The sequence below is a fragment of the Durio zibethinus genome, chromosome 24 (assembly GCF_047325235.1).
Source record: "Durio zibethinus cultivar Kanyao isolate XHJ-2024 chromosome 24, ASM4732523v1, whole genome shotgun sequence".
In the NCBI taxonomy this organism is placed as follows: Eukaryota; Viridiplantae; Streptophyta; class Magnoliopsida; order Malvales; family Malvaceae; genus Durio; species Durio zibethinus.
Genome location: NC_143185.1, coordinates 3,293,175 through 3,437,353, shown reverse-complemented (window position 1 = coordinate 3,437,353; position 144,179 = coordinate 3,293,175). Strand labels below are relative to the sequence as shown.

Below are 144,179 nucleotides of genomic sequence, written 5' to 3'. Positions count from 1 at the left end.
ATTCAAAGAATACTAGTATAAATTTAATTCATCACTTGTATATACAACAAATTTAGATGAAGAACTGATCATTGTCTTATTCTAACATCTTATTCTTCGGTTTTCTTTTTCTTTTTTCTTTTTTTCTATAAAGAGGTTTCAGTTTAGGAATAAAATAATTATAAAATTTGTAATTTAAATTCTAAATTTATTATTATTATTTTTTAATAATAATTACATAAAATAATTGAATTAAAGTTTAAATTTTTATTGTTTTCCTCACTGTTTTCTTTTTTACTCATAATAAAACTCATATATTCAATGCTTCATCATCGACATAACAGTAGTTGTTAAAGTATTATTTATAAAAATATTTTGTTATTAAATGTAATAATTGGAACGAAATTTTATTTTTTTAATGTATTGAATAATCGGTATCATTATTAATTCTTTTATTAGTAATATTATGTGAGTGTCATTAGGGTATTCTTTAACAAAATCCTTAACTTTAGTGTATATAGAGAGGGTTCTCATAACGTAAAATTCAAGCAAGTCAATAGCAGTATTTTCTGTTTTCCGGCATTGAATTCAATGGTTAATTAATCTTTTACTTCATGCATCGAAAATAATAATAAAAAAAAAATAACATCTAAAGTATTAAATTATTGTATTAATTGTAAGTTGTTTTACCCTCCGTTAATTTGCAACAGGCAGCAACTTGATTGATAATACATTGTTATAATTTGTCATTTGCATTAACTGAATATTCCGTGAAATATTCCAATTCCGTTACATTTCATTAATTGAATCTTCTGTGAAATATTTTAATTTTTTTTTTTAAATTCTTAATCTATCCTAAGAATGTCAACGGATATAGTACAACATTCCTTCTCTCCATCTCTAAATTTTTTTATTATATTTATCTCATTCACATTCTCATTATCTAACGGATATTTTAAATTTATTTTTATCCCTATTCCTATCAGTATTTAATATGTATGTGTAATTTTCGTACTCATAATATTTTTAAAAAATAAAAAATAAAAAATATTTTTTAATTTTTATCTTTTATATTTAGGTTTTTTTATAAATATATATTAATATATATTTTTTTCAATAAAAATATATTAATTCTAATTAATTTAAAATAATAATTTATATTATTTAATAAAAAATTTATTTATTAAATATATAAAAATATATATAAGATATAAGGACGGGACAAGGTAATACAACCTGTCCCCATCTTCATATCCAATAAAAATTTAAAATTTTACTCATTTATATCCCTATACTCACAATACAATATCCATCCATATTCTTAAGCCCGCTATCTCACTATATATTTTATTGAAGAAGATATTACATATCTAAATTCTCTCGAGCCCTTAATTTTTAAGTGTCAATTTTAATGATATATTAATTGATTTAAGAGATAATTAGTTTCAATTTAGTTATTTTAAAAAACAATAAAACTAAAGTATAATGATCAAATGCAATAACAGTGAACCGCATTGACAAAATTCAATATTGAGTTGTCATATAGTGGCAAATTTCACTTTAATTTTTTTTTTGGGAGGGGGGGGGGTGATTGGTTTGAAATATCACAACTTGATTTTGCATATATGTTATTAATTAGCTGCTAACTCCAACTGCAAGATATCCACATGCTGGACTTAAATGCAGCTACATGACGTAGAGTTGTAGTAGACCAGTAGTTCATGCATGAGAAGAGCATATGGTTCTGTCTTGAAGATTTGCTTTGGCTAGCTAAGCCTCCCTTTTGACCTTTAGGATTGCAACATCCACTCCACATCACCATGGGTCCAGAACAATTAGAACTAATAATCAACATGGATAATTGCTGTTGAAATATACAGGATCTCTAATCTAAATATCTCCAGCCCAATATCAACATTGACAATTTGAGGCATGCATGACAACTTTTACATACTTTAGTTCAATTGTACAAAAAGATTTTTTAGGGTATTTGGGGTAAATTTATTAAAAAAAAGCCCAAAACATGTAGATGCCTGTATTCGAGATTTGGGGTAATGGTTTTCGTGAGGACCAGATGGACTTTCTTATGGCTTTACAGTGAGTATTTTCTTGCAATTGCATGGTCAGGATTATCATTAAAAATGAACTAGTTCTCCAAAGTCCAACCTGTGAAAACAGGCAAGAAAATCAAAAGGCTTCACATGTTTGCATTTAAGATCAGGCCCTGGAGATAAAATATTAATTTTTTTAACATCTTTGGATGAATAATTTTCTGAGACAGAAAAAAAAAAAAAACAGAAATAATAAGGATCCTGTGACATTTGGGTTGTAATCATTCAAGTATGGCTGATCTGGAATGATAATTGTTTTTCTACCTTTGGTATGATCTAATTATACAAGCCATAAATCTATACGAGCTATAGCTTGCCTACCTAATTAATTCAATTAACTTTCAATCAAACAAAAAGCTGCCAGTTGACTTTCTTTTGATCATGGGTCATGGGATGCACAGCCTCACAAGAAAGTACGTCAAACTTTAATTCTTCAGTATATCCAATGAACATAAGTTGTCCATTCATTTAATTTTACATTTTTTATTTTTTTCCTTTTTTTCCTTTAAAATCCAAAATAACTGTTAATGACAAGGTCCTTCAGCAATTGCTCAGCCCAGGAAAACTCATCCATGGATAATGACAACTAAAACCTTCTTCCTTAGGCTTCAAAGCATAAAAAGCTTGAATGAAAAGTACTCAAATTCATCTCATAATTCCAAATGCAAGATTTTACAAAGGTGACAATTTTTTTTTGTAGGCAGATAATCAGGACAGAAATATTGCATAATTCTCAACCAAAGATATCTACTACAATAATGTGACATTTACACTTCTGTTCTACCACTAAAGGGGAGACTGGTTTCTTCCTTGAACAAGACCTATAGCAAAGAAAATAAGCCAAGATCAAAAGAATCCTAGGAAGCCCCTAAAACAAGAAGGCTCCCCTTTAGAAGAAATTAGCATTTTCCTCCAATGTGATATCACTAAGCTGGTAGTCTTTCCCTTGATTTGCACCATCATCAAAAAGCCATTTCTCAAGCAATGACAGTTGCCCCTGGGCATTAGGATCTGGTTTACTTTCATCTTGGAAAAGGCTTGCCTCAGGTGACATAGATTGTGAGAAATCAGAATTTGAAGAATCCAAAGATTCAAAGAAAAACAGTGACTCAAAAGCCTCTGACATTTCTATGCTGCTTTTGTCTTCCATCCTTCGAGTCCCTTCACTAGAAGCAGAATCTATCCCAGCCATGTTGTCAAATGATTGTTGAGTGGCAGCAGAGTTTGTAGAAGCAGGCTTTGATGAATTTCTCATCCAACCTTCTAACAACTTGGCTATGTTCTCTGTGCTCGATACATAGCTTCCCGGTTTTGCATAAGATATGTATCCATTAGAGGGTTTCAGCTCAGATAAGCCACTTGATTTCTCTGGGAACAATGCATCAGATAAAGCCTGTTTAGCCATTTGGATATCAGTCTGTAGCGTTCTCTCCCATTGGCCTCTAGAATTTTGGTGTGATGAGGTTGATGATGATGATGATGATGATGATAAACCATCTCTAGGATAACCTCCACCACTGCCTTGGAGCTTCTTCAGCTTCTTCTTCAAGTGAGTGTTCCAATAGTTTTTGATGTCATTGTCTGTTCTTTGAGGAAGGTAAGATGCTATTGCAGCCCATCTGCACAATATTAATTGCCCCATTTATTACACTGCTTTGACAAAACCATTTTATTCATGCCATCTAAAAAATTAAACAGATCAGAGAAAGATAGATTACCTGTTGCCTAATAGAGCTTGAAGGTCTATTATCATTTTCTCTTCATGTTCTGTAAAGCTACCCCGTTTAATCCCTGGCCTTAAGTAATTAGTCCATCTAAGCCTACAGCTCTTGCTACATCTAAGCAACCCTGGAAAGAAACCAGAAACAAACAAAGATTTATAACTTCACTTGTATACAATCAAATCAAATTTGATCTTTTCACATGCCACGAAGGGAAAACAAAATTTGAAAACTTTTGATTGCATTTCCTTTATGATCAAAATACCAAACCAAAACCAAAAGACAAAACAAAATCCTGTTGCTTTAAAAAGAATGCAGCCCCAAAATAGAAAGCCATTTAACCCAAACCTGTGTTGGTAGGAACAGCCTTCCAATTCCCAGGACCATGTTCTTGAATATAAGACACCAAGAGGATATCTTCTTCAGGAGTCCATGGCCCTTTCTTCACACCTACCTTTTCACAACAAGGTGGTCTCCCCATATCACCTTCTTCTTCTGAAACTGAAGATGAGAAAACAGATTCTATGCTTTTGATCTCTAGTTCTCTATTCTTTTCTTTAGTTTTCTTCTTGGAAGCTTAAAGACAGGAGCCTAAGGCCAAGGTTTACTTAGGTCCTGCTTTGCATATATAGAAAAGAGAATGTGAGAGAGGACGCTGACCTAAAAGGAGCAAAAGAGGACCGTTTCAACTCCCTCTCCAAAGAGTCAAAAGATGACAGCAAGAGCATTAACTCAAGGGGAGGGAGGGAAGAGGCAGACAAGGCCAAAGTCAGCTCACCTGTGGCAAAGCCAATGCCTCTTCTACCTCATCAAACCGCGTGGCATTCAATGTGAGTTGTGCTCTGAAGGAAACCTATATCCAGTCTCAGTCTGCCATATTTATTACTGTAAAAAAAAAAAAAAACCCTTAATTTCTCGTTATTAGAATTAGGTTCTTAAATCAAAAAATTAAAAAATATAAAATATAAAATATTTAGAAACACTGTTAATTAGATTTTATCTTTAATTATTTATTAATCATTTAAATATAATAACGATAAATAATAAAATATTCACTTTTATATAAAAAAATTATATAAAACACGTATGTGTCACAAATAGAGATTCAAATTTTAAAATTGTGTGACAATGAACTTGAGATTGCCTACTCTCCTTGATACGTTATGACTCATGCATATATCGATGTACGTGTGTTTTATTAGTTTTTAGTCAATAAATTAATCAGATTTAATTAACAAGCTATATTTATCTTAATTATAGTAGGCTGATAAAGAAATTATTAGGTGCTTGGCTAATCAAGAAATTGACTATAATTGACAATGATATTTTTAACAAATCCCTTGCTTGTCATGCATGCATATCATGGCTGCTTTTGAAGTCAGCAAATTGAATTTAATTTTCATACTATTAATTTCCACATCAAGTTTTTCTTTCATTTTTTAAACACTTTGCACAATTGAATAGACCTTTGCCGTCTCATCATATCTATGTCCACATATCATCTTACGACTTGCATGAAAAAAATAAATATGTTTTCCTATCACAAGAACATTGACATCTCAAAATGCTAGTTGGTGGAAGCCTTAAAGAATGTTTTTTATTGTTATTATTATTATTATTATTATTAAAACAAATTTTTTTCTAGATATTATATATATATATATATATAGATATAAAAATTAATTAAGTTGGGAAGAGAGGAAATTTAGTAAATGACCCTTTTTTTTTCTTTTTTATGAAAAGGTGTGGTTATCAATAAAACAATAGTTCAAATGCAAAACTTGATGAGCACCTAATTGGACACATAAATGGTCATGACCAAGGATAAGTGAAGGGTGTTACAAAGTTTTAAACCAAGAGATCATGTGCTTTTTTTTTTTTTTAAAAATTTTTCATTTGCTTAACTCGAAACAATTGAGAAATCTAAATGCATAAATTTAAATTTAAATTTATATATAAGAGCATTCTCTGGTCAATTATTCTAATTTTGGACCTAAAGCTATCGATCCTTCCTTTTAAACAACATTGTTTATGATTATTAATATAAAAGTTTAGAATATGTCTTACTCTAGATGAAAATAGTTTCCAAAACTAGAAAAATGATCAATACTACTTATCAGGTTGCTCAAAGATACATTATCATTGTTAAAGTTAATGTTTCATGACCACAATGGACTAGTTCTCAAGAAAATAAAAGTCTTTTTGCCAATGAGAATTGCTATGCTTAAAGGCAAAAGTTGGTTTTTATCCCTTTTTTAAAGCACAAAGTAGAATATATCACGTCATGAAAAATGATGGATTTTAATTGAGAAGGATGCATGCATGATGCATGATAGCCCACAAAATCTTTTTGCATTTGCACAATAAAAGTCTTCCTTCAATCAATCTTTTTCATCATCTTGAAAGATAATACAAGACATGGAACTCTCTTAAACATCAAGAGAGTAAAAAAAAAAAAAAGGTGATGAACTCTAATAAATACATTCATCCACCGTGGGTCCATGACCATAGCAATGACATTCAAATTCAAAGGGTCAACCTTTGGAAAATCAGTCCGCAAAGGAAATCCTTAATGTTTTACCATCACGTCAAATTATAACATACACACGGTTTTTGGTTAGCCAACAATAAATGGTTTTAAGCTACCATGTTGACTTTTTCACTTATGTTCAATAATTAACTCGTTCTTGACTCAAATAGTGAGGTGGAGTGGAATTTGGATAAAAATATATAAATTTGAATCCTCATACTATTTCAAAAAATTCCATTTAAACATAAATATTTGAGACAATATGCTTGATGATCCAATTCAAAGCCTCGTCAAAGTAGAAAATTCTAAACGAAAAAAAAAAAATAATAATGAAAGATTTTTGTGTGTATATCTTGCCATGCCACAATTATGCAAAAGCAAGCGCCCTACATGCATGTAAAAACATGCCATGCTACTGTCATGCAAATGGCAGGAATATAAAAACTGACTTAAAAATGCTTAAGAATGGCTTTGATGACCAGTTTTCGAGGGTTGTTTTCTCTCAATTCTTATATTTAATGGAACATGTAGTAGATAAGTAGTAGAGACCATGAGTGTAATCCAAGGAATTGCGAACCAGCTCATTGCTGAATTTCATAAATGAACATGCAAAAACCTGGACATTTTTTACACGCGAGCAATTAAGACAAAGAGAAGATTTGGCAGACCCTGCTGGACTCTTAGCTGGTCTAAATTATGGGCTTTGAACCCTTCATTTATCATTCAAAATATAATTTGCCTCTAATTGATGGAAACCAGCCCTTTAATAATCCGAATTAGATAAGTCTCTCTCCACTTTAAATTTTTATGTATTAAAAAGTTTATAAATCGCATTAAAAGATTTATAAGCTTAAACAAATCCTCCCCCCCCCCCCCCCCTCCTCCCAAAAAAAAAAAAAGGTCATTAACAAAATTTCCATCCTAGTTGAGGTCATAATCTACTGTAATTATCAAAAACAAAGCTCAATCTAAAGATCCATAAAATAGAAATGATTAGAGGATGTCGGAGTTTGTAATCAGAGATGCTCTTTGATAATATCTAATCAATAGCTTGTAAGTGAATAGAAAGATAAATTAATGTAAAAATGGAAATAATTGGAATTGGATCATAATCGAAAAAAATGAAAAAAAAATGGAAATAGAATTAGTGGTTAGAATCAGAACCTTTGTGGACTCTCGAATTACCTTTTATATATTTAACTCCTTGCTAGGTAATGCGTAACCCTTGCATTATACCTCCTACCTGGCAATATTTCAAATGTCACCAACATCATTATTCATATGGGAAATTTTATTTGCAGTCGTAATTTTGTTGATGACAATCACATTTTTTTATTACAAAATTATGGCTAATAATGCGTATCCATATATATGTTATAACTACAAGGAATGTAATTAGTATGGATGTTATTAAGAATTATTTCCCAGAAAAGGAAATTAGTTTATCCATTTGATAAAAAAATTGGATTTTTATTTGCCTCAGTTGTAATCAATTCCGAACAATACTGATTGACACTTATGAAATTTTTAATTTCAAATTATTTTTCATAAACAATAAAAATATGAAAAAAAAAAAAAAACAGTTGGAAGAGCAAAAAAAATTTGTAAAATATATTAATTTAGAGTATCATCCCTTAAAGATCCCTCATCATCATCATCATCATCAATTACATTAATGTTTAATATTACACAAAATCTGATCCCTGTTCCTCATGTTGTAAGCCATAAGAACCCCTTTGTCCAAAATGTGAGAGGCTGGGGAACATATGGATCCAAAGGCACAAACCTACTATAAAATTGTTAATGAAAGGGAAAAAAAATTGTTAACATTGACAGTGCATAAGCTGATCTGCGGCCAGGGCAGTTGTAAGGCCACCTACAGAATTCCATGTGCCCATTTTCCTTCTCCGTGTTCCTAGTTAATGTGGCTACCTACCAAAATTGGGCCTTAAATATTGGCACATCTTTGGACCCCGTCGATTCCTTCTTTTTCAAGTTTTCTAAATGAATCCATTAATTCCGTGTAGCTATGACATCTGTGTTAGACTCATAGAAAAAAATCGAAAAAATAAATATTTATTTGAAATAATAATGTTGTATTTTTTTAATTTCAATTTAAATATTAAATGTATATATATTAAGTTTATATCAAATTTTAAATTAAAATTAAAAAATCTAATAGACCAAATTATATATATTTATTCACTTTTATATATTTTAAATTTTTATAAAAAATAAATATTTTATACTAAATTTATTTAAATATATTAAAAATTACATTAAAATAATATAAAAAAAATAAAAAATTTTAAATAACTAATAATTGAACCGAACTGATAAAATTCAATTTGAACCGAATTAGATAATATGAAAATTCGATTTAAATTTGGATCAAATTTTAAAAATTCATAATTTTACATTATTTAAAAAATTTAAATTAAATCGATTCAATCCAAACAGTTATCACCCCTAGTCTCAACATGTTAAATGTGGGTTTGGGATGGAGTCATATAAACCTAATTGGGAAAGGTCTATTGAGCTAAAGAATAAGGTAGAAAGCTCACCCAAATTCTTTGATGCTTAATATTTAAATCTATCATTTATATATTTGTATTGCATCCGTTTTTGTATTAAATAAATAAAAAATATAAAAATTATTATATTATAATTTATGTTAATAAATTAAATATAATATATATTTATTTTTATTAAATTTATATATAATTTTTGTTAAAATTTTAAATTATATAATAAATATCTTTTTTTTTATCATATCATTGTGTTACGTTTAAAATTATTAAGTTTAATATTATGACCCAAAGAATTACTAAATTCATTCCAAGATATAGAATTGCTAAATTCTTTTAAATGGGTACCATTTGAGTTTTATGTTTTCAAAATGGAATTGGCGCCATATGTGACTAAATGCTTGGTCTTATAATTTTAAGGTTTTAATTGATAAGAAGGATAAAAATGGATGAGGACGAAAAATTTATTAATTTAATAGTTAAAATTTATAACAAACTTTTTATTTTATATCATAATCATTAAATTAAAATTTTTTTTATACTCACCTCTTTTTATTCTTCCTATCACATAAATTCTAAATCACTTGTACAATTAAATATTGTATCTGAATACATGAAATATAAAGATAAATTGTTTCAATTCTAAGACCTCTTTTGGATTCGATTGAAATATTAGTGAGGGATGAGCACACAACTAGACTAATGGACAATTTGGCAACTAAGTGGGGTTTGGATTTCACTCAGTACAAAATATTTTTCATATAGTGACACTTGGTTATACTGATGGTCAAATTTCATCAATAAAAGAGATTTTTACTGATGAATTTTTAATACAATCAGAATATTCTATACTTATACTAATACTTTATTTAATCGTCAGTATAAATGAACTTTTTCTGACGGTGTATGACTATCTGTCAGTATAAATATGTTATAAATTGATGGTTATTAACATAACCGTAAGTATAGACTTAAAACAAAAAAACTATTGGCTTACAAAAAATTGAATGAAATTATTAAATGTGTTTTTGGCCAAAAACGCCTTCAATAATTCATACAAAAATTTTTTTGTATGGATTATTTATTGATGGTTAAATTTTGTCAGTAAAATAGACTTTTACTGACGGTTTTTCAATACTATTAGAATATACCATACTTATATCAATACTTTATTTGATCATCAATATAAATAAAATTTTTCTGATAGTATATGACTATCCGTTAGTTTAAATATGTTATATACTGACGGTTATTAACGTAACCATCAGTATAGGCTCAAAATAAAATAAAAAACTATTGGCTTACAAAAAATTGAATGGGATTATTGTAGGGGTTTTTGACCGAAAATGCCTTCAATAATCCATTCAAAAAATTTTGGAAAGAGATTATTGAAGGCATTTTCGATCAAAAAAGCTTTCAATAATCTATACAAAAATTTTGAAGGAGATTATTGAAGATGGTTTTATCCAAAAATACCTTCAATAATCCAAATAAAAAATTTTGTTTAAGTAATTATTGAAGGTATTTTTGGTCAAAAACACCTTCAATAATCTTTCATAAAATTTTATTGAAGGGATTATTGAAGTCTCTTGAAAAAATTTGAAAGAGATTATTGAAAGTATTTTTGGCCAAAAATATCTTCAATAATCCCTCATAAAAATTTATTGAGGGGATTATTGAAGGCATTTTTGATCAAAAACATTTTCAATAATCCCTTGAAAAAATTTGAAAGAGATTATTGAATGTGTTTTTGGCTAAAAATGCTTTTAATAATCCAAACATAAAATTTTGTTGAAGGGATTATTAAAGGCGTTTTTAGTTAAAAATGCCTTCAATAATCTCCTCATAAAATTTAAAAGGGATTATTGAAGGCGTTTTTGTCCAAAAATACATTTAATAATCAAAACATAAAATTTTGTTGATGGGATTATTGAAAGCATGTTTGGCAAAAAATATCTTCAATAATCTATTATAAAAATTTATTAAGGGGGTTATTTAATGCATTTTTGGCTAGAAACGCTTTGAATAACCCTAATGAATTTTTTGTAAAGGAGTATTCAAGGTATTTTCGGTAAAAAATGCATTAAATAATCCAAAAAAAATGGTGAGCTTATGAATTTAAATCATTTTTTTTTTGCCTCTATTTCCCACTGACTCTACATACTTAATCTTCACCTTTCACCGACTTTACAAACTTAAACCCATCGACATCGATTCTGTTTTAGAGCTGAATCAAAGTTGAAGTATCAAGACTCTCGTCATTTCTTAAAGGTATTTTTCATTTTTTGCATTTCGATTTTGTGTCATTGAGCATGCCTTTTTTTTTGTATCTTTTGCTATATCAGATGAATCTAGGCTCAATCTTTGTCATCTTAAAAAGTAAATGAGGGCCTAGAAATGTTATTAGTGGCATTGTTTTTGTTAATGGAATAGTTTCAATAGGAAAAAATAGATGAAAACTTAATTTATTCTACTGTGGATTTGTAGCTTCTTGATAAATGTGACTATGGAACATGTAGCTGGGGAAGAGCTTTTCTTCTTAATTTAGTAAGTAGCTTATCCTTAGGTCTCTTGGATAAAAATATCATAGAAAAAAAATCTTTTTTTCTAAAATTTTAATGCCTGCTTTGCTTTTACAAGAATTCTTAAATAATAATCTGGCTGATCAGGAACTCCAGCATTGTAATAAGAGTTGTAGCAAATCAATATGCATATGATGTGAACAATTTTCAAAATATTTTTCATAATATATTTAGAAGATTTGAGGTTCAGCCATTAGTAATAGCACTAAGAGGATTCTTTGATGCAAACTTTGATCACCATGCTTGTAGACATTTAATTATAGATATTAATGTTCTTTTTTTTTAGATTTGGTACAATAATGTTAATTCTTGACTTGTTTAAAATTTGTGGATTATAAAACAATTTGCTTATTGTTTTATTTCAAATGTTATTAGAAATTTTTACTTTTTTATGTATTTTTACTTTATATGAAACTATAACATATTATGATTATAAATAAATTAATATTAATAATTGAAAATATAATTAAAAAAAAAGTTTTTACCAATACCTTAAAATTTATACCGATGCCTTAAAACATACGAGTCTATACTGATGAGCATTAACCGTTGGTATAACCAAGAAAAATTAAAACATATAAGTCTATACTAACGGGTGTTAACCATCAGTAAAAAGTATAACGGTGAAACATACAACGTATGCTATACTAACAGATATACATTTACTAACAGTCTTGATATCTCCGTAAGCTATTTTAACACCTTAAAAACTATCAGTATGATTTATACTGATAATATATACTGACGATTACAAATTCATTGGAATACACATTTTGACTATCGGTATGGAGCTTATGGTGCTATATTGATGGATTTTGAGGTTTTATCATCTTTTTTTTAGTGTCATTATATGTCAGATTTCTTGTAGTGATTGCATTTTTAGTGCGATGCAATTGAGCTAATCACACAATCAATTAAATCTAAATTCCAACTCTAATGAAATCCATTAAGCATAAATTTTTTTATGAATTTTTTTCAATCACAATTACAATAACTTTTTTTTCTTTTCAATTATAATTACAATAACTTTTATTATTGTTTTCAATTTTACCTTTCATCCGAATGGACCCTCCCTAAGTCTCCCTAAGTCTTAATGCGTTTGAGCCTCTCTTCATAAATGTCCCTGCCACTTGTATTTTTTTTATCTTTTTTATTATTCATTTATTTTTTATTGTTACTTTAAAATTTTTATTTAAAGTATTTTAAATAACTTCATTATAATTATTTAACAAACTATTTATATAATTATTTAATAAACTAATTAATAGATAATAGCTAAAAATCATAAATATATAATGAATTTTATAATGAAATAAATTACTAATAAATGAAAAAAAATATTTATAATTATGTAATTAATTAAAACTAATAATTATATAAATAATAAATTAAATAAATATTGGTTAATTTATTTTAAGATTTATAAATATATAATTTTTTTTTTACATTATGACTCTTTCAAAATAAAAGTAATCATATAAATAAAACATAAAGAGCTAAGAAATAATAAATATATAAAAAATTTATTTATTAAATAAAAATTTACATAAATAAAATACTACATAAATTTGTTTAATAAATTTTAATTAATTATTTATTTAAAATGATAAATAAATTTATATAATATAATTACATACCAAACAAATAATGTCTTTAATTGTTTACTTTTAAATTGATGTCTTTAATTGTAAAAATATTGTTATTAAAAATTTTGTTATACACAAGTTTTATTCTAATATCCATAATAGTCATTTTTTCTTTTTACTACTATTCATTTCATTGTTACTATTACTTTTGCATTAAAAAGATATTTTATTATTAATTTTAAACTGATTATTACAATAGCCAATTCACCATTATAATAACTAATCACACTGTCACCTAGATGGATCTAGGCAAGATGCATAAGATTGGCATAGTCATCAGCCATGAAGGCTATGTTCCCTTGATTTTCCTTTCCAACATCGAAAGAAAGGCTACAATTTAGAAGTAGAAAATCGGAACCTCGTACACAATTTATAGATTGTTACATAAATCTTTACTGATCCTCTAAATTACAGAGATAGATGAAGAGTAGTTTTTGGAAAAATCCATGGTATTTTGCTGTACGGAAGTACCGGTCGATCCTCTTACGCACCATGGCTAGGTTGCTTTCTGGATCGATTGTTATTTCCTTGGGCAGCGAACGGAAGAGTTCAGCAACAGTGTGGTCACTTATATTTGCTTTGATGATGATCCCTGGGGAAGTTAAGAAACCAGTAACCTTTTCATCTTTGATGATGTTGTTCATAAAAGCCATATGAGATGTCACCTCGCTGCCTGCTTCAATGTGCACACGCTCAAATGCTATTAGATTCAGAAACAATGTGTCAGTAGCATGACCCACGACAATGAGAGGTAGCCTGAGGATATTGAAACTGAATAAAACGGCTTTGAGGTTTCTACTTCTGGTATTGTTTTCCTTAAAGTGGATGCCTGCTGTATGAAGTGTTGTTGCAGGACTTGGAATTTCATTACCACGACCTTCACTAAGTAGTGTTTTACTCGATGCAGGGTCATCATTATTTTGGTTTGGTTCCTCGAAAACCAGGATCTTCCTACACACATCCAATATATGCAAGCATTTAACTATGTTTGAGTCGGAACTGGTTGGAGAGGGAAGGAAAAAAGGTGATACGAGACTCTTGATCACTAAATCTTCATCCTGCATAAAAAAAGTTAAATGCCTTAGTTTTAAGAATCAAACTAAAAAGATGCAGTTTATAACTTTGGGATTATCTTATAAATAATTCCTTAAGTATAATAAAATATTTGTAGATAGTTGATTTTGGTTACTAATATTTTATTCTTTTAAATTTCTCTAAAATTGTTAAAGTTGAGAATAAATCAGAACAGGTATTAAGATTGTTTCAGTGAAAGTTATTTTACGGAATAGATGATAAGACAATTTTAGTGAATGTTAATTTACGGAACAGCTATTCATGAAACAATCCTTTTATAGAATAGCTGTTTAAAGAACAACTTTTTCATGAAACAGCTGTTTTCAGAATAACTTCCTCAAGTAACAAAAGCAACATCTTTACCAGAAACTCTTGAAACACAAGTTGCTTCACTAAGAGTTATTTTACAAAAGACACTTCACCGAATATTACGTTACTGAAAGAAGAATTGAAAATAACCCAAAATATAGTATGATTCTTGGGTTAATTCCACTATTGGGTTGTTCTAGAGAGTTTGGTTTAGTGGATCAAATATAGAGATAGTTAAGAGGTTTTCTCTTAATCTTTTCCTAAAATATGAGTGTTTTTCCTTTTCTTTTAGAACAACTAGTAAACTTCTATGTTTATTATATCTATCACTAAAAGCTAATTAGACTCTCATTAATCAATACATTAATACTTTTATAATGATCAATTCTCCCATTATTCACCATTATTCCTATTCAATACTTAAGATATGTAACTCCTATTCTTGAAGACCTATAAATAAAAGTTTTCATAGTTCATTGGGAGACTTTTGGGAAACTTACTCAATTCTCTCTGTAATTCTCTTTGTCTAAATCTTTTTCTCTATCTCAATCTCTTCTTGACTCATCTTTACTTTACCACTTACCACCACTTACAGTTGTACTCAACATTTCAAGATCTGCTCTAATCTTTCTCTCCATAGTCTCTCGGCACATCTTGTTTTTCTTGTTTGCAATGCTTCTTTACCTCAACAAAGAACCCTTTACATTTTAGCGACTCCACTAGGAAGGAGTGATTGCATTAAGCAAAACTGAAGATGCCCATGAGCATATAATGAAGTTTGTGAAAACTCTTGAAACAGTTGGATTAGACGATAATTTGAAGCTAAAGGAATTTTCTATGTTTCTTATTGAACAAGCGTACACCTGTTATGTTAATCTTATACTTGGCTCTGTTGAATCTTGGAGTTAGACATGTAGAATGTTTAGAGAAAAATTTTTCTCTACTCAAGAAAAGATTACTTTGACTGACTTGGGAAGAAAACATTATAAGTCACAGGAAGATTTCATGTGATACATCTAATACTTTAGGAAAATAGTGCTAAACATTTAAGATTCTTATGATGAGAAAGAACTAGTAAAAGTATGTATCTAGGGAATGTTTGATGAATATAAAGTGTATTTAGAGAATTTATCTCTTCCAACTTTCACTATTTTGGTTGAAGCTGCAAGAAAAACCAATAATATGATTCTTAGGCAATGAGGAGTCAATTGTTTTACTGGAAGGAATGCTTTTATAGTGAATGTAATTTAAGAAGGAGTAAGAGAAAGAAAGGGACCTTCTCATCCTCATATGCATTATATAAGAGATAATAGAAAAAAAAAAAAAGACAAGTTATTGATATTAGCTCTCCATCATTTTTAGTTCTAATGGATATAGTGAAAGCATTACTTCATAAATGGATTAAAGATAAAAATGTGAATCTACCTTATGTTTCACAACCACCAACACCAGAAGAAAAGTCCAGCTCAAAGTATTATGACTATCATCGAATGGATGGTCATCTACTTGTTAAATGTAGAAATCTTCGTAGAATATTCCATCAAAATGTGTAAACAAGAAAAGTGCTTATTGTAAACAATGAAATTCAAAATAATCCATTTCCAGCTCATCAGAATCTCCGAAGGCATATGAATGCAATAATTTATGTTAACTATGATGATCTTTTTTTTTTTTTAGAGAATTTGATATATCATTTATTCAATCAATAGTTATCAAGCCTTAAGCACTTTTAGATTTGTTAGCACATTTTTTATCCTAGTAATAAGAAAACGGGTGTTGGAATGGTTTTGATCCCACTAAGTAGAGAAGTTAATTCCTCAAAAAAAAGTATTGAGTTTAACTACTCTTATTTGAGTAGAAGAGACATCTCTTTGAATAAAAAGGCAAGAAGGGAAGGATGCTCATTGATTTGGGTTTAAAGTTAAACTCCTTAGAATCAGGTAAAAAACCTATCTTTTTATCCTAAACTATGCTAAAACCTTTTTTCAATTGTATATGAGATTAATTTTTAAAATTAAATTGAGATACAAAGTTGATATGGCTATTGTGTTGAATCCACTTTTATTGGCTGTCATTTAACACTTTCTGCTTTGAATCAAATTAATCTCTTTGATACTAAGTTGAAAAAAATTTATCTGCTTAATACATAGTGAAGTTTGATCTCTTTTTTCTTTTTGGTTAAAAATTTAACTTTCTAGTATGAAATTGAGAATAACTCCTTGGTCGTAGCTTTATCACTCATTCTTTGACGGCTACTCTCTTGTTGATACTTGCTATCAAATTAACCTCTTTAGTACCAAGTTGATAATTATTTTCAAATTGAAAATTATTCTTTGGCCGCAACTATATCGCTCATTCTTTGGTCATAATTTTATTGTTTATACTTGCTATAAAATGACTTTGTTTGATATCAAGTTGAGAATTATCTTTCTTTTAAAAATTGAGAATACAATTATTGGCCGTAGTTTTATCATTTATTTCTTGGCTTTAATCTCTTAAGTACTATGATAAAAATAATTTCTTTTTTATGCTTTTAACTGCAACTTTAATACTTTCTAAAATGAAAATTAATCTACTGAACATTAAGTTAAGAGATACTCTTTTCTTAATGTAAAGTTGACAAAAAATTCTCCTTTGGTTGTATATAAGTAGAAATAAAGAACAATTACTAGCAATGGAGAAATAAAGAAAATATGTCAATATAAAAAAAGAAGGTGTTCAACCAACACTAATATAGAAAAGTTTTAAAAAAATTGTTGGAGTAAAGAAACAACAAAAGAAGATCTAATTGACTATGTAGCTTCATGGAAAAGAGTTAGTCTTGCTAAATTGACAAATAGCTTTTAGCTTCTTTCATAATTTAATTTGATGATCTCTTTGCAACTTTAATTCTTTTTAAAGCAAGGTAATCTTTTTTGTTTCCAATTTTGTTTCTAATTTGGTTTTCATAGCTCTTATAGAAAGAAAAGCTTTGGCTTTAGATATACATGACAATACACCCAAGTCTGAATCTAGTTTTCAAGGCATCATCCATAAATTACAACATCAATTGCAATCTTTCTAAAAAAATATAAGATAATAGAGTATCTGTAATCAACAAAGCTTTTCCTAAAACATCCTTGTAGACACCCAATTGGGTCCGGGCCCGGATCAATTGGGCCTGACCCGGATCAATTGGGCCTGACCCAGATCATTTGGGCCTGGCCCAAATGGGCAAGGCCCAATTGAATTTTTACCCGTATTTTTTATTTTTTATTTTTATTTTTATTTTTTTTCTCTCTTGGGTATTTTATTATTTATTATTATGTATTAATATATGTATATATATATATATATATTTTTTTTTTCATTAGAATAGATTTATATGTATATAGTTATATATTTATTATTATTATATTATTATTCTTATCTTTTTTTTTAATTATCTGTTCTGATTTTTTCTGATTTTCAGATATTATTTGAAAATTTTTTATCTTTTGATTTATCTTTCCAATTATCTAGATTTTATTTTAATTTTATTTTAATTTTTATTTTGGAGGGCTAGGATTCAAAGTTGAAGACTCCCACTTTGAAGGGGAATTCAATCAGAAGAGTCCAATTGGATTCAAAGACTGAATTCCCGTCCAAAGAGGAATTGGGATTGATCAGAAACTCCTGATCAATCCCTATAAAAGGGACCCCCCTGGAACAGTCAAGAACACACAAAAAAAACAGTAAGCTAGAGCTACTGATTTGAGAAGCAAAGGCGTAGGGAAGAGTATAGAAGGCTAGGAAAAGGTTTAGGAGAGTTCCAGAAATTATCAGAAATTTTTTTGGGATTTTTTCGAAATTTTTTTTTTCTGGGAATTTCTGGAAAATTCCAGTTTCCGGTTGAATTTTCCGGCCAACATTGAAGTTTCCGACGAAAATTCCGGCCAACATTGAAGTTTCCGGCGACCAGCCCAGTTTCCGGCGAAGAATCCCAGAAACCGGCGAGTTTCCGGCCAACTTCCGGCGAAAATACCCAGATTCCGGCGAAAAATTCCAGAATCCGGTGAATCTTCAACCGGAGTTCTTCGGTTTTCTAGAGAGAAGGGAGAGAAAAGGGAAGGAAGAGAGAGAGAGGGGAGGAGCGTTCTGCCGAAAAACAGACGAGAGTGCCTTAAATACCCTCCAAAAATGACGTCGTTTTGGCCTTAAGTAACCAGAGGATCCGCGCGTTTTGCCGTGACCCGACCCGACCCGAGCGTCGACCCGCTTCTGACCCGCGCGTGCCAGCCTCCCTCCGAGCCAAGCCGAGCCGAGCCGAGCTTCCAAGCCGCTCCTCCGAGCCGTTTTCTCTTCCTTGAGCCGAGCCGAGCCGAGCCGCAACCCGAGCCGCTCCAGGTTTTTTTTTTTTTTTTTTTTTTTTTTTTTTTTTTTTTTGAATTTTTTTGAATTTTTTTTTTATTTGACTTTGATTTTGATCTTGATTTTTTTTTCTTTTCTCTTTAATTTATCCGACGACGGAGCCTCTACAAGTAAAAACAGTAGTTTTTCTTGCATACTCCTGAGGTGAGGGAATTTTCTCAATTTTCTGCTAAAAGTATTAGAGTCAATTGAGAATAATTTCCGATAATTAATTACTTGGCTGATTTTGATTTTTTTTTTTAATTAATCCGACGACGGAGCTTCTGCAAGTGAAACAGTAGTTTTTCTTGCATACTCCTGAGGTGAGGGAATTTTCTCAATTTTCTGCTAAAAGTATTAGAGTCAATTGAGAATAATTTTCGATAATTAATTAATTGGCTGATTTTGATTTTTTTTTTAATTAATCCGACGATGGAGCCTCTGCAAGTGAAACAGTAGTTTTTCTTGCATACTCTTGAGGTGAGGGAATTTTCTCAATTTTCTGCTAAAAGTATTAGAGTCAATTGAGAATAATTTTCGATAATTAATTAATTGGTTGATCTTGATTTTTCTTTAATTAATCCGACGACGGAGCCTCTGCAAGTGAAACAGTAGTTTTTCTTGCATACTCTTGAGGTGAGGGAATTTTCTCAATTTTCTGCTAAAAGTATTAGAGTCAATTGAGAATAATTTTCGATACTTAATTAATTGGTTGATCTTGATTTTTTCTTTAAATAATCCGACGACGGAGCCTCTGCAAGTGAAACAGTAGTTTTTCTTGCATACTCTTGAGGTGAGGGAATTTTCTCAATTTTCTGCTAAAAGTATTAGAGTCAATCGAGAATAATTTTCAACAACTAACTACTTGGTAAAATTTTAAGGCTTTTGGATAACACAAATTCAAGCTGGTACCATCTTTTGATGGGCGTTGTGAGGGTGCTATAACCTTCCTCACACGTAACCGAACTCCCGAACTCTGTTCTGGTTAAACAGACCCGAACCTATTCTTCTAGGGACCCTTAAACTTAGGTGTTCCCTGGAAGGACAGATTCCTTAGGTGGCCAATCGCACCTAGATAAAAAAGATTGGTGGCGACTCCCTGAAAGTCAATGTCTAGCGATAGATCCCCGGATCTAGACGTTACGACAGCTTGGCGACTCCACTGGGGACCTTGAGAGTCAGGCCAGCAAATAATTTGTGTTATCCAAAAGCCTAATAAAATTGAACCCTTTTTGTATATATGTGTTATTATTCATTCATGTTTATTCACTTTGTTGATTATGTCATTCATATGCATGTGCATAACATGAGCTCTATACCCGAGCTCCGTCCCTCTAGGAGGGAGTAAAGTACCTATTGCTTTCGTGAGGTCTAATACCTCCGCAGTGGCTAGCGAAATACTCCCACTCAAATTGAACCTTTTCCGCTTGTAGCCTGTAATGGGTGAGGATTAGGGTGCCTTACTAGTCTGTGATGGACAAGGATGTAAGGAACAATTTGAGGACCTTTAGACTTTGACCCTAAAACCGCATATAGTGAACTTTAAGAGTGCCTAACCCATAGATAGAGCCATCACCCTTCCCTGTTAGAATTGACCAAAAGCATAGGATTCATCCTTTTTACTTTGTGTGATGTTTAAATTTATTTAGTTATTTATTCTTTTTCTGGGTATACTAACCTTTTTTTTTCTTTTGCATTGGTTCATGTGCACATCATAAAGTTGCATAAAGAACATTTGCTTGAAAAAACGGTCTTCAACAAATTTTTTTTTTTCATGGACACCAATGAACGCCTAGTTTGTTCTTCATCAGTATTAGCACCCTGTGGGACACCTAATGAGGTAAGGGCCTTGTCAGAAAAGACCCAACTGAAGATGAGAGATTGCTTTCCAATTGGGTATGAGTCTACTCTGTCTCAAGAAACATCTATCCTCCTCAAACAGAATAATTTAGAAGATTTGGTTGACATCTGGAAGAAGATGAGTCCGTCAAGACAAGAGCAGTTTTGTCAGAAACATGGGCATATAGCACACCTTCTAGTAGTGGCTGTTGATGACCAACTAATTAGAGCTGCAACACAATTCTGGGATCCTACATACAGGTGTTTCATCTTTAATGAAGTTGATATGACTCCCACCATAGAAGAATATTCGGTCTTGTTGGGTTTGTATCTCAAGACTCCTGACAAGATATATGTCAAAAAGCATAAGTCAGGATTTCGTAAAAGTCTGGCTCAACTCATGGGGATAAACAAGGAAGTTGTGGATTCTCATACAAAGAAGAAACAGGAACAGGTCTGCCTACCTTGGAAGTTCTTTCATGAGTTTCTGATGCAACATGCCAATGAAGAACGGGGGATGGACATATTTGCCTTGGCTATATACGGACTGGTAATCTTTCCAAAGGTTTTGGGACATATTGAGATAGAGGTAGTTGATTTCTTCGAGAGTGTGATCAATGGCTGTAATCCCTCAACAGTGATATTAGCAGAGACTATCAGATCCTTGAGTTATTGTCGTCGGAATGGAGGGCACTTCATAGGATGCATACAGTTATTGTATGTGTGGATGAAAAGCCATTTCGAACATGGAAATGGTGCTTTCTCGAAGATTTATATCCGTAATCGCTTTCCGATCAAAGAGTTCTGTGAAAGTGGGTGGTCAAAGCAGAAGTCTAAACAAGAATGGATAACTTTCTTGCAAAAGTTGGAAGGTGCCAGAGTGAGATGGTTAGTCCCATGGATGAATCGAGAGCCTATGTTATACCAATGTGGAGATAGTACAGTGGTTCCACTTCTGGGTTTATGGGGAGTGACGAATTATGCACCGCTCTTAGTGAGGAGACAATTAGGGGGAGAACAGTTTATTCCTATGACTTATGGGCTTCATCAGTTAGATTTCTCTTATAGTGAGCCTAAAGCATTTCAGAGGATGAATGGGATGATCAAAGCATGGAAAAATCCCCAAAGAGTGAGTCCTGGACCATTCACTGAAAAAGTCACTCCAGGTTACTTGGTTTGGAGAACAAAGAGAAGACAGGAAATGGTATTCACTTATGAAGTCTCTCAACCACCGACAGAAGAAAAGCTTGAAGAGATACCATCAGAGTTAGAGCTGGCAACCAAAGAGTTTGAATTTGAAAAGATCAAGTTAAAGAAAGAGATTCAAGAACTTCAAGAAGAAAAAGCCCAGTGGAAAGGTAGAGCTGAAAATTATGAAGTTAAAGTTCATAAGATTGCTAGAGAACGTGATGCAGTTACTGAAGATCTAGCAAGGTTACACCAGGAGCATAAGAGGCTATGTGTGAGAGAAAGGGCCAAAGGGATAACCATTGTCGAGCTGACTGAGGAAAACACAAGACTGAAGCAAGAGTATGCCGAATTAGAAGAAGAAAGTACTGAAGCACAGGCAGAAATTAACATGCTAAACAGTTATTTGAGCGGGCTAAGTCAAAGGTTGGATGAACAAGGAAACCACATTGCTGCATTGGTTAGAGAACATAGAGAATTATCATACCAAGTCTGGTGTGGGAAAAGAGAGAACCTAGGGAGGCAGAAATACATTGAGCACTTAACAACCCAGATCCATAAAGGGGTATGTAAGGCAAAAGAGATGGTGGAAGAGGCAGAAGCATTAAGACAAGTGATGGCCCCAGTAGGAGAACATGGACAGCGTCTGTTGAACTTCATAGAAGAAGCCAAAGCCCAATATGAACAGATCAAACAATTTTATGGCTATAATTCTAGAGGGATAAACTCAATGTAGATCAAAGTTTTTTGGAATAAATGAAATTTTTTTAGTTGAATACCGTTTTAAGGCAAATGTTCTCTGCATACATGCATTTTTCATTCATTGCATTCTCATTCATTACACTTTAACCATGTGATAATCATGCAAAGTTACTAATTCTGAGGTATGGTACTCAAGGTTCCAAGGATAGCTCCATCTAGCGAAAACCCTGCCCATCGTTTCAACACAAGATCCAGAGCAAGGCAAATGGAGCAGGAAAATTCTCATAGATTCGAAAAGCTAGAAAAAGCTCAGGAGAAGATTGAAAGTGAGCTAAGCAAGATTCTGGAGGCTCTAAATAACATGAACAAAGGAAAAGGAGTTGAAGGAAGTACAAGCCAGCAAGAAGTGGCTGACCCTTTGTACCCTCCAGGTTTTGGCCCGCCTCAAGCTCCGTCTGCCCAAGAAGTCCCACCACAACATTTCGCATATCCAACATATCCTGGAATGCCATCAACTTTCAACCCAGGGCAGTATAACAGTTATATAAATCCTGTCTTCACTGAAAAGGCAGTAGAACCAATTCCTGATCTAGAAGAGAAGGAGAAAGAAAAGATGAGAGTGGAAGCTGAGGAGAGTTCCAAGATTAGCATGCTAGAGCAAAGGCTAAGGGCCGTGGAAGGATTTAGCTTCTATGGGTCAGTTGATGCTGCGGGGCTCTGCCTAGTTCCTGATGTGGTTATCCCCCATAAGTTCAAGGTACCAAAATTTGAAAAATATGATGGTACAAAGTGCCCCAAAACCCATATCACCATGTATTGCAGGAAGATGGCAGCTCATGCACAGGATGAGAAACTCTTGATGCATGTTTTTCAAGACAGTCTTACTGGTTCTGCGGCCAGATGGTATGTTCAACTGGACAGGACTCGCATTCGCTCTTGGAGCGATATGGCGCATGACTTTATCAGTCAATACCGACATATCATCGATTTGGCTCCAGATCGTTTGTCTTTACAGAATCTGGAGAAAAAGACAAACGAATCTTTTAAAGAGTATGCCCAGAGGTGGAGAGATATTGCTTCTCAGGTACAGCCTCCTCTGACCGAGAAAGAAACTACAGTGCTATTTGTTAGCACTTTAAAACCTCCCTATTATGAAAAGATGATAGGGAATGCAACAAAGAATTTTGCCGATATGGTAATTTCAGGAGAAATCATTGAAAGTGCCATCAAGAATGGCAAGCTAGAAGGGAATGAAGCATCTAGCAAAAGAATCCCAAAGAAAAAAGAAACTGAAGCTCAGGCTGTGAGCTTTGATAGACAGCAACTTAGGGGTTATTCGCCCTACCCCCCACCAGAATATCTGCCCTATCACCCCACTGTAAATAACACTTCTTTTCACCCATACCAACCACCATACCCCCAAACCTATCAAACCTCTCATAGACCCCAAAACACCATGTACAGTTCTAACATTCAACCCACCCCAAAACCACAAATTCGCCCAACTAACCCTGCTGGTGGCTCGCGGGAGCAACGAACCACTCGCGAAAGACCTATTTTTGACCCTATTCCCATGACCTATACGGAATTATACAAGGAGCTCTACAACAATCATTTGATTGCTCCAAGTAAATTGGAACCCCTCAAGCCACCTTACCCTAAGTGGTATGATCCCACTGCCCACTGTGACTACCATTATGGGATTGCTGGTCACTCCACCGAAAATTGCACTACCCTGAAATATAAAGTGCAACGATTGATTAAGGATAGAATGATTTGCTTTGATACTGGAGGGATGACTGCACCAAATGTTAGTGGCAATCCTTTGCCAAATCATAATGTGAATGCTATAGGTGAAGAGCATGAGCGCCATGTGAAGAAAGAAGTGGTAGATATTAAGACACCTCTCGATCAGTTGTTTGATGTCTTACGAAAGGCAGACATGATGCAACTGGTAAGTCCACACAGCTATCATGGAGCATATATAGCTGGTACTAGTTGTAAGTATCATAGTGGGGCAAGAGGCCACTCCATTGAGACCTGTAAACAATTTCACCGAGAGGTGCAAAAACTCCTGAATTCACATCAGATAGAGGTCTACGAAGAAAAAGAAAGCTTGAAGAATGCTGAGGTGTGCATGAATGATAGGCCTGAAAAGCTGTTTCCCAAACCAGTGACAATTCGGTGTGGAAACAAACCAAAATCAGTCATAGACAAGCTCCTCCCTAGGCCGGTAACTTTTAAAGTCCCAACTCCTTTCCCATACAAAGATGATAAGGCTGTACCCTGGAGATATGGATGTGACGCTGTAGTGCAGGGGCAAAAAGAAGAGGTCTCCAAAGCCGATGCTTCTAACATTACTGGTGTAGGAGGCATTACTCGAAGTGGGAGATGTTACACCCCAGAAATGCTAGAGAAGGCTAGAAGAGAGAAGGCTAAAGAAGGAGAAAGACGAAATAATCCAGAGATAGAGCCTGAAGAAGATCAGCCAAAGCCAGTATCAGAAAGGGAGGTTTGTGAATTCCTGAAGCTGGTAAAACATAGTGAATATTCAGTTGTGGAACAGTTGAATAAAAGGCCAGCTCGAATCTCATTGTTATCACTGTTGCTGAATTCAGAGCCACATCGAAATGCCTTGCTGAAAGTGTTGAATCAAGCATACGTGGCACATAACGTGTCTGTCGAATATGTGAATCACTTGGCTGGAAACTTAGTCATGCCAAATCACATTTCATTCAGTGATGATGAGATTTCTTTGGAGGGAAAGAGAAATGCTAAGGCCTTGCATATCACAGTAAAGTGCCAGAGCCATATCATAGCTAAAGTCCTTATCGATAATGGTTCTGCCATCAATGTCATGCCTATGTCAACTTTGGCAAGGCTACCCATCGATTATTCTCATATGCGAGATAGTCAGATGATTGTGAGAGCCTTTGATGGAACCAGAAAAGAAGTCCTGGGGGATATTGAGATGCCCTTACAAATTGGGCCGTGCACCTTCAATATAACATTTCAAGTGATGGATATCTCTCCATCCTACAGCTGTCTGTTAGGAAGGCCATGGATTCACATGGCAGGAGCTGTACCCTCTACTTTGCATCAAAAGATCAAATTCAATGTGAAAGGTCAATTAGTAGTGGTAGTTGGGGAGGAAGACATGCTAGTGACCCAACCATTGAACACTCCATATGTAGAGGCTGCCGAAGAAGCATTGGAGTGCTCCTATCGATCTTTTGAATTGGTCAATACTGTAGGTGAAGGATTTCAAAGTCAGCCTTTTTCAAAGATAGTGGTGAGCCAAGTCATCAACAAAGGCTGGTGTCCAGGACTTGGGCTAGGCAAAAATTTGCAGGGAATTAAAGAACCTCCGACAATAGCGGACAATAGCGACAGGGCAGGCTTAGGATACGAGATGGCAGAGTGGGAAATCAAAAGAAGGCCATCAAGAAAGACAGCAAGACTGATGTTTATCCCACAATTGTACGAAACCTTCAGACCTGGAGGATTTATGAACCCAGATGCAAAGAAAAGTGTGGAAGAGGACTTTGCCCAGTTAGCCATTAATGCTGTTGAAGATGAAGTGGGGCTCAACAAAGAAGAATGGGTTCGCCTTTGTCCACAAGACTATGAGCTGAACAATTGGAGTGCCATTGAAATGCCTCTGACTTTTGATTTTGATTCAATGTAATTGTAACATCTCAATAGCTTTTGCCCAAGGCTATGGGGTGATCCTTTCTGTTTGGGCCATTCATCATTTATTATTTTTAATAAAAAATAGGGAGGATGCATTTACATTTATTTCTTCTCATGCCTTCATTATTTTCACCTTTCAAACACATCTTGCCAACATATCCCATTTCATTCAATTTCAGGTCTTTAAATGAACAAGAAGATAATCATGATAACCATCAAGAGGTTAACTTTGAGAATTCAATTAATACTGATGAACTTGACAATGAAGAGAATTTTGAAGAATATGTTATGTCTCCGGACCTAATGAGGATCATTGAACAAGAGAATAAGCCAATTGAGCCTTATCAGGAGGTAGTGGACTTAGTGAATCTGGGAGATGAAGAAAATAAGAAAGAAGTTAGAATGGGCACTTCACTTCCATCTGGAGATAGGCGACGGTTGGCAGACCTACTTCAAGAATTTATAGATATATTCGCTTGGTCTTACCAGGATATGCCAGGACTGAGCACAGAGATAGTGGAGCACAGATTGCCCCTAAAGTCAGAATGTAAGCCCGTTCAGCAGAAACTGAGACGGATGAAGCCCGAAATGCTGCTAAAGATTAAAGAGGAGGTGAAGAAACAATTTGATGCAGGTTTTCTGCAAGTGGCCAAGTATCCAGAATGGGTAGCCAATATAGTCCCAGTTCCTAAGAAAGATGGAAAAGTACGAATGTGTGTAGACTATCGGGATTTGAATAAGGCTAGCCCAAAGGATAACTTTCCTTTACCTCATATCGACACACTGGTAGATAACACAGCTAAGCATTCGATTTTCTCCTTTATGGATGGTTTCTCGGGGTATAATCAGATAAAAATGGCTGCAGATGATATGGAAAAGACTACTTTTGTGACCATGTGGGGAACTTTCTGCTACAAAGTCATGCCTTTTGGGTTAAAGAATGCTGGGGCAACATATCAAAGGGCTATGGTAACACTCTTTCATGACATGATGCATAAAGAGATTGAGGTGTATGTAGACGATATGATTGCAAAGTCTTGTGAGGGTGAAGATCATGTTACTAGCCTCAGAAAGTTATTTGAGAGGTTAAGGAAATTTCAGCTCAAATTAAACCCAGCCAAGTGCACCTTTGGGGTAAAGTCAGGGAAGTTGCTAGGCTTTGTGGTCAGTGAAAGAGGAATTGAAGTTGATCCCGATAAGATACAGGCCATCCAAAATTTGTCACCTCCCAGCACGCCAAGAGAAGTTCGAGGTTTTCTGGGGAGATTGAACTACATCTCTCGGTTTATCTCTCAGCTTACTTACAAATGTGATCCCATATTTAAGCTTCTCCGTAAGAATAATCCTGGGAAATGGAACGAAGAATGTCAAGAGGCATTTGATAAAATTAAGCAGTATTTATCGAACCCTCCAATATTGGTGCCACCTGTTCCAGGAAGACCTTTAATTCTGTACCTAACTGTAAATGAAAATTCAATGGGATGTGTGCTGGGGCAGCAAGATGAAGATAGCCGAAAGGAGAGAGCTACTTACTATCTGAGTAAAAAGTTCACGGAATATGAATCCAAGTATTCTTCATTGGAGAAAATGTGTTGTGCATTAGCGTGGACTGCCAAAAGACTCAGACAGTATATGCTTTATCACACTACGTGGCTCATAGCAAAATTGGATCCAATTAAGTATATCTTCGAGAAGCCTTCTTTGTCAGGAAGAATCGCTAGATGGCAAGTAATGCTCTCAGAATATGACATTATATATGTGAGCCAAAAAGCAATAAAAGGAGGCGCTATAGCAGAATTTCTTGCAGATCGTGCTACTGAAGAGTATGAGCCGATGAAGCTGGAATTCCCTGACGAAGACTTAATGACTATTTCCCGACTGGAGGAAAGGGAGCATATGGAAAGATGTTGGAGAATGTACTTTGATGGAGCTGCTAACGCCTTGGGGCATGGAATTGGGGCAATTTTGATTTCTCCAGAAGAACAATACTATCCTGTAACAGCGAGGTTAAATTTTAATTGCACAAATAACATCGCTGAGTATGAGGCATGTGTCATGGGCCTGCAAGCTGCTATAGAAAGAAGAGTGAAAGTACTGAAAGTATTTGGAGACTCAGCTCTAGTCATATACCAGTTGAAAGGAGAATGGGAGACGAGAGATTCAAAACTCGTTCCGTATCATAAGTATATTCTAGAGCTGACAAAACAATTTGAAGATGTCCAGTTCGATCACTTACCCCGGGAAGAGAATGTGATTGCTGATGCATTGGCTACTCTGGCCGCGATGATTCGAATTAATCATAATACGGACATTCAGCCCATCAAGTTAGATGTTAAGGATATACCAGCGTATTGTTCTAATGTAGAGGGGGAAAGAGATGGAAAACCCTGGTATTATGACATCTTACAGTATGTCAAGGATCAGCAGTATCCAGTTCATGCAACAGAAAATGATAAAAGGGTCATCCGAAGATTGGCTATGAGCTTTTTCCTGGATGGGGATGTCCTGTACAAAAGAAGTAAAGATCAAGTATTATTGAGGTGTGTAGATGAGACTGAAGCGAAGAAAATCATTAAAGAGGTGCATGAGGGAATATGTGGGGCACATGCTAGTGGACATATGATGGCAAGACAGATCATGAGAGCGGGATATTACTGGTTGACGATGGAGAATGATTGCATCGACTATGCTCGTAAATGTCATAAATGCCAGATATATGCTGATAAGATCCTTGCTCCACCATCTGCTTTACATGTTATGGCACCACCATGGCCATTTTCAATGTGGGGCATGGATGTCATTGGTCCAATCACTCCAAAAGCTTCTAACCGGCACAGATTCATTTTTGTGATGATAGATTACTTCACAAAATGGGTGGAAGCAGCATCATATGCAAATGTGACACGCTCCGTGGTTTGCAAGTTCATAAAGAAAGAGATCGTTTGTAGATATGGACTTCCGGAGAGAATTATTTCAGACAATGCCAAGAATCTAAATAGTAAGATGATGCAAGAAATATGTGCTCAATACAAGATCAAGCATCACAACTCGGCACCTTATCGTCCGAAAATGAATGGGGCAGTTGAGGCAGCCAATAAGAACATAAAGAGGATTCTGGAGAAGATGACCGAGACTTACAAAGATTGGCATGAGAAGTTGCCATTTGCCTTGCTTGCATATCGAACGTCAGTTCGCACCTCTACTGGGGCAACCCCATTTTCTTTGGTTTATGGGATGGAAGCTGTACTACCAGTGGAAGTAGAGATCCCCTCTTTGAGAGTCTTAAAAGAAGTTGAGTTGGAAGAGGCTGAATGGATTCGAGAACGTTATGAGCAGTTAAATTTCATAGAAGAAAAGAGATTGACTGCGTTGTGCCATGGTCAGCTATATCAAAGAAGAATGATGAGGGCTCATGATAAGAAGATTCGGCCCCGTTGCTTTCGAGAAGGAGAGTTGGTTTTGAAAAGAATTCTCCCAATCCAGCACGATGGTAGAGGAAAATGGACTCCGAATTGGGAAGGGCCGTATGTGGTAAAACGGGCTTTTTCGGGTGGAGCATTGATACTGACTGAGATGGATGGAAATGATTTACCCCATCCTGTAAATTCTGATGCTGTGAAGAAATACTATGCTTGAAAAAAAATGAAAAAAATAAAAATGAGAAAATGAAAAAAATAAAAATGGAAAAATGAAAAATGATGAAAAAAATGAAAAAATGGAAAAAAGAAAAAGTGAATGAAAAAGAAGGACTCAAGGCGAAAACCCAAAAAGGGCGATTTGAGTCATAGGGGGTTTGTCTAAGTTGAAAACCTGAAAAGGCAGCTTAGATAAGGAGGATACAGCATCGAATTTAAAAGTCTGCTGATATGGGGGCCAACAAGTTCGGAAGAGTTCCAAGTTGTTAAATACATCAGAGGGTCGGGTTTTCAGAAAAGACTTTGAGATGTGTTATCATGATTATCTGATTGATTCATTTTGGGCTTTGTCCCCATACCTATCCTTGTACTTCTTTCTTGACCAAAGTTTGTCAACATTTTGCTAATAAGAGACATTCTATTCCATTCTTTGTGTCTTTTTCGTATGACTGTTTCTCAACATTCAGATTCTTTTAATACCCCACCATTGAAGAAATGTACAAATGCATTCTTACTTTTTGAATTTGAAATAATGATTGATGAATGAATAACAACAGGAAAGATTTTTACATTACATTGAATGAGTCAAGAGTGAAAAAGGCAGAATCGACATGTTCAGTTCCTAATTAGGAAATTGAATCTAGGAAGAGATTTCTTACAAGAAGAATGTGAGTGGAAGAGACAATTGAGAGCTACACTGGTTCGATCTTAGAAGAGCAGTGCAATTGGATCCTTGATGAATCCAAGGGCTTGACACCCAAGAAAGAAAAAAGAGCTTGAGAAACTTGAGTACCATACATTGAACAGGAATTAATTGACCAACATTTGCATAACATGCATTGAAATTCATGCATTTGCACAGCATACACTACTTTCAGGAGAATATAGTGTATAAATTCAAGAAGCAGGGGTGTTCCAACATCCCATATGGAGAAGACAAATATGAAGATATTTTGCAAAACTGAAAAAGAGGAAGCCTGTCAGGTAAGTTCCTAATCCTTGAAATAGGATGTCTTTTGGTATCAGGGTTGGTTTATAAGACCTTTGGGCATAATCTCCTGAAATCCCTTCAAACACAACTTTCAACTCCTTCGGACATGATCGTCTAGGAGTATTTACTTTTTCAAAGTTCGTTGCCTCTGTTTAGAGGAGCAATTTATTTTTCCAAAGTCGTGGTGCCTCTGTTTAGAGGAGCAATTTACTTTTCAAAGTCGTGGTGCCTCTGTTTAGAGGAGCAATTTATTTTTTCAAAGTTCGTTGCCTCTATTTAGAGGAGCAATTTATTTTTCAAAGTTCCGTTGCCTCTGTTTAGAGGAGCAATTTATTTTTCAAAGTTCCGTTGCCTCTGTTTAGAGGAGCAGTTTATTTTTTCAAAGTCGTGGTGCCTCTGTTGAGAGGAGCAATTTACTTTCCAAAGTCCGTTGCCTCTGTTTAGAGGAGCAATTTACTTTCAAAAGTCGTTGAGTCTCTGTTTAGAGGAGCTTCGGCCAAAAAAAAAAAAAAAACAAAAAAAAAAAAATCAAAAAAAATAAAAAAAAATCAAAAAAAAATAAAAACAAAAATAAAAAAAATCAAAAATAAAAATGTTGAGTTGAGTCTTGATTGGGTGTCTACGTCTTTGCGCAATTTCTGTTTCACAGAAAATGTGCAAAGAGGGGCAGCTGTAGACACCCAATTGGGTCCGGGCCCGGATCAATTGGGCCTGACCCAGATCATTTGGGCCTGGCCCAAATGGGCAAGGCCCAATTGAATTTTTACCCGTATTTTTTATTTTTTATTTTTATTTTTATTTTTTTTCTCTCTTGGGTATTTTATTATTTATTATTATGTATTAATATATGTATATATATATATATATTTTTTTTTCATTAGAATAGATTTATATGTATATAGTTATATATTTATTATTATTATATTATTATTCTTATCTTTTTTTTTAATTATCTGTTCTGATTTTTTCTGATTTTCAGATATTATTTGAAAATTTTTTATCTTTTGATTTATCTTTCCAATTATCTAGATTTTATTTTAATTTTATTTTAATTTTTATTTTGGAGGGCTAGGATTCAAAGTTGAAGACTCCCACTTTGAAGGGGAATTCAATCAGAAGAGTCCAATTGGATTCAAAGACTGAATTCCCGTCCAAAGAGGAATTGGGATTGATCAGAAACTCCTGATCAATCCCTATAAAAGGGACCCCCCTGGAACAGTCAAGAACACACAAAAAAAACAGTAAGCTAGAGCTACTGATTTGAGAAGCAAAGGCGTAGGGAAGAGTATAGAAGGCTAGGAAAAGGTTTAGGAGAGTTCCAGAAATTATCAGAAATTTTTTTGGGATTTTTTCGAAATTTTTTTTTTCTGGGAATTTCTGGAAAATTCCAGTTTCCGGTTGAATTTTCCGGCCAACATTGAAGTTTCCGACGAAAATTCCGGCCAACATTGAAGTTTCCGGCGACCAGCCCAGTTTCCGGCGAAGAATCCCAGAAACCGGCGAGTTTCCGGCCAACTTCCGGCGAAAATACCCAGATTCCGGCGAAAAATTCCAGAATCCGGTGAATCTTCAACCGGAGTTCTTCGGTTTTCTAGAGAGAAGGGAGAGAAAAGGGAAGGAAGAGAGAGAGAGGGGAGGAGCGTTCTGCCGAAAAACAGACGAGAGTGCCTTAAATACCCTCCAAAAACGACGTCGTTTTGGCCTTAAGTAACCAGAGGATCCGCGCGTTTTGCCGTGACCCGACCCGACCCGAGCGTCGACCCGCTTCTGACCTGCGCGTGCCAGCCTCCCTCCGAGCCAAGCCGAGCCGAGCCGAGCTTCCAAGCCGCTCCTCCGAGCCGTTTTCTCTTCCTTGAGCCGAGCCGAGCCGAGCCGCAACCCGAGCCGCTCCAGGTTTTTTTTTTTTTTTTTTTTTTTTTTTTTTTTTTTTGAATTTTTTTGAATTTTTTTTTTATTTGACTTTGATTTTGATCTTGATTTTTTTTTCTTTTCTCTTTAATTTATCCGACGACGGAGCCTCTACAAGTAAAAACAGTAGTTTTTCTTGCATACTCCTGAGGTGAGGGAATTTTCTCAATTTTCTGCTAAAAGTATTAGAGTCAATTGAGAATAATTTCTGATAATTAATTACTTGGCTGATTTTGATTTTTTTTTTTAATTAATCCGACGACGGAGCTTCTGCAAGTGAAACAGTAGTTTTTCTTGCATACTCCTGAGGTGAGGGAATTTTCTCAATTTTCTGCTAAAAGTATTAGAGTCAATTGAGAATAATTTTCGATAATTAATTAATTGGCTGATTTTGATTTTTTTTTTAATTAATCCGACGATGGAGCCTCTGCAAGTGAAACAGTAGTTTTTCTTGCATACTCTTGAGGTGAGGGAATTTTCTCAATTTTCTGCTAAAAGTATTAGAGTCAATTGAGAATAATTTTCGATAATTAATTAATTGGTTGATCTTGATTTTTCTTTAATTAATCCGACGACGGAGCCTCTGCAAGTGAAACAGTAGTTTTTCTTGCATACTCTTGAGGTGAGGGAATTTTCTCAATTTTCTGCTAAAAGTATTAGAGTCAATTGAGAATAATTTTCGATACTTAATTAATTGGTTGATCTTGATTTTTTCTTTAAATAATCCGACGACGGAGCCTCTGCAAGTGAAACAGTAGTTTTTCTTGCATACTCTTGAGGTGAGGGAATTTTCTCAATTTTCTGCTAAAAGTATTAGAGTCAATCGAGAATAATTTTCAACAACTAACTACTTGGTAAAATTTTAAGGCTTTTGGATAACACAAATTCAAGCTGGTACCATCTTTTGATGGGCGTTGTGAGGGTGCTATAACCTTCCTCACACGTAACCGAACTCCCGAACTCTGTTCTGGTTAAACAGACCCGAACCTATTCTTCTAGGGACCCTTAAACTTAGGTGTTCCCTGGAAGGACAGATTCCTTAGGTGGCCAATCGCACCTAGATAAAAAAGATTGGTGGCGACTCCCTGAAAGTCAATGTCTAGCGATAGATCCCCGGATCTAGACGTTACGACAATCCTAAGTGTTAGAGATAAAATCTTCACTCTGAAAGATACGAGTATTCCAAAATTTGCTTTCGTTTTAATAAATATAGTCTAAATATTTCATATACTGTGATAGAAAAGAAAAACCATGGAAATCCATTCTAACCAAAACACTTCCACATCGTGTTTCAAAAGTATTAGAAGCACTAACAACATCATTGTGTCCAGATATTAGAAAGGAAAGAAACATCTTAAATCTTACTACTTCATTTAGTTTACGTACAAGTTCTTTCAATAAAAAGTATTATGGTCTTGTACTTTTTTTTTCACTATCACATATCAAATTTTTCAAAGAGAAAATTTTGTAAGCTATTCCAAGTAAACAAAATTTGATGTTGTGATCTCTTAAGTTTTTTTTATCACTTTTCTAAAAAGAGAAAATTTCTTACTACTCTCATAAATAAGTTTTCCTTGAAGTGAAGTTGATTGATATATTATTTTTTACTATTACATTACCTTATATATAAGTACTTAAAAAAATTAACTATTAAAGTCCTCTGTATTACTTTTTGATTACTACTTCTTTACTTTTGTATAAAAATTCTTTAAAAAAAAAATTAATTGCCAATTGAAATCTTTTGCATACTTTTTATTGTGAAAAATTTCTTCCACAACATCTCAGAAAACATTATCAATATCCTAAGAAATATTTGTTACCTAGCATTCTTTAAAAAAAAAGAAAAAAAAAATTTCAATATGTTACTTCAAAAGCCATTTCTTATACACTCTCTAAAATGTATTTTAAAAAAAATAATGATGTGTCCGCATGTTTTCCTTATAAGAACTCCTTCTATATTGTTTCAATAAGTGTTTACCAACATTCTAAAAAATATTTTTCTTTAAAAAATATTCCTTGAACACACTTTTAAGAAATGTTTCTCATGAAGAAATTTTCATTTGTCATTCTTTAAAAAATGATTCTCATACATTATTCTATGAAACTCTTCTCGTTATAAAAAAAAAAAAATCCCAAATCACTAGCATATCATCTTAAGAAATGGTTCATGAATAGAACTATTCTTTAAGAAAAAAAAATGATTCAATTTGTCAATGCCTTTTAGCTATCTTGATTCTTTTTAAAAAGCTTGTTGTTCATTGTTTGTTCTCCTAAACAATACTTGATTTATTTTACAATATTTGTTTTTCTATTTTTTTAGAGAAGTATTATCACGATTTATTCTTTATTTTTTTAGGAAAATATTTCTATTACTTGTTTTACTATTTTTAGGAAAGTATTCATTTATTTATTCTCCTAAGTAAACATTCTCATTACTTATTCTTCCATTTTTTAGAGAAACATTCCCGTGAATTGTTTATCTATTTTTTGGAAAAATATCTTCATTACTTATTTTACTTTTTTTAGGAAAACATATTCATTATTTATTCTATTATTTTTTTGGGACAAACTTTCATTACTTATTCTCTTATTTTCTTAAAGAAAACACCAATTACTTGTTCTCTTATTTTTTAGGAAAATACTTACTTGTTCTTCTATTTTTTAGAGAAACACTCGCATTACTTGTTTTCTTATTTTTTAGAGAAATACTCTCATTACATGTTCCATTATTTTTAGGAAACATTTTTATTACTTATTCTCTTATTTTATTCTTTTAAATTTCTCTAAAATTGTTAAAATTGAGAATAAGTCAGAATGGGTGTTAAGATTGTTTCAGTGAAGATTATCTTATAGAATGGGTGATAAGACAATTTTAGTGAAGGTTATTTTATGAAACAACTATTTATGGAACAAGCATTTTACAAAATAGATGTTTAAGGAACAACTCCTTCACGAAACAGTTGTTCTCGGAATAACTTCCTCAAGAAACAAAATCAACACCTTTATCGAAAACTTTTGAAATACAAGTTGCTTCACTGAAAGTTATTCCACAAAAGATGCTTCACTGAATGTTACTTCACTGAAAAAAAAAAAGTAAAAATAATCCAGGAATATGGAAGGGTTCTTGGTTTAATTCCACTATTAGGATGTTCAGGAGAGTTTGGCTTAATGGATCAAATATGGAGATAGTTAAGAGGTTTCCATTTAACCTTTCTCTAAAATATGATTACTTCTTTTTTCTTTCATAATAGATAGTGAATTTATATGTTTATTATACTTATTATAAAAACTAATTAGACTCACATTAATCAATACATTAATACTTTTTATAACGGTCAATTCTCCAATTATTCACCATTATTCCTATTCAATACTCAAGATATAAAACTCCTATTCTTGAAAACATATAAATAAGAGTTTCCACAACACATTGGGAGACTTTTGGAAGCTTTTGCCAAACTTACTTAATTCTCTATGCAATTCTCTCTTCCTAAATCCTTTACTCAATCTTGTTTGTTTCTTTACTTAGCCTTACTTTATCATCTACCATTACTTGTCACTGCACTTAATGCTTCATGGTCTGCTTCAATCTTGTTTTACTTGTTTGCAACACTTCCTCACCTCAACAAAGAACCTATTTACAATGTTCAATTGGTATTTGAATTTTAAAATTTCTAACACGCGACTTGAACTATAAATCTATTAATTGATATGATAGTTGGATGGTTATTTATTTGTCATGTGTTATTATTTAAAGTCAACCACATTAAGGGTGATTATCAAATTAATTAACAAATTTGTAATTAAAGTAACACGTTAGAGATTTAAAAGTTCAGATATTATATTAAACATTTTACTATATATCAAGGACCAGCCATAATATTAACGCTTATAACTTCCTTAGTGAGAGACACAAAATTAATATGTAAGAACCTTGGAATTGTTGCTTTGAACAATAACCAGCTTGACAAGAACTAGCTAAGGCAATTGATTTTCGAGCATCAACAAATAACGCTTTGATTAAAGACAAGGAATGTTGCTTTCATTTTTGCTGAAGATTGGATCATTGTGGGCATAGTTCAATCCATAAACAACATTGACTAATATTTCCAACATGAAAAACCCATCAACAATCATCAACTGTAAAAATTTATTTTTGTCATCTTTTCGGGATGAATCAAGTTCATCATACGATTCCATTAAATCTTCCACCATTTCAGCTATACAGAGTCGACAAATGCTTCAAGAGGTTTGTTTGATCTCTTTAGGAAATTAAGGAATTCTTGTTGCTTGTGCTTCTCCATTGGGTTCAGATGAGCTTCCCCATAATGGTAAGGTCCGAAGGATACAATTTGAGACGTGTAGGCTTTCTCATTTCTGCCATTGGTGCTTGCAGGCACCTCATAGATTAACAACTTCTTCAATTTTTTTGCTTAAGTTGAAACATCATCAGTCATGTTTTCAACTTTCTGATAGACTTTTTCAACCCTATTCAGCCTTTCCATTGTTATATATTTCAAACCCCCAGAGAAAACCTCAAATTTGGTTAGAAGTTGTATCCTTCTTAAGTTCTTATATCTTAATTAGAGACAGTCATACATAAAAACTGCCTGATGTCTTTCAAACAAACTTTTTTTGACCAAGAGCCTACTCTTGTCTTACCTTAATTTTTTTTTCATTTTAGTTAAAAAATTAATTAATTTTTATATTTGCACTTGTATCAATATATATTGAAACTTGAAAGTCTTTTAATAACATTCTCGAACAAATAGATTTTTGTCTTTTTGTTGCATTATATTAAGATAAAATACATTATTTTCTAGTCAGACATTTTTAACGCTTAAATCCCCATCCCCTAGTTAATTTTTATAAAGAAAGGGAAATTCATTTCGATTACAATTCTATTCACAGAATCACAATCATGTCAACTTAATCAGAAACTTAACTGGAAGACTCATTAGACTAATTAATATGTTTTTCAATCTGTCATAATGGTTTTATGTCTGTTCGATGAATTTAAAAAAGAAATAAAAAAATAACAAAGTCGCCACCAATCTTTTTTGGCTAGGTGCGATTGGCCACATATTAAAACATATCATTTTAATGAAATCTTAAAATTAATTAAAATTTATTAAAAAGATAATTTTAGGATCTGCGTAACAGTTTGGGTTTGAGAGTCGGTTACGTGTGGAGAAGGATTAGCACCCCCACAGCGACCGTTTAAACGGTACCAATTAACAACATGTTATCCTTCGATTTTGATAAAACAATCTTATTTTCAGTATTTAAAAATTAATTTTCTTCATTTTTTTATTTTTATTTATTGTTTTTATATTCAAATATTATTTGAGAAAAATAAATTAGAATCTTTTTATTGAAATAATTCCTAAAATGTTTCAGTACGTTGGTAACATTAGAAGAACTTTTTCTCACATAGAGATTTTTTAGGCATCACTTTTTGAAATACCTTAGAATCTCATCTTTGGAGGTCCGAATTTACTTTTCGTAAAAGAATTGTGTCATGTATGTAATGCAAATAATAACATGTTGATGCACACATTTTATTCTTTTTCAAAAATGTTATTAATTGTTTTATTTTTAATTTTGAAGAAAAAAAGTATTTTTATTGTGTTGAAGTTTTTCTATAAATATTTCAATACACTAATAATATTTTAAAAAAAATATTCTCACCTAAAGATTTCTTAAAGCATCTCTACTCGAAATACTTTTAGAATCCTATCATTGGATAAAATTTTCTTTTTTCTTATTTATATAAGTATTTTTTAATATATTAATTTTTATTTATTGTTAACAAAAAGAAAATTTTTATCGTATTGAAAAAATTTTATAAATACTCTAATACACTGGTAGTGTTTAAAAAAAATTCTTCTTACCTAGAGATTTTATAGGTATCACTACTTGAAATACCTTTAAATCCCATCATTGGATAAAATTTTTTTTTCTTATTTTTTTTATCAATTTTATATTATTAAATATTATAAAACAATAAAATTTATTTTGGTAAATTTAAACATTTTTACATGCATAAATATTAATAATAATAATTAAAATAACAAAAATACTATATAAAAAAATTCAAAAAAAATTTTTTTTACCTGAACCGGACCAGTCAACGGTTCGGTCAACGCGGGTCCGATCGGATTGGCGGTTCGGTTTGATCTGGCGGTTCAGGGACGGTTCGATCTAACGGTTCAAGGACGATTTAGCCCGGTCTGGGTCGGTTCAAATGAACCGATCAGGGTTTAAAGGGAGAACGGGTCGTCGAGTCGGTTGCGCGGATTTCGGATCAGGTTACGGGTCGACGCGTGGATCCTCAGGTCTCAAAACGATGTCGTTTTGGGCATTATTGAAACGACGTTATTTTACGTTTAGTCTTCTATATAAAAATCAAAAAAAAATTTTTTCATTCATTCTTTTCCTTTAGTAGAAAAAAACTCTTTTTTTTTTTGCTCAGCCAGAAAAAAAATCGTTAACCTATCGTTCATCCACCGTCATCGCCGTCATTTGTCGATCACCGATCGCCGTCGTCGATGGTCGAAAAATTCCATAATCTCCCAAAAGCTTCCTTTTTTTTTTCTCGTTCCAGATCCGACCTTATTTTCGCCAGAAATAGCTCAGATAAATGTAGATCAGGGCTCAAACTTTCATGTTTTTTTTTTTAAAAAACTAAAAACTGATTTTTTTTATAGGTAGCTTCTCCAACGCTAGGTTCCCCATTTTCAGGGGACTGTTTCTGCCTTTTTTTTGTTTCTACAAAATGGCTTTGTTTTGTTTTTTTACAAAAAGCTCTTTTTAAAAAATTTTTTTTGCCTTCTTTTTTTTATTCTTTTTTTGTAGTTTTTTTCAATTTTTTTTTCTCTTTCTTTGTTTGTAGATAACAAACTCTATTTATAGAGTTTTTCGGGATTCAAATCTCAGATCTTTTGGGATTTGAATCCCATTTTTTTCAACTAAAAATCCACGCTTGTCGTACGTGATAGGCTACTTATCGATCGATCGCTGGCAGCTAGCGGTAGTGATTTTAGACTTTAGAGATTATGCATTTAATGCACTAGATTTAAACCGAATAAGAAAGAAGAAAAAGGAAAAAAATAAATAAATAATGAAAAAAAATTAAATAATAATAAAAATAAAATGATGTTTACAGTTGCCCCTCTTTACCTATTTTTGAAAATCAAGAATAAGGCAAAAACAAACAAACAACCATTTTGTTTGGAAAGATGAAACATTGAGCAAAATCTTTTTGACAGAAAATGACTCTTCTAAACAGAGGTTCAATCGATATTTTTGAAAATTTAAAAAGCTCTTCTTAGCAGAGGCTCAACAACTTTAAAAATTTCATCTGAAAAAGCTCATCTCAGCAGAGGCTCAACAACTTTAAAATTCTCTTGAAAAAGTTACTCTCAGCAGAAACTCAACAACTTTAAAATCTCATATCTTGAGAAGTGCTCATCTCAGCAGAGGCTCAACAACTTTAACTTTAAAAATATGATCTTAGAAAAGCTCCTCTCAACAGAGGTTCAACAACTTTAAAATTCTTTTCTTGTAAAAGCTCATCTCAACAGAGGCTCAACAATTTTAAGAATCTCTCATCTTGGAAAAACTCCTCTCAGTAGAGGCTCAACAATTTTAAAAATTTTCATCTTGAAAAAGCTCTTCTCAGCAGAGGTTCAACAACTTTAAAATTTTATCTAAAAAAGCTCATCTCAGCAAAGGCACTACAACTTTAAAAATTCTTATATTGAAAAAACTCTTCTCAGCAGAGGCTCAACAACTTTAAAAAATTTTCATCTGTTTTCAAATTTGAGTTCTCATCTTTGAACAAGTAAATTTTCCTCTTTTGAATTCTTTTGTTTGATAATTGTCTTTACCAAAATCTTGTTTTTCATTAAGAAATGGAAAATTTCTATCTTTGTTACAACTTTTCATGGATGCATGTACTGAGTGCTCTAAATGCAATACATGTAATGCAATTAAAATTATGCATTGTAGTAAAAAGGTTCTCGAAATCTTTAACTTTTTACTTCTTTTATATGAATTCTTAACAATTGTTATATAACCAATCTGTTCTTAATTTCTAACCATTTTATTTTTCATTTTTCTTCTTCTCAAGTCTGCAACATCGATGTTTTGTCATGCTTTTCATCCTTTTTCATTTACCTTTGTCAACTTTAAACAGTAATGTTGAGATCTTTCATGTTTGTTTTTCTTTTCATCATTTTAAGTTCAAGATAAATAAAATGTAATCACACATTTCTCTTATTCACTTGTACGATGAACAAAAATATCAGATAAGGATAAAGGAAAAGATAGGCATTATTTTCAAAAGAAAGATAATGTATTTCATTAGGCTGATAACAAGTGCATGGCAAAGTGTTTGAGTTGAAACAAAGGTGCCCAAATAATGATCACAAGATAATCATGAACAAAATATTCACAGATTCTTTCTCTAAAACTAAATTAGATGACTTCCTTGATTTTTTACCTCTGTGTTATCAGATATTCTTTTGATGATGCTTCTGCTTCACATCTAAGTCATCTTTTCAAGTTTTTAGCTTAGATAAGTCAACATTTTTTTTCTTTTTTTTAAGCAAAATATTTTTTTACAGCATCTGAATTTATTGGAGTAGGTAAATCACCTCCATCTATCTCTGTCAAGATCAATGCCCCATCAAAAAAGGCCTTTTTCACCATATACGGGCCTTCTCAATTTGGTGTCCATTTTCTTCAATTATCATGTTGATTTGGAAGGATTTTTTCAGTACTAAATCTCCTTCCCTAAAGTAACAGAGACGAATTTTCTTATCATGTACTCTCATCATTTTCTTTTGATATAATTGACTATGACAAAGTGTTGTAAGTGTTTTCTCTTCAATGAGGTTCAACTGCTCATAGCGATTTTGAACCCATTCTACTTCTTTTAACTCTACCTCCATTAGGACTCTCAGTGAGTGAATTTTCACTTCGATCGGTAGCACAGCTTTCATTCCATATACCAAAGAAAATGAGGTGGCCCCAGTAGATGTTCAGACTAATATTCTATAAGCATGCAAAGCAAAAAGTAAATTTTCATATCAATCTTTATAAGTATCAGTCATTTTCTCCAAGATTCTTTTGATATTCTTATTTCAACGTCCACTGCCTCATTCATTTTCAAATGATACAATGTCAAATTTTGATGATGGATCTTAAACTGAGTGCATACTTCATTCATCATTTTGTTGTTAAGTTTTTGACATTATCAGAAATAACTATCTTTGGAAGCTCATATTTGCATATTATCTCTCTTTTTATGAACTTACATACCACAAATCGGGTCACGCTAGCATATGATACAGTTTTTACCCATTTGGTGAAGTAATCAATCATCTTAAAAATGAATATATGCCCATTCAAAGCTTTTGGAGTGATGAGACCAATGACATCCATGCCCTACATAGAGAATAGCCAAGGAGGAGCCAAAACTTTTAATGTTGATGGTGAAGCATGAATCTTGTCAGCATAAATCTGACATTTATGACATCTTCTAGCATAATCAATACAGTCACCCTCTATTGTCAACCAATAATAGCCAGCCCTCATAATTTATCTAGCCATAATATGACTATTTGCATGTGCTCCACAAACTCCATCATGCATTTTTTCAATAATCTTCTTTGCTTCAGCTACATTTACACATCTTAAGAGCACTTGATCTTGATCTCTTTTGTAAAAGATATCTCCATTAATGAAGAAACTCATAGCCAATCTTCTGATAATCCTCTTATCATTTTCTGTTGCATGTTTTGGGTATTGTTGGCTTTTAATGTATTGTATGATATCATGATACCATGGTCTCCCATCAACTTTTTTTTTGACACCTGAGTAATGTGCTGGTACATCCTTCACATCCAGCTTGATGGGTTAGATTTCGATATTTGCATCTATTTTAATCATTGTAGCTAGAATAGTCAGTGCATCAGCAATTTGATTTTCCTCTCTGGGTAGATGTTTAAACTGAATTTCTTTAAATTTTGACCAACTCAGAGATGTATTTATGGTATCGGATCAACTTAGAGTCTCTTGTCTCCCATTCATCTCGTAACTGATAAATAACTAAAGCTGAATCTCCAAACACATATAACACTTTGATCTTCTTTTCAATTGCTACTTGTAAACCCATAACATAGGCCTCATATTCAGCCATATTGTTTATGCAATTAAAATTTAACCTGACTGTGATGGGGTAATAATGCCTATCAGGAGATATCAAAATTGCCTCAATATCATGACCCAAAGCATTAGCAGCTTCATCAAAATACATCCTTCATGATTTTTCAACAGGTTCATTTTCTTCAATGGCCATCACATCCTCATCAGGAAAATCTAATTTCATTGGCTCATAATCTTCGACTATACGATCAGCAAGAAATTCAGCTATTACACTCCATTTAATAGCCTTTTGAGTCACATAAATAATATCATATTCTGAGAGCATAACTTGCCATCATGCTATTCTCTCTGTCAATGAGGGCTTTTCAAAGATATACTTAATAGGATCTAATTTTACTATGAGCCAAGTAGTGTGATAAAGCATGTATTCTCTAAGCCTTCGAGTTATCCAAGTTAATGCACAACACATCTTCTCTAATGGTGAATATTTGGACTCGTAATCAGTGAATTTCTTACTCAAGTAGTAAATTACTCGTTCTTTCTAATCAATTTTATCTCTTTGCCCTAGCACACATCCTATTAAATTTTCATGCACTGTCAAGTACAAAATAAAAAATTTTCCTGGCATTGGTGGTACCAACACAGGTGGATTTGATAAGTATTTTTTGATCTTATCAAAAGCTTCTTGGCATTCATCATTTCATTCTCCAGGATCATGTTTTATGAGAAGCTTGAAAATAGGATCACACTTATAAGTGAGTTGAGAGATGAAGTGAGCAATATAGTTTAATCTTCCTAAAAAATCTCGCACTTCTTTTGAGGTATGAGAAGAAGATAAGTTTTGAATGGCTTGTATCTTATCTAGATCAACTTCAATTTTTTTTCACTGACCACAAGGCCCAATAGTATAGTTTTCTTGATTTGGCTCCAAATGTACATTTGGTAGAATTTAACTTCAACTGAAATATTTTCAACTTGTTGAACAACTTTTTAAGATTGACTACATGATCCTCTCTTTCATGAGATTTTATGATCATATCATCCACATACACTTCTATCTTTTTATGCATCATATCATGAAAGAAAGTTACCATTGCTCTTTGATAAGTAGCACCAGTATTTTTTAACCCAAAAGGCATGACTCTATAACAGAATGTCTCTCACATGATCATAAATATGATTTTTTTCATATCATCTTAAGTCATCTTAATCTGATTATAGCCTAAAAAATCATCCATAAAGGAAAATGTGAAGTACCTAGCAGTATTATCTACTACAGTATCGATATGGGGCAGAGGAAAGTTATCCTTGGGACTTGCCCTATTTAGGTCTCGATAATCGACACATATTTTCACTTTTCTATTTTTTTTGAGAACTAGTACTATGTTGGCTACCAATTCAGGATATTTTTTCACCTCTAAAAATCCAGCATCAAATTGTTTCTTCACTTTCTCTTTAATTTTTAGCAGCATCTCTGGTTTTATATGCATTAGCTTTTGCTGTACTAGTTTAAATTCTGGTTTCAAAGGTAATTTATGTTCTACAATATCAGTACTAAGTCCTGGCATATCCTGGTAAGATCATGAGAATACATTCACATATTCTCAGAGCAGTTCTTCTAGCTTCTGCCTTTCAGTTGGTAAAAGAGATGTATCAACTTTGACTTCTCTTTTATTTTTACCATTTCTCAAATTTACTAATTCGATAGTTTTTTGGTGGGGTTCAATTAGCTTATCTTTATGTTCCATTAATTTTAACAAATCAAGAGGCAGTGTGTAATTATCTGAATCTTTCTCATTATCAAGTTCATTAACATGAATTAAGTTTTCAAAATCAAATCTAAGATTATTGTCATGATTATCTTCATGGTCATTATTTGAGACCCTGCAAAATGGTAAGATGAAGAGAATATTGGCACACAAAAAATGGAATGGCAAAAAAATGATGGAAAAAGCAAACAGAAAGCAAAATGAAGATGAAAACAATAAAAAAAAATATGAATGCATCTTCTAAGTCTTTTATTAAAACAACAAATATAAAGATACCATAAAAGATCACTCAATGCTCATAAAAGTAATTAGAGATTTAAAGTTTCACATTACTTTTCAAAAGTTTTAAAGACAACAGGTAGCTCTACTACTCTTCAGTTATTTAGCTCAAAATTTATAGGACAAGGGTGCGTGAGCAACTCTTCATCTCGACTTTTCTTTTCCTTGTCATCCATCATTTGAATGGCTAGCTCAAAAATTTTTTCCACGAATCTTGCTTAGGGCTGTAGGTAAATCTGGGTAAATATATCCTCTTGAACGAAAAAAATCATAAAGGTATGGAATTACCATAGGCTCTGACTCTAGCTCATATCCCCCAAGATTAGCCATCATCTTATTTTTCTTTTCATTCACCATTCTCACTTTATCCCCCCTTGTTGCTTATACCCTAAGCCAAATATGTCTTACTTGTCATGTATGACCGATGGCTTCGTGATTCCTTGCAGGTTTTTTTTAAGTCTAGCTTCAGGTCACCATCTCATCTTAGTAAGCTATTTGACAACCATTTCAGTTGTCGTAGACAAGTGTGATGAATATAATTTAGATCTTTCAGTCACATATGCTGCATTAGCAATCTTGAAAGATTTATATGAGCATTCTAGGGCTTTATTCGTTGCTTCTACATAAGAAGTATTTACTGGTTGGGTGACTAATAAATATTTTTCTCTTACTACACATATAAATTTCTCATTAACAATGAATTTGACTTTTTAATGTAATGAAAATGGAACAGCACCTACCATATGGATCCATGGTCTACCCAATAAGCAACTGTATGAAGAAAAAATATCCATAACTTAGAATTTCACATTGAAAGTGCACGGGCTAATCTGTAATGGCATTTCTATGTCTTCTAATACCTCTTTTTGGGTTTCGTCGAAGGTTCAAACTATCATATGACTAGGTTTCATATAAGATTCATCAACATAGAGTTTTGCTAGAGTAGTCATAGGCATAACATTGATGGATGAGTCATTATTAATCAAAACCTTAGCCATTACATGACTCTTACATTTAACAGTAATATAAAGAGCTTTGGTATTTCCACGACCTTCAGGAGAAATCTCTTCATCACTAAAAGAGATATAGTTTGTAATTGTCAGATTACCAACAAGTTGTTTCACATATTCAACAGAAATATTATGAAACATATATGCCTGATTTAGCACTTTCAACAGAGTATTACGGTGTGACTCTGAGCTGAACAATAATGATAATAACAAAATTCTAGCTGGCATCTTGTTCAACTGTTCTACCACGTTATACTCGCTATGTTTTATTAGCTTTAAGAATTCATAAGCTTTACTCTTAGAGACTGGCTTTTGAAATTCTTTTCTTGAGGCTATGACAAGATTATTCTGACTTTTCTCTCCTTCTCCTACCTTTACTTTTTTTTTCTTGGCTTTCTCTAAATCTTTTAGAGTATAGCATCTCTCACTTCGGGTCATGTCTCTTATGCTCATTATGTTTGTAGTATCTGGATTGACTATGACATCATAATCATACTTTCACGGTATTGCTTTATCATTCTGATATGAAAATAGACCAAAAATTTTAATTGTCACCACTAGTCGAGAGACTAACGTTTCTAGCTTCAATGTCGACTTTTCATCATAATATATAGTTACTGGTCTACGCACAAACTTATTTTTTGAATCAATGGTAGACACTTCAATTTTTGTCAACTCTTCTTTCTCTTGGTAAAACTCTATCCGACCTATATCCATCAACTTTTGCACCTCTTGAAGAAATTGGTGACAATTCTCGATAGAACACCCCAAAACACCTCTGTGATAATTACAACTTTTAGTTGAATTAATCACTTCAGAGTAATTTTGAGGTTCTATTGGCTTCAATATGGCAGCTTTGACTAAGGCTTCAAACACTTTAGCCATAGAAGTTTTGACCTATTCTATTTTTTTTTCACATAGCTTGTTTGCCCATCAATCAAAACATTTATTGATGGCTCAGTATGATTCGGTAGAGGGTTTCTATTAATATTTAGAGTCCCTTGTTGGTTGGTATCAAAGTTTAACACCCCTTCATTGATTAATCCCTGCACTTTATGCTTCAAAGTAATACAATTCTCAGTGGAATGGCATGGATTCTCATAGTGATAATCACAATGCGAATTGGGGTCATACTATTTAGGAAACAGAGGTTTCAAAGGTTCAACAATAATAGGTGCAAGTAAATGTTTCTCAGCAAGTCGGGGATACAAATTTGTGTCTGTCATGGGAATAGGATTGAAAGTGAGTTTTTCTTGGGTATTTCTTAGGGCTCTTGGACTATTATTAGGTCTCCATTCTGATCTTGTAGGTACAACAAGATAGTTATAAGAATATGTGAGTGTCTGAAGAGATGGTTGAAAATGGAATGGATAAGCTGGGGGTTGTAGTGGTTGGTATGATTGATATGGATAAGGGATGAATGTAATATTGTTTATGGAAGGGTAATAGGTTTGGTAGACTGGTATAGAGTAGCACATGAAACCTTTGAACTGTTGTCTTACATAATTTACTGCTTGGGCTTCATTCTCTTTTTTTTAGAGCTTCACCTTTTTTTACTTCAATTATCTCTCCTGTATCAAGCTTGCCATTCTTTATAGCACTTTTGATAATCTCACCCGATATCACCATATCTGTAAAATTCTTAGTTGTATTGCTTATCAATCTCTCATAGTATGGTGCTTTCAAAGTATTTACAAATAAAACAGTTGTCTCTTTCTCGATGATAGGAGGTTGGACTTGTACAGCCATGTCTTTCCATCTTTGTGCATACTCCTTGAAGTTTTTAGTTACTTTTTTTTCATACTTTATAGAGATAGACAATCTGGAACCAAATCTATGACATATCGATATTGTGTAAGAAATGCCTTTGTAAGCTCTTGTCAAAAATGAATATGAGTCCTATCTAATTGAACATATCATCTAGCTGCAGAATTCGTAAGACTATCTTGAAATATGTGCATTAGTAACTTTTTATCCCGAGCATGTGCTACCATCTTTCGATAATACATGGTGATGTGGGTCATCGGACATTTTATGCTATCATATTTTTCAAATTCAGAAACTTTGAATTTAGGTGAAATGACTACATCAGGGATTTAACAAAGCTCGATTGCATCTGTGGAACCATAAAAATTTATTCCTTTCACTGCTCTAAGCCTTTTTTCTAATAACTTCATTTTTTTTTGCACTATTATCTTCCACTTTCTCAGATATCTTTATCCTTAACTTTTTTCTTTCTTTGGATCATCCAAATCAGGAACTAAGATTAGCTTGGGTAGTTTTTTCATCATAACAGGATTAACAAAATTTTAAAATTATCCTAGAGCAGGTGTATACGTCATTCTTGGATAAGGATAGGGATATCCACCGATAATAAGAATTTATACTCTAGTTTCTTGAAAAGGTTGAGTCGATTGTGGCTCAAACCCTGAAGGGTAAACAGGATCCACCATGTCTGACGATTGCTCTTGAAAGTTGAGATTTTTTTCTACTGCTTTTCTCTTATCAAGTTTCCTGAGCATATCCATTATTGTACTGAGATCCCCTCTTAGTTCTTATTGAGCTTTCTAGATTTTCTCAAATCGACTGGTCTGTTCTTGTTTCATAATTCTTGTTTGAGTTCTGGTATTGTATGAATGGCGAGTGGGTTAAGTTAAAATTTTTGAAGGGCAAGCTATTCTTAAACCTTTATTACCATAAAATTTTTAAAAAAATTAGAATGCCATATGTCAAAAATTTTATTTTAAAAAATTAAAAAAAAAAATAAAAATGGTACAAATGATGCATGAATGCAAGTGAAATATTTACTTTTGGACAAATTTCGACACTAGAAATTTTCGTTGATTCCATACAACTTTGATTACATGAGATTTATCATCCTAAAATTATATCCATAGAAGCGTTTGACTTGCTCATAATAGTCTTTTACCTCATCTAGAAAGTTTACTAGGTGCTGTCTATATTCTCCTACAGGATTGACTTCTTGTCTCAATGCTTCTACCTTTTCAATCATCTCTTATGCATTTTTTTACTACCTTATAAACTTGACTGGTTATGTGCTCTATGTACTGTTACCTACCTAAACTTTTTACTTTCCACATCATGCAAGCATCTTTTTTTGAATCACATGTGAAGATTCAATCTTTTTCCCTTCTATACCACTCATCTATAATTGCTGAAATATGGTTCTTGTGATCTTGCAGTTGTAGCTCCAACCCTTGGATTATCCGATGAAGTGATTTTTTCTCATTTAGTACTTCAAAGTGTTTTCTTTTCTCTTTTGCCAGCATGGCTTTCAACCTTTCCTTTTCTTTTTGGCATTCCACCAATCTTGCTGATGTTGTAGAGTATAATCCCTTATAATTATGGCATTCTTGAAAAATTCTAATGGTCTCCTCTTGCTTTTCTTGAGCTTTGCCTTTCTATTAGTTTATTTCTTCTTGAAGCTCATTTACTTCGTGTTGCCGACTAAGTTAAGACTTAATGACTTTTTTAATTTTGAATTGGATTCGTAACCTCTTATTTTTTTTGTGTAGATCTTTCAAATCACTATTAACCACATCTCATTTTTTTATGGTTTTTTTTAATCTACTCCCTTGTATCTCTACTTCATACTTTAGTTGTCCCACCTTCTCACGAAGTCTCAAATTTTCTTTTTTCATTTTTTCTTTTTCAGCTTCTAATTCTTTTTTCACAAGCTCAACTTTTGATAATTGAACTTTTGTTGAAAGATTAGCTGATTGGTGTGAGCTATCATCATGAAAGAGTATTATGTCTCTAGGTCACCTTGCTTTCCAAATCTGGTAATCAGGAGTGATTTTATCGATGAGAGGCCCTAATCTCATTCTTCGTGTTTTCTTTCATGCTTGGATTAACTACTTCGAGGTTTTTGGTGAATTCGGTTCCTCATAAATGAATTCCACTTGGGCTAAGCCATGAGTGGTAGGAACAAATTACTTTGCACCAAATTGCCTAAGCACCATCAATGGAACGTAACTTACAATACCTCATAATCCTAACAATGATATCCATGGCTCATTTCCTCCATGATACAACAAAGGCACTTGAGGCATCCAAGGTGCCATCCATTCAATTTCATCATTGGTAATCCTTCGTAAGAAAAAAAACCCATTCTTCCTTAATTTTTAATGTTGGCCATTGACTTTTGTAGAACTCTTCAATTGGTGCTTTGTTTCATTGATATGACCTTGAAAATGCACTCTTTTCGCATTTAAAATGACTTCTAACCCACACATATAATAGCAGTGCAATTCTATGAACCATCCCTTTTCATTTCATTAACAGAAATTCAATAATCGAATGGTTTTTACTAAGACTGCTGGTGCGAGATTAATTACTTGGGTTTCAATTTGCTCGAAAAAATCTACCACAGTTATCTCAATGTAACCCAAAGTCTTTGGAAGGATTACCATGCCATACAATGATAAAGTAAACACAACTTTGCCTTTATCATCATTTAAATGCTTTTGAATGAAGTTTTGGAGGAAGTCCTAACGAATGCCTAGATGTTCACCTTTAGGCTTCGCAAAAGAATCAATGGTTTCCACTTTAACCCCTATAAACTTGGCCAACTCTTTACGATAACCTGATTTTAACTTTTAGGTGAATACTTTATCTGGACACTGTAGTTTTATCCCGAGCAAAATCGAATACTCTTCAATAGTTGACATCAAATCTTCTTGATTAAAAGTGAAGCATCTATAGGATGGATCCCAAAATTGTATAGCTGCCCTTATCAATTGCTCATCGATCACTACTGAAATAAAAGATGCAATCTACCCATACGTCTTACAAAGGCTTTTTTTTCTTTCTTCATTTAATTGTTCCCATATAGCAGCTAAATCTTCTAAATCATTCTGTGTAAGATCCAAATGCAACTTCTCGGGCAACTTTGACACATAGCCGATAGGCAAGCAATCTTCATTATTTTGTTGGGCTTCTTTTGACCAAACATATACTTCATTATATGGCTCACATAGGACACTGACTGAGAATGAGCAAATTTGAAGTTTTACGAGATCCATGAAAACTTTTTGGAGAGAAATATATCCTAAAGTAAATATCTCGATGTAGAACTGTATGATATGATTTATATAAAAAAAAAAAAACAAAATTGAGTTAGTGTGAGGATGGGGTTTGAAAGCAAATTTTTTTTTTTTTGAGATTTTTTGTTTTGTTTTGTATTACACATAACTTTTTATTCTTAGGTATTTTTTACAATAAGGTAGATGAGGCTGTACCTAAGGTTGGTTTCCTAGGCTTATTACATGCTGAGTTTGGATTGACACGTGTTTAAAGGTTCTCAAATTGTTTCTCATTGTCATCCATGCTAGACTAGTAAGAGACCTCGATCTTCACCCATTACAGGCTATGAATGAAAAGGGTTCAATATAAGTAGAAGTATTTCGCTTGCCATTACGGAGATTATCACCTCACGAGGGCTTAAGACTGTTTAAATCAAAATTTGAGGATAACACATAGTCAATTTTGGCCTGACTCTTAAAAACAAATGGCTATCCCTAGTGGAGTCGTCAAGCTGTCGTAATGGTTTTGTATCCGTCCGATGAATTTGAAAATGAAATAATAAAATAATGGAGTCACCACTAATCTTTTTTGGCTAGGTGCGATTGACCACCTATTAAAACATATCCTTTTAATGAAATCTTAAAATTAATTAAAATTTATTAAAAAGATAATTTTAGGTTTTACGCAACAATTTAGGTTCAGTAGTTGGTTACGTGTGGGGAATGATTAGCACCCTAACAACGTCCGTTTAAACGGTACCAATTAACTACATTGTTATCCTTCGATTTTGATAAAAATAATCTTATTTCGGTATTTGAAAATTAATTTTCTTGATTTTTTTATTTTTTATTTATTGTTTTTATATTCAAATATTATTTGAGAAAAATAAGTTAGAACATTTTTATTGAAATAATTCCTAAAATATTCCAATACGTTGGTAATATTAGAAGAATTCTTTCTCACCTAGAGATTTTTTAGGCATCACTTCTTGAAGTACCTTAGAATCTCATCTTTAGAGGTCTGAATTTACTTTTCATAAAAAAATTGTGTCATGTATGCAATGCAAATAATAACATGTTGATGCACACATTTTATTCTTTTTCAAAAATTTTATTAATTGTTTTATTAATTATTTTATTTTTAATTTTGAAGAAAAAAATTTTAATTGTGTTGAATTTTTCTATAAATATTCTAGTACACTGGTAATATTTTAAAAAAAATCTTCTCACCTAAGGATTTCTTAAAGCATCTCTACTCGAAATACTTTTAGAATCCCATCATTGGATAAAAATTTTTTTTTTTATTTATATAAGTATTTTTTAATATATTAATTAATTTTTATTTATTGTTAACAAAAAGAAAAATTTTATCGTATTGAAAAAAGTTTATAAATACTCCAATATACTGGTAGTATTTAAAAAAAATTTTCTCACCTAGAGATTTTATAGGTATCACTACTCGAAATACCTTTAAATCCCATCATTGGATAAAATTTTCTTTTCTTATTTTTTATCAATTTTATATTATTAAATATTATAAAACAATAAAAATTTATTTTGGTAAATTTAAACATTTTTGCATGCATAAATGTTAATAATAATAATTAAAATAACAAAAATAATATATAAAAAAATCTTTAAAAAAATTAAAAAAAATTTTTTTTACCTGAATTGGATCGGTCAATGGTCTAGTCAACGCGGGTCCGATCGAATCGACGGCTCGGTTCGGTCTGATGGTTCAGGGACGGTTCGACCTGGTCTAGATTGGTTCAGATGAACCGGTCAGGGGTCAAAGGGAGAACGGGTCGTCAGGTTAGTTGTGCGGATCTCGGATCTCAAACTTTCGGGTTTTTTTTTTTTAAAACTAAAAACTGATTTCTTTTTTGTAGATAGCTTCTCCAGTGCTAGGTTCCCCATTCCAGGGGATTGTTTTTGCCTTTTTTTTTTGTTTTTGCAAAATGACTTTATTTTTTTTTTTTACAAAAAGCTCTTTTTTTTTTGAATTTTTTTCGCCTTCTTTTTTTGATTTTTTTTTTCATCTTTTGTTTGCAGATAACAAACTCTATTTATAGAACTTTTTGGGATTCAAATCCTAGATCTTCTGGGATTCAAATCCCATTTTTTTCAACTGAAAATCCACGCTTGTCATGCATGATAGGATGCTTGTCGATCGACCGTTAGCAGCTAGCGGTGGTGATTTTAGACTTTAGAAATTGTGCATTTAATGCATTAGATTTGAATCGGATAAGGAAGGAGAAGAACGAAAAAAAAAGAAGGAAAGAAAGAAGAAAGAAAAAAGAGTAAAAAATATTAAATAAATAATAATAATAATAATAATAATAAAATGGTGTTTACACAATCAACTAGGTCTTGGCTTCTTAAATGCTGAAATAAAATCCCCAGGAAGCAACAGCTAGCCATGTGAAAATTGTGAAATCCTCGGACATTAGTTGATTCTGCCAGCTATTATCAGTAATATTTTAAGAGAATAGTTTAAACAGGTTTGCAAGAAAGAGACAAGTAGGAAGCTAGGGAACTTGCTAACACTTTCTTAATTTCCTACACAATCTGCTACCTTCTTACCTTCTCCATTGGCAATGAACTAAAACAAAAGGCATTATTCTATCCTAATTGATTTGTTCCACCCATTGCGTAGGCATTGAGGGGAGTTAAGCCACTCAGACAGAAGGTTGCAAATTAACTAAGGTTTCATTTAATTGGATAAATAGTGAAATTGATTATGATGAAATTAAAAACAATAGTAACGTCGAAATTAGGTATGACATTTGATAACTCTACCAAAAACAGTCAATTACCATAGTTGAAATATCTTAAAGATGTCAAGTTTACACGAGGCAGTTGACTGCCATAGGGTCTAACGTAGTTGGAAGCCCCCAATTAGGGTTCTATCCAAATGCATCCCACAATGCAGTTGGAGGCCAAAAAATTGTTGGATTCCATCACATCCCAGTGCGATGAAAAAATGCACCCTGGTACTCCATTTGGAAATGTGATAGAAGGACTTCCATCAGGCTCTCAATGGAACCTAAAAACCATGGCTAAACAGATGGAAATAAAAGGAAACATGAAAATTTCTTTTCATAGTGAGATGTTTGTTAAGAAGGTTTCTTTTCTTTGGCCAACTAAACCTTTTCTTTGATTGGTATAATATAGAAACTAAATGTAAATTGCAAGATGATAGGTATTATAGATACAGATATACAACATTTTCAAATGAATTGGTGGCTGTCCACGTCAATCTGCATGAAAGTGATATTGATAGTAAGTAATTCTTTTGTAGAACAGTCCAATTTAGCCAAAAGAAAGCTGAATTATAGAATAATCTGGTTAGATTAAACTGATAATGATCTCTCAAGTAGTAAAAAATTTTGACATTCATTTAATTGTTTTTGAGCCAACAACAGTGTACTTCGAGGTATATTCATGTGATTTTGGTGCTGTTGAAAGGAATTTGATGTTGTATCTAATGTATATAGTTTGTCCTATACTTTTTCCAACCCAATACATTGCTTGTAGATTTGTAAGTATAATTATGCTTCTTCTAATGTATGATGTACAAATATGAGTATTTGATTTAATGATAAGTGTTTATCTCTCCCTATTAGAAGAACTGGATTTGAATTATTTTAAAAATATATATGTATGTGTGTAAAAGGACAAGTCTTGGAGCAATGGTAAGGATGTTCCTTTGAGATCGAAAGTTTTGGAAATAGTCTCTCTATAAAAAATGTAAAGGAAAAGTTGCGTACTATGGATCCTTACCCTAACCCTCGTAAAATGGGGAGTCTTATATCACAGGGTTTGTCTTTTTTATATATGTATGTTTGTAAATGTAAATAATAAGATGAATTTTGGATGAATGATACAGATGATATTTAGATTTTTTCTTAAATTAGAGTGATCATAATATAATAATACGATTTCACATAGTCTGGAAGAGATTATAAGAAAAGAATTTATAATTTAAATAAAGGTATAAATATTTAAAATAACATTAAATGGATATTTTAATTATATAAAGTTTTAAATCTAACATAAGAGGCAAGAGGAAGTAAAAAAAGGGTGTAGATGGAAAAATTAATTTTTTGACCATTTCCTTCTTAAGAGAGAAATAATGAGTATATTACTTATAATTATTGTAATACAATTAATTAATTAAAATTTAGTTTTTGAAGAATTTATGAAAAAATTATATAGAGCTCACATTTTTAAATGATAAACCTTTACATAAATTTTTTGTTGTGATTGATTAATTATAAAATTGTAGTAAAAAAAATTGTAAATGAAATACTTTTGAAAATAATAAAGGAGAAAGAAAATGAGTGGATTATATATTTTCTTGGTGTATTTTCTTAATATAAGATAAAAATACTTATTAAACTTAAATTAATAACTTTATTTATAACTTTACTCTTAATATCTTTTTTTTCTATTTTTTTATATGTCATACCAAACATAATAATTTTTTTTCTTTCCTCTTATTTTTCTCACTTTTTTTTTCATTCCTTCCTTTTTCTTTCTTACCAAATACATAATATTCTTTAATTTTTGAGAACAATAAAATAAATTCAATCTCTAATTCAAGATTTCATTTGTTTCGGTGAAAAATAATTTTCAAAAATAATTTTTTGTGAATTTGTGTTTGAACAAAAAAAAAAATTGAAATCAACAGAAATTAATTTTTGATCAAAAGGCAAATAATGCTAAATTTTTAGGAAATTGTCTTCTAAATTTTTAGTCCAAAAGATAATTTTACCGTCATAATATTATTATTATTATTATTATTATTATTATTTTGCCAAATCCTTCTTACCTTTGAACTCCCTAAGACCGTCCTACAAACCCAACGAACAGACTCACCCAACTCCAATGGCCGCCACTGAAGCAACCAGTGGCAACTTCTCTCCTCCACACCTTCTTTGCAGTCACTAAGAAGTCAAAGATGAGATCAAAATCCAACAAAATCTAGATCAAAATGAGGCAACAATGAAAGCAAAATAAGTAATAGATTCGACGATTTGTATATTAATATAGTATAAATTATTAAAATTTATATATTTATATTATATTTTATATAAAAAATTATTTATTATAATTTATATCGATATAAAAATATAAAATATATTTTTTAATTTTATTAAATTTATATATAATTATTATATAAATTTTAAATCATATCATTTTTTATATTTTTTATTCGTATTATATTTATATTATATTATCGTATTTTAAATTAATAAATATAATAAATAATAAATTATAAACATCTCACCGAATAGAACATCTTAGACACATTTATCATCATACGAAGAACACCTCCCATCATTTGTTCTTTCGATGCTACGTTTACATCATAGCTAATTTAAAAAAAAAAAAAAAAAAAACCTCACGAACCCCATAAAAGACTTCTCTACAAGCTTTTTCCATTTTAATCAAACTATGGCAGAGGCATATTTGAAGAAGAAACGTGCTTCAGTTGTTGAGCACGATTTGGAAAAGAAATGGGTTTGATGTATTTTCAAGATTTTGGTTAATTTGGATTTAAGATCATGATACCATGATAAATTTTGTAAAGAGAAGTTGGAGGATTGTGAAAAGAAGAAAATATGAATTGTTTTTCATTGGAACAAACACCACAAATTAATTTCCTTTACACCATCCAAATAATAAAAAATAATTTATTTTCTGAGAAATTTCTTCTAAGAAAAATTTTGATTTTTCGAAAGTTGTTTTCGGTTTAGCACACGAAACTCAGTTAAAAGAGAAAAAAAAATCAAATAAACATTAAAATAACTTAATAAAAAAATAAAATTTAAATTATTTTATCTTCATCAAATAGAAAAACACACGTAATCTCAACCGTTGATAAACATAGCCCCAAATTTTCGAACCGTCCGATCTAGGGCTTCTATCCAAAATAATCCCTATTTATACTTTCTGTTCTCCGATTCAAGTTCCTTTGGCCTCCTGCTCTCCGCTCTGTCTCTCTCTCGTCATCCCAAAAACAGAGCAGAGAAAATAAAACCCAAAGCTTTAAAACCTCAAAAAAATGGTTCAAAGGCTCACTTATCGAACTCGCCATAGCTATGCTACCAAATCGAACCAACACCGTGTCGTTAAGACCCCCGGTGAGTCTTGAAGTTTATAAACGATGCCGCTTTTGGTGCTCTGTTGCTTTTACAATAAAAATAATGCTTTTTTTTCCCTCTTTTTTTGCAGGTGGGAAATTGGTTTATCAGACTACTAAGAAGAGAGCTAGTGGCCCTAAGTGTCCTGTTACTGGAAAGAGAATTCAGGGTGTAAGTTCTTTTCTTTTCTTTCTTTTTGTTGTTTGGTTGAACTTGGATTTTTGGGTTGAAATTTTGAGTTTTTATTGTTAGTTTGATCGAATAACTATATGAACTGAATATACCCTTTTGTGTTTATGTTATTAAGAAAATGATGATTTGATAATAAAAATATTACTTTTCTCTGTTTATATTCATTGTTTTATGTTGCTTAATGAATTTTATGTTCCGAATTAAGCATAGATTTTAAAACTGTTTAGATTAGCATTATATCATAGTTTTAAGATCTAAGAGTTATAAAATGTGAAATAATGATCGTTAGCTATTTTCAATATTTCTACTTTTATTTGAAGCTAGTGCAATGCTGATAGTTTAGTATGCAAAGTATTCGCTTTTGACAGTTTTATATCCTATAATAAGAATGTGTTCATCTGAAAATTTAGGGACGGATGATATCTTTCAGTCATCTAAATCTGATGATTTTAGACATGACATGAAAATATATGAAAACAATGAAAGTGATAGGATATAAAATTAACAAAAATCGTATATAGGTTTGGTAAAAGTAAAAAAATGTGTATCTTGTTTGGTGTGTGAATGCAAATTGTGACAACAGAATTTTCGTGTTATACTCGTCTTTCACATGAACTAAGCACAACACAATACGGATGCATGAATTTTCAGGTCCATCCCTAAGGTTGCATATTCATATATGGTGGAAATTTACAACTGTGGCGCTTTATGGTAGCATATTAAGTGGAAATGTAAAACCTTTTTGGCCAATGTAGAGAGTATGGTATTTTTTATGATCTATCATTTTATGTTGCTTGTTTAAGTAGTCTGTTTTGGTTTTTATAGAACATGAGGTTGATCGGAATCATTGTGAAGCTTTTGAACTTGCTCTCATGTTTTTCTGGTATCACTTCTTTGCAGATTCCTCACTTGAGACCTGCTGAGTACAAGAGGTCTAGATTGCCTAGGAACTGCAGGACCGTGAATCGTGCCTATGGTGGTGTTTTGTCTGGAAGTGCTGTTAGAGAGAGGTACAATTATGTGCATTATTTAATAGCTGTTAAATGGTTTTTGATGCTCCTTTTTTTCTTTGTTCGTAGTAATTGATGCAAATCTTATTATTCTGTTTCTGCCTTTTATCTTTCTAAGGATAATTCGAGCCTTCTTGGTGGAAGAGCAAAAAATTGTGAAGAAGGTTCTGAAAATCCAGAAGGCAAAGGAAAAGCAAACCTCAAAGAATTAGGAATTTAGATGCGATGAAGCTGAATTATTTGGCTTGTTCGATTCACCTGAGAGAAATTTTGGTTGTTGTTGTGGTGATGATGAAATGTAGAACTGAATTTCAATATTTTCCTTCTAGTTTGTTCAAAATTGATTAGTTTGCTGCTTTTTCATTTGACGACAAATCAATTGCCAAGTTATTGTTTTAATGATGGTTTATTATTTTGAGTTGGCTTCTGTTATTAAGCCTTAATTTTTTTTTCCATTTTTCCTTATTATGTTTAAAGATGGCTGTTCAAAATATTTCTAAAATCTTCAGCAGGATTAATATGGTTTATTGGAGATTGTTGAAAGTTGTTCATACCAAGGGGAATAGTGAAGCTGTTTGTTAAATGAAGGTAAAGAAATAAGGAAGTGGGAGAAGAAGATATGGAAACAAATAAGGGCAAATATTCAGCCTGTGATGTATGGTTGTAATATGTGAAATCTGTACAATAATACTGTGAATAGGTGTGCTGCAAATACTAGCTTCAACTTAAGAATCCAAAACTAGTAGACATCTGTTTCAAGTATAGCATTTGTCAGTTGAATTAGTGGACATCTCGCTCGGACATTGAGGTGAATACCATGGTAGATTAGGCTTCCATGAATCAGGCACACTCGGAGACGAGCTGAAAGGAAATCCCATTGATCGTATAGTCCCCCAATGGTTATCCTCAGGGTTTGCATTCGAGTTCTTCCTCGCTTCCTCCTCACTTTCTCCTACATCTGTATTGCCTTGCATATCTTGGGGCAAGTTGATTGAGAAGCCATTGTATTGCTGTTGTTGCCCTCCAAAATCTATACTCTCGGAGGCCTTACTAACATCGGTGATCATGATTGGGCTTAATAGCATGGAGGAAGCATCAACTGTACACTTGAGGGATCCAGAAATGTCAAGCTGAGGGAACAGGAAGTTGTTGTAAAGGTCTCCGTTGGAAACGGGAAATGGAGATGGCCTATACACTGTAGGATTGGATGATTTATAAGAGGGAATATCTAGAGCAGAAAAACTAGCAGTGGAGCCTTGTTGGAGTTCAATGTTGCTGCATAACTGTATCGCTGATCCGATTTCCGTTGTGCAAGAAATATTTTCTGAGCTAAACTGAGTGCAAGGTGCACCTTGGTGGATTATGTCAGACGCTGTAGTCTCAGGTAATGAGGATATCCAAGAGTGAGAAAGAGCTCTTTGAACCATGGAATTGGTTTTTTTGAATATCCTACAAATAGCCCATGCATCCTGTGGAACAAGGGCAAATTAAAGAAACTCATAATTTTAGACAGTTCCTGATTAAACAAAACATTGGACAATTAATTCAAGGATCATTACATTTGCGGGAAGGCTTTTGTCTAAGAGCTTCTTTGGTGGTGTTGAGTCTGAGAGTGAAGGTAGCCGAAATTCATGCATCATCCAGTCTGTTTTAATCCCTTTGGCAGCTCTGCCTCTGTAGAACACTAGGGACTTCTTCAAACCAATACACTTGGTGCCATCAGAAGAGTAAATAGGCCTGTCTGTTCCAGTCGCCTTCCAAAACCCGGCTCCTGTGACTCTGTTAGGCCTTGCACTGTTTCTATATTTACGGTCTCTTGGGCAGTAGAAATACCACTCTTTCTCACCTGAAGCTGCTAGCTCTACTCATAGAAAAATGGAAAAAAAAAAAAAATCAAGGTACTCGATATTTTTTCCTTAGAGTTAGAGGGACCAAGATAAGTAGTTCAGCAAAGAAAATTAAAGATTATTCTTAAATGTTCTCTCTGAACATTAGAGAGAAAGATGAGAGCATAATAATACAGACAAAGTAACAGACAATTTTGACACTGGACAGCATTGATGTTGAAACTTTTGTGAGCTTATGTCTACTTTAGGCGTAAATAAACAGAATATTTGATGAATAGTTCATAAATAAATTCGGTTTTTGTTCGTTTATATTCATTTGTTTTGTATAACAAATTACTACAAACAACATTCCAGAGTTAGTTAATTAAACAAACAGATTATGAATATAATAAAATTCATTCATGTCTGATTATTATACATTCAAAGTGTAACAGACAGCATTCGATGAACAATTCGTGTACAAACTCAGTATTTGTTTGTTTATTAAACTTAATAAACAATTATGAATAATATTCAGAATTCGTTAATTTAACAAATAGATCACAAATATAACAAAATTTGTTTAGGTGTAGCTTGTTTACACCCTTACTTATTCCCGCATAAGAGAACCAGCCAAACATGGAAAGGTATCTAATTTATGAACATCTTACCTGATAATATTAAACAATACTATTCTACCACTATGAAATGAAAAGAAAGTTCTTATGTTTCTTGGAAGCCAAACAAAAGGTGTATATACTTTATTTGGGTGAAGTGAATCACCATAGAAGGAAAGTAAAGGCAAATTCTGACCAAGTATTCATATAAGAGAGTATGGAAATGATGAAAACTCACTTGGAAGATCCCAGGGTTCATGCTTATATATGTCAACTTGCTTAATCAGCTCAATCGGCAAAGGTCTCTGCTGGATCTTTCTCTTGAGGTAAAATCCGACAAGCTCCTCATCTGTTGGATGAAATCGAAAACCAGGCAACATCACATCTTCAACCTTATCAACATCATTCTTCTCATCCATGTTACTCTTACTCTTTTCCAAAGACTGTAAAGAGGCAACAAGTTGATGATATAATTTCTACAAACTGAATATATTAGGCGATGACCTAATCTATTGATGCAACTGTTGGAACTTAAGCTCTGAAGCGGTTGTGGGACATGAACTCGAAGAGAGAACCAAGATTACTGTACTAGTTTAGTTCACTTGTTTCAAAGCCATTATATGCTCCCTGAGAAGGGTTCTGTCTCCGGAGCTTAGGCCGCCCTTTCAGGGAGAGCTTGTTTCTGCGAAAATCACGATGACTTTGGTAAGAAGTTGAGCCAAGCTGAGCTCTCTTTAAAGAATGGATTTTCTAGCAAATTCAAGTCAAGGCAGTGAGAATTTTAATCGAATTGAACTCCCTTTCATTCTCAACCCCATATGATGCTTTTTCAATCCAATTTAATTATTTGAATATGACTACAGATTCAGCTGTTTTTTGCGTTTTCAACACCAAATTGTTTTATTGGCCAAAAAAAACGGCAAATTGTTTTCACGCACTCTTCAGCTTCAATTTATCATAAAAAAAAAATCAAAGACAAGATGACAAAGCAACCTTCAGTATCATAAATTAATCTTTGGTTGAATAGTTTTTTGTTACCTATACACAAGGCTGAACCAACTAACACAATATGTTCAAATTTATATTCAAATTAATCCATGAGATTTTCTGAGAAATCCTCTGTGACCCCTTTTGAGGAAAAATATTAATTCCAATACACTTGATCCAAAAACTACCCTTTCTGTTCCTTTCCTCATCCCCTGTCGCACATGAAAATGTCACCTGCCATATAATGCCAATAATGTACACCCCTGACCCCTCTTGAAAACACATCATTCTAAATATTTGGCCTTGGACTATGGACAGAACATCCCCTACATACCTCATTTTCAGGGAGTAAAGTCTTTCTTTTTTTTTTTTTTCTTTTTTTTTTTTTAAGAATGAGAGATTTCAGTTAAGTTAATTCATACAATTATCTCTAAGATGTGACATTCAACAAATCGTTCAAATTTTAATACTTATAATCTCTTTCTGAAGTTGCAATCCTCCGTGTACAAAAAATCTAAATATTTGATTAAAAGATATATATATATTTGTCAGCGAATTAAATACTTAGAATCATTAAGAATTTATTTATTAACCCATAGAAGGGATTTACCATAGTTCTAAGCATTTGTACATACAATTATGATTGTATTTACTTGATCAAAGTCATAAGAAAAATGTATATCATGTGCTAATAATGATAATGGGAGGCTAAGAGTACTGTACTTAATTTAAAGTAAATGTCTTCCTGTTTAAGCTTTTATATATATATATATATATATATATATTGAAGCTTAAAGATAAAAGAAGAATTACAAGTATTGAATTTAAATTTTAAATTTATTGATGTTATATTTTAAAAATAAGTATATAAATTAATTGAGCTAAATTTTAATATCTCGTGCTTAAATTTAACCAATATTGGCTGCCAGAGAGATAGACTGATACAACATTTAATAAATAGGTGAAGATCCTTTGGTCAAATGGTCAAATAGGAAGTCCAAATTAGTTAAATCCCCCAAACATTGGCCTCGTTGAGAAGCCTTCGTGTCTGTTCCTTAACCTTGGTTTGCCACCCATTGCCGGCACAACGGGTCAAAATCTTTCAATCTAAGCTTCCATGCACTCTCTTTATACGTGAAAATTAATCTCATAAAGATAATCATGTTCCCAATGTGGAAAACCCACATGAAAGTCATTCTCTAATACCAATATTCTATAATTAGGCCACTCTAATTTTCTAATAACGTTTTTGAACTATTTTATTTTACTTAATTTATTAAACTATTTTGGAAAAAATATATATTATAATTATTAATAAATTATATTACTCATTTAAATTGCATTGCTCAATGGTACACATACATCATCATACTTAAGAGTAGAATCCACAATTTAGAAATAAAATCCCTCATAAAAGCTATATATTTGTTTAAGAAGTAATAAAAGGAATCTTTAACGACTAAATTTTTAATTCAATTAATTTATATAATCACTTTTAAAAAATAAGTATTATTAATTTTAAAGTTAAAATATTAATACTTATAATTTTTTTTTTTAATTTTTAAATTATGACTCCTAATGTTTTATTTTTGTTTTTGGGATCAGTCACGTACACAAAACAAAATAACCGGCAATTGAAGATTAAATTTGATTGTCAAACGAAAATATTTTTAATAGAAAAAAAATCATGTTGTTAAAGTAGGGGTCAATAATAGCCGAAATAAGTTAATAAAATACATAAATAACCAAATTGTAATTGTTTAAGCTATTACTCCTACTTTATAGCTAGCCGCATGCCATCAAATTGCTCAATCATGCAAGGGGCCGAACTTTGATAGAAGCTTGAGGATAATCACTTTGTCTTATTATGAATATTTTTATAATCCCATAGTTGCAATAACTTGATTGCTTTCTTGTAAAGTTAAAACTCAAATCTTATCTTCTTTTTATTGTTAATTCAAAGCTACTAAACATCATTTGAATTAAAACTTGAGTGGTACCTAATTTAGAATTGTAATACTCTTTGCATAATAAAAAAAGAAAAAATTAACCCATGTAGTTTAATTAATTAATTAATTAGTTAGTTAGTTGTCTTTGACAACAAAAACTCTTGATATCAATTTTTTTTGTGCCTAATTGTTTGAATTTTTTCTATGTTTAAAATTCTTAAAATTTAAATTTAAATTATTAAATTTAAAAGTTTTAAGATTTTATTAATATATTGCGTAGTTATTGGTCTGATTAACTAAAATTAAAATGCTGTTAACTTTATATTCTAAAAAATCCAACTAAAAGGAAAATGTTACTATGATTGTGAAGTTTAAGATTCCAACAAGAGTGTTTCAAGAGTGGAAACAAAAAGGAAAAGACAACACAAAATCAAAATTGCACAAATATATTTAAATTATGTAGGTTGTCTTTAGAGTCTAGACCCATTTGGCCTACAAGGGATGAATGAGATGATTAACAAAATTATCCTATTAATTTAAGATCAATAAATGCATTAAATTAATCAATAAATAAATAGCATGAAAATTGATGTGATCTTGGAGACGAATGATATCATCTAGTTAGGAAAAAGACATGATTACATACAATAGTAATTAATTAATGGGTTTGGTTAACGAATGTGCTAGACATTGGATCAAATTAATTAAATTATTATTTTTAAAAAATTTACATTCAATGCTTTGTTTTTTATTGACTTTAAGAAAAAAACAATGTATTAATTGTAGTAATTTTTTTTTTTAAATCTCACCTTAATCAGTGCTTAGTGATATTGATTAACACTCTTTTTAATTTATAATAAAATTTTTTAACTTTACAACAAGGTAAGTGAATCTTCCCCTTAACCAAATTGATTATAGAAACAAATACATCGAATTCTGCTATGTTCCAGAAAAACCAAAAGAAAGATAAATAATGGTAAATACCACTTCAGTTCCCAGAGAAAGTAAGCTATATGCTTAAATTTCAACTTGTAAAATTCACCTGGGATTTTGAGAGTCCTCATCTCTTGAGTGTTTGAATTAACCTCACCAGTTTCGTTTCTTCATTCCCAAAGTAAAATCCACCGTTGTTGTTAGCTGGTAATGGACGTTGGACATCTAAAACAGGTCCAGTTGGGAATAATTTTGTCCATGATACTTTTAAACCTAGTTGGCCCAACACCCACACATCAAACCTTTTAACTGTATATCTCTTCATGGTTGGAGCAAAAAAACTGTGGCAACGGATGCTTTCATTACCATGAATTGAGTAATCTAGCTTGTGGAGTAAAATTGCCAAAAGTAGATCCTTTTATTATAAATTTAGAGTTTAACTCAGTTAATTTATATAATCATATTTAATAAATTTAAAATTCAAATTTTAACATCTATAATTCATTAACATATGTTTCTTTTATTAAAAGAATGATTAAAAGTGCAATCAAAAAATGATGTCTCAATTAAAATTTCATTGGCCATATCAAATGTAAGAAGAATTTCCATATCTGTTGTATCAAGAATAATCTATTCTCCTTTGGTTATAGCCCACTATGATAAGACCCATTTTAAGTAAACCTAAAAGTCTGACAATGATCCTGGGTAATCTTTGAATATAGGCTAACTGTTTAGGAAGGTTTCTCCAAGAATTAGTGCTTGGACTATGAACAGCGACTGCAATGAAGGTTTCAACTTGTTGGTAGCATGGTTCCAAATTACTATCATTATCGCTCCAAAAACAGATTATGCCATTATTGCAAGAATCCTGAATATGAATGTGCTAAGCAATTTTATCAAAGAAATTCGGAATTAGGTCGAGATGTTAAATTTCTCTGACAATCTAGTTAGAATCTCAAACATTACATTCTTAGTTAATTTGACAATAACAACAATTGAGTATTTTCGAATGTGCTTAACAAATTAAAAAAAATAAAAAGAGTAGAAGAAATAGATTAATCTCTTCATTTTTTTCCTTTCTATTTTTTACAATTATTTCAAAAACATGATTCAATTTACAAAAAAAAAAAGTAAAAATAAATTATTAAAAAAATGTGATATTCATCTAATTACAGGAATAAATCTTTGAGTATTTTTTCATGTATAATAATATTCAATTTGTTAATTTTACATAATTCATTGTATTTTATGATTATATATTACAAAAAACTAATCTAACACTAACATGTCAAGCAACCGTGGTTGGTGTTAATTTAACTTTTGACTATCAACAAATCAATTTTAATAAAAAAAGAAAATAAAAAATATAAGTAAAATCTATTATAATAAAATGTTAAATAAAAAATTTGATCATTTCGATATTGAGACATTTAATTTCTTTTGTTGCCTCAACATAATTGATTGATTAATAGTTCTTATTGAATTTCATTAATTGATTAAAATTAACAAAAGAATTTAAACTTATCTTGATAAAATTTGTAAAGTTGCATCCTAATAAATTAAGTACAGTTGTTAAGCTATATGCCGCGAAACATGCCATTGCCATTGGTATCCAATAGTAATAAAACAAAAGGAGCTTTTTGGTAATTTGACCATAAGCGGAGTTTTTAAGGTAATTCAATATTTCAAAAAAAAAAAAACACGAAAAATATTGGATTGTCATTATCTACTCCCCTTCATTTCCACTGCAACTTTAGCTTCGAAGAAAAAAATTTTATTTGATTTCTTTAGTTTTTTCCCTTTTTGGTCATTTCTATAATTTATCATAATTCACAATTAATCCACAAAAATACAAGTTCTAGTTTGCAGCAATTCTTGTTCATTAAACCTTAACAAAAACAACGCTAAGAGCCACTTGTTCATGGGTCGTCGCGAACTCTTGTCTGGATTATGTTCCACTGGCTCCCATAAAGACATCGTTTCTCACAAACCCATTTCCATTTTGAGGTTAGTTTCACATTTCCTTCGATAAATTCTGCTAATCTTTTATACCCATTTAGCTCTGTAGTTGTCTTTGCTTGGTGAAATTAATAAAGTTCACCTTTTTTTCTTATTGCTTTTTTTATTTCTTTGCCTCATTTTAATGTGGTTGTAATTTTTTCTAGTACTTATAAGAGTATATGTGCTTGTGTTTCATGTAAATGTATGTTTATTCATGTATGTGTTTATGTTTGTATCAATGTATCCGTTTAAATATACATAGAAGCATCATTATAATGTATGGGTGCATGTGTTTATCAATCAAAGCATCATTATGTATGTAAGTTTATATGTATCTGGTTATGCATGTATGTGAGCATGTATGAATGTCACTATATACAAATACACGTGTGTTATATTCATATATATATGTATACTTGCATATGAAAAATTTTCTGTTTTTCTTTTATTCAACAAAGTGAATGCTAGTAGTAATGGCCAAGATTGGTAATTTATGTACTTGTCATTGATGTTACCGAAAATGATTTCAACTTTCATTTTTTTCTTCAGTTCTCTTTGGAGTTATTATTATTATATTTTTGTTGATTGATGCTTTTAGGTTGGTTAATGAACGAATGGTGGATTTTGGTGAACCAATAATAGGCAAAGTATTCCCTTTGCAATAAGGAGGGTGCTGCTAGCAAGTCTTTTTGCCTATTGGAGTTACCATTCTTCGAGGTACTTATCAGGTCTGCACATTTCAGCTTTGGTTTCCCCTTTGCCATTTTAAGAACTTGATTCATATGAATCGATTTTGTTGCTCAATGAAGTCTTCCTTGTTTTATTGATAATTTTATTTAAAAGATTGCATTATTATTGATAACTAAACTTACTGGTGTAAATGAGTTGAAATCTGGTGTCATCCATTTGAATGCACTTGCCAGTAAAACTTATAGCAGTAGTAAACCGGCCACTACAGATTGGTGGGCAGCTGAGCCTTCATTTTTTTTGAAAAGGTGCAAGAAATTAATAATTGGAAGCCACGCTGTTGAAAGGATTTGGTGTAGGTGGCCACTTCAAGTTAATGTTATTCCTTCGTTCTTACTATCTCTATACTTTTAAGCAATTTGCTTCTGATGATGGGGTACATTGTGGATTTGCAGCTCAAGCATTGGGGGATCCATCAGTGACGGTTGAAGATGTAACTCCTCCTGTTTTCCCTTCTGGAGCTTTCTTCCCTTCTGAAGTTCATTTTCGATAAATCATTGTTGTTTTGGAATTCAGTGATTAGTTTATAGTTCCAAGCCCTTCTGTACTGGTATTTGTCATGTGTTAAGCTTATACATGTGAATTTGACAGGAAAGAACTGTCCAACTCTTTGAAAAGAATAGATACTCTGTTGTCAACATTTTTGATATAGCATTGTGCCCTCAACTTAATATAACTGGTGCTGTTGAGGTATTTTTCTTATTTTCATTTGATCAATCATTTTCTGTAATCTTCTAATTCATAGAGGCAAGCTTGTGATAGAGGAGGCTAAGAAACTCTTTTTCTCATCTATACACTCAGAGCTATCTGCGTTAACTTTAAAATGCTCTCATGCTTATTAACTCATCTAAGGGTGCTGAAACATTATGTTTACTGGCAGATTCCAGAAGGAAATGGTTCTGGTGTTGTCTGGGATCAGCATGGACATATCGTGATAAATTATCATGGTAAGAGCTAATAATGAACCCAAAATACTATATGTTGATCAAGGACATCAAGAGTTCCAGTAAGCTATCTGTTTCCATGGCATGATTATTTAAGGAATCTCAATTATATGAGAATCCTAGTTGATGCCTAATTGAAACATCCCCCTATGTAATGTTAATCTATAATAAATGTCAGCTATATCAGATTAATATTCTTCCTTTATATTTTTCTTCTATAAACTTTCCTGTCTCCTCTTTTGTTATCTTTTCTAGGTTAACTATTCTGTTTTCCATGTTCAGTGATAGGTAATTCCCTTTCAAGAAATCCAAGTCCTAGGCAAATTGTTCCACAAGTTAATATCCTAGCATCAGAAGGGTGCAGTGCCCTTAGCCTTTGCTGGTAAATTAAGTTGCATTATCTGGTATTAAGTTTTTGACTGCTGCAGCAGTTTCTCTGATTGTTTAACTGCTGTTTTATAGGGTACAAAAAAATTTTGAGGATAAGTTGATTGGTACTGATTGCACTAAAGACCTTGCTGTTTTAAAGGTAAGTTGTCCTTTGATTTTCCTGTAAAGTACTGCCTGAACTGCATCATTGGTTGGTCTGATTATATTACAAGCTACACCAATATATGCTTACCTTTTTGTTAGACATATTCAATCAATTTGAAACTGGAAATTCAGATCTACAGTCTAAACAAGTAGACCATTGATTCTAGTTTAGTAGAATTAATTAAAAAGGTATGTGTAACCATCTTTAATTGTTTACACAGATTTAAGCTGATCATAACTTGTGCATATATGCATGCTCACATGGTTGCACATTAATTTAAGAACTAGTCTACTCTCACAAGAGAAGTTTTGCAGGCCTACTTATATCTGAGCTTCAATTTTTATCACTAATTGTTTAATGAATAATTTTAACATAGAAACTGCAATTTCCTAAACAATGAGATGAAGAAAAATATCTGTACTAACTCAAAATTAGAAACAAATGCATATCTTCTTTGTACCAAAATGGAAAAAAAAAATCTATATTACTTGTAATAGCATAGACTTGATCCATTTATCCATCCAGCTAATGCTGTTCTTATTATTGCATATACTCTGTAGTATGCTAATTTGCTGAAAGTTTATGAGCAACTGGTTCTGATCTCTTCAACATGCTAGGTAGAAGCCTCTGAAGATTTGTTGAGGCCAATTAAGGTAGGGCAATCTTCTTTTTTAAGAGTAGGACAGCAATGTCTAGCAATTGAAAATCCATTTTGTTTTGATCATATACCCTTACGGTTAGAGTTATTAGTGGATTGAATCGAGATATTTTTAGTCAAACTGGATTGACGATGGGGGGTGGAATTCAAACAGATGCAGTCATAAATCCAGGAAACAGGTTCACCAAATGATTTGTCTAATCCTCAGTATCCTTCTTGAAACTTTAAAGTTAATGTCTTTAAACAAGTTCTTCACTGCTTGTTATTTCTTGGCTTTCTTTATTTGTTGCAGTGGAGGTCCTCTTTTGGATTCAAAAGGAAACCTGATTGGGATTAATACATACAGCTATATTCACACAGACAGGTCATTTTACAATCCGTTTTTTAGTTGCATATGTTGTGCAATAATCTGAAACAAAATAGTTATCGAATATTGATTCTATCTTGATGAGAAGATATATTTCATGATTGGAAGCTTCCCTTGGCCAAAAATAATAGTAGTAATAAAAGCTTGCAGCTTCCTGTGTAATGCCTTCTGATTTTGTTATTTGTATTTCAGGTGCATCAGCAGGTGTAGAATTTGCCATCCCATCCTCCATAGTGCTAAAGATTGTACCTCAACTGATCCAAGTTTGGCAAATTATGTTTCATTACTATATATAAATCCAAGGTCAAGTTCTTGGTCTCCTCTTATTTTCTGATCTTTGCTATCCCCTTTTTGCCTCTACTTCTCAATAAAGATCTTTTACTTTCACCTTCTCTGCATTTTAACCATCAGTACAATCATGATTATGCAATATTTGGGGGTAAAAGGATGGGTATTATTACTAAGAGTTGAACATCTGAACAACTTTAACCTATTGTTACCCTGAATAAACAAGCTCTACTACTTCATATATCATTGTTCATCCACTGTCAGGCTGTTCGAGCAGGTTTGAATATTGAAATTGCTCCCAACCTGATTGCTAATCAACTTAATGTTCGAAATGGGGCCCTTATCCTTCAGGTATTCCAAATTTAGTTTGAACTTTTAAAGTGCAACCATCTTTTCAATAACTTAGAGATTTTATTCTGTCAATAGGCTGTTGCTTGTAAAATATTTATAACTTTCTTACATTTACTACATGTTACTTTAGGTTCCTGGTAACAGTTTTGCAGCCAAGGCTGGGCTACTCCCCACCACCAGAGGTTTCGCTGGTAATATTATGCTTGGTGATATCATCCTTGCAGTTGACAACAGACCTATGAGTTTTCTCTTAAATTTTTGTCCTTCTAGTGTACTCAGCATGTTAAATTCCGTTCTGGTTTCATATTCTTCCAGTTGAGCAAGATATGAGCTATTGTACAAATTAAATTGTGATTTTGTCAGCTTGGGGTGCCAAATCATGTTTGAATAAAGTGCTTTTGATTCACGTGCATCGCATTCAATGATTCAATGCAGTTATGAATTTGACATTCGATATTTTAAAATACTGTTGTTTTCTCTTTTTGCAACCTGTCATCAGGTTAAAAACAAAGGAGAGTTATACAAAGCTTTGGACGAATACAATGTGGGAGAAAAGGTAATCTTAAAGATTCAAAGGGGCGAGGAGAGTTTGGAGCTGCCTGTAATTCTAGAGGAAATAAGTTCATGACTGGGCCTCCCAACATCTCTTTTAGGATGATTCACATGTACAAAAATCCCAAGTTGAAACTCCCGTAATTTTTCGATTTCCCATGTTTATGAAGCAGGATTATTAAACTTGTGGGAATATATGGCAAAAGAGAGGAGCAATTGAACACAAATGTTGTCAGTTCATGTCTTCATTGTAATCGTTTGATTCTTGATAATCCCCATTTTATTAAAAAAGGATGGGGTGCAAATACATTGTTAATTATAAACATGATATTAGATCAGACAATTTGTGTATCATGTCATGTTTGTTTTATGTTAAATATGCGTAAAACACGAAAATTATCATTATAATTTATATTGACATATTAAATGAAAAACATTTTTTTTTTGTTTTTGTTACTCATATAATTTTTACTAAAATTTTAAATTATGATATTTTTAATTTTTTTATCAATTTAAATCATGTTTTGGTATCATATTTTAAATTCTTTGTCTGAATTCTTGTCTTCTATATCACTCATGTTGTGATTGGATATTATCTCGTACGGTTTGTCTAGTAGTGATGTCTTCATCAATAAATCTTTTATAATCATCTTTCTCTCTTAACTATGATAAAAATTTATTTTTTCTCCTTTTGTTGTCAGCTTTTTTTGATTTGCTATCTTGACAGAGTTTCATCATACTTTTTTGTATTATACCTATTAATAATATAGTTAAAAAAAAAAGAAAAAAAATAGTTATACATGCTTATATAATTTTATAATTTTTATTAAGAAATTAATAATAATATTTTCAAAGGAATTATAAAAATATAATATACTAGTAACATTGGGGCATGGTGCAACATTGTCAGTTTTATAAGTAATATGTTATTTGAAACGGTTATTCTTCTTTTTACAATTTTATTACAAAGTTTACATGAAACATTTCCTCTTGTATTTGGCACAAGTGTTCCAAAATGACAACATATATCATCACTTGGTACGCCCTTTGCTCCTTTATTTTGGAACTCTTCACGTTGTGGCATATTTGCTATTTTGTATAAAAACAAAATAAACTTATATTTTAAAATATTAATATTACTTATTACATCATTAAAAATTGATTTTACACTAAAATTTTTAATTTTTAGTTTTTAATCTTAAGAATATTATTAAATAATTTAATCTTTTTAATATACTAATAGATATAAATTTTTTTTATCACATTTAACTTTCAATAATTATATAATAAATACAATCTTCAATAATTACACAAAAATAACAAGAATTAATCTAATATAAAAAGAATTAATAACAATATAAATATCAAAACAACAAAAAAAATATTAAAATTCAGATACAAATTTATAAATTAATATATAACACAATCAAAATATAATATTTAATTTTAATTATTTTTCATCTAACTTATACAAAAAAAATTATCAAAAATTTTCATCTAAAATCTTTATATATATCATATTAAATTATTAATCCCTTAATTTTTTTTAATTATAAATCTTCAATCTCTCTAATTAGATTTTATCTAAAAAAATTTCAAAAATTAAAAATTTTCAAACTTATATTTTAATAAAATTTTCAAACCTATATTTTTTATTTTTTAGTTGTTAATCTTAGTAAGAGGAATAGATCATAAAATGTTAAATTTATTAAATAACTTAATCTTTTTGATACACTACTTGATATAAAATTTTTTATCATAAATAACTTTCAATAATTATATAATAACTACAATCTTCAATAATTACATAAAAATAACAAGAATTAATCTAATATCAAAAGAATTGACAACAATATAAATATCAAAACAACAAAAAAATAATAAAATTCAGATACAAAATTATAAATTAATATATAATACAATCAAAATATAATATTTAATTTTAATTATTTTTCATCTAACTTATACAAAAAAATTTATCAAAAATTTTCATCTAAAATCTCTATATATTATATTAAATTATTAATCTCTTATTTTTTTAATTATAAATTTTCAAAACCTCTAATTAAATTTTATCTAAAAAAATTTTAAAAATTAATTACAAAATTAAATAAAAAATTCAACTCTTACCTCCCAACACTCCACCACACCCAATCCCTCCTCACGTGCTTGCCTTAATGTCTCTCAATTTGTTTAATTGTAGCAAAATGATAGAACCATCTAGAACTAGCTTGCTCTCTTCTGTTCATCTTCTTCGCGCCTCCAAAGCTTTGCTTTTCAAAAATTTCTTCTTCTCTCTCTTTTTTTTTTTCATTTCAGCATTTTCTCTCGCATCTTTTCATCATTATTACTTATCAAGTACACCTCATTCATCTCTCTCAAGTCTTAAACTCTCACAACAGACATCATTTTACAAAAATTTTGTAAAAAAAAAATAATAATTTAACTTTCTTTTCTTACCTTATTTGATCTTGAATGTTGATTGAAAACTTGATGCTGATTTGAATTTGGGTATCGAAATGCTGATTGAATGGTTGAAACTTGAAATAATTCGTTTGTTTTCTGGCTTGTTCTCAGAGTAATTTTGATGCTACAGATATGAGAGTTTGAGTTTTATTTTTTGCTTTTGCTTTTACTTTTACTTTTGTAGGTTTATTGCTTTATTCTACAGAGTTGAAAACTTGAAATTTTGTTTTTTTCTTGAATTATTAGATCTGTGAGTAGAAAAATAAAATAACGGTAATAACGGACCGTTATTACCGTTATTCTCCGTTACGCCGTTATTTGCGGCCATTGCATTTTGTTTTTATCGTGAATAAATTTCTCAACTATGTTTTATCTAATAACGATAACGAGTGATGATACTACCGTTATTTTACGATTATTATTCTACTTTTAAACCATTATTTGAATCTTTGGCTCGGAGTTCTTCAAATTTTCAATATATGGAGGGATGGGACCTTCAAGTTGGTTATTTTCAAGGCATCGAGTTGCCAAATTGGTTAATTGGTACATAGCCAAATTAAAATGTCAATACTTGTAATTTTTCTTATTTTTAAATTAAGACTCCTAATGCTTTTATTTTTGTTTTCGAGATCATTCACAAATACAAAACAAATTAACTGGTAATTGAGTATTAAATTTGATTGTCAACGACAATATTTTTAATCGAAATCATGTTGTTAAAGTAAAGGTAAAAAATAGCCGAAATAAGTCAATAAAATACATAAATAACCAAATTGTAATTGTTTAAGCTATCACTCCTACTTTATAGCTAGCATCATGCCATCAAATTGCTCAATCATGCAAGGGGCCGAACTTTGATAGGAGCACGAGGATAATCACTTTGTCTTATTATGAATATTTTTATAATCCTATAGTCGCAATAACTTGATTGCTTTCTCATAAAGTTAAAATTCAAATCTTATCTTTTTTTTTATTGTCAATGAAAAGCTACTAAACATCATTTGAACTAAAACTTGAATGGTACCTAATTTAGAATTACAATACTCTTCGCATAATTAAAAAGAAAAAAGAGAAATAATTAACCCATGTTGCTTAATTAATTAATTAGTTGTCTTAGACAACAAAAAACTCTTCGCATTAATTTTTTTGGTACCTGATAGATTGAAATTTTTTTAATATTAGAAATTGTTAAAATTTAAGTTTAATTATTAAAATTAAAAATTTAACATTTTATCAATATATTACTCAATGATTGGCCTGATTAACTAAAATTAAAATGTTGTTAACTTTTATGTTCTAAAAAATCCAACTAAAAGGAGAATGCCATTATGATTGTGAAGTTTAAAATTCCAACCAGATTGCTTCGAGAGTGTAAACAAAAAGGAAAAGACAACACAAAATCAAAATTGCACAAATATAGTTAAATTACGTGGGTTGTCTGTAGAGTCTAGACCCATTTGGCCCACAAGAGATGAGATGATTAACAAAATTATCCAATTAATTTAAGATTATTAAATGCATTAAATTAATCAATAAAGAATAGCATGAAAATTGATGTGATCTTGGAGACAAATGATGTCATCTAGTTAGGAAATTAAAAACACATGATTACATATGGTAGCAATTAATTAATGGGTTTGGTTAACGAATGTGTATAGACATCGGTTAAAATTAATTAAATTATTATTTTTATAAAATTTTATATTTAATTCTTTGTTTTTATTGAATTTAAGAAAAACGATACATTAGTTGTAATTTTTTTTTTAAATCTCACCTTAATCAGTGCTTAGTGGCATTGATTGACATTCTTTTTAATTTATAATAAAATTATTTAAATTTACGCTAAAGTAAGTGAGTTTTCCCCTAATTGAATTGATTGTAGAGGCAAATACAACGGATTCTGCTCATGTGCTAGAACAACAAAAAAGAAAGATAAATAATGGTAAATATCACTTCAATTCCCAGAGAAAGTAAGCTATATGCATAAATTCAACTTGTAAAGTTCACCTGGGATTTTGAGAGTCTTCATTTCTTGAGTGCTTGAATTAACCTGACCAGTTTTCCCTTTTCATTCCCAAAGTTCGTGAATAATCTTCTCCAAGATTCTTTTAACCAAGGTGACCTAACACCCACTGATCAAACCTTTTATCAATGTACCTATTCATGGTTGGAACAAAAAAAATCTGGCAACAAATCCTTTCATTGCCATGAATTGAGTAATCTGGCTTGTGGAATAAAAATTATCGAAAACAGATCCATTTATGATTATAAATTTAAATTTTAATTCAGTTTATTTATATAACCATATTTAATTGGTTTGAGATGTAACTTTTAGTATATGTAATACTTATCTTATGCTTCTTTCCCACCAAAAAGGGAAAAACCCAAAGCACCATCAGAAAATAATGTCTCAATAAAAATTTCATTGGCCATATCAAATGTAAGTAGCGTCTCCATATCAATTGTATAAAGAATAACCTATTCTCCATTGGTTATAGCCCATGAATGATAAGACCCAGTTAAGTAAACATGAAAGTCTGGACCCTGGATTATTTTTGAAAATAGGCCGAATGTTTAGGAAGGTTTCTTCAGGAATCAGTGCTCGTACTATGAACATCGACTGCAATGAAGGTTTCAACTTGTCAGTAGCACGGTTCCAAATGACAATATTATTGTCACTCCAAAGACATATTATGCCATTAATGCAAGAATCCTAAATATGAATGTACTGAGCATTTTTATCTAGGAAGTTCAGAATTACGCTGAGATGTTAAAATTTTTCTGACAATCTAGTTAGAATCTCAAGCATTACATCTTCAGTTAAATTGACAGTAATAATGATTGAGCATCTTCAAATGTGCTTAACAAAAAAAAAAAAAAAGAGAAAGTAGAAAAAATGGATTAATCTCTGTAGACATCAATTTTTGTCTCAAAAAAATAATAATAAAATAAAAACAATAATATTATAAAATACGAAATACAAAAAAAAATACCAAAAATAATACAAAATACAAAACAAAAATAGAAAAAAAAATACCAAAAAAAAGAAAATAAAAGACAAAAAAAATTAAAGAGCCGTCCCCGGTGCCACTGCCACCAGACCCTACCCTCCACCCCTCTAATCACTCATTCCATTGACAAACGCCAGATAAGACAGAAATGAATAAAAAAGGCACAAGACTCGTGTTTACATCCCGTGACCGAGCCCCATGCCTTTCCTTCCAAATGCGTATAGCTAGAGCTCTATAAATAGAGCTCCTAGTGAAGCAAAAAAAAAAAAAAAAAGAGGAAGAGATTCTGTCAAAAAAAATGGGGAAAGAAAATCACAAAAAAAAAATCAAACAGTCCTCCCCGCAGGGAGGAACCCAGCGCCGAGAGCCCCTGCATAAAGAAAAATCAAAGTCAGTTCAAAAAAAAAAAAAAGCTAGAATACAAAAGAAAAAGGGATCTGACCGAAACTTCACTAGCAGATCTAGGGAAGTGAGGACGCTTTTTGGTGAAAGGGACCTCAGATCTGAACTCAGGAGGTCGAGGTGAACGTTTTGGTATTTTCTGAGAATTTTTTGACAACCGTCAACGGCGGCCGGTGACCGACGAACGGTGGCGACAGCGACGGAGGAACGGTCGGCCGGCCATCTGCATTTGGCCGGAGAAAAAAATGAGAGAAAAAAACGAGAGAAAAAAGAAGTTTTTTTTCTGAAGAGTGAAAGGAATAAGGGAAAGAAAATTTTTTAACTTTTATATAAACTGTCAATAGCTAAAACGACGTCGTTTCAATAAATGCCCCAAAACGACGTCGTTTAAACCAATGAGGATCCGCGCGTTGACCCGAACCTGACCCGGGGTCCGTGCAACCGACCCGTTAACTTGACTTCTCAACGGCTCTGAACCGGTTTGACCAGACCGAACTGAACCGCTCTCTGGACCAGCCTGAACCGCTGAACCAACCAGATCGCTCCTAGACCGAACCGAACCGTCGAACCGTCGTTGACCGAACCGTTGACCGGTCCGATTTAGGTAAAAAAAATTTTTTTTTGAATTTTTGAATTTTTTATATAATATTATCTTTGTTATTTTAAGTATTTTTTATGCATAAATGTTTAAATTTATTAAGATAAATATTTAATTGTTATTAATAATAATAAAATGAAAACAATATAAAAAATAATATATTTTTAAAATGTTTAAATAGTAATAATAATGAAATAAGCCTTTTATTTTTTCTGCTTAGATGTTGGAGGGAATAAAAAAATACATCTTCAAACAAATAATTCCGCCTAGATGTTGGGGAATTATTATTTAAATTTTTATAAAAAATATATATAAGAAAATTTTAACTAGTTTTCCAAAGTTATAAAAAATTTTTGAACTTGCTCTGAAAGTCTGCCTAGATGATGGAGATTTTTAGAGATGTTCGCGTTTTAATTAAACCCCAAACCCTAAACTTAAACCCTAAAATTTTACCCTTAATTTATTTCAAAACTTTAAGAACACTTGTGGAAGTCTCACATGAGATGGTTTGTTCCCGAATGCTGCCTAGATGATGGGGTATTTAGGAAACTCCATTTCATTAAGTTTTTCACACTGTATTCTAAATTTATTAATAATAAAATTAATAAATAAAAAGTATAATAAAATTGAGATCTTAAATATAAACAGTCGCATCTAAGCTCTGCCTAGATGTTGGAGAGTCGGGGTGGTCTCATTATACTTAAGAATCCAACTCTTAAATTGCATTTCATTGTAAATGACATTCATTAGCATACATACGTTAGCATGCTATCATCGATAACTGATTGCATTATTCTCTCTTTAATTTGCTGTTCGATGATAAAATATTTTATAGTAAAAAAAAAAAGAATAATACTACAAAAAAAATCTTTTTGTGATATTATAAAATAAATTAAAAATAATATTCCGAAAGAAATAATTCTTGGTACTCTGCCTAGAAGTTGAAGAGTCACTAACAATTATTTTCTATAAAGATTGTTATTTCATTTTAAGGATTATTATGTTAAATCTTAGGCGAAAAGAGTTATTTTAAATTCTGCCTAGATGATGGAGAATTTTAAGATAATTTTTTAACTTAAAGATTTTCTCAATAGTTCTAAATAAATATTTTAGCAAAATTTTATTTTTTAAATGAAGGGAATTAGTGTTAAATTTTAAATTAAAATCGTTTTTATCCAACACAAAAAATAACGCGTAATTAAATGGTACCAATTTATGGGCGTTGTGGGGGTGCTAATCCTTCCCCACGCGTAACCGACTCCCGGACCCAACCTGATTTTTCGTACACCAAAATTTATCTTTTTGATGAACTTTAAACCCATTTTTATAGTTTTATTAAAATGATAAGCTTTTGGGTGGTCAATCACACCCTAACAAAGATTGGTGGCGACTCCATTCTATTTACTTCAATTTTAAAACACACTTTACGTCTGGCGGTCTCAAAACCGTTACGACAGCTTGGCGACTCCGCTGGAGATAAAATTCGAGAGTCAAGCCGAAACTTTTAATTATGCGTTATTAAGAATTGTTGGATTTAATTGGTTTTATTTGACATTTCTTTTAATTTCCTTCACCTTGATTTTTTTTTAAAAAATATTTGTTAATAAATAAAAAAATTGTATGTTAGTTATTAATTTATTTTGATTTTGTGGTTATGATTTATTCATGCTATTTTAATTAAATTATTATGCACACACTTTGCATATTCATGCATAAGCTCTAAACCCGGGCTCTATCCCTTTTAGGAAGAAATGAAGTTGCTACGCTCTCATGAGGTGATAACCTCCGTATTTGCTAGAGAAATATTTTCACTCAGATTGAACCCGTTCTATTAGCAACCTGTAATGGGTGAGGATCGGAGAGTCTTACTAGTCTATAATGGACAATGATGTGAGGAATAGTCTGAGAACCTTTAGATGCGTAAAGCTTAACCTGGCATATAGCAAGCCATAAGGTTCAACTTTAGGATAGAGCCATATTGTCCCTTCTATGAGAAAATTACCTAAATTAGGACACTATGTATATTCTGTTATGATGTATGCTTGTTCATTCATTTACTCATTTTTGTTTATTTGTTTTATTTACATTATTGATTTGTTTAATTCTTTTGTTGTCTTCAATTTTGTTACATGCATCATATAGGTACCATATTTCTAGAGGGTATTGTTTTGGACCCATCTTTAGCAAGAAAAACTTTCAGAAAATCTAAAGGATGTCATCCATGTGTAAGAGCTACTTAGAAGTCAAGAGCTATTCAGAAGGTACTCAGAGGAAGGAAGGAGATTGCTTAATAGATGGTCATATATCAGTGCTATCACAGTCAATGCATATGGATCTCAGTCAAAATAATATATCAGAATTGGAAGCCATTTGGAAACAGTGGAGAACAGAGAGAAAAAATTTTTTTTCCAAGAAATACGGAGATGTGGCACTACTTATGTCAGTGAAGGTTGATGAACAGTTGATGAGAGTCGCAACACAGTTTTGAGATCCATCTTATCGATTCTTTGTATTCAACCAAGAAGACTTGGCCCCCACGATCGAAGAATATTCTTTTTTACTCCGGATAGAGTCTACCAATCAAGACAAGATCTATTGGAAAGAGCATAAGACTATCGGATATAGAAAAAAATTAGCCAAGATCATGCAAGTAGAGCTCGAAGAGATAAACAAGCATAAGAAAGAAAAAAATGAGGTTGAGACCATTCCATCAACTTTTTTGCTCGAGTACATAAGAAGGTATATTGACACTGATCAGGGATTGGATGTGTTTGCTTTGGCCATCTATGGACTGATGATATTCCCTAAGGTTTTAGGACATATAGAAGTATCAATAGTTGATTTCTTTGAGCAATTAGATAAAGGTATAAATCCTTCACCAACTATTTTGACAGAAATTATTAGATCACTTAATTTTTGTCGAAAAAGGGTGAAGGACGATTTATGGGGTATGCTCAGTTGCTTTTTGTCTGGCTCAGAAGCTATTTTGGGGGAAAAAAAGGCATCATTTCGGCCATTCTCCGTGCATTTTAGTCCTATCAAGGAGTTTATTGCTAAAGAATGGAAGAAAGATTGGACAAAAGGTCAGTGGTTGGCATTCTTTCTGAAGCTCACGAGCGAAGATGTAACATGAAGGGCACCATGGATGCTTCCGATGGCTATCTTGTATAGTTGTAGAAATGAGTCATGGGTACCTTTGTTAGGAATATGGGGGGCAGTGAGTTACGCGTCCCTTATGGTTCAAAGACAATATGACTCACGACAGTTTATCCCTATGACTCATGGACTCGGTTCACTCGAGTTCGATTATGGAACACCCGGTTACGTGAAAAAGGTTCGTGAAATCATCAAAACATGGAAGCAAGTCAATCGAATGAGTCCAGCTAGATTTACAGATAATGTTACAGAAGGTTACCTTACTTGAAGGATAAAAAGGGTTAACGAAGTTAAGCCTCTACCAGTCGATGTTTCAGAGAAGTTGCCAGCTCTTATTTCAGTTTCAATATTATCAACTTTTGAGATCACTCAACGGGAGTTTGAGATTGAAAAGAAAAGGTTAGAGAAAGAAAAGATGGCTATGATGGATCAGGTTAACCAATTAAGATATGATTTGATGATGAGAGATGATGCAGTACAGAAGTTGACTAAAAAATGAAAAGTATTGAAAAAAGATCTACAAAATCTACATCAAGAAAATAAGAAATTGAGATTGGATAGTAGACCTTTGAAGGGATCTAAAAAGGATATGGAAGAACTACGAGACATGATGGAATATTGGAAGAACAGAGCTCGAGAGAACAAAGAAATAATCTCCACACTCACCAAAGAACAGCATGAATGGAAAGAAAAACTTTCAGGAGCTTCTGAAAAGGTAACAAGGCACCAAAGAGAAAGTGAAAAGCTAAAAGCTGAACTAAAGAGGGAACAAAGCAAGAACTTTGATTTACAAAGTGAGAAAAAGGCCTTAGAGCATGAATTAATGAGCTTGGAACTTCAATTGACAAGCAATCAGAGTCACATAGATAAGATTTTGACTGAGTGGCAAGATAGAGAAGATTATTGGGCTCGCACTTACAATATAGAGGTAGATGCTCGAGAAATGTAGAGAGCAAAAAGTTTAAGGAGGTAGCAATACATCAAACATCTGACTACTCAAATCTACAAGACTGTTCAAAAAGCAAGCAACATGGTTGAAAAGGCGAAAGCACTGGAACGAGAGATTATACCAACCCAAGGCCACAGTCAAAGATTATTGCACTTTTTGTATGAAGCTAGAGAGCAATATGCTCAAGTCAAATGTTTTTATGGCTTTAATGCAAGAATGATCGGATAATGTATAAAGACTCCCATGGTTAATGAAAGTTTCTGTTTGTTTCGATCGATCCAAGATAGTACCCTAATTTGCATTTCATTCATTTCATGCATTCATTTTCATGCTAACAATAATATCAACAACATTATATCATGCGATCTAATTCATGGTTAATAAACTAAGGTTCAAGGATAGCAAAGCCAAGGAACCAAAATTCGTCAATTTTGCATAGATATAATACTCGTTCTTAAACTCGAGCCATGGAAGAAGAGAATACAGCTAGATTTGAAAAGGGTCGAAAAGGCACAGGAGGAAATACGAGAAAGAATGATGGAAATACAGCAAAGCATCGAAGCATAAATGACTGAATTAAGACAACTGTTGCTTGGTTCAATGAAAGGAAAAGGAGTCGCTGGCGCGTCAAGGACAAGAGATGAGGTCAATATAGAAAAGCCATTATACCCTCCGGGATTCACTCCACCTCAGGTTCAGGTTCAAGTTCCTCAGGGTATACACATACAGCCACCAAGTGCACAACCTCACCCCTATGTCAATCATTCTGCAAATCAACGATCGATCCACTTGAATACCAATTCGGGATCCATCCCAATCGATCCCATCATGGTACCAAATCTTGACGACCCTGTTGAATAAGAAAAGTCTCACGAAATGTCAGAACCTGTTATAAATTCAAAAATTCAAGATAAGTATGACCAACTCGAAGAGAGGCTCAAAGCGGTTGAAGGTAATGACATTTATGGGGTTATTGACGTTAATGAGCTTAGCCTAGTGTCTGACTTGGTTATCCCACCCAAATTTAAGACCCCAGATTTTGAGAAATATGATAGGACAAAGTGTCTTTCTGCTCATATTACCATGTTTTGTAGAAAGATGACAGGTCATACCCATAACGATAAACTATTGATACACTGTTTCCAAGATAGTTTGATTGGTTCAGCAGCTAAATGGTATGTGCAGTTAGATCGAAGCAAGATCAATTCATGGAAAGACTTGGCCAAAGTTTTTCTTGCCCAGTATAAGCATGTCTTGGATATAGCCCCTGATAGGCTGTCATTACAAAATATGAAGAAGAAATCGATGGAAACCTTCAAAGAATACGCACATCGATGGAGGGATGCAGCGGCCCAAGTTCAACCGCCACTGACAGAAAAAGAGATAACCGTGCTATTTGTCAATACACTGAAGGCCTGTATTATGATAGATTGGTGGGGAATGCCACGAAAAACTTTTCTGACATGATAATCTCAGGAGAGATGATAGAGAACGCTATCAAAAATGGTAAAATTGAAGGGTCTGAAAAGAAGACAGCAACTGTAAAGAAGAAGGAGCAGGAGACACATGCTATCACTAACAATTATTTTCTATAAAGATTGTTATTTCATTTTAAGGATTATTGTGTTAAATCTTAGGCGAAAAGAGTTATTTTAAATTCTGCCTAGATGATGGAGAATTTTAAGATAATTCTTTAACTTAAAGATTTTCTCAATAGTTCTAAATAAATATTTTAGCAAAATTTTATTTTTTAAATGAAGGGAATTAGTGTTAAATTTCAAATTAAAATAGTTTTTATCCAACACAAAAAATAACGCATAATTAAATGGTACCAATTTATGGGCGTTGTGGGGGTGCTAATCCTTCCCCACGCGTAACCGACTCCCGGACCCAACCTGATTTTTCGTAGACCAAAATTTATCTTTTTGATGAACTTTAAACCCGTTTTTATAGTTTTATTAAAAGGATAAGCTTTTGGATGGTCAATTACACCATAACAAAGATTGGTGGCAACTTAATTTTATTTACTTCAATTTTAAAACACATTTTACGTCTAACGGTCTCAAAACCGTTACGATAATCTCTTCATTTTTTTTCCTTTCTATTTGTTACAAATTTTGAATAACATGGCTCAATGTATGAAAAATAAAATGTCAAAATAAATGATTAAAAATAAAAATGTGATATTCATCTAATTACATAAATAAATCGTTGAGTATTTTTTTCATGTATAATAATATTCAATTTGTTAATTTTACATAATTCATTGTATTTTATGATTATATATTACAAAAAACTAATCCAACACTAACATGTCAAGCAACTGTGGTTGGTACTAATTTAACTTTTGACTATCAACAAATCAATTTTGATAAAAAAGAAAGTAACAAATATAAGTAAAATCCATTTTAATAAAATATTAAATAAAAATTTTGATCATTTCAATATTGAGACATATTTAATGTCTTTTGGTGCCTCAACATAATTGATTGATTAATAGTTCTTATTGAATTTTGTTAATTGATTAAAATTAACGAAAGAATTTAAACTTATCTTGATAAAATTTTTAAAGTTGCATCCTAATAAATTAAGTACAATTGTTAAGCTATATGTTGCAAAACATGCCATTGCCATTGGTATCCAATAGTAATAAAACAAAAGGGGCTAGTGTAATAATACATATAAATGAAAGTTGACGATCTTTTTGGCAATTTGACCATAAACGTGGTTTTTAATATAATTCAATATTTCAAAAAAGACACGAAAAATATTGGATTATCATTATCGACTCCCCTCCATTTTCACTGCTAGTTAGCTTCAAAGAAAATTTTTTTTTTTATTTGATTTGTTTTTTTTTTTTTTTTTTTTTTTCTGTTTTGGTAATTTCTATAATTTATCATGATTCACAAAAATGCAAGTTCTAGTTTGCAGCAATTCTTGTTCATTAAGCCTTAACAAAAACAACGGTAAGAGCCACTTGTTCATAGGTCGTCGCGAAGTCTTGTCTGGATTATGTTCCACTGGCTCCCATAAAGACATCGTTTCTCACAAACCCATTTCTATTTTAAGGTTAATTTTCACTTTTCCTTCAATAGATTCTGCTAATCTTTTATACCCATTTAGCTTTTTAGATGTCTTTGCTTGGTGAAATTAATAAAGTTCATTTCACTTTTTTATTGCTTTTTTGATTTCTTTGCCTCATTTAAATGTGGGTGTAATTTTTTCTAGTATTTGTGAGAGTATTTGTGCTTGTGTTTCAAGTGTATATACGTTTATGCATGTACGTGTTTATGTATGTGTCAATTTATCCGTTTATATATACATAGAAGCATCATTATAATGTGAGTATGGGTGTATGTGTTTATCAGTCTAAGCATCATTATGTATGTGAGTTTATGTGCATCTAGTTATGCATGTATGTGTGCATGTATGAATGTCACTGTATATAAATACACATGTGTGTTATATTCATATATATACATGCATATGAAAAATTATCTGTTTTTCTTTTATTGAACAAAGTGAATGCTAGTAGTAATGGCCAAGATTGGTAATTATACACTTGTCATTGATGTTACAGAAAATGATTTCAACTTTCATTTTTTCTTCAGTTCTTTACGGAGTTATTATTATATTTTTGTTGATTGATGCTTTTAGGTTGTTTAATGAACGAATGGTGGATTTGGGTAAGTAATAATAGGCAAAAGTATTCCTTTTGCAACAAGGAGGGTGCTGCTAGCAAGTCTTTTTGCCTATTGGAGTTGCCATTCTTCAAGGTACTTTTTAGGTCTGCACATTTCAGCTTTGGTTTCCCCTTTGCCACTTTAAGAACTTGATTCATATGAATCGATTTTGTTGGTCAAGGAAGTCTTCCTTGTTTTATTGATAAATTCATTTAACAGTTCGCATTGTCACTGACAACTAAACTTACTTGTGTAAATGTGTTGAAATCTGGTGTCATCTATTTGAATGCACTTGCCAGTAAAATTTATGGCAGTAGTAAACAGGCAATTACAGGATGGTGCACAGCTAAGCCTTTATTGTTTTTGGAAGGTGCAAAAAAGTGATAATTGGAAACCATGCTGTTGAAAGGATATGCTGTAGTTGGCCACTTCAAGTTTAATGTTATTCTTTCCTTCTTACTATTTATGTACTTTTAGCAATTTGCTTCAGATGATGGGATACATTGTGGATTTGCAGCTCAAGCATTGGGGGATCCATCAGTGGCAGTTGAAGATGTAACTCCTCCTGTTTTTCCTTCCGGAACTCTCTTCCCTTCTGAGGTTCATTTTTGATAAATCATTGTTGTTTTGGAATTCTGTGATTAGTTTATAGTTTCGGGCTCTTTTGTACTGGTATTTACCATGTGTTAAGCTTATACATATCAATTTGATAGGAAAAAACTGTCCAACTCTTTGAAAAGAATACATACTCTGTTGTCAACATTTTTGATATAACATTGCGCCCTCAACTTAATGTAACTGGTGCTGTTGAGGTATTTTTCTGATTTTCGTTTGATCAATCATTGTCTGTAATCTTTTAATTCACAGAAGCAAGCTTATGATATTGAAGGCTAAGAAACTCTTTATCTCTCTCCCTCTCTCTCATGCATACACTCAGAGCTGTTCATTAAGTATTTTGCTGCATTAACTTTAAAATGCTCTCAGCTTATTAACTCATCTAAGGGTGCTGCAACATTATGTTTACTGGCAGATTCCAAAAGAAAATGGTTCTGGTGTTGTCTGCGATGAACAGGGACATATCGTGGCAAATTATCATGGTAAGAGTAATAAATGAACCTAAAGTACTATTTATTGACCAAGGACATCAAGAATTCCAGTAAACTATCTGTTTCCATCGCAGTTATCTCTCTGATGAATGCTAATACATGATTATTTAAGAAATCTCCATTACATGAGAATCCTAGTTGATGCCCAATTGAAGCATCCCCCTATGTAATGGTAATCTGTAATCAGTGTCAGCCATATCAGATTAAGATTCTTCCTTTATATTTTTCTTCTATAAGCTTTCTTGTCTCCTCTTTTGTTCCAGGTTAACTATTCTGTTTGCATGTTCAGTGATAGGTAATTCCCTGTCAAGAAATCCAAGTCCTGGGCAAGTTGTTGCATGAGTTAATATCCTTGCATCAGAAGCGTGAGATTTGCAGTGCCCTTAGCCTTTGCTGGTAAATTGAGTTGCATTATCTGGTATTAAGTTTTGGACTCCTGCAGCTGTTTCTCTAATTGTTTAACTGCTGTTTTATGGGGTACAAAAGAATTTTTAGGGTAAGTTGATTGGTGCTGATCGCACTAAAGACCTTGCTGTTTTAAAGGTAAGTTTTCCTTTGATTTTCCTGTAAAGTACTGCCTGAACTGCATTACTGGTTGGTCTGATTATATTACAGGCTACACCATCACCTTTTTGTTAGACATATTCAATCATTTTGAAACTGGAAATTCAGATCTACAGTCTACACAAATAGACCATTGATTCTGGCTTAGTAGAATTTATATTACACCAAATTAATAAAAAAGGTATGTGTAACCATCTTTAATTGTTTACACAGATGTAAGCTGATCATAACTTGTGTATGTAAGCATTCTCACATGGTTGCACATCAATTTAAAAACTAGTCTATTCTCACAAGAGTAGTTTCGCAGGTCTATTATATGTCTGAACTTCAATTGTGTATCGCCTAGTTTAATGAATAATTTTAACACAGAACTGCAATTTCCTAAACAATGAGATGAAGAAAATGCCTGTATTAACTTAAAATTAGAACAAATGCATATCTCCTTTGTACCAAAAGGGAAAAAAAATCTATATTATCTGTAATAGCATAGGCTTGATCAATTTATCCATCCAGCCAATGCTGTTCTTATTGTGCATATATTCTATAATATACTAATTTGCTGAAAGTTTATGAGCAACTGGTTCTGATCTCTTCAACATGCTAGGTAGAAGCCTCTGAAGATTTGTTGAGGCCAATTAAGGCAGGGCAATCTTCTTCTTTAAGAGTAGGACACAATGTCTATCAATTGGAAATCCATTTGGTTTTGATCAAACGCTTACCGTTGGAGTTATTAGTGGAGAGACATTTTTAGTCAAACTGGAGTGACAATTGGTGGTGGTATTCAAACAGAGGCAGCCATAAATCCAGTAAACAGGTTGTCTTTAAACAAGTTCCTCACTGCTTGCTATTTCTAGGCTTTCTTTATTTGTTGCAGTGGAGGTCATCCGTTGGATTCAAAAGGAAACCTAATTGGGATTAATACAGCTATATTCACACAGACAGGTCATTTTACATTCCGTTTTTTTGTTGCATATGTCATGTGCAATTAATCTGAAGCAAAATAGTTATGGAATATTGATTCTATCTTGATGAGAAGATATTTCATGATTAGACGTCTCCCTTGGCCAAGAATAATAGTAGTAATAAAAGCTAGCTGCGTCCTGTGTAATGCATTCTGATTTTGTTATTTGTATTTCAGGTACATCTGCAGGCGTAGGATTTGCCATCCCGTTCTCCACAGTGCTGAAGATTGTACCTCAGCTAATCCAGTTTGGCAAAGTAAGTTTCATTCCTATTTATAAATCTAAGGTCAAGTTCTTGGTCTCCTCGTATTTTCTGATCTTTGCTATCCCCTTTTTGCCTCTCCTTCTCAATGAGGACCTTTTACTTTCACCTTCTCTGCATTTAAACCATCACTACAATCATAATTTCGGAATATTTGGGGATAAAAGGATGGGTGTTATTACTAAGAGTTGAGCATCCGAACAATTTTAACTTATTATTACCCTGAAGGAACAAGCTCTAATACTTCATATCTCATTGTTCATCCACTGTCAGGCTCTTCGAAGAGGTTTGAATATTGAAACTGCTCCTGACCTAATTGCTAATCAACTTAATGTTCGAGAAGGGGCCCTTATCCTTCTGGTATTCCAAATTTAGTTCGAACTTTTAAAGCGCAACCATCTTTTCAATAACTTAAGAGATTTTATTCTGTCAATAGGCTGTTGCTTGTAGAATATTTAAAACTTTCTTACATTTACTACATGTTACTTTAGGTTCCTAGTAGCAGTTTTGCAGCCAAGGCTGGGCTACTCCCCACCACCAGAGGTTCCGCTGGTAATATTATACTTGGTGATATCATCCTTGCAATTGACAACAGACCTCTGAGTTCTCTCTTAAATTTTTGTCCTTCTAGTATCCACTAAAAAATATGGTTCTTTTAACATTACCCAGCATGGTAAATTCCGTTCTGGTTTCATATTCTTCCAGTTGAGCAAGATATGAGCCATTGTACAAATTAAATTGTCATTTTGTCAACGTGGGGTGCCAAATCATGTTTGAATAAAAGTGCTTTTGATTCATGTGCATCGCATTCAATGATTCAATGCAGTTATGAATATGACATACGATATTTTAAGATACTGTTGTTTTCTCTTTTCGCAACCTGTCATTAGGTTAAAAACAAAGGAGAGTTACACAAAGCTTTGGATAAATACAATGCGGGAGATAAGGTAATCTTAAAGATTGAAATGGGCGAGGAGAGTATGACTCTGGGTTTATGGTTTTTGGTGGCTTAACCATAATTTTTCCCGCCATTTCTTCTCTCTCACCCTGTCTCTCAATTCTCTCCGGGTAAGCTACATGAAATCCCCATTTTCTTTGTGCCTTAATCTCCTTTTCTGTCACAATTTAACACCTTTTAACTTATTGCAACTTCGGTGGCCAAAAAAAAGAAAAAACTTATTGCAATTTCAAATTTTGATTGCCTTAGGAGGTGGGTTTTTAATCTTTTATGTGGGTATTAAATGGGAAGAGGCTAGGCAACCTTTCTGTTTTGAAGCTATACATCTAAGTGCAATGTTTGTAGAGTTAAGTTTATGTTATCCAATCGATATTTTCATTCTTTTAGACAATTAGAAAACTGGGTTTTGGATAAAGACCCTTTTGTGCCATCTTTGGATGTGCCCAAATGAGAGTTTTCAACAACACTGGTTGGTTTAGTTGGTAAATTTAGGAACTATGTAGATGCTAATGTGAAACCTTTTTCGTCTGTTGTTGAAAATGGGAATGATGATGATGGGGAGGATTGTGGAATGCGTGGTTCGAGAAGGAAAAGAAGTAAGAAGGGGAAGTATCTTGTGGATTCTGTAAACAGTGTTGATTTTGATGGTGTCAAAGGGAGTAAGGGAGAAGTTGGGATGGTGTTGATGGTTTTAATGAGAACGGTATGTGTGGTTCAAGAGATGTTGTCCAAACATGGAAGTGATAAAGATAAAAAGGATACCGTGGGTTTTATGAGAATTAATGATTTTGATGGCATTCATGAGAATTTGGATGAGGATGATGTTGAAGATTTTAAGGAAAATGGTATGTGTACTTCAACAGTTGTTGAGTCTGAATATGAAAGTGATGATGTAGGTAGTGATAGAACTGTGGGTAGCAAGCAAGTTGCTTGTTGTGATCCTGTGGAGTTGTATCAGGAACTTTATAATATTGAAAACTGTGCGAAGCTGAAGCAAGCAGATTGGGAGATTGTGGAGGAAGTTTTCAATTATTTAAGTAAATCTGGGTGGGCAGCCAATCAATCTCTTGGTAGGTTATTTTTCCTTACTGCTGTTCATAAGTTTCGTAGCTTTTTCTTTAAGAAATGTTCTCCTGTTGTTGCTAAGCACGTGATATCACTTGGTCCATCTGATGCTGCTGTTAAGTTTCTTTTCCATATATTTGTGGAGTTTTCTATTGAAGTGTTTCCCAACGAGATCAAGCGGTTTCGAAGTATGATTCAATTAGCTGATCTTAGGGAGCCACATGCATGGTTTCCTTTTGCACGGGTAATGAAGCATAAGATTATTTATCATTGTGGCCCAACAAATAGAGGCAAGACTTACAATGCTTTCCAGTGGATTATGGAAGCAAAGAAGGGTATTTATTGCAGCCCACTTTGGCTTTTGGCTATGGACGTTTTTGACAAAGTGAATGCACAAGGAGTTTATTGTAGCCTCCACACAGGGCAAGAAAAGAAATATGCACCGTTTTCGAATTAGGTTGCCTGCACTGTAGAATGGTGTCAACAGAAGAATTATAAAATGTGGCTGTGATTGATGAAATCCAGATGATGTCTGACCTGTATACAGGTTATGCATGGACACGTGCATTGCTTTGATTGAAAGCTGATGAGATACATGTGTGGAGATCCAACTGTTCTGAATATTGTTAGAAAGATCTGTTCAGATACTGGAGATGAGTTGCATGAACATCATTACGGCAGGTTCAAACCATTAGTAGTTGAAGCCAAGATTCTGCTGGGAGACCTTCGAAATTTTCAATATGGTGACTGTATAGTTGCTTTCTCAAGGACAGAGATATTTGAGGTGAAAATGGCTATTGAGAAAAACACAAGTCATCGCTGCTGTGTTATTTATGGTGCCTTGCCACCAGAGACTCGTAGACAGCAAGCTAACTTGTTTAATGATCAAAGTTTGATGTGCTTATTGCCAGTGATGCTGTGGGAATGGGATTGAATCTTAATATTAGTAGAGTTGTCTTTTATAGTCTTTCAAAGTACAATGGTGACAAGATTGTTGCAGTCCCAGTATCACAGGTTAAGCAAATTGCGGGAAGAGCAGGTCGTAGAGGAAGTTGTTATCCGGATGGACTGACAACAACCTTGAATTTAAATGATTTGGATTTTCTAATTGAGTGTTTAAAGCAACCCTTTGAAGAAGTGGAGAAAGTGGGTCTCTTTCCTTTCTTTGAGCAGGTTGAATTTTTTGCTGGGCAATTCCCTAATGATAGTTTCTGCCAGTTACTTAAAAATTTTGGCGAAATTTACCGTCTGGTGGTTCATACTTTTTGTGCTGATATCATCGTATTAAGAAGGTAGCGAATATGTTGGAAAAGATGCAGGGAATATCTTTGGAAGTTTGGTTCAACTTTTGTTTTGCTCTGGTCAATGTTAGAGACCCGAAAGCAAGGTATCATCTGCTTAGGTTTTTCTTCAGCTTACAATCAAAATGTCCCGGATAGCCTAGCAATGGGCATGCCAAAAGGTTCTGCTAAAAATATTGCAGAACTCTTGGATCTTGAGACTAAGCATCAAGTTTTATCTATGTATCTGTGGCTATCTAACCACTTCAATGAGGAAAGGAAACCTTTTCTTCCGTGATAAAAGTAGAAGAAATGGCTATCGGTGTTGCTGACTTGTTGGGTAAATCTCTTGTCAATGCATGCTGGAAACCAGAATTGACTGGCAAAGAAACCTATGCCTCAAAAGAAGGAAGAAGGATATCAGAGACCAAGGTCACTTATCAAGTTACGTAAGAAGTAAGTTTCTTACAATTAAAATAACCGCATGGGTTATCCCAGAATAAGAAATACGGTATGGGTTTCCAGTTTTAATTGTGTTCTGTTGTTTATTACTTTGTAATGTTGCTTTCAGCTAAATGTAAAATTATATATTTGTTTATATTTTTTCCCTTGTGATTAACCCTCCATGCTAATAATTTGGTATTCTCCCTGTAGCAATGTGAACCAAAAACCATAATTATCTCGTGAAATTTTGAAAAATTTGGTCTCTAAAGTATTATCTGTTGTAGCAAAGATTTGGTCCTTTTCATACATGAATTCCTTTGATGAAAATTTTACTGAAACTGGACCTACACCTTGTTATTCGCTTAGGAAAGGATAAAGGCCAAGTCAAAGTCAATCAGTGCTGCACCCTCTTTCCCTTTCTTGAAGAAAATTTGGCTACAATGTGAACACTGAAACAGGGAAAGAAGACGATGAGAAACTTGCCTGAGTTTTCTGGGGATAGTAATGAAGTAAACATCATTATCCTAGAAACATGGACCATATGAAAAATTGTTCCCAAGATAACTTTGTCGACCTGCTGCTGTTATGCTTCATTTTCATCATAAATGTGCAATATTTCTAGGTTAGAAAAGTCATTGTTGAATATTCAAGTCATTACACGCAATTTGCTTGATACCTTGACTTACACTACCATTGCTTCAAATAAGCTCAACCATTGCTTCATTCTCGATCACTTTCATAATCTCTTTCAAACAGGCCTCTGATGAGTTTCTTCGTCAACTAAGGCCTTTAGCAAAGCCTCTTGGAGAAATTTCATTGTTGCAACTCATGGATCCTGAAATATGGAAGGAAAAGGGTGCAAATGAATCATATTCTTCACATCATGCATGCTGACAATTAGGTTTCGATTGTTCTGCCATCTTAGATCTCATGTTGAGCTTCAATTTTAAATCGGAAAGAATTATTTGTTTCTTTGTGTTTTTTTCCCTTTTAGCTATCATTCATTGTGTTTGGTAATATTTTAGTATCATAAAATCAAAGATTTCAATTTTCAAAAGTTTGTACTATATTATTCCAAGTTCATCTCATATATCATCATTGACTTACCACGATTGTGTAAGAGCATAAACAATTTTAAATTGAAAAGAATTATTTGTTTCTTCATGCTTTTGTTTTTCCGTGCATTTTTTCTTGCCTCTTTGACATCATTCATTGCGTTTGGCAACATTGTAGTATCATAATATCAAAATTTTCGATTTTCAAGAGTTTGGACTATATAATACCAATATCATCTCATATATCACCATTGGCTTAATTACCAAAATTGTGTGAGAGTATAAACAATTCTATCAAGATGGTTTAAATGGTATTATCAAAAAACTTTTTTCAATGATTATAATAATTAATATTAAATCAATTAAAGCTAAGGTATATTAGATAATTGTTAAAATAAATTATCCATCCTCTTATTTTCAGTTAATGTTAGGTTGAATACCCATCATAAAATTTTCCACCTGGGGAGAGGAAGTGAGATTCAAAACAGAGAATTGGAAAAGGAAGAAATCTTAGAATTTTCTTTGCAATTAATGCATAGAAAGCATGAAAGGAGAGACCTTTAGTAATCAGTTTTCTTTCTTTCTAAAGTGTAGAAGTAGGAAACATAAAAGGTTAGGAAGCGCAGAAGAACATGCACCAAAATACAGGAAAAATAATTTTGCTTTTTTTTGTGAGAGAAAAATAAAATAAAATTTGTTCTTTGTCTATACCATCAAGGAAAAAATTCTCCAATTTGGTTCAATGGATTCTATTTTTCATTAATTGCAAGTCAATGGACGTGAAAGACACGTAAGGTTTGCTATTGCTGAGAAGTAGTGTGTATTATCACTTATTCGTAGAATACAGAACATTTCAAAGCTTAGAAGTCATCACATTTAATATGATCCTATGCATGGGCCTATCTCATTTGAAAGATACAACCCTTCAAAGAAAGATAGAAAAGACTTTGACTCCGAAAATTGGTTGTTTTTCTTTTTTATTTTTTGTTTTGTTTAGTTTCGGTAAGACTTGAACTCCTAATGTTTTTATGTAGCAGACTAAAATCTACTTTTTTGTTTTTTTGAATTTTAATACAACTTTTAATTATCCAAAAAAGAAGACAATTAATAGATACAATGTCTAAAACTAGTCCACATTGGATCCTTTTCTAATTTACTGTCAGCTTTTAGAGATAGAAAACATGAAAAATGTGGCTGTTTCTTGCACTTGTCTGAGCACAATGCTACAATGTGTGAAATGATCTTGTTTATTTGGCTGCTATGGAAGACAGAAATTCTCCAATTTGATCCAACGTGTTTTCTTTTCCATTTGAAATGAATACTAGTCAATGAACATGTACTCCTGTTCAATGGAAAACATATGAAAATGTGGCTGTTACAGGTACATGTTTTTGCTTCCTTGGAAAGGAGAAAAAAAAAAGAAAAATAAAAGAAATAAAAGAGATAGCATGCCTTAAAAATTAGGAATAGCAATGGGATGAGATGGGTGTATTTTCTCACACTGAATTTGATTTGATATTTTAATTGTTTCGCTTGAATATAAATAATCTTGATATCTTGGCTTTTTTTTTACATTTAATCTCAACTTGAAAAATATGTGTAACTTGCATTTGATTTGATCAATTCAAATTTTAATTTAGTATAATTTTTATAAAAAATCATTTTTAATATTATAAATTACATCTTAATTTTAGATAAAAAAATTTTAATTTTATGGCTGAAAACAAAAGAAAAAAAAAAAAGAATTGTTGAAGTACTAAAATCAAAGAGAGGATTGAGTCTTTTAGATTGGTAAAGATACTTTAAAGATTAACTAGCAACGGGGAAAGATACTTGTCTTCTTCAAGTCATCTCAACACGGTATTGCAAGTCTATGCACCATATTGCTGGGAAAATTTATTATTCATATGTATAATTCCATGACATCTACATAACAATCAATGACAACAATTGACTAACAAAAAGTAGAAGAAGACCTCGACTACTCTATCTTCATATAAATTCATTAGTCTCTGGAAATCGTAACATGCTATAAACTGAACCTTTATCAGATATTCAAGCTAAATAGACATGGCCTCATCCTTAACCAATTCCATTTTTCTAGGGGTGTTCTGCAGTACCATCCTTCTTTCCTTTGCTACAACCTTGTTAGCAGCAGTAACTTCACTGGAATCAGAAGCTGTGGCTTTGCTAAAGAGTGGCTGGTGGAGTAGCTATAGCAACGATACTTCTCAACGTTGCAAGTGGCACGGTATTTCATGCAACAATGTAGGAAGCATCACCAAAATTAACCCATCTGCTGACGTGATTCAGGTTGGTGATAGACTTGGAAAATTGAATTTCTCTTCATTGCCAAATCTTGTCCTTCTTGATCTTAGCGATCGTAAACTCGGTGGAAATATCCCGCCTCAGATAGGTGATCTATCCGCATTGAAGTACCTGAACTTGTCCTCCTGTGAGTTATCTGGTGAGTTACCTTCTTCCCTAGGAAACTTAACCCAACTAGAGTTTCTTGACATTTCCTGTAATGATAACATTAATGGTTCCATCCCTCCACAACTAGGGAATTTGAAAAACCTTGTTAGTTTAAATTTGAGTTGGAATCAGTTTGCTGGTCCAATCCCTTGTGCTTTGAGTCAATTAACCTATCTTAAATCTCTGGATCTTTGGAACAACAAAATTAATCGATCTATCCCATCTGAAATTGGATATCTAACAAATTTGATTTATTTGGATTTCTCTAACAACGAGCTTGTCGGTTCCATACCTTTCGCTATGTACCAATTAACCAATTTGACAACTTTGTACCTTGAAAATAACCAACTTGAAGGTTCCATCCCTTCAGATGTTGAAAACCTAAAGAATCTCAGTACTTTTAGCATCGATAATAATAGATTTAATGGTTCCATTCCTTCAGAAATAGGAAAGCTTAACAACCTCAAATATTTACTTTTCAGTGGTAATAACCTCTCTGGCCAAATCCCTTCTTCTATTGGTAATTTATCAAAATTGCAATATCTGTCCCTCGATTCAAATCTTTTAGAAGGTCCTATACCAAAAGAAGTTGGGAATTTAGAAGCACTCAAGGTCTTGTACCTCTCCCAAAATAAATTGAGTGGATCCATACCGGTTCAACTTGGTAATTGCAAAAATTTGTCAAGACTGGATGTCAGTTACAATAACCTCTCGGGTATTGTTCCTTTCTATATTGCTAAGTTGACAAACAATTCCTTGATTACTTATAAAGGTGATAGCGACTGTTACTTTATAAATGACAAGGCGTTTGATGGCAATAAGGATTTATCACGCTACACTTGTCCCCCAGAGACCAAGAGCGGTCGAACTCCTTGCTACATAAAAATAGCACTCCCTATTGTCATATCCTCTGTTTTTCTTTTGCTGGGATGTCTGTTATTGTTCGGTTTAAGGCCAAGAAAAACCAAGTTGGCCCGCTAACAACAAAAAATGGGGATTTGTGCTGCTCAATATGGAACTACGATGGGAAGATAGCATATGAAGATATTATTGCGGCAACAGAAGATTTTGATATTCGATACTGCATTGGAACGGGGGGTTATGGATGTGTTTACAAGGCACAACTACCTTGTGGTAAAATAGTTGCTTTAAAAAAACTTCATCGCCTTGAAGCTGAGGATCCGGGTTTCGATAAGAGTTTCAGGAATGAGGTGAAAATTTTGTCCGAAATTCGACATCGAAATATTGTGAAACTTTACGGATATTGTCTACACCGGCGGTGCATGTTTCTGATATATGAATACATGGAAAGAGGAAGCTTGTTCTGGGTCCTAAGTAATGATGATGAAGCTGTAGAGTTGGATTGGATAAAAAGAGTTGAGATCATCAAATCCGTTGCTCATGCCTTGTCTTACTTGCATCATGATTGCACCCCTCCAATTGTTCATCGAGACATTTCAAGTAAAAATATTCTGCTAAACTCAAGCTTGGAGGCTTTTGTGGCTGATTTTGGAACTGCTAGAATGCTACATCTTGATTCATCGAATCTGACTGTTCTTGCCGGTACATATGGCTATATAGCCCCAGGTAATTTTTTTTTTTTCACCTTATACTATATTGGCTTCAATATAAATTTATAATTGAACAAATAATTAACAGTAATTAATTGTTACACTTGCATTAATAAGTAGCATGTTAAGTTTGTGGATCATGATTATTAATCCTCATTTAATAAACATCTAATAACTATATTTTCATGAACAACATTAATGTATAATAAATTTTACGTCTAAAATGCAATTTTAAATATAAAAACCACAAGGCAATTTAATAAAAAAATTCCCAGACTCTTTTTTACCAATAACATAATCAAACAGATTTATTTGATTATGATCGTGATATATGTAACATTATAAAAAAAAAAAGTAATTATTGCTTGATTAGTTACATTAGTAAAAAATTGTATAGGTTAAATATTTAATCATCAATTAAAACACGCCATTAATTAATTATTAAAAAATTATATAATTTAGCTCTAATTTTCTAGCCATATAATTAAAAAAAATTAATTTGTAAGCACATCCTCAAAAAGTATATGAAGCACCTAAGATTAAAAGGATGAAATTTTTTTGGACTTAATAGTAAATATTCAATCGTAATTAATTGTAAATAATAAGTAAAATATTATTGTGAATTAATTTTTTATTATCTTATGTTATGTTATAATTTTTCTTGCATGTAATTTGTGTATGCAGAAGTTGCCTACACAATGGTTGTGACTGAAAAATGTGATGTGTATAGCTTTGGAATTTTGGCATTGGAAATATTAATGGGAAAGCATCCTGGAGATCTCTTGTCATCACCATCTTCTGTGCAAAATACCAAGTTAATTGATGTGTTAGACAAACGTCTACCACCCCCAACAAGCCAACTGGTTGCACAGAATATTGTTCAGGCTGCTACACTGGCATTGGCATGCCTAAATCCGCAACCAAAGTCCCGTCCAATGATGGAAGAAGTGTCCAAAGAGTTTGTTTCTTCCCAAAAATCCCTGGGGATTCCTCTCCGAATGATTACTTTGTCACAACTTGTGAACCATGAAATGCATATTGGAGGCAAGAAAGAAACTTGTCATGCTTAATTAAAGCTGCTTATTAACTAATTTCATTTGTAATTCATTGTGACACAACACAAGAATGTGCCTCAAAGAGAAATAATTAGAAACCAGCAACTGGCTTGCTCTTTCTGTTTCCCTTGCTTGAATTTATTTTGTTCAAAATTACTGGTTGTTATATTCTATGACATAAATGAACTTAATGCAGGTCTCAGGTCTTAAAGATAGATTTTCTATAATTACGGTTGTTATTTGATGTTATCTAATATATTTATTTATTTTTTGATATCTAGTTGTTAAAATTAGATAAAAAAATTAAGTAATTAAATTCGATCATTTTAATTTTGTGTAGGTATGTTTATTCTCCATCAAATCCCTTGCCATCCTTTCTTTTTTAAAATAAAATGCTTTCCTGAGTCTACCTTCGGAAAATATACCACACAGCCATTGCCAGAGGACTGAGATTTCCGTGTCTCTGTAGAAAATTCAACCTCATTTGGATGTACGCAGCGAAAATGCATTCTGGAATTGTAGTTACTAGAGAATGAGTCTTGCAGACAGAGACTATAAAACATGAGAAATTTCGCAGAAAGTTTTGCAACGAAGGATGGCAAAATAAAAAAAATCCATTTGAAGCAAAGACTGCGGTAAAAGCAAAACTGTACGGGATATGTTAATCTGATTCCTTGCATGGGCCTATTCTGTTTGAAAGATACACCACTTCCAAGAAAGATAGAAAAAAGACTTAAGACTCCCGAAACACACGTCTTTAAATTGTTCCACAAAAGACTGACTCATTGGCATGATCGAGGATCAACATCCTCATACTATATAAGGATTTGAAGCCAAGGCAAATTCAGGGTCTTCATCCTTGAATTACGAAGGTCAGAAAAGGCAAATTTTAAATCATCCTAAAATTGTATTGACTAAATGGTTTTTCTATTTTTTAATTTTACATATTTTAATTTCAGGGTAAAATCCACATATATCCCCTGTGGTATTAAACTTTTTCACTTAAACCCTTAAAATTTTTTTTCACACTTATAACCTTGTGATTGACATCCATTATCAAAAAAGGGTAATCGTGTCAAATTTGATTTAAATTTTTATGCAATTCTAAAAATATCCTCAAGCTAAACCCTTCAGCTTCATTTTAATTTTAAATTTCTTTCTCAATCTACGAAAAGGATTTTCTTTTCTTATAAAAGTTAACCGGCATCCTCAAAAGAAAAGAAGTTTTGTTTTAAAATAAGCTCTTGACATGGTCTCAGTTCTCGACCCACTACCTCCTCCAAGTGAAGATACTAAAATCGAATTCATTGCTTCTTTGAATATTAAATTAATGGTATGTTTTGGTAATAATTTTCAGAACCTGTTTTGAGTTTTTGTTGGATTTTGGTTTTTCTTTCTCAGTTATATGTTTTTGCTTATATTTAAAGGTTATTGAAGTGTTCTATTCCTTGTTTTTTGCACATGAAAAAGATTAATAAGTCTCCCTTTTTCATTCAGTAAGTCTAATTCATTGAATTGCATCACTAACTGTAAGTATTTGTTATTTATTTCTTTCATGTTTTTCCTTTTCCCCAAAATGGATGCTTTGTCATAATGTTTAATTTCAAGAACCAATCTATTAGCTATACAAATATAACATCATCACTTATTTTTTTTATTTAGGTGTGATTGTCCAACTATGTGAATTTATCTTTTTTAAAGTTGTCTTAACCTTAAAATAAGGGTTTCTAAAAAAAAAGAGTTATGGTTTATATCAACAAAATTAAGTTTGAAGTCAGTTAAGTGTAAAGAAGATTTTAACACCCTACAACTCTCAAAATTTGTTCTGAATTAATTATATATTATATTTTTTAAGCCTTATAATCAAAAATTATTTTTTCATAAATTTTGATATTTAAATAATGAAAAAAAGTTTTTAGACTTTCACTAAAAAAAAATTTCTTTCATCTCAAGAATATTCAAAATAAACTCGTTATTCACTTGAAGAGGTTTCATCATTGGATTTATTAAATATTTTATTAAAATTCAAATTTCAATTCCTTTCATTTATTTACAAAATGTTGTCATACAAAATTCTATAAAAAGTTCATGTAATAATATCACAATCAAAATATGCAAATAAATCATGCAAATATCTTAATAAAAATCATGCCAAAGTATTATAGTAAAAATCATACCAAAATCATTTAAGGATATCATGAAATAAATATAAAAAAATAATGCAAAAATATTATGCAAGCAAATCATTGTAATAAAAATCCATGCATTATTATGTAATAAATCATACAAATAAATTAAATCGATGGAAAATATCATGCAAATATACATTAGAATCATTCATGCAAAAATATCATAATAAATTCATACAATTAAATAAAATAAAAATCATGCATATAACTATCATAATATAAATCATGCAAATAAATAAACTATAAAAATCCTACCAATTTTTTTTCTCTTCCTCATCACTTTTAACTCAATAACAATTAAAAATAATAAATAAAAAAATAAAAAACAAAAACAAAATAATAAAAAAACAGAAAATAAAAACCACAAAATAAAAAAAATAAAAAATAAAAAAGAAAAAGAAAATTGGAAATCTACAATTTGAGTTAGGTCAAAAGCGGTTTGATGTATAGATTTGCTTCGGGTCAAGATGCGGATCTACCCCCTCCAAACAATGTTGTTCAACCTTGGCATAAAAGTTAAGATTCAGCCTTTTTCCTCAAAATTGCTTTCCTCCTCTCTTTAGCCTTTATTCTCTCTAAACAACCCACCAAAAAACCCAACAAGTTCCAAAAACCAGCCAAAAAACCCAAAATTTGACATCAAAAAATTCAAATAATGTCGAAAAATTCAAATATTCCCCATAAATATTAAAAAACCCATAATCTAGTCATTGTGCAAACCTCTAACCACTATGAACCTTGTTGGAAAATTCACTCAGAAACCCAAAAAAATCCTAAAAAATCTCAAAAATTTTCAAAAAAATAAAACTCATTTTGATGCTGAAAAAATTCTTAGATAACATGAAGTGTCTACATGTTTGGAAATAAAACATGGAATTCTTACAGTTTATATACTTGTATTATCGAAGTTGAAAACTTACTATTAGAGCTGTAAATGAACTGAATATAAACGAATGAATATGTCTATGAGTTTAAATTCTTACAGTTTATATACTTGTATTATCGAAGTTGAAAACTTACTATTAGAGCTGTAAATGAACTGAATATAAACGAATGAACATATGTTTATGAGTTGTTCATTTATTTTAAAAAGTGTTTAGGCTTGAGAAAAAAATTCCTCTAAATTCAGTTGGTGAGATATTGACGTTCAAGCTCATTCACAAATATTAAACGAACAAATATGAACAATAAACCAAACAACTATAACTGTAAGCAAGCCAAACCAAATTCGTTTATGTCTGGCTCATCTAAATCTCGAAATTAAGAAGCCAAGTTTTTTCGTGAACTAAAAAATCTTTGCTCAAACTCAGTTGGGAGGTTGGAGGTTATGCCCAAAATCTTTAACCGATCTTAAAGCCAACAACAAGACAATGTCTAGGCTAACTCACTTCATGTCAGTCTAGCGCATGATTGACTATGGACTTGAAAAGAAGGGCGGAGATGGGAAGCCTTATTTTTATATAGACCATTGCCCTTCACTTTCACTTGTTCTTTTGATGTGAGATGTTGAGTAACTAAGTCTCATTTTTATCACTAATGGTCACTTTTTGGGTCTATCAAAATTTAATCTACAATAATAATTTTTATAAAATTTATGATTGATTTTAATATATGTAGTATATACTTATTAATGATGCAACATTAAGTTGTGTTTTTAACTTAGTTAAAAGTTATTAAAGTTTAAAAGTATTAACTTGAAAAAGATTACATGAGCTCTTATTGAGTTTTTTAGCGAACTTGCTCATGAATAGCTTATCCAATAAATTTAAACAAACAAACTTTAAATGAATATAAATAAATCTTAAAATATGATTAAAGTAAAAGATAAAAATGTAATTTTGTTAATATTATTATTACTATAAACAAATAGAAAATGAACAATAAACGAACAGATTTTAAACAAATTTTAAAAGAGCTTATTTATGAACATAAGCAAACCAAATAGACATCTGTTTATGTTTAATTTGTTTAATAAACAAATATAAAAGTGTTGTTCAAGATTGTTTATTAAGCTTAATAAACGAACAGAGACCGAACAAATTCATGAATGGTTCATCAAAAATTCTGTAAATTTACACCCTCAAATACTACGTTTATTTTAGATTTCTCAAGGTGGGAAAAATTGGATTTTTCATTTGTATCTTTTTCTGTTATAAGTGGCTTTGATTAATTGGAACTATGTATTTTTGTAAGGTTGATGGGGTGAAAGGAATCACGCCAGAGGGTGTAGGTAAAGGGGTTCAGGTAGTAGGGATTGAGTTTGATGAGAAATAAATGAAGATTTTAAGATTTTTTTTAATGGTATGGATGAATTTGAAATTTTGAGTTGATACTAAGCGTATTACTTTTTTTTCTCATCTATTTAACATAGCAACTCTTTTTGGTAATGATAGCCAACCACTTAACTAAAGTGGGAAAAAAATTCGACAAGGGTGTAAATGGAAAACTCAAATATCACAAAAGTATATGTCGAGTTTATCCTTAATTTTATCCTTTACATATCGGAAGAGTTTTAAGTCTTCCCTATCATTATGTGAAATTCTTAAAATATTTCTTCACCTTAAAAATATTTAAACAATAAATTTATTCATTTTAAAAAGCTTTATTATTGAATTTATTAAGTAATTTATGAGGAAGGTTTAATTCTAGGACTCTTATTTTTCATTCTCTTGAAAATAAATGTCAATTGTTAATGCTGAAATTTTTATCTATAAGACCTTCTCACCTAAAAGGTTTTTAAGAAATCAACCATTTTTTATTTCTTGTAATTTCATCATTAGATAATTTTCATTTTTTTTTTAAATTTTTTATTATTGTTTTTGTTAGTCACTTATTAGTTAAAAACAGATGTCAATTATCACTTCTAAACTTTTAGTTAAATTTTCCATCATTCAAAAAATATTTAAGAGAAAATATCTCACTTAAAAATTTCTGAAAAAATAACAATTCTTGATATTTTAAAATTTCATCATCAAAATAATCCCTATTTATTTTCGAAAATTACAGTTTTTCTTTCCATCCTTGATTTGAAAATTAATGTAATTTATTTTTTATTAAAATTTTCATTAAATTTTTCAACAATTCTAGAGAATTAAAAAAAAAAAACTTTTTACTTAAAAATTTCTAAAAAATCAACCATTTTTTAGTTTAGAATTCCATCATCAGAACAATTTCCATTCATTTCTGAAATTTACATTTTTACCTTTTTTATTTGAAAGTAAATGTAAATTATTTTTTATTGAAAATTTCATCTAAATTTAACCATTCTGAAAATTTTAAAAGAAAACTTGTCATCTAGAAAGTTTTAATAAATCAACCACTCTTAATTTTTAGAATTTCATCATTGGGATAATTATGATTTATTTGTAAAATTTAAAGTTTTTAGTTTGATTCTTTGATTTATTATTTTTATTTGAAAATAAAGTATATTATTTTTATTGAAATTTTCAACTAAATTTTTCATCATTTTGAAGAATTTAGGTAAAAATTTCTTACCTAAATATTTTTAAAAAATCAACTATTCCTAACTTTCTTAGAATTTCATCATGGGATAATTTATATTTATTTTCAAAAAATTTTTAAAATTTTTATTTGATTTTTAATTCTTATTTATTAATTTTAAAAAATGCCAATTGCTTTTATCAAAATTTTAAACTAAAACTGTCCACTTTCTGAAAAATTTGAGAGAAAACTTATCATCTAAAAATTTCTACAACATACCATTCTTGCCTTTATTAGAATTTGATCATTGGATAATTTATCATTAATTTACAAAGTTTCATAAAAATTACATTTAATTATTTATTTTTGGCTAACCTAATACTTTTTATTTTTATTTATTATATTATTAAGTAATTCAAAATCTATTCTAATTTAGAAATTCAAGTTAATGAATTAAACTAAATAAAAAACCTAATAATAAAATAAAACAAATGAAATAAAAACAACAAAACAAAACAAAAAGAGTAAAACATGTGCAACAGTACGAAAATGGATACATATAGATCTTGTTATTCTCCAAACGATGCCGTTAAGCTTGTTTTGAATATCTAAAATGCTATTAATTTTAGTTTTTTCTCTCTCTCTCTCTGTGCTCTTAAACTTTCTGACTTTTCTCTGAAACCCAAAGAACTAAGTCACAAAATCCAGTGAATGTTTACTGTGCCGTCCTTCACATGCCACCTCCAGCCGTTGTGCCAATACCAGAAAATTTAGAGGAAAATTCCCTCAAACCCCTTGAATCTCAAATATCTTATCAATTTTCTCAAAATCAATTTAAGAACACTTAGAACTTAAACCAAAACTCAAAATTCCTACCAAAAGAAAAATTGCCCGACCACTAAAAAATTTTTTTGGAATTTTTGCTTTTTACGTATCTATTGCTCTTTCTGTTTTCTTTGTGTGATGATGTTAATAATGCTGGGGTATATCGGGGCTGAATATCGGTTGAGATAAAGATTCTATAATTTAAATTTTGTATTTAAAAATTTTATCTGTTAATCCAAAATTTTTTTCAAACAAGTTTAATCCGACTTTAAATTTTCTTTTGCAGACTTTCAAGAGTTTTGATATTGATATCCCTCTTCTGATTACCCTTTTTAATTTGATTTTTTATTTCTCCTTATTTATTTTATCTTTATCTTTTTTTTTTGTCAATATAATAAAATAAAATAACAAAAATAGAAAACAAATTGAAGCAAGAGAAAAATGGTCCATATCAAAATGGGCCTCCACACCTAATCCAAACTGAACTCTAGTCCAAATGATTGTAGTTCAAAGCTCATTTGCATCACAAAATTTTAAATGGGCTAAGATTGGAGGTTAATTAAAAATTTTAAATTGAAATCTTAAATATTGAAGAACCTCAAACTAATATGGATGTTTACAGTATGCTAAACAATTAATCACCTAAATTAACAATTTAGTGATCAAGATTAAATTATCGATTGTAGATTAATGAAATCAAAACCAAACTAATTGCTATGGGATGAACGGTTTTACAAATTAAAAAAAATAAGCTAAGAAAAAGAGGTGAGGACAAATATCATCAAAGTTGAAGAAACTTTTGTACAGTAAATTTAATTTCAAGCCAATCGCCTTAGTATCATTCAAAAAGAAAGAATGCCCTGTTTTATGTTTTTATTTATCTGCAACATTTATTGTTCATAATTTTCATTCCTGCACTTATTGCTATAATATTGTCACTTTATATATAACATTTATTGTCCCGACCAATGATGGAAGAAATGTGCAAAGAGTTTCTTTCTTCCCAAACATCCTTAGGGGTTCCTCTCCAAATGATTACTTTGTTGCAACTTGTGAACCATCAAATACATATTGGTGGTCAAAGTGAAACTTGTCCCGTTGAAAGCTGCTAATTAACTAATTTCGTTATGGTTATTGTCAACTCTCATTGTTTAATCCTATAATCAAATAATTAGAAAATTTTGAATACGCAGGTAATTCATGCAGATTTGTCAAAAATCAATCTCTTTATTCTCCTAATTGTTTTTTCCCAATTTCACTCTGGAGTTACTTGATTTAACTAAGCCATATTTGATCACTTTGAAATAAAAACTTCATATTTACTCATTAATAAAATAATATCACGTAATAAGATGATATTTATATAATTATAATATAATACATCAAATATAAACTTAAATAATAATAATAATAAACCTTTGGCCTAGCCAAATATATGTGGTCCTTTGATCATATCAAACTCATATCACCATAGGCGGATGGTTATTAAGGCCAGAAAGGGCCTTGGCCCCAAAAAATTTTAGAAACCCTTAAATGTGTGTGTGTATATATATATATAAAATAATTTCTCAAAATTAAGATGATTAATTTTTATGGTTTTATATTTAATTATATACATTAATTTTAGAGGGATCAAAATCATATTACTATTTGTCTATTTATTGCACCCACCAATAATTACTTTCAAACCTATAAAATCAAGAGATCTATTATAAGCTTTAAATTATAATCATATGAAATTAATAAAAGTTAAATTAACTTTTTAGTTTTTTTAGCAGGACTCTAAATCTTCAACAAAATATTAAGCATACATGTGTTTTTCCTTTTCTTTTTTAAGCTTACTATAATTTTTTTTTGTATAATGTTTTCACTTTTAATTTTACTTTAGATCTCTATCTCATCTTATAATCTTTAAAAAATAAAATTGGAACCACTTTATAAAATGTTTAAAAAAACCATAACTTCTAATCTCATAGGTCAATTTTATTATTTTAAAAGTATATTTATTTTCTTGCTTTGATCAAAAAATATGTTACTAAATGATTGATTTGTTTATACCTTTTTATTTCAGTTTTTAATTACTAAAAGAATAAAAAAATAGAAAAAGAAAAAGAAGAATTAAGAAAGTTTGAGTAATTGAAAGTCTTGTGTTTTTTAAAGTTTAATATTGTCATAGAAATATTTTTATTTTATAATTTTATAAACATATTATTTCTATTAGTATATTGTTTATATATATATATATATATATATATGCAAACAAGGAGGGATTTTTTTTTACATTGGTACAAAACACATTATTTTACACTTTTTATAACTTTATATAAAATTAATATTTTTATAAACAAAACTTATTTATAAACATTATATTTAACAACTTATTCATATCCGTCATACATGTAAAATTTCAAATTAATATGATATCTTATAATTTTGATTTCTATATATGATATAATTCATAGAATAAGTCTAATAAAAATAGATATAATATTAATTGGTCTCATGTTAAGGTCGTCATTTCATATCATTGTATCCTTTGCCCTCTTCAAAGTAATGTGGTATGCTGACCGACACAAGCTCCCCTAAATCATGTAGAAGATCTCCTTACTTGGAGTGACCATAATGCCAATTACCAAAATTTACCGGGGGCAGTCCAAATAATATGGCCAAACGAGTTTAAGTGATGCCTCAGTGGGCAATGAAAACTTCCTTATCTTTAAATTAATCAAAATTTGAGCAGAGTTTGAAGTAGTGTGATAACGGATGGATGCGGGTCAAGTTATCGAAATGAAAATTTATCTCTAACTTATCTAAGTCAAGTGTGTAGAGTTTGTCATTCATTTGATTTAATTAATTAAAGCAAGTGTGTGGAGTTAATGATCCATGAATTGTTTGATTCAAAGTAGATGGATCTAATCCTTTGTACTTAAATTAAAAGGTAAGAAAACTTAAGCAATAAAAAACCTAGTGAGAACAGTTAAGGCTACAAAGGAACAAAAAAATGAAAAAGCATGATCAAGTTTGACATAAGTGGAAATTAATGAGGAATGAATTTGGATGTCCAAAAAAAAAAAAAAAGTCCCAAATGATAATTCCAAATTTTAAAACATCTTAAGCTAAGAATGAACACAGTACATAAACTCATAAAGATCACTGGAATACTTAACCTGCTTCTTCGGTGACTTTTTTTTTTCCAATATTTATTGGTTTAATAAATATTTTAAAATAAGTTTAAATTAAATCATATTAACTGATAATTATTTATTTAAATAATATTTATTTTTTGTATGCTTTAATTGTTAACTTTTTATTTGCAAATGTTAAAAAAATATTTATATTTTATTGTTTATTCTTAAATAAACTTGATTTCTATTCGTTTATTATTAATAGATGATCACAAACAATATTTTAGAGTTTGTTAATTAAACGATTATATCTCAAGCATAACAAAATTTATTTATGTTTAATTAGTTTACATCTCTGCTTATCCTCGTATAAGAGAATCTGCCAAACATGGAGAGGTATTTAATTTATGAACATCTTACCTGATAATATTAGACAATACTATTCTACCACTAAGAAATGAAAAGAAAGTTCTTATGTTTCTTGGAAGCCAAACAAAAGATGTATATACTTTATTTGGCTGAAGTGAATCACCATAGAAGGAAAGTAAAGCCAAATTCTGACCATTTATTTATGTAAGAGAGTATGGAAATGATGAAAACTCACTTGGAAGATCCCAGGGTTCATGCTTATATATGTCAACTTGCTTAATCAGCTCAATCGGCAAAGGTATATGCTGAATCTTTCTCTTGAGAAAAAATCCGACAAGCTCCTCATCTGTTGGATGAAATCGAAAACCGGGCAACATCACATCTTCAACCTTATCAACATCATTTTTCTCATCCATGTTACTCTTACTCTTTTCCAAAGACTGTCAAGAGGCAACAAGTAGATGATAAAATTTGTAGAAACTGAAAATAATAGGCGATGGTCAATTCTACTGAAGCAACAGTTGGAGCTTAGACTCTGAAGCGGTTCTGGGACATGAACTCGAAGAGAGAACCAAGTTTACTAGTTTAGTTCACTTGTTTCAAAGCCATTATATGCTCCCAGAGAAGGGTTCTGCCTCCGGAGCTTAGGCCCCCCTTTCAGGGAGAGTGTGTTTCCGTGAAAATTACGATGACTTTGGTGAGAAGTTGAGCTTAAGTTGAGACAAGCTGAGCTCTCTAAAGAATGGATTTTCTAGGAAACTCAAGTCAAGCCAGTGAGAATTTTAATCGAATTGAACTCCCTTTCATTCTCAACCCCATATGTAGCTTTTTCAATCTAAGTTAATGATCTGAATATGACTATGGATTCAGCCGTTTTTTGGGTTTTCAACACCAAATTGGTTTATTGGCCAAAAAAAAACATCAAATTGTTTTCACACACTCTTCAGCTTCAATTTATCATAAAAAATCAAAGACAAGATGACCAAGCAACCTTCAGTATTATACTTAAAGTAATCTTTGGTTGAATAGTTTTTTGTTACCTATACACAAGGCTGGACCAACTACCAACACAATATGTTAATTTATATTCAAATTAATCCATGAGATTCTCTGAGAAATCCTCTGTGACCCCTTTCGAGGAAATATATTAATTCTGATATACTTGATCCAAAAGCTACTCTTTCTGTTCCTTTCCTTGTCCCCTGTCACACATGAAATGTCACCTGCCATATAATGCCAATAAGGTATCCCACCTGGCCCCTCTTGAAAACACATCATTCTAAATATTTGGCCTTGGACTATGGACAGAACATCCCCTAAACACCTCATTTTCTGGGAGTAAACTCTTTCCTTTTTTATTTTTGTTTCTTTTTAAGAATAGGAGATTTTAGTTCAGTTGATTTATACAATTATCTTTAAGAGATAACATTCAACAAATCATTTAAATTCCAATACTTATAATCTCTTTACGAAGTTGCAATCCTTCTTGTACCAAAAATCCAAATATTTGAATAAAAGATACATACATACATAAATATATCTGTCAATGAATTAAATACTTAGAATCATTAAGAATTTATTTATTAACCCATAGAAGGGATTTACCGTATGCTTCTTGGGATGATAATTCTTTATACAAATTGGAATAGTCTGAAGTTAAATTATAGCCAAATTTTCCCTGATAGAGATATAGATATATTGGGTTTTTTTTTCTAGTTTTTTTTTTTTTAAATAAATCTAGAAAGTAGTTAAGATTATGATTAAAAGTAGTTAAGATTATGATTATGGAAACATTAGGCAAACAGTTCAGCTATGAGATTAAAACCAGACAGTTCACCGAACTGTAAGAGATTAGCAGTTCAACTACTTGAATTACTGGTAAGACCAATGATGTAAGTTGAGATCATTATTCATGCATGATATTTATGCTCAAAGAATGAAAGGGAAAATATGAAAACTTTTACTCAACTTTAATAGAAAAAAAAAACAATTTTCTATATCAATTTCAATAGATTTTGCTTAATTTTAACCAATAATTAAATACAAAATTATTAAAATTTGCATCTAAAAATTATAGGCCTTTGATAATATTATTAACTGATGGTAAGGAAGCCAGCCACCTTGAATCAGGTCATTAAAAAAAGAAGTGACATGAGTTAATCTCCTTGATTTTGGGAACTTTGGAACATATAATTTCTCAAATTCACACCCTTTTTGGTAATACAACATCCTGGTTTCAAACGTCAAGCAATCATCTCCTACCAATTTTTCTTTTTTTTTTTTTTAAATTAATCACTGAAAACAAAAATCATTTGAATATATATATATATATATTTAATGGTAGAGTTTTTAAGCTTTGTTCAATAGGTCCTTTTTAATCGGTGCAAACAGACTTATTTATATTAGATTTATTGAATTCATAAAAAATATTTTCTTCTAAACTCTCAAATGATTCGAATGTGAATAATCAAAAGAGAAATTAGCTCAAACACGAGAACAATGCTATTTTATCGAACAATACCTCTAATAAATGACACTGATATGATTCATTAAAACTTTAGGATCGTTTTTTATTATGTTTAATCGGCTCTAAAAAACTGTTAATTTTTTCTATAAAAAAACTGATAATTTTAACATTTTTGGGTTGTAGCTCCAAGCATTTGTACATTCAATTATGATTGTGTTTACTTGATCAAAGTCATAAGAAAAATGTATATCATGTGCTAATAATGATAATGGGAGGCCGAGAGTACTGTACTTAATTTAAAGTAACTGTCTTCCTATTTAAGCTTTATATATATATATATATATATATATATATATTGAAGCTTGAAGATAAAAGAAGAATTACAAGTATTAAATTTAAATTTTAAATTTTTGATGCTATATTTTAAAAATAATTATATAAATTAATTGAGCTAAATTTTAATATCTCATGCTTAAATTTGCTAACCAATATTGGCTGCTAGAGAGATAGAATGATACAACTTTAAATAAATAGGTGAAGATCCTTTGGTCAAATGGCCAAATAGGAAGTCCAAATTAGTTGAATCCCCCAAAAATTGGCCTCGGTGAGAAGCCTTCCTGTCTGTTCCTTAACCTTGATTTGCCAACCATTGCCTACGCAAAGGGGTACAAATCTTTCAATCTAAGCTTCCATGCACTCTCTTTATACGTGAAAATTAATCTCATAAGGATAATCATGTTCCCAGTGTGGAAACACACGTGAAAGTCATTCACTAATACCAATATTCTATAATTAGGCCACTCTAATTTTCTAATAACGTTTTCGAACTATTTTATTTTAATTAATTTATTAAATTATTTTGAAAAAAATATATATTATAATTATTAATAAATTATATTACTCATTTAAATTGCATTGCTCAATGGTACACATACATCATCATACTTAAGAGTAGAATCCACAATTTAGAAATAAAATCCCTCATAAAAGCTATATGTTTGTTGAAGAAGAAATAAAAGGAATCTTTAACGACTAAATTTTAATTCAATTAATTTATATAATCATTTTTTAAAAAATAAATATTATTAATTTTAAAGTTAAAATATTAATACTTATAATTTTTTTTTAATTTTTAAATTACGACTCCTAATGGTTTATTTTTGTTTTTGGGATCAGTCACATAACAAAACAAAATAACGGGCAATTGAAGATTAAATTTGATTGTCAGACGATAATATTTTTAATAGAAAAAATCATGTTGTTAAAGTAGGGGTCAATAATAACCGATATAAGTCAATAAAACACAGAATAACCAAATTGTAATTGTTTAAGCTATTACTCCTACTTTATAGCTAGCATCATGCCATTAAATTGCTCAATCATGCAAGGGGCCGAACTTTGATAGAAGCTTGAGGATAATCACTTTGTTTTATTATGGATATTTTTATAATCCTATAGTTGCAATAACTTGATTGCTTTCTTGTAAAGTTAAAACTCAAATCTTATCTTCTTTTTATTCTTAATGAAAAGCTACTAGACATCATTTGAACTAAAACTTGAGTGGTACCTAATTTAGAATTATAGTATTCTCTGCATAATAAAAAGAAAAAAGAAAAATCTAACCCATGTAGTTTAATTAATTAATTAATTGTCTTCGACGACCAAAAAAAAAACTCTTGGCAAAATTTTTTTTATATGATGGCTTAATTTTTCTTATATATTTGAAGTTGTTAAAATTTAAAATTTTAATTATTAAAATTAAAAATTTAATACTCTATCAATATATTAAGCAAATGATCGATTACCTCAAGTTAAAATGCTATTAACTTTTGTAGACACTTATTTTGTTTGGGTCTATTGTTTTCATTTCAGTATAATATTAATAATTTTAATATTAATAATAATAATAATTTTAAAAAATAATTATTAATTATAATAAAAAAAATAGAAAAACAAAAAGTAGGGTGGTTGGCGCTGCTGTCGCCCCTGACCAGCCACCCTACAACCCTCTAACCAGCCCTCTGTCTACCCACGCTCACCAGCCTACAGCCACCTACAGTGACCTACAGCCACCCAGATCCCCTTAATTGGAGTTCTTTAAAATCCCCAACCATTTTCCCTGAAAGCTCTCTCGAACCCCCTTTCCGAAAGCTCTCTCAGACACCCAGGAGCTTATTCACTTCACCCCTACCAGAAATCACCAAACTCAGACGAGCTACCTCCCTCAAAGCAATTTCAACAACCCCAAACACCCACACCAAACATGAAAACAGAAATGCAAAAACAGAAACAAAAAAAAAGACAAACAGTCCTCCCCGTAGGGAGGAACCTCAGCGTTGAGCTCCCTGCAAGAACAAAATAAATAAGATCAGCCTTCGTTTTACAAAAAAAAAAAAAGGAAAACAGCAAACTCAAAAAAGTTCAAACCCCGATCTACGTCGATTGGGGCTTGTTCTCCCAAAAAAGGCATCGAATCTGAACTCAAGAGGCCGAGAGGAGCATCGTGGTGAATTTTAATAATTTTTCGATCACCGGCGATTACCACCGCCGGTGACCCAGGCGGTGACCGACCAGCAAGAGCCCGGAGCTCTCCCCCCAAAGCTCTCTCTCTTTCTCTCTCTCCCTTTTTTTTTTTCTGAAACAGAAAATAATGAACCAAAAAAAAATCTTTAGCTATATATAGGAAAGCAAAACTCAAAACAACGTCGTTTAGGGAAAGACCCAAAACGACGTCGTTTTAATCAATGAGGATCAGCACGTGGACCCGGATCCGACCCGAAAATCGGGTAAACTGACCCGCCAACCCGCTTCAGCCAACCTTGAACCGGTCCAGATGAACTGCCAGTGAACCGGTCTGAACCACTGGACTGCCCGAACCACTGACTGAACTGTAGAACCGGTCGGACCGATCCAGACCAGCGTTGCAACGGTCCGGTTCAGGTAAAAAAAATTTTTTTTTTTAATTTTCTAAATTTTTTTATATTATTATTTTTGTTATTTTGAGTTTGTTTTATTTATTCTTGCATGATAAATTTTTAAATTTGTTAGAATAAATGTTTAATTGTTTTAATAATAATAAAATTGAAAACTAGTAATAACTAAAAATATATATTAAAAATGTTCAAAAAATATATATTTATTATTATTATTATTTTTCCTGCCTAGGTGTTGGAGGGAATAAAAAAATATTTTTTTAAAAAATAATTCCGTCTAGATGTTGGGGAATTATTGTTAATAAATTTTTATAAAAAATAAATATATGAGAAATTTTTAATTAATTTTAAAAAATCATTAAAATCGAACTTGCTTCGTCGCTTAGATGTTGGGAATTTTTAGAGATGTTCGTATTTTCTTAAAAACGAAACATTAAACACTAATTTTTAATTTTCAAAATCCTAAGTTTCTAAAACCCCTAAAAATTCAAAATCCCCTAAAATCCGAAACCCCTAAAATTCAAAATCCTAAAATCCGAAACCCCTAAAATTCAAAATCTCTTAAATCCAAACCCCTAAAATCCTAAACCCCATAAAATCCGAAATTCCAAACCTTTAAACTCTTAAATCCAAACCCCTAAAATCTAAACCCTTAAATCAAAACCCCAAACCTCAAATTTTAAAACCGAAACCTCAAAATTTTCAAACTCTAAAATCAAAACCCTAAACTTTCCATACCTTAAAAACAAACCCTAAAACCCTCAAAACTTAAATCCAAACCCTTAAAATTCGAATTTTCAAAATCTTGAAACCTTAATCTTCAAAACCTCTACTCAAGCCCTTACTCAAAACCTCCTAAAAGTCTTAAGGACGCGTGTGAAAATTCTATTTGAAGCAATTTGTTCCCGAATGCCGCCTAGATGATGGGGTATTTAGGAAATTTTACTTCGTTAAGTCTTTTCACATGATTTCTTAATTCGCATTAATAATAGGATTAATAAATAAAAAGTATAATAGTAAATCGGGATCTTAAATATAAACAGTCGCACCTAAGCTTTGCCTAGATATTGGAGAGTCGGGGTGGTCTCATTATACTTAAGAATCCAACTTTTAAATGGCATTTCATTTTACATAACATTCATTGGCATACATAAGTTAACATATTATTATTAGTAATTATTGGCAGTATTTTGTCTTTAATTTTTAATTCCCTGTTTGATGATAAAATATTTTATAATAAAAAAGAATAATACTTAAAAAAGAGAATTTTGTGATATTATAAAATAAAATAAAAATAACATTCCGAAAGAAATAATTCTTGGTACCCTGTCTAGACGTTGGAGAGTCACTAACAATTATTTTCTATAAAAATTGTTTTTCATTTTAAAGATTATTGTATTAAATCTTAAGCGAAAAGAGTTATTTTAAATTCTGCCTAGATGTTGGAGAATTTTAAGATAATTTTTTAACTTAAAGATTTTCTCAATAGTTCTAAATAAAAATTTTTAGCAAAATTTTATTTTTCCAAATGAAGAGAATTAGTGTTAAATTTTAAATTAAAACTATTTTTATCCAACATCGAAAATAGCCCGTAATTAAATGATACCAATTTATAGGCGTTGTGGGGGTGCTAATCTTTTCTCACACATAATCGACTCTCGGACCTAACTTGATTTTTCGTAGACTGAAATTTATCTTTTTGATAAACTAAACCCGTTTTTATAGTTTTATTAAAAGGATAAATTTTTGGGTTATCAATCACATCCTAATAAAGATTGGTGGTGACTTTTTTCTTTTATTTTTCTCGATTTTAAAACTCATTTTACGTCTGACGATCCCAAAACCGTTACGACAACTTTTATATTTGAAAAAATACAACAAAAAGGAAAACGTCACTATGATTGTGAAGTCTTAGGTTCCAACAAGAGTGTTTCGAGAGTGGAAACAAAAAGGAAAAACAACACAAAATCAAAATTGCAGAAATATATTTAAATTTCATGGGTTGTTTGTAGAGTCTAGACCCATTTGGCCCACAAGAGATGAGATGATTAACAAAATTATCCAATTAATTTAAGATTAATAAATGCATTAAATTAATCAATAAATAAATAGCATGAAAATTGATGTGATCTTGGAGACAAATGATATCATCTAGTTAGGAAATTAAAAACACATGATTACACACAGTAGTAATTTATTAATGGGTTTGGTTAACGAATGTGTATAGACGTCGGTTAAAATTAATTAAATTATTATGTTTAAAAAATTTTACATTTAATTCTTTGTTTTTATTGAATTTAAGAAAAAACAATACATTAATTGTATTTTTTTTAAAATCTCACCTTAATCAGTGCTTAGTGTCATTGATTACCATTCTTTTTAATTGATAATAAAATTATTTAAATTTACACTAAAGTAAGTGAATTTTTCCCAATTAAATTGATTGTAGAAGCAAATACAACGGATTCTGCTCACGTGCAAGAAAAACAAAAAGAAAAATAAATAATGGTAAATATCACTTCAATTCTCAGAGAAAGTAAGCTATAGCATAAATTTCAACTGGTAAAGTTCACGTGGGATTTTGAGATCTTCATTTCTTGAGTGCTTGAATTAACCTGATCAGTTTTCCCTTTTCATTCCCAAAGTTTGTGAATAATCTTCTCCAAGATTCTTTTAACCAAGTTGACCTAACACCCACACATCAAACCTTTTATCTATATACCTCTTCATGGTTGGAACAAAAAATATCTGGCAACAAATCCTTTCATTGCCATGAATTGGGTAATCTTGCTTGTGGAGTAAAAACTATCAAAAACAGATCCATTTATTATTATAAATTTAAAATTTAATTTAGTTGGTTTATGTAATCATATTTAATAGGTTTGAGATTTAAATTTTAGTATATGTAATATTTACCTTATGCTTCTTTCCTACCATAAAAAAGAAAAACCAAAAGCACCATCAGAAAATGGTGTCTCAATAAAAATTTCATTGGCCATATCAAATGTAAGAAGAGTCTCCATATCAGTTGCATAAAGAATAACCTATTCTCCATTGGTTATAGCCCATGAATGATAAGACCCATTTAAGTAAACCTGAAAGTTTGGACAATGACCCTGGATTATTTTTTAATATAGGCATGTTTAGGAAGGTTTCTTCAGGAACCAGTGCTTATACTATGAACATCGACTGCAATGAAGGTTTCAACTTGTTAATGGCAGGGTTCCAAATGACAATATTATTATCACTCCAAAGGCAAGTTATGCCATTAATGCAAGAATCCTGAATATGAATGTACTGAGCATTTCTATCAAAGAAGTTCGGAATTACGTCGAGATGTTAAATTTTTCTGGCAATCTAGTTAGAATCTCAAATATTACATCATCAGTTAAATTGACAGTAAAAAAGATTCATCATCTTCGAATGTGCTTAACAGAAAAAAAAAAGAAAAAAAGAAAGTTGAAAAAATGGATTAATCTCTTCAATTATTTCCTTTCTATTTGTTACAATTATTTCAATACCATAATTCAATTTATAAAAAATAAATGTCAAAATAAATGATTAAAAATAAAAATGTGATATTCATCTAATTACATAAATAAATCTTTGAGTTTTTTGTTTTCATGTATAATAAAATTTAATTTGCTAATTTTACATAATTCATTGTATTTTATGATTATCTATTACAAAAAACTAATCTAACACTAACATGTCAAGCAACTGTGGTTGGTGCTAATTTAACTTTTGACTATCAACAAATCAATTTTGATAAAAAAAATAAAAATATAAGTAAAATCCATTTTAATAAAATGTTAAATAAAAATTTTGATCATTTCGATATTGAGACATATTTAATTTCTTTTGCTGTCTCAACATAATTGAGTAATTAATAGTACTTATAGAACTTCGTTAATTGATTAAAATTAACAAAAGAATTTAAATTTACCTTGATAAAATTTGTAAAGTTGCATCCTAATAAATTAAGTACAATTGTTAAGCTCTATGCTGCAAAACATGCCATTGCCACTGGTATCCAATAGTAATAAAACAACAGGAGCTAGTGTAATACTACATATAAATGAAAGTTGACGATCTTTTTGGCAGTTTGACCATGAACCTGGTTTTTTAAGGTAATTCAATATTTCAAAAAAGACACGAAAAATGTTGGATTATCATTATCTACTCCCCTCCATTTTGAATGCAACTTATCTTCAAAGAAAAAAAATTATTTTTATTTGATTTGTTTAGGTTTTTTTTTTTTCTGTTTTTGGTAATTTCTATAATTTATCATAATTCACAAGAATGCAAGTTCTAGTTTGCAGCAATTCTTGTTCATTAAACCTTAACAGAAACAACGGTAAGAGCCACTTGTTCATGGGTCGTCGCGAACTCTTGTCTGGATTATGTTCCACTTGCTCCCACAAAGGCATTGTTTCTCACAAACCCATTTCTATTGTAAGGTTAATTTTCACATTTCCTTCAATAGATTCTGCTAATCTTTTATACCCATTTAGCTTTTTAGATGTCTTTGCTTGGTGAAATTAATAAAGTTCATTTTTTTCTCTTGTTGCTCTTTTGATTTCTTTGCCTCATTTGAATGTGGGTGTAATTTTTTCTAGTACTTATGAGAGTATTTGTGCTTGTGTTTCATGTGTATGTATGTATATGTATGTATGTGTTTATATATGAATCAATTTATCCGTTTATATATACATAGAAGCATTATTATAATGTGAGTATGGGTGTATGTGTTTATCAATCTAAGCTTCATTATGTATGTGAGTTTATGTGTATTTGGTTATGCATGTATGTGTGCACGTATGAATGTCACTATATATAAATAAACGTGCGTTATATTCATATATATACATGCATATGTAAAATTATCAGTTTTTCTTTTATTGAACAAAGTGAATGCTAGTAGTAATGGCCAAGATTGGTAATTTATACACTTGTCATTGATGTTACAGAAAATGATTTCAACTTTCATTTTTTCTTCAGTTCTTTATGGAGTTATTATTATTATTATAATTTTTGTTGATTGATGCTTTTAGGTTGGTTAATGAACGAATGGTGGATTTGGGTGAAGTAATAATAGGCAAAAGTATTCCTTTTGCAACAAGGAGGGTGCTGCTAGAAAGTCTTTTTGCCTATTGGAGTTACCATTCTGCAAGGTTCTTATTAGGTCTGCACATTTCAGCTTTGGTTTCCCCTTTGCCACTTTAAGAACTTGATTCATATGAATTGATTTTGTTGGTCGATGAAATCTTCCTTGTTTTATTGATAAATTCATTTAACAGTTCGCATTATCATTGACAACTAAACTTACTAATGTAAATGAGTTGAAATCTTGTGTCATCTATTTGAATGCACTTGCCAGTAAAATTTATAGCAGTAGTAAACAGGCAACTACAGATTGGTGCACAGCTAAGCCTTTATTGTTTTTGGAAGGTGCAAAAAAGTGATAATTGGAAACCATGCTGTTGAAAGGATATGCTGTAGTTGGCCACTTCGACTGTCTTCGAGTTTAATGTTATTCTTTCCTTCTTACTATCTATGTACTTTTTAGCAATTTGCTTCTGATGATGGGATACATTGTGGATTTGCAGCTCAAGCATTGGAGGATCCATCAGTGACAGTTGAAGATGTAACTCCTGTTTTTCCTTCCGGAACTCTCTTCCCTTCTGAGGTTCATTTTCGATAAATCGTTGTTGTTTTGGAATTCTGTGATTAGTTTATAGTTCCGAGCTCTTCTGTACTGGTATTTACCAAGTGTTAAGCTTATACATAACAATTTGATAGGAAAAAACTGTCCAACTCTTTGAAAAGAATACATACTCTGTTGTCAACATTTTTTATATAACATTGCGTCCTCAACTTAATGTAACTGGTGCTGTTGAGGTATTTTTCTGATTTTCATTTGATCGATCATTGTCTGTAATCTTTTAATTCACAGAAGCAAGCTTATGACAGAGAAGGCTAAGAAACTCTTTATCTCTCTCCCTCTCCCTCATGCATACACTCAGAGCTGGTCATTAAGTATTTTGCTGCATTAACTTTAAAATGCTTTCATGCTTATTAACTCATCTAAGGGTGCTGCAACATTATGTTTACTGGCAGATTCCAAAAGAAAATGGTTCTGGTGTTGTCTGGAATCAAAAGGGACATATCGTGACAAATATCATGGTAAGAGCTAATAAATGAACCCAAAGTACTATATATTGATCAAGGACATCGAGAATTCCAGTAAACTATCTGTTTCCATAGCAGTTATCTCTCTGATGAATGCTAATACATGATTATTTAAGGAATCTCCATTACATGAGAATCCTAGTCGATGCCTAATTAAAACATCCCCCTATGTTATGGTAATCTGTAATCAGTGTCAGCTATATCAGATTAAGATTCTTCCTTTATATTTTTCTTCTATAAACTTTCTTCTCTCCTCTTTTGTTCCAGGTTAACTATTCTGTTTGGATGTTCAGTGATAGGTAATTCCCTCTCAAGAAATCCAAGTCCTGGGCAAAGTTGTTGCACAAGTTAATATCCTAGCATCAGAAGCGTGATATATGCAGTGCCCTTAGCCTTTGCTGGTAAATTGAGTTGCATTATCTGGTATTAAGTTTTGGACTGCTGCAGCTGTTTCTCTGATTGTTTAACTGCTGTTTTATGGGGTACAAAAGAATTTTTGGGGTAAGTTGATTGGTGCTGATCGCACTAAAGAACTTGCTGTTTTAAAGGTAAGTTTTCCTTTGATTTTCCCGTGTAAAGTACTGCCTGAACTGCATTATTGGTTGGTCTGATTATATTACAAGCTACACCAATATATGGTCACCTTTTTGTTAGACATATTCAATCATTTTGAAACTGGAAATTCAGATCTACAGTCTACACAAATAGACCATTGAATCTGGTTTAGTAGAATTTATATTACACCAAATTAATAAAAAAGGTATGTGTAACCATCTTTAATTGTTTACACAGATGTAAGCTGATCATAACTTGTGTATGTATGCATTCTCACATGGTTGCACATCAATTAAAAACTAGTCTATTCTCACAAGCGAAGTTATGCAGGTCTATTACATGTCTGAACTTCAATTGTTTATCGCTGAGTGTTTAATGAATAATTTTAACATAGAAACTGCAATTTCCTAAACAATGAGATGAAGAAAAATGGCTGTACTAACTTAAAATTAGAACAAATGCATAACTCCTTTGTACCAAAAAGGAAAAAAAAAATCTATGTTACCTGTAATAGCATAGGCTCGATCAATTTATCCATCAAGCCAATGCTGTTCTTATTGTGCATATACTCTATAATATGCTAATTTACTGAAAGTTTATGAGCAACTGGTTCTGATCTCTTCAACATGCTAGGTAGAAGCCTCTGAAGATTTTTTGAGGCCAATTAAGGTAGGGCAATCTTCTTATTTAAGAGTAGGACAGCAATGTCTAGCAATTGGAAATCCATTTGGTTTTGATCATACCCTTACCGTTGGAGTTATTAGTGAATTGAATCGAGACATTTTTAGTCAAACTGGAGTGACAATTGGTGGTGGAATTCAAATAGATGCAGCCATAAATCCAGGAAACAGGTTCACCAAATGATTTGTCTAATCCTCAGCGTCCTTCTCGAAATTTTAAAGTTAATTTCTTTAAACAAGTTCCTCACTGCTTGCTATTTCTTGGCTTTCTTTATTTGTTGCAGTGGAGATCCTCTGTTGGATTCAAAAGTAAACCTAATTGGGATTAATACAGCTATATTCACACAGACAGGTAAACCTAATTGGGATTAATACAGCTATATTCACACAGACAGGTCATTTTACATTCCGTCTTTTTGTTGCATATGTCATGTGCCATAATCTGAAACAAAATAGTTATGGAATATTGATTCTATCTTGATGAGAAGATATTTCATGATTCGATGTTTCCCTTGGCCAAAAATAATAGTAGTAATAAAAGCTAGCTGCTTCCTGTGTAATGCATTCTGATTTTGTTATTTGCATTTCAGGTGCATCTGCAGGTGTAGGATTTGCCATCCCGTTCTCCACAGTGCTGAAGATTGTTCCTCAGCTGATCCAGTTTGGCAAAGTAAGTTTCATTACTATTTATAAATCTAAGGTCAAGTTCTTGGTCTCCTCTTATTTTCTGATCTTTGCTATCCCCTTTTTGCCTCTTCTTCCCAATAAAGACCTTTTACTTTCACCTTCTCTGCATTTTAACCATCACTACAATCATAATGTTGCAATATTTGGGGATAAAAGGATGGGTGTTATTACTAAGAGTTGAGCATCTGAACAATTTTAACTTAATATTACCCTGAAGGAACAAGCTCTACTACTTCATATTTCATTGTTCATCCACTGTCAGGCTCTTCGAGCAGGTTGAATATTGAAATTGCTCCTGAGCTGATTGCTAATCAACTTAATGTTCGAAAAGGGGCCCTTATCCTTCAGGTATTCCAAATTTAGTTCGAACTTTGAAAGCGCAACCATCTTTTCAATAACTAAGAGATTTTATTCTGTCAATAAGCTGTTGCTTGTAGAATATTTAAAACTTTCTTACATTTACTACATGTTACTTTAGGTTCCTAGTAACAGTTTTGCAGCCAAGGCTGGGCTACTCCCCTCCAGCAGAGGTTTCGCTAGTAATATTATACTTGGTGATATCATCCTTGCAGTTGACAACAGGCCTATGTTGAAACTCCCATAATTTTTCAATTTCCCATGTTTTATGAAGCAGGATTATTAAACTTGTGGGAATATATGACATAGAGAGGAGCTGTTGAACACAAATGTTATCAGTTCATGTCTTCATTATAATCGTTTGATTCTTGATAATCTCCATTTTATTAAACTTGTGGGAATATATGGCAAACACGTTGTTAATTATAAACATGAAATTAGATCTGAGAGTTTGTGCATCTTATCATGTTTGTTTTGTATTTAACCTGTATAAAACAAAAAAGTTATTGTGTTGTAATTTTTATTGACATATTAAATATAAAATATTTTATTTATTATTTTTGTCAAACTCATAAATATTTTTATTAAAATTTTAAATTATAACAATTTTATTTTTATTAAATTATATTAATCATTATATTATATTTAAAATTGATATATCTAATAAGATTCTCTCAGCACTAGTAAATTGATTTATTATTTTTATAACATATATAAACAGAAATCATGCGGGCTTCATAAATCATAACTGACTATCAAGACAATTGGGCCAACGCAAAGGCTGCAAAACCCATTAAATTTCGAGTCACCGGACTCAAATCTGAGTGAGTCTAGCACCCCGAGTTCCTAACGTCTTCAGTTCCTCGGTAATTAATCCAAACTGACTCTGGATTTATGGTTTCCGGTGACTCTGGATTTTCCCTCCATTTCCTCTCTCTCACTCTGTCTCTCAATCCTCTCCAGGTAAGCTCCAGCAAATCCCCATTTTCTTGTTTCTTTAGTCTCCTTTTCTATTGTCACATTTTAACTCCTTTTAACTTATTGCAATTTCTGTGGCAAAAAAAAAAAAAAACTTTTGCAATTTCAAAGTTCGATTAACTTAGGAGGTTGGGTTTTTACTCTTTTATGTGGGTATTAAATGGGAAGAGGCTTGGCAACGTTTCTGTTTTGAATCTATACATCTAAGTGCAATGTTTGTAGAGTTAAGTTTATGTTATCCTTTCGATAATTTCATTCTTTTAGACAATTAGAAAACTGGGTTTTGGATAAAGACCCTTTTGTGCCATTTTTGGATGTGCCCAAATGAGAGTTTTCAACGAATTTGGTTGGTTTAGTTGGTAAATTTAGGAAATATGTAGATGCTAATGTGAGACCTTTTTCGTCTGTTGTTGAAAATGGGGATGATGATGGGGAGGATTGTGGAATGCGTGGTTCAAGAAGGAAAAGAAGTAGGAAGGGGAAGTATCTTGTGGATTCTGTAAAACATGTTGATTTTGATGGTGTCAAAGAGAATACGGGAGAAGATGGGATGGTGTTGATGGTTTTAATGAGAACGGTATGTGTGGTTTGAGACATATCACTAAATATGTAAAACATTTGGAGGAATCTTTAGGTTGTTGTAGTTGGAGAAATATTATTTCAATTTCTTTGTTTTGTTGTTGCTCTACATATCCTTTTTCACTTTTTTCTTGTTTGGCAGAGCTTGCTTATACGACGGTAGTAACTGAAAATGTGATGTTTATAGTTTTGGAGTATTGGCATTGGAAGTGTTGATTGGAAGGCATCCCAAAGACCTCTTTATCATTGTTGCCATCAAAGCTCCTTTTGGAAAACATAGTGTTAAATGATGTATTAGACCCTCGTCTATCACCTCCAACAAGTTATACAGTTGTCAAAGATATTGTTCTTATTGCAATACTAGCATTCGCATGCTTATCTATAGAACCAAAGTCATGACCAACCATGAGACAGGTCTCCACTGAGTTTTTTTGTCAGCCAAGGCATCTAGCAAAGCCTCTTGGAGAAATTTCATTGTTGCAACTCATGGATCCTGAAATAAATGTGGAAAGAAAAGGGTGCAAATGAATCATATTCTTCACAGCATGCATGCTGGCAATTAGGGTTCGATTGTTCTGCCATCTTAGATCTCATGTTGTAAATTGGAAAGAATTTGTTGTTTCTTTCTGCTTTTTTTCCCCTTTAACTATCATTCATTGTGATTACTAATATTTTAGTATCATAAAATCAAAGATTTCAATTTTCAAAAGTTTGTTCTATATTATTCCAACATCATCATTGACTTACCATAATTGTGTAAGAGCATAAACATGAATGATGAGCTTCAATTTTAAATTGAAAAGAATTATTTGTTTCTTCATGCTTTTTTTTTTTTTGTGCATTTTTTCTTGCCTCTTTGTCATTATTCATTGCGTTTGGCAATATTGTAGTATCATAAAATCAATTTTCAATTTTCAGGAGTTTGGACTATATTATACCAAGACCATCTCATATATTATCATTGGCTTAATTACCAGAATTGTGTGAGAGCATAAGCATTTCTATCAAGATGGTTTAAATGGTATTATCAAAAAACTTTTTTCCATGATTATAATAATTAATTTTAAATCAATTAAAGCTAAGGTATAATAGAGAATTGTTAAAATAAATTATCCATCCTCTTATTATTAGTTAATTTTAGGTTGAATTCCCATCATAAAATTTTCTACCTATGGAGAGGAAGTGAGATTCAAAGCGGAGAATTGGATAAGGTAGAAATCTTAGAATTTTCTTTGCAATTAATGTATAGAAAACATGAAAGGCGAGACCTTTAGTAATCAGTTTTCTTTCTTTCTAAAGTCTAGAAGTAGGAAAAATAAAAGGTTGGGAAGCACAGAAGAACATGCACCAAAATACAGGAAAAATAAATTTTTTTAAGAGAAAAATTAAATAAATATTGTTCTTTGTCTATACCATCAACGAAAAAATTCTCCAATTTGGTTCAATGGATTCTATTTTCCATTGCAAGTCAATGGACGTGAAAGACACGTAAGATTTGCTATTACTGAGAAGGAGTTTGTATTATCACTTATTCGTAGAATATAGAACATTTCAAAGCTTAGAAGTCATCACATTTACTATGATCCTTTGCATGGGCTTGTCTCATTTGAAAGATAAAACACTTCAATGAAAGATAGAAAAGACTTTGACTCTGAAAATTGGCTAATTTTTATTATTATTCTTTTATTTTGTTTAGTTTGGGTAAGACTTGAACTCTTAATGTTTTCATGTAGCAGAATAAAATCCACTTTTTTTGTTTTTTTAAATTTTAATACAATTTTCAATTATCCAAAAAAGAGGACAATTAATAGAAACAATGTCTAAAACATTTTGAAAGATAAAATTTTCGGTTTTTATATAACATTTTATCTGTGGAATTTACCAACAGCTTATTGTACATAGAATGAAATTGGTAACGTTCCAGCTATAAAAAAATACATGCAAATTGAAGAAATTGTATGGTGGAGAAGAAAGCGCAAGTACATATTGTCCTTTCTTTGAACTTTCTTTGCAATAATATTATTAATCAGTTAGAAAAGGAGACTTTAAGTTAACATCCAAGCAAAAGCTAGTCCACATTGGATCCTTTTCTAATTTACTGTTAGCTTTTAGAGATAGAAAACATGAAAAATGTGGCTGTTTCTTGCACTCGTCTGAACACAATGCTACAATGTGTGAAATGATCTTGTTTACTTGGCTGCTATGGAAGACGGAAATTCTCCAATTTGATCCAACGTGTTTTCTTTTCCATTTGAAATGAATACTAGTCAATGAACATGTACTCCTGATCAATGGAAAACATATGAAAAATGTGGCTGTTACAGGTACATGTTTTTGCTTCCTTGGTAAGGAGAAAAAAAAAAAAAAAAGAAAGAATGAAAGAAATAAAAGAGTAGCATGCCTTAAAAATTAGGAATAGCAATGGGATGAGATGGATGCATTTTCTCACGCTGAATCTGATTTGATATTTTAATTGTTTTACTTGAATATACTCTATCTTGATATGTTGTTATTATTTTTGACATTCAATCTCAACTTGAAAAATATGTGTAACTTGCATTTGATTCGATTGATTCAAGATTTAATTTAGTATAATTTTTATAAAAAATCATTTTTAATATAAATTGCATCTTAATTATATATATATAAACTTTAATTTATGGCTGAAAACAATAGAAAACAAAGAACTGTTGAAGTATTAAAATCAAAGAGAGGATTGAGTGTTTTAGATTGGTAAAGATACTTTAAAGATTAGCTAGCAACGGGGAAAGATACTTGTCTTCTTCAAGTCATCTAAACACGGTATTGCAAGTCTATGCAACCTATTGCTGGGAAAATGCATTATTCGTATTTATAATTCCATGACATCTACAGAACAATCAATGACAACAATTGACTAACAAAAAGTAGAAGAAGACCCTGACTACTCCATCTTCATATAAATTCATTAGTCTCTGGAAATCATAACATGCTACAACTGAACCTTTACCAGATATTCAAGCTAAATAGACATGGCCTCATCCTTAACCAATTCCATTTTTCTAGGGGTGTTGTGGAGTGCCATCCTTCTTTCCTTTGCTACAACCCTGTTAGCAGCAGTATCTTCACTCGAATCAGAAGCTGTGGCTTTGCTAGAGAGTGGCTGGTGGAGTAGCTATAGCAACAATATTTCTCAACGTTGCAAGTGGCACGGTATTTCATGCAACAATGCAGGAAGCATCACCGAAATTAACCCATCTGCTAACGTGATTCAGGTTGGTGATAGATTTGGAAAATTGAATTTCTCTTCATTTCCAAATCTTGTCCTTCTTGATCTTAGCGATCGGAAACTTGGTGGAAATATCCCGCCTCAGATAGGTGGTCTATCCGCATTGAAGTACCTTAACTTGTCCTATTGTGGGTTATCTGGTGAGTTACCTTCTTCCCTAGGAAACCTAACCCAATTAGAGTTTCTTGACATTTCTTATAATGATAACATTAATGGTTCCATCCCTCCACAACTAGGGAATTTGAAAAACCTGGTTAGTTTAAATTTGAGTTGGAATCAGTTTGCTGGTGTAATCCCTTTTGATTTGGGTCAATTAACCAATCTCAAATCTCTGCTTCTCAGGGTCAACAATATTGATGGATCTATTCCATCAGAAATTGGATATCTGACAAATTTGATTGATTTGGATTTCTCGGGCAACATGCTTGTTGGTTTAATACCTTTTACTCTGTATCAATTAACCAATTTGGCAACTTTGTACCTTCATAGTAACCAACTTGAAGGCTCCATACCTCCAAATGTTGAAAATTTGAAGAACCTCAGAGTTTTAAGCATCTATGATAATAGATTTACTGGTCTTATTCCTCTAGCTTTATGTCGTTTAACAAAATTGGAAATAGTTTACCTTTTAGAAAATGAAATCAATGGTTCCATTCCTTCAGAAATAGGAAAGCTTAACAACCTCAAATATTTATTTTTCAATAATAACAACCTCACTGGCCCAATCCCTTCTTCTATTGGTAATTTATCAAAATTGCTATATCTGTACCTTGGCTCAAATCTTCTGGAAGGTCCTGTACCAAAACAAATTGGTAATTTAGAAGCACTCAGGGTCTTGCACCTCTCCCAAAACAAATTGAGTGGTTCAATCCCTTCTTCTATTTGTAATTTATCAAAATTGAAAGCATTGTACCTTGATTCAAATCTTTTAGAAGGTCCTATACCAAAAGAAATTGGGAATTTAGAAGCACTCAAGGTCTTGGACCTCTCCCAAAACAAATTGAGTGGATCCATACCGGTTCAACTTGGTAATTGCAAAAATTTGTCAACACTGGATGTCAGTTACAATAACCTCTCGGGTATTGTTCCTTTGTATATTGCTAAGTTGACAAACAATTCCTTGATTACTTATAAAGGTGATGGCGATTGTTACTTTATAAATGACAAGGCGTTTGATGGCAACAAGGATTTATCACACTACGCCTGTCCCCCACAGACCAAGAGCGGTCGAACTCCTTACTACATAAAAATAGCCCTCCCCATTGTCATATCCTCTGTTTTTCTTATTCTGGGGTGTCTGTTATTGTCTCGGTTTAAGGCTAAGAAAAACCAAGTTGGCCCACTAACAACAAAAAATGGGGATTTGTGCTGCTCAATATGGAACTACGATGGGAAGATAGCATATGAAGACATTATTGCAGCAACAGAAGATTTTGATATTCGATATTGCATTGGAACTGGGGGTTATGGAAGTGTTTACAAAGCACAACTACCTTGTGGTAAAATAGTTGCTTTAAAAAAACTTCATCGCCTTGAAGCTGAGGATCCGGGTTTCGACAAGAGTTTCAGGAATGAGGTGAAAATTTTGTCTGAAATTCGACATCGAAATATTGTGAAGCTTCATGGATATTGTCTACACCGGCGGTGCATGTTTCTGATATATGAATACATGGAAAGAGGAAGCTTGTTCTGGGTCCTAAGTAATGATGATGAAGTTGTAGAGTTGGATTGGATAAAAAGAGTTGAGATCATCAAATCCGTTTCTCATGCCTTGTCTTACTTGCATCATGATTGCACCCCTCCAATTGTTCATCGAGACATTTCAAGTAACAATATTCTGCTAAACTCAAGCTTGGAGGCTTTTGTGGCTGATTTTGGAACTGCTAGAATGCTACATCTTGATTCATCGAATCTGACTGTTCTTGCTGGTACATATGGCTATATAGCCCCAGGTATTTTTTTTTTCATTTTATACTACTTTATTGGCTTCAAAATAAATTTACAATTGAACAAATAATTAAGAGTAATTAATTGTTATGCTTACATTAATAAGTAGTATGTTAAGTTTGTGGATCATGATTATTAATCCTCATTTAATAAACATCTAATAACTATATATTTTTATGAACAACATTAATATATAATAAATTTTACTTCTAAAATGCAATTTTAAATATAAAAACCATAAGGCAATTTAATAAAGAAATTCTCAAACTCTTTTACCAATAATATAATCAAACAGATTTATTTGATTATGACCGTGATATATGTAACATCATAAAAAGAAGTAATTATTGCTTGATTAGTTGCATCACTAGAAAATTGTATAGGTTAAATATTTAATCATCAATTAAAACAAACCATTAATTAATTATTAAAAAATTATATAATCTAGCTCTAATTTTCTAGCCATATAATTAAGAAAAATTAATTTGTAAGCACATCTTCAAAAAGTATATGAAGCATCTAAGATTAAAGGGATGAAAATTTTTTGGACTATAGTATTAAATATTCAATAGTAATTAATTGTAAATAATAAGTAAAATATTATTGTGAATTAATTTTTTATTATTTTCTGTTATTTTATAATTTTTCATGCATATAATTTGTGTATGCAGAAGTTGCCTACACAATGGTTGTGACCGAAAAATGTGATGTGTATAGCTTTGGAATTTTGGCGTTGGAAACATTAATGGGAAAGCATCCTGGAGATCTCTTGTCATCACCATCTTCTTTGCAAAATACCAAGCTAATTGATGTGTTAGACAAACGTCTACCACCCCCAACAAACCAACTGGTTGCACAGAATATTGTTCAGGCCGCTACACTGGCATTGGCATGCTTAAATCCGCTACCAAAGTCCCGACCAATGATGGAAGAAGTGTCCAAAAAGTTTGTTTCTTCCCAAAAATCCTTGGGGATTCCTCTCCGAATAATTACTTTATCACAACTTGTGAACCATGAAATGCATATTGAAGGCAAGAGAGAAACTTGTCATGTTTAATTAAAGCTACTTGTTTATAACTAATTTCATTTGTAATTCATTGTGACACAACACAAGAATGTGCCTCAAAGAGAGATAGCTGGTTCCATGGGAAATAATTAGAAACCAGCCACTGTCTTGCTCTTTCTGTTTCCCATGCTTGAATTTATTTTGTTCAAAATTACTGGTTGTTATATTCTATGACATAAATCAACTTAATGAAGGTCTCAGGTCTTAAAGATAGATTTTCCATAATTACGGTTGTTATTTGATGTTATCTAATCTGTTTATTTCTTTTTAGATATCTAATTGTTAAAATTAGATAAAAAAATTAGGTAATTAAATTCGATAATTTTTATTTTGTGTAGGTATGTTTATTCTCCATCAGACCCCTTGCCATCCCTTCTTTTTTAAACTAAAATGCTTTCCTTCGCCACCTTTTCGAAAATATACCACAGCCATTGCCAGAGGACTGAGATTTTCGTATCTCTGTAGAAAATTCAACCTCATTTGGATGCACGCAGCGAAAATGCATTCTGGACTTATAGTTACTAGGGAATGAGTCTTGCAGACAGAAAGTATAAAAGATGAGAAATTTCGCAGAAAGATTTGCAACGAAGGATGAGAAAATAGAAATAACCCATTTGAAGTAAAGACTGGGCAAAAGTAGAACTGTACTGAAAATGTTAATCTGATCCTTTGCATGTGCCTATCCTGTTTGAAAGATACACCACTTCAAATAAAGATAGAAAAGAGACTTAGACTCCCGAAATACACGTCTTTAAACTGTTCCACAAAAGACCGAGTCTTAGACTCCCGAAATACACGTCTTTAAACTGTTCCACAAAAGACCGAGTCTTAGACTCCCGAAGTTAACGTCCTTAAATTGTTCCACGAAAGACCGAGTCATTGGCATGATCGAGGATCAACATCCTTATACTAAACTCTATAGGGAAGGACTGGAAGCCAAGGCAAATTCAGGTTCTTCCTCCTTGATAATGAGGGTCAGAAAAGGAGGGGTGAGACTGAGACCATATGAAAGATGTTTACCGGTTTAATAATTTTTTTGTTAAATTTATAATGTCTTCTAATGTATAAGTCTGAGAACTCGCCCATTAGACTCAAAGTATGTAATCGTCATTATTTTTAATTAGGTGTGATTAAATACTTAAATAAATCTATTCTTTTTTAAAGAAATTTTAAAATTGATTAAAAATGCCTAAAAATAATAGATTTTGATCTACTAATCAAATGATTAAGTTCAAAAATTTAATTTCGCGTGAAGAAAGGTTTAACACTCCTACAACAACCATCTAAAATATGATATCAAATAATTTTAAATCATCCTAAAATGTCTTGACTAAATGGTCTTTCTATTTTTTAATTTTACATGCTTTAATTTTAGGGTAAACTCCACATATATCCCCTATGGTATTCGACTTTCTCACTTACACTCTTGTAAATTTTTTTTCGCGCTTATAACCTTGCGATTGACTACCATTACCGAAAAAAGGGAAACATTGTCAAATTTTATATAAATTTTTATGAAATTCTAAAAATACTCTCAAGCTAAACCCTTCGCCTTCATTTTAATTTTAACTTTCTCTCTCAATCTACAAAAAGGATTTCCTTTTCTTGTTAAAGTTAACTGGCATCCTCAAAAGAAAAGAAGTTTTGTTTTAAAATCAGCTCTTAGCGAGGTCTCAGATCTTGACCCACTACCTCCTCCAAGTGAAGATACTAAAATTGAATTCATTGCTTCTTTGAATATTAAATTAATGGTATGTTTGGTAATAATTTTCAGAACCTGTTTTGAGTTTTTGTTGGACTTTGGTATTTTTTACTCAGTTATATGTTTTTGCATTATATTTAGTGGTTATTGAAGTGTTCTATTCCTTGTTTTTTGTTTATGAAAAAAAAATTAATAAGTTTCTATTTTTTATTCAGTAAGTCTAATTCATTGAATTGAATCAGCAACTGTAAATATTTATTATTTATTTCTTTTATGTTTTTTCTTTTCCACAAAATTTGTATCAAATTAATTACGTGTTATCTTGTTTAAGATTTAATCAAAAATTACTTTTTTTTATGAATTTTGATATATAAATATTGGAAAAATGTTTTTAGACTTTCACTAAAAAAAATTTCTTTCATTTCAAAAATATTTAAGATAAACTCGTTATTCACTTAAAGAGATTATGTTATTGGATATTAATATTTTATTAAAATTAAATTTCAATTCCTTTCATTTATTTACAAAATAACACCATACAAAATTCCTTTAAAAAAAAAACATGTAATAATATCACAATCAAAATATGTAAATAAATCATGCAAATATCTTAATAAAAATCATGCCAAAATATTATAGTAAAAATCATACCAAAATCATGCAAGGATATCATGCAATAAATATAAAACAAAAATCATGCAAAAATATTATGCAAGCAAATCATTGTAATAAAAACCCATGCAATATTATGTAATAAATCATACAAATAAATTAAATCAACGTAAAATATCATGCAAATATATATTATAATCATTCATGACAAATATCATAATAAATTCATGCAATTAAATATCATAAAAATCATCCATATAATTATCATAAAATAAATCATGCAAATAAATAAACTATAAAAATCCTACCAATTTTTTTTCTCTTTTTCATCACTTTTAACTCAATAATAATAATAAATAACAAAATAGTAAAAAACAGAAAATAAAATAAAAATCAAAAAGAAAAAGAAAAATAAAAATTTACAAGTTGGGTCAGATCCAAAGCAGGTTGATGCACAGATCTGCTTCGGGTCAAGGCTTTAAAAAAAAAAAAAAAAAAGACAAACTTTAAGAATGACCTAAAATCCCGTAAACACAACAACTTCAACATAACCCCAATTCTTCAAAAATTGAACCAAAAAAGGCCAACATCAAAAAAATTTTGAGTCCCAAGAACCCAGAACCAAACCCATAAAAATTTTGCTTTAGCTACTTGAGTTTGCTGGCTATATTGATTGCTTATTGCTTGTGTGTCTTTGATTATAGATTTGGGATCTTTTTATAGGGATGAAATCCCACCTCAATTTGAAAAACCCGAATCCCATTGAATTTTGACAAAATTTATAAGATTTTATTTTTATGTGATCTTTCCTTTTCTCTATGAATTGGGGACCGAGTATTTCAATAAACAATAAATCATTAGACATCCAATTTCAACAAAATCCAAGAATCAAACCTACATGTTTTCCTTGCAAAAATCACCACATTTTCCCTTCTTTTTCTCTAACTTTTTTTTTTATCTATTGGCCCTTTGACCCAGTAAATAAAAATAAAAAATAAAAACTAAACTAAAAATAATAAAAATACTATGGGCTTTTAATCTTTGGTCATAAAATTTAATTTCATCAATTAAGGCCCAATTACAATTTTCCATAGAATTCGAAGGCAATTTTAATGCCAAAAAAATTTTTAGATAAAATGAGATATCTACATGCTTGGAAATAAAACATGGAATTTCTTCGGTTTATATATTTGCATTATGGAAGTTAAAAACTTTACTTCAATACTATTAGGGTTGTAAACAAACAAAATATGAATTAATGAACATCTATGGTTCATTTATTTTTAAAGTTGTTCAAACTCAATTCGTGTTCACTAAGAAAATTTATCTATTCATTCAAATTTAATGTTTAAATAATAAAATATTCATTTTCAATTTGTATTCGATTCAATTAAATTAAACAAATTCATTCATAAACATTAAACAAATTATAAATAAAAATGTTGTGAACACTAAATCAAGCGAACATATAACTGTAAACAAGCCAAACCATAAACCAAACGAACAGATATAGCTGTAAACAAGCCAAACCAAATATCTTTGATGTCTGGCTCACCTAAGTTGAATAGGTCAAGAGATCCCAAAAACATGAAGCCAAGTTTTTCATGAACTAAAAATCATTTGTTCAAACTCGGCTGAAAAGTTGCAGCTTAAGCTAAAAACTGTTGATCTTGAAGCCAACAAAGAGCCAATGTCTATGTTAGCTCACTTTATGTGGGTCAAACACCTGATCTTGGGAGGACTTCCTTTTATAGAGACCATGGCCCTTCACTTTCACTTGCTCTTTTGATGTGGGATGATGGGGAGGACTTCATTTTATAGGAACCATGGCTCTTTACTTTCACTTGTTATTTTGATGTGGGATGTTGATTAGCTAAGTCCCATTTTTATCACTAGTGGTCATTTTTGGGTCTATCAAATTTTAATCTACAATAATAATTAGTATAAAAATTATGATTGATTTTAATATATGTGATATATACTTATCAATGATGCAATATTAAGTTGTGATTTGAAATTAGTTAAAAGATATTAAAGCTTAAAAGTATTAACTTGAAAAGGATTAAATGAGCTTTTATTGAGTTTTTTAGTGAATTTGTTCATGAACAACTTATTCAACAAATTTAAACAAACAAACCCTAAACGAATATAAACAAACTTTAAAATATGATTAAGGTAAAAGGTAAAAATGTAATAACAAATGAGTTTTAAGCGAACTTTAAACGAGTTTATTTACGAACATAAGCAAACCAAAAATATCTTTATTCGTGTTCAGTTCTTTTAATAAATATAAAAATACTATTTCAGATCATTTGTTAAATTTAATAAATGAACATAAACGAACAAAAATCGAATAAGTTTACGAACGGTTCATCGAAAACTCTATTCATTTATACCCCTAATTATACTATATATATTTTAAATTCCTCAAGGTGGGAAAAGTTGGATTTTTCATTTGATTTTTTTCCTATAATAAGTGGCTTTGATTAATTGAAACTATGTTTTTTTTATGAGGTTGATGAGGTGAAAGGAATCACGCCAACGGGGTTTAGGTAGTAGGGGTTGAGTTTGATGAGAAATAAATGAAGTTTTTAAGTTTTTATGTTTTTAACAGTATGGACGAATTTGAAAATTTGAGTTGATACTATGTGTATTAATGTTTTTTTTCTCATCTATTTAACATCGTAACTCTTTGTGGTGTCATAACGGTTTTGTGTCCGTCCGACGAATTTGAAAATAAAATAAAAAAATAATGGAGTCGCCACCAATTTTTTTTGGCTAGGTGCGATTGGTCACCTATTAAAACATATCCTTTTAATGAAATCTTAAAATTAATTAAAATTTATTAAAAAAATAATTTTAGGGTCTGCGCAACAGTCTGGATTTGAGAGTCGGTTACGTGTGAGGAATGATTAGCACCCCCACAGCATCCGTTAAAAACGGTACCAATTAACTACATGTTATCCTTCAATTTTGATAAAAACAGTCTTATTTTCAGTATTTGAAAATTAATTTTCTTGATTTTTTTACTTATTATTTTTATATTCAAATATTATTTGAGAAAAATAAATTAGAACCTTTTTATTGAAATAATTCTTAAAATGTTCCAGTACGTTGGTAACATTAGAAAAACTCTTTCTCACCTAGAGATTTCTTAAGCATCACTTCTCGGAATACCTTAGAATCTTATCTTTGGAGGTACGAATTTACTTTTTGTAAAAAAATTATGTCATGTATGCAATGCAAATAATAACATGTTGATACACACATTTTATTCTTTTTCAAAAATTTTATTAATTGTTTTATTAAATTTTTTTATTTTTAATTTTGAAGAAAAAAAATTTCATTGTATTAAAGTTTTTCTATAAATATTTCAATACACTGGTAATATTTTAAAAAAATCTTCTCACTTAGAGATTTCTTAAAGCATCTCTACTCGGAATACTTTTAGGATCCCATCATTGGATAAAATTTCTTTTCTTCTTATTTTTATTACATATATTTTTATTATATTAATCAAATTTTATTTATTACTAACAAAAAGAAACTTTTTATTATATTGAAAAATTTTTATAAATACTCTAATACACTGGTAGTATTTAGAAAAATTCTTCTCACCTAGAGATTTTGTAGGCATCACTACTCGGAATACCTTTAAATCTCATCATTGGATAAAATTTCTTTTTCTTATTATTTTTTTATCAATTTTATATTAATAAAAATTTATTTTGATAAATTTAAACATTTTTACATGCATAAATAATAATAATAATAATTAAAAAAATCTTTAAAAAAAATTCAAAAAAAAATTTTTTTTTTACCTAAACCGAACTGGTCAACAATCCGTCAACGTGGGTCCAGTCGGCTCGGTGGCTCGATTTGGTCTGGCGGTTTAACGGTTTAAGTGCGATCCGGTTCGGTCTGACGGTTCAGCGGTTCAAGCAAGGTCCAATTCGATCTGGTCCGGTTCAGATGGACCGATCAAGGGTTGAAGGAGAAACTGGTCATCGGGTCGAGTGCGCTGACCCCGAGTCAGGTCACGGGTTGACGCGCGGATCCTCAGAGGTTAAAACGACGTCGTTTTGGGCATTAGTGAAACGACGTCGTTTTGGGTTTTGGCTGCTTATATAAATTAAAAACATTTTTTTCGATCATTTTTTTCTTCTCTAAAAAAAAATCTCCCATTTTCCTCTCAGGCCAAAAAAAATCAGGGACCGGTCGACCGTCGTCGCCGTCACGCCGCCACCTTCACCAGTGGTCGAAAAATCCCAAAAAAATTCAAAAAATCCTCCTCGTCCCCCTAAACACAGATCTGGGCTTGGTTTCTCCCGAAAGTATCCTAAACGACCCAGATTGGTCTTCAAAGTTTCGGTAAAAAAATTTTTTTTTGGTTATGTTTTTTTTGGGTTTTTTTTTGTGTTTTTGTAGCTATATTTTGGCGCTGGGTTCCCCATTCCAGGGAACTGTTTCTGCTTTTTTTTGTGTTTTTGCAAAAAACTTTTCGACAGAAGCTTTTTTTTGGTTTTTTTTGTAAAATTTTTTTTTGTTATTTTTTTTGTCTTTCTTCCCTTTTGTTTGCAAATAACAAACTCTATTTATAGAGCTTTTTGGGATTCAAATCCCAAATCTTCTAGGATTCGAATCCCATTTTTTCAATTGAAAATTCACGCCTGTTGTTTGTGATTGACGGCTTGTCGGTCAGTCGCTGGTAGCTAGCGGTGATGATTTTGGACTTTATGGATTGTGCATTTAATGCACTAGATTTGAATCGGATAAGGATGAAGAAAAAGGGAAAAGAAAGGAGGAAAGAAAGAAAAAAATAAAAAACGGGGAAAAAATTAAAAAATATATAATAATAATATAATAATAATAATAATAATAATAAATGGTGTTTACAGTTGCCCCTATTTGCCTATTTTTGTGAATCAAGAATAAGGTAAAGACAAACAAACAACCATTTTGTTTGGAAAGATGAAACATTAAGAAAAGAAAAAAAAAATTTGGTTCGACAAAAAAGGGCTCTTCTCAACAGAGGTTTAATCGATATTTTTGAAAGTTTAAAAGGCTCCTCTTAGTAAAGGCTCAATAACTTTAAAATTTTCTTGAAAAAGCTCATCTCAACAGAGGCTCAACAACTTTAAAATTCTCTTGAAAAAGCTTCTCTCAGCAGAGGCTCAACAACTTTAAAATCTTGAAAAAGCTCCTCTCAGTAGAGGCTCAACAACTTTAAAATTCTCTTCTTGAAAAAGACTTCTCTCAGCAGAGGCTCAACAACTTTAAAATTCTTACCTATTTTCAAATATGAGTTCTTTGAACAAGTAAATTTTCCTCTTTTGAATTCTTTTGTTTGATTATTGTCTTTACCAAAATCTTGTTTTTCATTAAGAAATGGAAATTTTCTATCTTTGTTACAACTTCTCATGGATGCATGTACTGAGTACTCTAAATGCAATGCAATCAAAATTATGCATTGTAGTAAAAAGGTTCTCGAAATCTCTCACTTTTTGCTTCTTTTATTTTAATTCTCAACAATTGCTAAATAACCAATCTGTTCTTAACTTTTGACCATTTTATTCTTCATTTTTCTTCTTTTAAAGTCTGCAACATCAATGTCTTGTCATGTTTTTCTCATCCTTTTTCATTTGCCTTTGTCGACTTTAAAAATAATGTTGAGATCTTTCATGTTTGTTTTTCTTTTCATCATTTTAAGTTTAAGACAAATAAAATGAAATCACACATTTCTCTTATTTATTTGTACGATGAACAAAAATATCAGATAAGGATAAATGAATGGATAGGCATTATTTTCAAAGGAAAGATAATGTATTTCATATGGCTGATAACAAGTGCATGTCAAAGTGTTTGAATTGAAACAAATGTGTCAAAAGAATGATCATAAGATAATCATGAACAAAATATTCTCAGATTCTTTCTCTAAAACTAAATCAAATGACTTTTTTGATTCTTCAGAGTTTGTCAAACGACACTTGCCCCTGCATTGTGAAATCTTTTCTTGATGATGCTTCTCTTTCATATCCAAATCGCCTTTTTAAGTTTTCAGCTTAGATAAATCATCATTTTTTTCTTTCTTTCTTTTTAAGCAAAATATTTTTTCACAACATCTGAATTTATTAGAGTAGGCAAATCACCTCCGTCCATTTCTGTCAAAATCAATACCCCACTAGAAAAGGCCTTTTTCACCACATACGGGCCTTTTCAATTTGGTGTCCATTTCTATCGATTATCATGTTGATTTGGAAGGATTCTTTTTAACACTAAATCTCCTTCCCTAAAGTAACGGGGATGAATTTTCTTATCATGTGCTCTTATTATCCTCTTTTGATATAATTGACCATGACAAAGTGCTGATAGTCTTTTCTCTTCAATAAGGTTTAACTGTTCGTAACGATTCTGAACCCATTTTGCTTCCTCTAACTCTACTTCCATCAGGACGCTCAATGAGAAAATTTTCACTTCGATCGGTAGCACAGCTTTCATTCCATATACCAAAGAGAATGGGGTGACCCTAGTAGATGTTCAAACTGATGTTCTATAAGCATGCAAAGCAAAAGGTATCTTCTCATGCCAATCTTTGTAAGTTTCAGTCATTTTTTTCAGGATTTTTTTGATATTCTTATTCGCAGTCTCCACTGCTTCATTCATTTTTGGATGATATGGTGTCGAATTACGATGATAGATCTTGAACTGAATGCATACTTCATTCATCATTTTGTTGTTTAAGGTTTCGGCATTATCAGAAATAATTATCTCTGAAAGCTTATATCTGTATATTATCTCTCTTTTTATGAACTTACATACCACAGATCGGGTCACGCTAACATATGATGCAGCTTCTACCCATTTGGTGAAGTAATCAATTATCACAAAAATGAATCTATGCCTATTCGAAGCTTTTAGAGTGATGGGACCAATGACATCCATGCCCCACATAGAGAATGGCCACGAAAGAACCAGAACGTGTAATGTTGATGGCGGAGCATGAATCTTATCAGTATAAATCTGACATTTATGACATCTCCTAGCATAATCAATACAGTTGCCTTCTATTGTCAACCAATAATAGCCAGCCCTCATAATTTGTCTTGCCATCATATGACCATTTGCATATGCGCTACAAACTTCATCATGCACTTCTTTAATAATCTTCTTTGCTTCAGTTGTATTTACACATTTTAAGAGTACTTGATCTCGACCTCTTTTGCAAATGATATCTCCATCAATGAAAAAACTCATAGCCAATCTTCTGATAGTTCTTTTATCATTTTTTGTTACATGTTTTGGGTATTGCTTGCTTTTAATGTATTGCATGATATCATGATACCATGGCCTCCCATCAACTTCTTTTTCAACACCTGAGCAATGTGCTGGTACATCTTTTACATGTTGGATTTTAGTATTTGCATTTATTTTAATCATTGCAGCTAAAGTAGCCAGTGCATTAGCAATTTGGTTTTTCTTTCTGGGTAGATGCTCAAACTGAACTTCTTTAAATTGCTTGACCAACTCAGAGATGTATTTATGGTACCGAATCAACTTAGAGTCTCTTATTTTCCATTCACCTCGTAACTGATAGATGACTAGAGCTAAATCTCCAAACACATCTAACACTTTGATCTTCTTTTCAATTGCTGCTTGTAGACCCATAACACAAGCCTCATATTCAGCCACATTGTTTGTGCAATTGAAATTTAACCTGACTATGATGGGGTAATAATGCCCATCAGGAGATATCAAAATTACCCCAATACCATAACCCAAAGCATTAGCAGCTCCATCAAAATACATCATCCATGATTTTTTAACAGGTTCATTTTCTTTGATGGCCATCACATCTTCATAAAAAAAATCTAATTTCATTGGCTCATAATCTTTGACTGTACGATCAGCAAGAAATTTAACTATTACACTCCCTTTAATAGTCTTTTGGGTCACATATATGATATCATATTCTGAAAGCATAACATGCCACCGTGCTATTCTTCCTGTCAATGAGGGCTTTTCAAAGATATACTTAATAGGATCCAGCTTTATTATGAGCCAAGTAGTGTGATAAAACATGTATTGTCTAAGCCTTCGAGCTGTCCAGATTAATGCATAATACATCTTCTCTAATGGTGAATATTTGGACTCATAATCAGTGAATTTTTTACTCAAGTAGTAAATTGCTCATTCTTTCTTATTAGTTTCATCTCTTTGCCCTAGCACACATCCCATTGAATTTTCATGCACTATTAAGTACAAAATCAAAGGTTTTCCTGACATTTGTGGCACCAACATAGGTGGATTTGACAAATATTCTTTGATCTTATCAAAAGTTTCTTGGTATTCGTCATTCTATTCTTCAGGATCATGTTTTTTGAGAAGCTTAAAAATAAGATCACACTTATAAGTGAGTTGAGAGATGAAGCGAGCAATATAATTTAATCTCCTAAAGAAACCTCGCATTTTTTTTAGGTATGAGGAGGAGATAAGTTTTGGATGGCTTGTATCTTATCTGGATCAACTTCGATTTCTTTTTCATTGACTACAAAACCTAATAGTTTTCCTAATTTGGCTCTAAATATACATTTGGTAGGATTTAACTTCAACTGAAATCTTCTCAACCTGTCAAACAACTTTTTAAGATTGACTACATGATCCTCTCATTCATGAGATTTTACGATCATATCATCCACATACACTTTTATCTCTTTATGCATCATGTCATGAAAGAGAGTCACCATTACTCTTTGATAAGTAGCACCAGCATTTTTTAACCCAAAAAGCATGACTCTATAATAGTGTGTTCCCCACATGGTCACAAATATGGTTTTCTCCATATCATCTTAAGCCATCTTGATCTGATTATAGCCTGAGAAACCATCCATAAAGGAAAATGTGGAGTGCCTAACAGTATTATCTACTAGAGTATCGATATGAGGTAGAGGAAAGTTATCCTTGGGACTTGCCCTATTTAGGTCTAGATAATCGACACACATTCTCACTTTTCCATCTTTTTTGAGAACTGATACTATGTTGGTTACCCATTCAGGATATTTTACCACCTTCAAAAATCTTGCATCAAATTGCTTTTTCACCTCCTCTTTAATTTTCAGCAGCATCTATGGTTTTATGCACCTTAACTTTTGCTGTACTAGTTTAAATTTTGGTTTCAAAGGTAATTTATGTTCTACAATATCAGTATTGAGTCCTGGTATATCTTGGTAAGATCATGCGAATACATCCACATATTTTTGGAGCAGTTCTTCTAGCTTCTGCCTTTTAGCTGGTAAAAAAGATGTACCAACTTTGACCTCTCTTTTGTTCTCACCATCTCTCAAATTTACTGATTCGATAATTTTCTAATGGGATTTAATTGGCTTATCTTCATGTTCCATTAATTTTAACAAATTAAAAGGCAGTGTATAATTATCTGAATCTTTCTCATTATCAAGTTCATCAACATAAATTAAGTTTTCAAAATCAAATCCAAGATTATTGCCATGATTATCTTCATGTTCATTATTTGAGACCCTGCAAAAGGGTAAGATGAAAAGAATATTGGCACACAAAAATAGAATGGCAAGAAAATGATGGAAAAAGCAAATGAAAAGCAAAATAAAGATGAAAACAATAGAAAAAATACGGATGCATCTTCTAAGTTTTTTATTAAAATGACAAACATAAAAACACCATAAAAGATCACCCAATGCTTATAAAAGCAATTAAAGATTTAAAGTTTCACATTACTTTTTAGAAGTTTTAAAAACAACAAGCAACTCTACTATTATCCAGTTATTTAGCTCAAAATTGTAAGACAAAGGTGCACGAACAACTCTTCATCTCGATTCTTCTTTTCTTCGTCATCCATAATTTGAATGGCTAGCTCAAAAAACTTTTCCACAAATCTTACATTTAAGGCTGTAGGTAGATCTGGGTAAATATATCTTCTCGAACGAAAAGAATCATAGAGGTATAGAATGACCATAGGCTTTGACTCTGGCTCATATCCCTTAAGATTAGCCATCCTCTTATTTTTCTTTTCATTCACCATTCTCACTTTGTCTCCTCTTGTTGGCTTATACCCTAAGCCAAATCTATTTTTCTTGTCATGTATGGTCAATGGCTTCGTGATTCCTTGCAGGTTCTTTCCAAGTTTAGCTCCAAATTACCATCCCATCTTGATAAGCTGTTTGACAACCATTTCAGTTGTCATAGACAAGTGTGACGAATACGGTTTAGATCCTTCAGTCACATATGCTACGTTAGCAATCTCGAAAGATCTATATGAGCATTCTAGGGCTTCATCTACTGCTTCTACATAAGGAGTGTTTATTGGTTGGGTGACCAATAAATTTTTTTCTTCTACTACACATATCAATTTCTCATCAACAATGTATTTAACTTTCTAATGTAATAAGGATGGAACAGCATTTGCCATATGGATTCATGGTCTACCCAATAAGCAACTATATGAAGGAGAAATATCCATAACTTGGAATTTCACATTGAAAGTGCACGGGCCAATCTGTAATGGTATTTTTATGTTTCTCAATACCTCTCTTCGGGTTCCGTCAAAGGCTCGAACTATCATATGACTAGGTTTCATATAAGATTCATCAATATGGAGTTTTGCTAGAATAGTCATAGGTATAACATTGATGGATGAGCCATTATCAATCAAAACCTTAGCCATTATATGACTCTTAGATTTAATAGTAATGTGGAGAGCCTTGGTATTTCCATGACCTTCAAGAGGAATCTCTTCATCATTAAAAGAGATATAATTTGTAATTGTTAGATTACCAACAAGTTGTTTCACATATTCAACAGAAGTATTGTGAAACACATATGCCTGATTTAGCACTTTCAATAGAGCATTACGGTGTGACTCTGAGTTGAGCAATAACGACAATAGTGAAATTCTAGCTGGCATCTTGTTCAACTATTCTACCACGCTATACTCGCTATGTTTTATTAGCTTTAAGAATTCACAAGCTTCACTCTCAGAGATTGGCTTCTGAAATTTTTTTTCTGGGGTTGTGACATGATTATTCTAATTTTTTTCTTCTTTTCTTACCTTTGCTTTCTCTTTTCTAGCTTTTTTTTAAATCTTTTGGAGTATAACATCTCTCACTTTGGGTCATGCCTTCTACGCCCGTTATGTTTGCAGTATCTAGATTGACTATGACATCACAATCATACTTTTATGATATTACTTTATCATTCTGATATGAAAAAAAACTAGGAACTTTAATTGTCACCACTGGTCAGGAGACGGGCTTTTCTAGCTTCAATGTCGAGTTTTCATCATAATAGATAGTTACTGGTGTACGCACAAACTTATTCTTTGAATCAATGGTAGACACTTCAGCTTTCGCCAACTCTTTTGTCTCTTGGTAGAATTTTATTCGACCCATATCAATTAACTTTTGCACCTCTTGACAAAATGGTGACTATTCTCGATAGAATGCCCCAGAACACCTCTGTGATAATTATAGCTTTTAGTTGAGTTAATCACTTCAGAGCAAGTTTGAGGTTCTATTGGCTTCAACATGTCAGCTTTGACTAAGGCTTCAAACACTTTAGCCATAAGAGTTTTGACCTATTCTATTCTTCTTTTCACATATCTTATTTTCCCATCAACCAAAGCATTTATTGATGGCCTAGTATGATTCGGTAGAGGGTTCCTATTAACATTTAGAGTTCTTTGTTGGTTGGTAAGTTTAACATCTCTTCATTGATTAACCCCTGCACTTTACGCTTTAAAGTAGTACAGTTCTCAGTAGAATGACCTGGATTCTCATAGTGATAATCACAATACGAATTGGGGTCATACCATTTGGGAAACAGAGGTTTCAAAGGTTCAATAATAACGAGAACAAGTAAATGTTCCTTAACAAGTCGAGGATACAAATATGTATATGTTATGAGAATAGGATCGAAAGTGAATTTTTTT

At 31.7% G+C, this 144,179-nt stretch overlaps 5 protein-coding genes, 2 long non-coding RNA genes and 4 pseudogenes across 13 annotated transcripts; 8 read left to right on the top strand and 3 right to left on the bottom strand.

Annotated features, from left to right (window-relative positions):
• Nucleotides 1-2,726: 2,726 nt before the first annotated feature.
• On the bottom strand, nt 2,727-4,421 carry LOC111315980 (myb-related protein 306-like). The gene is made up of 3 exons (XM_022917997.2): nt 4,160-4,421; nt 3,809-3,938; nt 2,727-3,709 (listed from the first exon to the last, which is right to left on the bottom strand). The coding sequence occupies exons 1-3, from the start codon at nt 4,290-4,292 to the stop codon at nt 2,980-2,982; spliced, it is 993 nt and encodes a 330-aa protein (XP_022773732.2). The 5' UTR covers nt 4,293-4,421; the 3' UTR covers nt 2,727-2,979.
• Nucleotides 4,422-13,489: 9,068 nt separating this feature from the next.
• Nucleotides 13,490-15,118, bottom strand: LOC149511844 (UPF0481 protein At3g47200-like). The gene is made up of 2 exons (XM_089753433.1): nt 15,074-15,118; nt 13,490-14,155 (listed from the first exon to the last, which is right to left on the bottom strand). Exons 1-2 carry the CDS (start codon nt 15,116-15,118, stop codon nt 13,490-13,492), a joined length of 711 nt encoding a protein of 236 aa, XP_089609559.1.
• A 41,928-nt stretch (nt 15,119-57,046) lies between these two features.
• Nucleotides 57,047-58,849, top strand: LOC111316692 (large ribosomal subunit protein eL34-like). The gene is made up of 4 exons (XM_022918751.2): nt 57,047-57,229; nt 57,321-57,400; nt 58,322-58,431; nt 58,550-58,849. The coding sequence occupies exons 1-4, from the start codon at nt 57,151-57,153 to the stop codon at nt 58,641-58,643; spliced, it is 363 nt and encodes a 120-aa protein (XP_022774486.2). The 5' UTR covers nt 57,047-57,150; the 3' UTR covers nt 58,644-58,849.
• Nucleotides 58,850-59,044: 195 nt separating this feature from the next.
• LOC111316691 (uncharacterized) lies at nt 59,045-61,323 on the bottom strand. The gene is made up of 3 exons (XM_089753621.1): nt 61,113-61,323; nt 59,991-60,295; nt 59,045-59,900 (listed from the first exon to the last, which is right to left on the bottom strand). The coding sequence occupies exons 1-3, from the start codon at nt 61,291-61,293 to the stop codon at nt 59,187-59,189; spliced, it is 1,200 nt and encodes a 399-aa protein (XP_089609747.1). The 5' UTR covers nt 61,294-61,323; the 3' UTR covers nt 59,045-59,186.
• A 5,129-nt stretch (nt 61,324-66,452) lies between these two features.
• LOC111316287 (protease Do-like 8, chloroplastic) lies at nt 66,453-71,537 on the top strand (annotated as a pseudogene). Its single transcript, XR_016333347.1, has 13 exons — nt 66,453-66,750; nt 67,387-67,461; nt 67,668-67,786; nt 67,887-67,924; nt 68,083-68,181; nt 68,372-68,438; nt 68,718-68,817; nt 68,898-68,964; nt 69,588-69,807; nt 69,921-69,992; nt 70,188-70,634; nt 70,765-70,825; nt 71,134-71,537. The product of XR_016333347.1 is annotated as a protease Do-like 8, chloroplastic (transcript).
• Nucleotides 71,538-82,644: 11,107 nt separating this feature from the next.
• On the top strand, nt 82,645-92,267 carry LOC111315979 (protease Do-like 8, chloroplastic; annotated as a pseudogene). The gene is made up of 13 exons (XR_016333110.1): nt 82,645-83,185; nt 85,426-85,544; nt 85,671-85,775; nt 85,929-86,051; nt 86,165-86,263; nt 86,482-86,548; nt 86,847-86,918; nt 87,030-87,100; nt 87,726-87,935; nt 87,996-88,063; nt 88,260-88,339; nt 88,619-88,705; nt 88,837-92,267. The product of XR_016333110.1 is annotated as a protease Do-like 8, chloroplastic (transcript).
• Nucleotides 89,587-92,267, top strand: LOC111315978 (DExH-box ATP-dependent RNA helicase DExH18, mitochondrial pseudogene; annotated as a pseudogene).
• A 2,777-nt stretch (nt 92,268-95,044) lies between these two features.
• On the top strand, nt 95,045-98,443 carry LOC111315971 (uncharacterized; annotated as a pseudogene). The gene is made up of 2 exons (XR_016333101.1): nt 95,045-97,209; nt 97,878-98,443. The product of XR_016333101.1 is annotated as an uncharacterized LOC111315971 (transcript).
• A 22,294-nt stretch (nt 98,444-120,737) lies between these two features.
• On the top strand, nt 120,738-122,460 carry LOC111315970 (uncharacterized). Of its 3 annotated transcripts, XR_016333105.1 has the most exons (4): nt 120,738-121,013; nt 121,109-121,376; nt 121,615-122,059; nt 122,190-122,460. It is a non-coding gene; the product is annotated as an uncharacterized LOC111315970 (long non-coding RNA). The 3 variants fall into 3 exon arrangements; XR_016333103.1 differs by having other exon boundaries at nt 120,738-121,376; XR_016333104.1 differs by having other exon boundaries at nt 120,738-121,419.
• A 367-nt stretch (nt 122,461-122,827) lies between these two features.
• Nucleotides 122,828-124,334, top strand: LOC149511843 (uncharacterized). Its single transcript, XR_016333102.1, has 2 exons — nt 122,828-123,031; nt 123,768-124,334. It is a non-coding gene; the product is annotated as an uncharacterized LOC149511843 (long non-coding RNA).
• A 2,130-nt stretch (nt 124,335-126,464) lies between these two features.
• Nucleotides 126,465-130,099, top strand: LOC111316686 (MDIS1-interacting receptor like kinase 2-like). Of its 2 annotated transcripts, XM_089753878.1 has the most exons (3): nt 126,895-127,033; nt 127,236-128,845; nt 129,512-130,099. In XM_089753878.1, the coding sequence occupies exons 2-3, from the start codon at nt 127,315-127,317 to the stop codon at nt 129,895-129,897; spliced, it is 1,917 nt and encodes a 638-aa protein (XP_089610004.1). In that variant the 5' UTR covers nt 126,895-127,033; nt 127,236-127,314; the 3' UTR covers nt 129,898-130,099. The 2 variants fall into 2 exon arrangements, with proteins under 2 accessions (XP_022774483.2, XP_089610004.1); XM_022918748.2 differs by having other exon boundaries at nt 126,465-128,845.
• The last annotated feature ends 14,080 nt before the right edge of the window (nt 130,100-144,179 follow it).

Coding starts and splice junctions, on each gene's coding strand:
- LOC111316692 (XM_022918751.2), top strand. CDS start 57,151: ATGGTTCAAAGGCTCACTTATCGAACTCGCCATAGCTATGCTACCAAA. Junction 57,401..58,321: donor CTGGAAAGAGAATTCAGGGT/GTAAGTTCTTTT, acceptor ACTTCTTTGCAG/ATTCCTCACTTGAGACCTGC. Junction 58,432..58,549: donor GGAAGTGCTGTTAGAGAGAG/GTACAATTATGT, acceptor TATCTTTCTAAG/GATAATTCGAGCCTTCTTGG.
- LOC149511844 (XM_089753433.1), bottom strand. CDS start 15,118: ATGGAGAGAAAGATTAGAGCAGATCTTGAAATGTTGAGTACAACT. Junction 14,156..15,073: donor TTGAAATGTTGAGTACAACT/GTAAGTGGTGGT, acceptor TTTTTTATGCAG/GATGAAGATTTAGTGATCAA.
- LOC111316691 (XM_089753621.1), bottom strand. CDS start 61,293: ATGGATGAGAAGAATGATGTTGATAAGGTTGAAGATGTGATGTTGCCT. Junction 60,296..61,112: donor TGAACCCTGGGATCTTCCAA/GTGAGTTTTCAT, acceptor TTTTTCTATGAG/TAGAGCTAGCAGCTTCAGGT. Junction 59,901..59,990: donor ACAAAAGCCTTCCCGCAAAT/GTAATGATCCTT, acceptor CTTGTTCCACAG/GATGCATGGGCTATTTGTAG.
- LOC111315980 (XM_022917997.2), bottom strand. CDS start 4,292: ATGGGGAGACCACCTTGTTGTGAAAAGGTAGGTGTGAAGAAAGGGCCA. Junction 3,939..4,159: donor GGCTGTTCCTACCAACACAG/GTTTGGGTTAAA, acceptor GTTTCTTTCCAG/GGTTGCTTAGATGTAGCAAG. Junction 3,710..3,808: donor CAAGCTCTATTAGGCAACAG/GTAATCTATCTT, acceptor AATATTGTGCAG/ATGGGCTGCAATAGCATCTT.
- LOC111316686 (XM_022918748.2), top strand. CDS start 126,637: ATGGCCTCATCCTTAACCAATTCCATTTTTCTAGGGGTGTTGTGGAGT. Junction 128,846..129,511: donor ATATGGCTATATAGCCCCAG/GTATTTTTTTTT, acceptor TTGTGTATGCAG/AAGTTGCCTACACAATGGTT.